Source organism: Falco biarmicus, chromosome 16 (genome assembly GCF_023638135.1).
Source record: "Falco biarmicus isolate bFalBia1 chromosome 16, bFalBia1.pri, whole genome shotgun sequence".
Lineage (NCBI taxonomy): Eukaryota > Metazoa > Chordata > Aves > Falconiformes > Falconidae > Falco > Falco biarmicus.
The window spans coordinates 9,845,466-9,987,993 of record NC_079303.1 but is presented as its reverse complement, the minus strand read 5'-3'; the positions used below and the strand labels follow the sequence as shown (position 1 = coordinate 9,987,993).

General features: G+C 52.6%; 2 protein-coding genes and 1 pseudogene across 2 annotated transcripts in view; all 3 read right to left on the bottom strand.

Annotated features, from left to right (window-relative positions):
• LOC130159868 (vigilin-like) overlaps positions 1-9,459 on the bottom strand; it is a 13,845-nt gene extending 4,386 nt beyond the window's left edge. The window contains exons 1-4 of the mRNA XM_056361898.1: positions 9,454-9,459; positions 9,135-9,334; positions 8,172-8,208; positions 1-97 (exon numbers count right to left, since the gene is read on the bottom strand). The exon at positions 1-97 is cut by the window's left edge and continues 110 nt beyond it. Of these exons, the coding sequence (XP_056217873.1) occupies positions 1-97; positions 8,172-8,208; positions 9,135-9,334; positions 9,454-9,459 (340 nt within the window). The remainder of the gene's footprint in view (positions 98-8,171; positions 8,209-9,134; positions 9,335-9,453) is intronic.
• Positions 9,460-23,556: 14,097 nt separating this feature from the next.
• On the bottom strand, positions 23,557-69,320 carry LOC130159867 (hydrocephalus-inducing protein homolog; annotated as a pseudogene).
• Positions 69,321-71,706: 2,386 nt separating this feature from the next.
• LOC130159640 (hydrocephalus-inducing protein homolog) lies at positions 71,707-134,028 on the bottom strand. The gene is made up of 19 exons (XM_056361455.1): positions 133,891-134,028; positions 122,895-123,026; positions 121,614-121,739; positions 119,862-119,981; positions 116,354-116,488; positions 109,483-109,682; positions 103,912-104,036; positions 101,122-101,323; positions 97,732-97,915; positions 92,997-93,096; positions 91,349-91,467; positions 89,075-89,298; positions 88,749-88,816; positions 86,544-86,779; positions 85,663-85,763; positions 84,268-84,415; positions 83,648-83,803; positions 80,194-80,346; positions 71,707-71,949 (listed from the first exon to the last, which is right to left on the bottom strand). Exons 2-19 carry the CDS (start codon positions 123,012-123,014, stop codon positions 71,707-71,709), a joined length of 2,760 nt encoding a protein of 919 aa, XP_056217430.1. The 5' UTR covers positions 123,015-123,026; positions 133,891-134,028.
• Between the last annotated feature and the right edge of the window lie 8,500 nt (positions 134,029-142,528).

The following is a 142,528-nucleotide window of genomic DNA, read 5'->3' as shown; positions in this document are numbered from 1 at the left end:
TGGTTGCAGTTTTGAGCTTCAGGTCCTGCAGCTTCTCACCCTTCTTTCCAATGACAAAACGGTGGTGCTCCTTGGGGATGGCAACTGTCGCTGAAGCCTGCAGCAGAAGAACCAAGCATCTGTGAAAAGCCTTGCCTGCACTGGCAGATCCACAGGAACAGAGCCAGGGAAAGCCAGGTAGACGCTGCTCAGCGGTACTGCTCCTCAGAGCAAACACAACGCCTTCCCAGCACATTCTGTCTGAGGGCTGACACTGTACCGGTTGATCTACAGTGCCTCCATGCCATGGTAGCGGCCTGGGTGAATGACCTGAATCCCCGCAGCAGCACAGTCCTAAGTGCACTTGTATCAGCTTAACATGCTTCTATATGCAAAGGGAAGAGTATGTTTTGGGAAAGGCAGTATCAGCGGAAATACTGTAACCAATAGCCCATCTTGATTTTCTTTGACAAGGTGTGAACCGCACAGGGGGGCTTATCTGGGATGGCTCTGCACTCTGATAACAGCTGTAAAATCCAGGGTTACAGATCTCTCTTCCAATAGGCCGTACCCTCTTCAGAAGCAGCTTAATGTGCATTGGGAAAAAAAGACTAGCTACCTGACCGAGAGCAACTGCCCTTATCCTACCAAAGAAAAAGTTACCATTGTTACTGGAGAGCGGCGGGGAGGCGACTGGGCGACCGCCCCCCGCAGCCCTGTCCCCTCGGGGGTGGCCCCGGCCCTCCCACCAACCCGCGGGGCAGCCGCCACAGACGGGGGAGCGCGACGTGACTCAGGGCTTTGGTTCGCGCCCTGGGTGCTGCCGGAGCACTCCCCGTTGCCGGCGCAGTGCGGGGCGGCCACTGCGTGGGGGAGCGGCTGGGGAGGCCGGCAGGCTGGGCGGGTGCAGGAGGCCGGTGGGCCGAGCCCCTCCGCGCAGCCCCCGCACCCCCGCTCGCTGCGGAGGGTTGCCCTGGCGGCACGTGGGCCACACCACGCCAATGGGAAAGGCCGAGACCACAGAGTGCAGTCGGGTGCTCGCTGGACATCCCGCTTGCGGAGCCCGTCTCTCTGCTGCCGCTGTCTTGTTGGAGGCAGCGCAACCCGCCCGGCCGCAGAGACGGGCCCGCACCCTCCTCCCGCTATAGCTGAGGCTATACCCCCAACCCCCACCGCCCGCCCCGCGCGGCCAGTGCCACCGCGTGCCCCGGGACCGGCCTTACCTCTAGTAGGCCCGCAGCTAAGCCTATGCTGGGCACGAGGCCCAGGGGCCTGCCGCCATCGTGGCCAAGGAGAGAGATGTGTGTGACCTCCCAACATACGGGTGGTCCCTCCCCTGTGTGCCCTTTGTCAGCCGGTTGCTAGGGGAAGAGCCCGACTCGTTCCCATAGCAACCGACCAAAGGGCACATGGGGGCGGGGCCACACCTGTGTTGGCAGGTCACGCACTTCTCTCCTCTTCACCAAGATGGTGCCCCGGGACCGGCTTCACCTCTCGTAGGCCTGCAGCGAAGCCTGTGCTGGGCACGAGGCCGAGGGGCCCGCCTCTTCCCGCCAGCTGTGCGCGTGGGAGCGGCGGTCGGGGTCGCTGGCTGCGCGAGGCGCGGGGCAAAGGTGAGGAGACGCGGCGGGAGGGGGGCGGCCAGCGGCGCTGCCCTCCCTCGGCGGGGCTCGGGGGTCTGCCTGCGTGGCCCCCGTCTGGAGGGGCGGTGCAGGACAGCCCCTTCCCCGGCTCTCCGGGAACTCTCCGGGAAGCCCCTCTGGGGTGCTGAGCAGGTGCTGGTGAGGAGGAAGCAGCCGAGGGGAGCTGCGGGGTGGGGCACACACACACCCCCCACCACCACCCCCATACCCACAAACACCCCCGCCCACCCCGGTCCATCCCTAAAATCCTTCATCAGTTCCCACCCGTCCGTCCCTAAACCCCTTCCCCCGCCCCCTCCCCTACTCCCGTCCCTCTGTCCCTGGCATGGCCCAACTGCCCAGCACCGCCAGACCACTCTGGCCCAAACACCATAAGGCAATGGTTCCCACCTGACAATAGCAAGTCGAGGAACCTTTTTTTTCCTAAATAAAGACATTTTTGCTTCATATGCTGCCCACTACGCCAAATTATGTCTTGCTGACTGACTGGATACCCAGCAAAGATGAACTCCACATCAAATCGATCAAACATATCAGTCATTGAAACATATCCAAGGTAGTTTCTTGTATTATAATACAGGAAAATAGCATGCAATATGATAAAAGGAAACAGCAGTAGCTATTGTGAGCGATATGACAAAAGAGCAATAGGAGCGAAGCACCAAATTGTCACTGCAAAGCCTTAACGTGACTAAGGAAAGGAGACATCACCAATTCCAACCCCAACATCACACAGAACCACCCTTTATCTGGGAGTGCCCTTGCAGCCGGCACCAGCAGTCTCTCGGGACCTGGGAACTTCCCCTGGAGAAGGTGCCAGAAAGGAATCCTCTTGCTGCTTCTCAATCTGCCCTGGCAGACATATGACGCACATCATAAAAGTTCTGCTCCCTGCTTTCTGTGGTGAAAAATTGACCAAAACCTTTTGCGCTCATGCAGAGCCAAAAAAATACATTTTAGGAAAGCGCAGCATGGCTCCCCTGGAGAAGGTGCCAGGAAGGAATTCTCTTGCTGCTTCTCAACCTGCCCTGGCACCCATGTGAGGAACAGCACAAAAGTTCTGCTCCCTGATTTCTGTGGTGAGCAAAATTGACACGGCACATTTGCAATAATACACAGACCCAAGAAGTCACCTTGGAAAAGTAAAAGCGCAACACTGCTCCCCTGGAGAAGGTGCAAGGAAGGAGTTCTCTTGCTGTTTCTCACCCTCCCCTTGCAGCCATGTAAGGAACAGCACAAAAGTGCTGCTCCCTGCTTTCTGCTCTGAGAAAAAGAAAATTGACCTCTCATACCTGGAATCATTCACATTCCAAAAGAAGCCACCTTGGGAACATGCAGCCCTGCTCCCCTGGAGAAGGTGCCAGGAAGGAATTCTCCTGCTGCTTTTCACCCTGCCCTGGTAGCCCTGTCAGGCACAGAGCATAAATTCTGCTCCCTGATTTCTGTGGTGAGCAAAATTGGCCTCTTTTCATTGGCAATCATGCACAGCCCAAAGAAACTCACCTTGACAAAGTGCAGCAGTGCTCCCTGGAGAAGGTGCCAGGAAGGAATTCTCTTGCTGTTTCTCTCCCTGCCCTTGCAACCATGTGGGGAGAAGCACAAAAGTTCTTCTCCCTGCTTTCTGTGGTGAGAAAATTGACTCGAACCTTTTGCACTCATGCAGAACCAGAGCTCACCCGGTGAAAGTGCAGCACTGCTCCCCTGGAGAAGGTGACAGGGAGGAATTCTCTTGCTGCTTCTCACCATGCCCTGGCAGCCATGTGAGGCACAGCACAAAAATTCTGCTCCCTGCTTTCTGTGGTGAATGAAATTGACCGGTTTAGTTGTACTCGTGCAGAGACAAGACTTTTCTTACTCGAAAGCAAAACCAGAAAGCCACACAGGCTTGGGAATCCTCTTGTTCTTCTGCGTGGCTGGTGACTTCCCATGGCTTTTCCGCAAGGCAGGAGAAACAACCATGAATTTGGAAGCCCGCGTAAATTCAAGTACACTTAGTCCTCTGACAGTCACTACTTATGGGCCAGCAGTCCTCTCACCCCTCCACAGATCTGCCTCTTAGTCCTCTAGCAGTCATCCTCCATGGAGGGACCACAAGTCCTCCATACCTACCTACCAACTCACCAGAAATGAGTCAGACCACATCAGAAGTAACACTGCCTGACCTGCAGGAGATATAGAAACCATCGTTACTGGTTGACAAGACAGAAAAAACACCACCATCCACCAGACAGCAGAAAAACAACCAGAAGAAACATTGTATACAAACCAAAGGCCCCCATCCAAACCCTGCAAAGGCCAAAAAGATGAAAAAAGGCACTCTCCACATAAAAAAACCAAACCAAAACCACACAAAGAACACATAATAAGATCACACTACCATAACCCCAGGAACTCAGAGCCAACAAACCCAGATTCTGTCCATAACAATAACACGCTTTAACGCTTCACTCGCTTAACCTCTGGCATACCACAACCTTGTCGCCCCCAAACCCCAGCACGCTGTAGCCCTAAGGCAACACAAAATGGAACACAAAGTCCCTGAAGATCTCCGCCAGGGCCTTCAAATGGTCCCTGACCTCAGGCATCGCAACCTTGAAGTGGGAGCCAGGTGGAGGCACCAGAACATCACCGGCACCCATCTTCACACCCTGAAACAGTGCCTGGGATAAACGCTCCTGGGCAGAAAGACTGAGGCACTCGGAGGCTTTGAACCGGCTGGCCACAGTCACAGGGCTTGAGCTCATCATTTCTGTGTCAGAGCCACCAGGCAGGTGGCCCCATCCTCCCAGAGAGACCGCTCAGGGCACCTGTACCCAGCTCCAGGGGGCTGGACACACAGCCTCGGATCCATGGGGGGAGGGGTGCTTTAATCCTGGGAGCAGGATTTGTAACAGTGCCCCTGAGGAGGAAAGCCTCCTCAGGCCTGGAAGCCTGAGAGACATCCCTGTGCTGCTCCACACGTCACCAAAAGCAGGGGCTGAGGAAGGCTGCTTTGGGGCCCGTCGAGGGAACCAGCTCCCCTGGGCTGCTCTGCGGCCACCGGCTGCCGTTGCTGTCGCGCGGGTCTCAGTGCTGCTCTGCAGTCGGCCGTCACCTCCCCGCGGGACACTCCCCAGCGCAGCACACGTCTGCACTGGCTCTCCCTGGGCACAAAGATCACAAGCGAGGGATGGGCTTGGCTTTGCCCCCAGTCCCAGGCTGCCACCAGAGAGACCTGCCACCCCCGCCCCAGCTGTGCGATGTGGGCACCACGTGCAGCTGCAGCTGTGGGTCAGGGCAGCTGTGGGCAGGGGGCAAGCCCCGTGGCGGTGCCCCCGGCGCTGGCAGCAGGCAGAGCTGGGGGAGCGAGGGGCAGCCCAGGGCAGCCGGCAGCCGGCGGCGGGGCCCGGCAGGGTGCAGCACCCTCAGCAATGCCCGGCTCCTTGCGCCTCGGCCCCAGGGCTGCAGCGCAGGGCTGGCCCCAGCCGGGGCTGGGCTGGGAACAGCCAGGCAGGGCCCCTGGCACCCCGGCACGCACCTGCTCCCTGCGTGGGGCGGCCTGGTCCTTTGCAATCGACCCCGTGGCACCCAGAGAAGGGCCCTGCCCTGGGCCTGAGCCATCTCTGCAGGCAGGAGGCCTTCCTCGGCATCCGTCCCTCAAATCCCTCCCTCCGGCCCCCACGATCCGTCCCTAAAACACTTCCCCTCGCCCCCAGTCCCTGCGAGCGGGGAATCCGCCTCCCCAGCTTTGAGCCCGGGCGGCGCAAGCCCCCCCAGGGCTCACCCTGCCATCCATGTGGTTCCTGGAAGAAACACCATCCCACCATGCCCGCAGGCAAACCGCTATCCCTATGGACACAATGGGGGCAGCCGGCACGGGGCGGGGGGGGGGGTGTCACTCTCGGGGCTATTCTAGTGAGCAACACTCAGAGAGGCCAAAAACTGGAGTGCAGGGGTGATGCCGGCATTACAGCCGGCTGCAAGCGAAAGGCACTCAATGGGCATGGGCGCTGCTGGGAGGGAAAGCGCCACGTCAGGACGGTCGGGAATCTCGGCTGGCTGGGAGGGAGCTCCATCGAGCGCTCAGAGTCGAGGCTTGAGATCCTTGCAGCCACGGAGGTTGTTGCACGGAGAGCTGCGCTAAGCAAGGCTGGTTTATCACTTTGGCTGCAACACGAGCGTGCTGCACCCATGCATGTGTGCTTCCCCTGAGCCGACAGAGAACTTTCTCTCCTGGGCTCTGTTCCCTCTGGGACAGCGGCTGTGAGCGAGGCAGGGCTGTCAGATATGCACAGCAGGGGTCGAGGGGCTCAGAACGGATAAACCCCCCGGCCTGCGCCCGGCCCTGCCCCTCTCTTACAGCCTCCATGGCAGTTCCCCTGCAGCTGAGTAGAACCATCAACGCTCTGTCTTCAGTGCAGTTTCTTGTACATAGAAAAAGGGGACAGCACAAAGCGTGAAGCAAAGCCAAGAAGGTGGCACCTGATTTTAAAAAGAATACATTCAGTACATCACAAAAAAATGCGGTGGAACTCACTCTTCCAATTGGGTTAGGCAGGAGGAAAATGGATTTGGAAAGCTCACTTCAAGCTATAAGGTGGCTACTGAACACAGACTCTCCCGTGCATGTCCTGCACATTGGTTCCGCGCCTTGGACATGCCTGCGGTTTCCCTGAAGCACCCTCTCTGGGTTACTCTTCCAAAGGGGTTCCTGGGACATCTGCATAGGGAAGCTGCCTGAAGCAATCACCGTTTGTTATCCTGTCAGGTTTCAGCCAGGGCAGATAGCCTGTGCATGCAGGGACTACAGACTTTTTCTGTAACTACAGACTTTTTCTGTTAACACACTGATCTTGCAGAGAAGTCATGCACTGTGCAATTAAAAACAGAGAACAGTGCGAAACTAGTTTTGGCCTTCAAGGCATTTCTGACCTAATTACATTGAACTTTATTTGCTCAGAAGGCCTTTAAAATTGCTCCAGTTGAAGGCAGTTTCCTGATCAGCTCTGGGTTCAGACTAACTCCTATACACCTACAGCCGTCCAACTCTGAAAAGTCACACAAGGACCCCCTACATCACCCCAGCTTTGAAGTGTCACTTCCAGTGCCTCCCTCTGGGCTAGAAGCATTTCCTTCCTGCCCCAAACGGAATTTCAAAGCTTCAGAGACACCCTTTGGAGAGCCTGCCCCACCTCTCAGCACCACGAAGACACAGGTGCTGACGCCCAAAGGCACTTCCAAGTCCTGTCCCTGCCTTCCCCGCAGAACCCTCCACCTCCGAACTCTCCCCAGCCCCGGAGAAGGGGCAGGGATACCTCGCTGTGCTGGAAGCTGGGACAGCGCGAGGCAATTCAGCATCCTACAGCCGGATGGCCTCAACGTTCGGGGCCAGCAAAGCACCCTGCCCTGCGCACTACTGCAAAAGCAGGCTGAAGAAGGTTGCCATCCTACCAGAGCTGGAAGGGGAAGAAACTGCAGTGAATATCACAGCAGGTACGCTGCCTGCAGCTGTTAGGTGCTACCGCTCAACGCCGTCCCAGGTAAGGAGTGCCGACACTTTCCTCAGCCTCACAGACCCCCTGCGAGCCCAGGGACCTGGCCTCACTGATTTAGGGCTCCCATAGACGGGAATTTGCTCTCCGAGGAAATGCAGTCATTGCAATCAACCTTTCCTCCCCAAAACATCAGCTGGAATGTGGATAACTGGCTAGCTGAAAAGGGTCACATAGACATAGTCCAGCTGGCTGGACAAAAATGCACATGGCTCTCAGCTTATCTGAAGTAAAGCAAAAATACACTGTCCTTGGCTGTTCTTGTTACACAATAACAGGAAGATTGCGGTGGGAAAAGAATGTTGCAGGTGGGAACAGAAAACTACAGAAGAGAAACAAGGGGCGGGCTTGGTATTTAGGCAACTAACCAATAATGAGCTTAACTTTTGTAATATGTATAAGCTAATTATAGCAAGGTATAAAAGGTGACTGTGAGAAACAATAAACGAAGTCTGCTGATCACTCATATTGAGTGACTGTGTCTTCCCTCCGTCGCGACAAATGGCGCCCGAACATTCAATTGCTGAAGTTCAGCATAAAAATCGTATCAAGCAGGATTCAACACACGCTGGATCACTCAACAGAAGAGTTGGCAAGGACATTGCCAAGAGATGCCAGACACGACTGGGTATCTGTTTTGGTGGTGAACGCCTAGATCTGGAAATCCCAGAGGGAAGCTGTACAGGGATTTACAAGGTCCTGCCTACGTATTTCCACAGTGAAAAGCAGCAGCCTGCTTGAATAGCATCCTGGAAGCTTCCATAGCCTTGCCAGGCTTTGGTAGGAGCCTCTTGGACCTTCACGCTTCCCAGGAGAAAGAGCAAAGAGCCTTCTCTTGACCCCTGTTTTCCTGGGGAAGAAACTGAAGCAACTCAGGTGCACTAAGGCAGATGGCAGGTCTTTGCTGCGTTCTGGACCTCAGCTCCTGCACCAAGACCTCTGGGACCAAGCAACTCGGAGCTAACTACCAGCCAGCTGAACTGGTTTCCTTGCAGGTGCAGTGTCCAAAATGCATTACCTTCTCCAGTTCAGCAAACTGGAAAAACAGTGACTGTCTTCTCAGACCAACAGGAACAGTACAGGCTGTCCACGACACAGCACACATCGGGCGCTTGACCAGGAGACTGCCCAAATACCACGTGCTTGTGGCCTCCCAGGGAATGGGTATATTTGGCCAACAGGGCCACATAACCATTTCAGAAGGTGCTGAGGATTAAGGAGGTTGCTGGTAGCTACTACAGCATGCTAGAGCACTTTCCAGGAGATCTGAGAGAGACAAAGCTCTAGAAAAGGCTCCCAACCCACGCACCAGGTATTTGCTACATCTTTTGCCGGTGCACCCATTGGCATTCTGGTTTGGGGCTAAAGTGTAGTTTTGAAGCCGCTGCCAGCTCATCTCCACTTACAAGCTCATTCTGCTGAAGAATATTGGATCCCAGGGACCAGATCAAACCTACTGGAGAACCAGGTCCTGGACCACACCCTGTTTTTCTCAGGGTCTCGATACCAATTGCTTTGATCTACAATCTCTGATTGCACTTGCTACTCTAGACAAAGCTGCTGATAAATTCTTAAATGTCTCTTCCACCAGCTCAGAGCTTGCCCATTTCTTAACACTGCCCTTGGTCTGCAGGAACTGAGCTCCTAGAGCTGTCGTCTGCCCCGCAGGATCTTCCACAGCCCGAGGGCAGTCCAGCTGCCTTCTTACAATTGCTCCTTCAGTCTAACAGAATCAGTCTTGCACGACTGTGCTCTGAAGACACCGTTGCACTATAAAACTCCACTCCGCAGCTTGCAGGGTTTTAGCAGAGGTTGCGCCATGCTTCAAACACTATAATCAACAGCAAAACCCACGTGCCCTGCCCATCTCCAGCCACGGCAGCAGCACGGCAGCTCAGGTGCTCCGGTTCCTTTTTGTCGCTGTTTCCCAACTATATTATCACGCCACAGTGTTTTGCACAAAAAAAGATGAGCTCCCTACCTCTGCGTGCTGATGCAGTAGCGGGCCTCCCGGTTACCAACATTGCGAACCAGCAGCGTTTTCTGGGTGCTGTACTTGACTGGACAGGCTGAGAAGTTCACCTGGTCGGGGAAGTCCAGGATAGCTCGGGCACCTATAGCTCGGATTGGCACAACAAACTTCTCCCTTTCTGTGATGCAGATGAGCTCGTGGAAATAATCCTGCAGGGAAAGAAACAATCTCAGCACAATGCTTTTAGTACTTTCCCCATGGCAGAAGGAAAATTGCTGTTTTCTAGGACTGTAGCAGTATCATTCAGTAACGCAACAGTACTTTTTACCTTCATGACCTTTCATTCCAGTAGCATGACTTGCACACAGTTGTTAACTTGCAAAGAAGAAACAAGCCCACTGATTCACCCGCTTTCGCAGCAAGCTGGCAGCACCACAATTATCTGATGCTTTGATTCCGAGGCACCAAAACAGAGTCGCTTCACGCAAGGGATCACAGCACTAATGGAACCTGCTTCAATCGCCACTGCAGACTGTTGGAAGCACCACTGAGAACCCAGCTGTGCCACAGCACTAACTCCAATGCCAGCAACGCGGCGACCTCGTTGAAGCTTGGCAGGGGATGCTCAGGTACACTTTCAAAAGGACTTCAGCACATGCATGGTCAACGGTCAGTCTTCGGTGAAATACTTCACAAGCTGGACACGGTAATTGCGGCAGCGTCAGGGCAGTGCAGGGTACGGGTGTATTTCCTGCCCCTTCTCACAGCGTTATAGGGCCAAGGCTGGGGACACGCACCCTTCAAAAGCCACCTGACCCATCTCCCCACACCAGAGCCGGCTCAGCTCCAGACCCAGACTGTTTTTGCAAGAGGTTTCACAGGTACTTAAAAGCACTAACAGTTCCACCCCTGCCCTCAGCAGCCTACGCCAGCTCTGCGCTAGAGTTAAAGGGTGTTAGCTGTGTCTGAACTCAGTTTCCCTTTACATCTCACCCAGCCCCAGGGGACACAGAGACAGCTCTGGCTGATGCCTTAATCGAACCCCTCTGTAAGGTCTGTTCTAGAGGAGTAAGTGACGGGGTGCCTGGTTAGCACACCCACCCCAGGCAGGCGGCATCGGGAGCTGCACACGGGGGACACTCAGACACCCCACCAGAGCAAAGCCGGCTGTGCATTCCCAGCCACTGGCTCGTTCAGAACAGAGCCAGGCAATCCCCCCCGCGCCCCGGCTGCCTGGCGTTTAGCAGCAGGAAGGCAAATCAAATTACCAAAAGCATTTTACTGTAGGGATGAGCAGAGCAGTCTCCAGATGTATGGCATGGCGTCGCTGCGCTGGAACTATCACCTTGCCCCCACTGAAATCAGTGGTAAAGCTGCTGCCATAGGGCCAGGAGCCATTACCCCCAGCAGCGCTCTTGTTGATGAGCTGATCAAAGCTCTGCTTCTCATCACTCACTGGCTGCCCTGGTTTTTTCCTCAGTGCTTTTAATTAATTTGATATTTTCATCATTGTTGAAGCAGCAGGTGCTTTGATTTAGGAATTGCATACAGCAGCAAACTCCCTTCAGCAGAACTGATCCAGACTCCTCCACGGCTGGGATTTCCGCTCCCATCCCCATCCCCTCCTGGAAGGGCCCTAAGGCAGCCAGCCGTGGCACAGACACGTACCTATTGCTCTAACGCAAGCGCTGACAGCCAGCGCCTCACCCACCACCCAGCACCTTGCCTACCACCTGCTCAGCTGGGGTTTAAGGTTGTCAACACAGATGCTGCCCCATCCAAGACAAAAAGAATAATCTCTTTTTCTAGACATCTCAAATATTCACCCTAGAAACTGCAGAAGGGCTTTTGCTTTTCCTATTTGGAAGGTAAAATACTAGGAAGGGAACTGCAGCAAGCAACCTGCATGATTTAATACCGCATTTCAGGAAAGCGTTTCATCTTCAGCAAGTCGTTCTGAATTAGCAAGTTTGTACCCAATCTTGCAGCCTAAGCCCTCTAAAATAAAAGCTATGGGCAGCCCATATGAATTTAAAGCACCTGTTATCTGGGTACTTCACGTCCTGCACTGTTTAGATCCTCAGAAACTCATTAGCAAATGAAGAATGTTATTTGCTTTTGTTGTTGTTCTTTTGGCCACACTACTGTAACAAAGGCATTGCAAAGCCAATTGAAAGCTACCTGCCTTATTAAGTCTTGGCATGCCATATTTACTTAGCTCCCTCTTCCAGGTGCCAGGTAGGCAGGGGAGGATGCAAGTTCAGATCAGCAGGAGGATAAAGAAAAAAGGAACTTCAACAACTGGAGCTACTTGAAGGAAGTAAAAGGAAGTAATTGTCAAGTCGTTGTCATTGCTAAGGAGCAAACGGATCAGCAGCAATGCAATTAAGAGCCCAAGAAATAAATCCCCCCCTCCCCCAAAAGCAAGCACAGGCAGCCTTCCCAGCTCCATTGCTGGTGAGGGGCACTGGGACCACCTGCACAGCAATGCACAAGGGATTTCTCCATGGACCTGAGGGCAAGGCTAAAGCAGCAAGGATTTGGTTTCACAGAGACAACCACGACCTTGGGAGAGAAAGATGCCTCTCGCCATTCATGCAGATGCACATCATGTCCCAAGCCCCCTCTCCAGGGACACCGTGGAACATGGCATCCCGTGCAAGGCTTGACTCAGCACTTCAGAGCAGGCTGACCCTTCAGCCACGCTCTACCACCCCACCAACGTGGGACCTTGCACCAGGCTGAATGCAGCGTCAGCCCAAACAGGGCGAAACCCAAGGCAGGAGGGGTGCTAGGCAGAAGCTGGCTGTTTGTGTCGCTGTGGACCCATGGTCCCTTAAGCTTTTGAAAGCTGAATTGCCCTCCCTTGGGGGCAACAGGTTGCAAAGTCTCTACTGCAGCACTGCCTCGTGTTACCAGGGCACTAACTCTGCTACGCACTTGCTTGTAGCCTAGGGGCACAGTTGAGACCAGTGCAAAATGTTGTTCTGCTTCGCAACTGCAAACGCTTAGCAGGCTGTTTAAGACCACGTTTCTAAATAAACGTGCCTGGATGACAGAGGGGTTGCATCCCATCTATGCTCTAAAGTTTGCTGTGTTTAGACACAGCTTCAGGCTATAGGTTTTCATGCAAATATGACTTCATCCTTCATACAACTCCCCTCTCAATTTCAAGGACGATACAGACAGTTGTACGATGGTTCCCCTTCTCTCACACCCCTTTGACAAGCAGTAAATTACAAGCTCTGGCCTTCCAGGTATCGCCACTGGCATCTGAACTGGCACCCGCTGGAACTGAAGCAGCTGCTCGTCTCTGATGCTGTTTCAGGCTCTCTGCAAACTCAGGGGCTAACGGTAATACTGCCACAGTGATATCAACCTTAGCTGCCCGCAACACCACACTCGGATGTCAGATTTCCTGCATAACCCATCCTAAATCCTGCACTGAATTCCTTGCAGCAGACGACTTGCACAGAAAAGATCCTTGTAGCATGAGGTCACACGGCAAGCCAAGCAGGGAAAGCTCCCACTGAAACCCTGATACCAGAAAGTCTGGAAAATAAGGGCCGTGACAACAGAGGAGAGACCGGAGGATGAAGATCCGTTCGCAGCAGAGGGGGTGCCCCTGCGCCTGCCCCCCTCAGCCGCCGGTTCGCAGGAGTCTTTGAAATGAGTCACTTGGCTTCACGTTCATGTGGCGCCGGGCCATTTGCCTTGGTCTTCTGCCCCTTTCCTCCCCACACGAGCCATCTTAAAAGTATACTTGGAATAGCTTCTGGGCGCTACAAAGCATCTAACAGGGCTGCGCTGAATTGTAAAGGACTTCATTTCAGTAATGCAGTAACTCGCTGTCCTGTCGTATTTCATAGTAATCAATGTGCATTAATTCAGTCTCCACCGAGCACCAGTAATGAATTTCACAAACCTCACAGACTGAACTTGCATTGCCTGAAAACAGTGCACTGCTACAGTGAAAAGAGCAAGACGACAACACGGAATAAGCTGTGCTATGTTTTTATGTGCTTCTTACTTCCTTCTTCCTTTACAATAAACTATTAATAAGCCTGTAGGACGCACAAATGGAAGTATTTCTGTCTGTTGTTTATCTGCCAGTCAGTGCCACAATGGTTTCCAATTCAGCAGAGGCCATCAGACCGTAATGCAAGAACACGTGGGAACAGGGGCTGGCACAAGAACACCCACGCTGTACAACTGGAGCCATAAAACAGAAACGTGCAAATCAGAAGCAGCAAGAGTAACAAATTGGAAATGTTGCCCAGCAGAAAAATTAGCAGTTCATTTATAACACAAGTGCCAATAAACCAACAGGCACACCAGCTGTTTATTTACTGACAGTCCAATCACGTGGCACATTCCCAAATGACTGTGAGACAGCAGGAAACTGCTCATTTTCCAAGAAAGGGCTACGTGGCATTTCAGCCACTAACAACTCACATGGCCCTATTACTTAGGGCTGAGGCACAATTTTACTCCTTTGACTCAGGAGTGACTTCGCTGAAGTCAGACTTACCCCAGGGAAGAACAGATTCAAAGCAAGAGAACTATACAAACCAACTCCCCATCAGGAAGACCCGCATCCCAGTTCACTGGGTTACCCACAGTCCCTGTGGATCGTGCAGCATCAGGGATGTAGAGGTTGTTCAAAGGCAGCACTCCTGAGCCTTCCACAATTAACACACAGATACTCTGCAGGCAAGCAACTGCAAGCCCAGCGCAGGAGGCTTTACAGAACCATCTCCCAAAGCCTGCCTCTTGGCTAAGGGCTTTGCAAGGTGCTCTGCACCTCCTGACCATGCTACTGATGCATTTCTAGCTCAGCTACAGCACTCTGGCACTCCGCTGACTCACGCTCCATCAAGTATGAGCCAAAACATTCCGTTTGTACAACATTCTGGTTCTGCTGTACAATCCCCTTGTGCTCCTCACCAAGCAGCCCACATCCCTCCCCCAATGCCCTGCAAGGAGCACAAAACCCAGGTCAGCAGAAACTGCCGTGGTGTCGCTGAAGCTGTGCGGAGGACCTCGCTGGCACAGCTCCCTAATGCCACACACTCACCAGTTCAAGGGCAAGACAAGGGACAAAGTACTGGACATGAGTGCTCCTGGGGGTTCTCTCACCCTACTTCTATTTGGGGTGATGTTCATGTGTTGCTCTGCTGCTTCTCTATAGTTGAAGAGCAGCAATTTGCCCTTCATGGGAACCGATTTACTTCCACCCCAAAAATGAATGCTCATGAATACTAATAAATCACATTTTAAAGGAAGCAGCGTCCCCTGCAAAGCCTACCTCGGTGAGGTTAAGCTCTTATGTCACTTGGGCAGTATGGAGAACTGCCCTAGGCCAAGGTCATTTTAACCTTCCATACGAATGATGTAAAACCATTTCTCAGTCCCTCCCCAAAGCAACAGATCATTTCACAAGCTCAGGGAGCCAGGGGCCACAGGGCATTTCCTCTTTAGTTTGCTACAGCCACGCTGTTTGAGGATAGGACAGGGCATTAAACTAAATCTAAGCAGCAAACAGAAGATGAGAGAACAGCTGTGCCCAAAGAGAGAGCCTGCACCTCTGGCCTGGTGCGGAAACGCCAGCTGGCTCAGAGCGACCCCCTCACCTTGCATCACCCACAAATTCACACAAAGAACTGTGCCAAGAGGCAGCAGAGTGCTGGTGCAAAGAATCAGCCTGTCTGTCTGTGTTCCCCTGTAGGACAAGGCCTCAAGGACAAGAGTCCAAGTACTGATAGCCTGATGAATAGACACTTGTTAGAACTTGCAGGGCACAAGCCCTGGGAACCAAGGAACAAGCTAACTGCAGACCCCTGAGCCGTCACAGTTGAGGAGGCAACCAGACGGACAGAGAAACAAGTAGCCAGAGAAGGGAACGGATGGCGCCGATATGTAACTTTGTTAATCAAGAAAGCCGCGTAGAAAGAAACCCCCTAATTTGGGAATAGAAATTGTTGCTATGTCAAGGTAAACTAATAAGTTCCTATTGTTCTAACGGTGTGCCTTAAATATCAACCAATCCGTGTTTTTTACACTAAGATTTAACCAATCAGTGTGTAATATGTAGAAGGTAGAAACGTATAATTGTAAGAAAATCACTAATAAACCAACAACTTGCTTGCATCAAGCTGCGTCCCGTCTCTTCATTCGCTGCAAATTGGTGACCCCGACGTGATCCAGTGAAGGATCTGACGTGGAGGGACTCTCGAATTGCCTAACTGAGCGACATGCAGCGAATCCCACAGAACTCTGAATGATCCGCTGAAAGGAAGCGGGAGCCGGCCAGAAATCCCTCCGGAGTTGAGAGGTGAGCTGTGGGAAATCCGTAATGGGGAATCAGGCTTCGTCCCCAGAAGGAGACGTTTATGAGCTTATGAAAGGTCTCCCTAACAAACATGAGAAAAGTATTTCTGGGCATGACCTTAAAGCAATGCTTAAGTGGGTGCAAGTAAATATGCCTGCAGTGACTGCAACTACAATTTTCACGCGGGAACTTTGGGACGACACAGGGGTGAAATTGTGGGATTCTGCGACAAAAGGCAATACTGAGTCCCACCGTCTGCTCTCTTCGTGGAGAGTTATTTTTGAGACTATGAAAGCACAAAAAGAAAAGGCAGAGGAAGGAGAGGAGGAGTCGCAAGCTCATATAGCCCTGTCCTTATCAGCCTCTAAATCACAGTGCTCTAAACCCCTGGGTGTCAATGCAGTGGGGTATCCGCCAGAAGAAGACCCCTTTGACCCGGGACCGGTAGACCCTGAACAAGAGCCTGATTTATACCCTCCTGATCTGTGTGATGTGTGGGCAAAAATAAAGAAACAAGCCTTAAAGGAGGGGGATTTAGAAATGGCTAAAACTATAGTTGCTCCGGTCTTGTATTCTCAGGGTCGGGCAGGGGGAGCACGATGGGAGGCTCTTTCCTTTTCGGTTGTTAAAGAACTGCGCCGCACTGTTACGGAACGTGGTATTTCTTCTCCCTATTTTATAAGCCTGTTATCTTCTGTGTTTGATACTTATGTCATGACTCCTCATGATTTGAAACCTTTAGTACGATTGCTGCTAACCCCGACTCAGTACACGTTGTGGGAGTCGCACTGGAGAGGGGGACTGCAAGCACTCCTGCTCACGTACGTTAACCGTAATGATGCTGCATTAGCTGCACTGACAATAGAGCATCGTACGGGCACCGGGGCACGTGCTGATCCGGTAGCGCGGGCTCAACACTGCCCCCGTGCGGCTCTCGAGGCAATTAGAGAAGAGGCGAAAAAGGCTTTTTTCCAGGTTCCTGATGTACAAAAGCCACAAAAAGCTTTTACTAACATCACTCAGGAGTCTCGAGAACCTTATATGCAGTTTATTGATAGACTAAAACAGGCTTTGGAACGTCAAGTAGATAATGCGGAAGCTCGGGATGTATTGTTACACAAAACTAGCTGTTGAAAATGCTAATGCCGATTGTAAAAGGCTACTGAAGTCTCTTCCCAACCCAAACCCCACTCTGGTGGAAATGGTGGAAGCATGTAACCGAATCGGTACCGTTGATCATAAGTTTGAAGCTATGGCTGCTGCTTTTGCAACGATGCATGGTGTGGGGAATTGCTATGGTTGTGGTAAGCCTGGTCATCTAAAAAGAAATTGTCTTGCTCGGGCTGCGGGGAATAAACAACAACCTCCTGGTCCTGGAGTTTGTCCGAAATGTCGGAAAGGGCGTCATTATGCTAATCGATGTCGATCTAAGTATGACTTCCAGGGACAACCGATACAGGGAAACCGACCACGGAGCGCGGGGCAGCGATGCGCGCAGACACAAGTGCCACAGCTGACATTTCAACAAGCTCGGAGAGAAGCACCGACACCTCAAGTCCCTGTCCAGCAACCTCAGGCAGCGCCGGATTGGACCTGGCAACCTCACACACAGTAACACTGCTCGATTCCTCGGTTCATTTATTATCAGCAAATGTCAAAGGACCATTACCCCCCGATACACAAGCTCTGTTAATTGGTAGATCTTACACAACATTGTCTGGTCTATTTGTTTTACCAGGTGTTATTGACTCTGACAGTGTGGACGAAATCAAAATTATGGCACGGACTCCATTTCCACCCTGTACGATAGCTCAGGGTAGTAGAATAGCGCAATTGATTCTGATTCCAGCAACGGTAAACTCTCTTATCACTGATCACCCTCCGCAGAGGAGGGGAGGTTTTGGATCCACAGGGTTACCTCACATTTTGTGGGTACAATCCATTTCTCCACAGCGACCTATGTATCAGTGTACCCTTATTTACAATGACCAACAAATAGCACTAAATGGGATCATTGACACTGGAGCTGATGTCACCGTAATTTCTCAAGCCAAATGGCCTCCGCAATGGCCGCTGACTAATGTCTCTCAGGCACTGGCTGGGATAGGGGGGACCGGTAATAGTCGTCAGAGTTTGGAACTAATTTGAATTCAAGGACCAGAGGGACATGTGGCTTCTGTTAAACCTTTTGTGCTGCCTGTCCCTATGGTTTTGTGGGGACGTGATGTATTGTCACAATGGGGAATGTCTATCCGCACACATTTTTAGATGGGGTCACTGAAGTGCACGACACCCTAAAAATAACCTGGAAATCTGATGTTCCTATTTGGGTGGATCAATGGCCCCTTCCTTTGGAAAAACTTCGCGCACTTCAAAACTTAGTCTCAGAACAACTGTCCCAAGGACACATTGTACCTTCTACTAGCCCATGGAATTGACCTGTTTTTGTTATTAAAAAACAAACTGGCAAGTGGCGCTTGCTCCATGATCTCAGAAAAATTAATGATGCTATGGAAGATATGGGAGCCCTCCAACCCGGGCTCCCGTCCCCAGCTATGATCCCTCGACATTGGCATCTGACTGTCATAGATCTTAAAGATTGCTTTTTCAGTATCCCGTTACATCCAGATGATGCCCCGAAATTTGCCTTTTCATTTCCAAGCATCACCATGCAAGCTCCGTTGCAGAGATATCAGTGGGTTGTACTGCCACAAGGTATGAAAAATAGCCCTACAATGTGTCAATGGTACGTTGCAAAAATACTCAGTCCTGTCCAAAATGCTATGCCTACTGTGTTATTGTATCATTATATGGATGACCTTTTAGTGGCAGCACAACATCACGAAGTCATGGAGAAAGCTGTAGCCCTTGTCACAGATGCCGTGAATTCGGCAGGTCTCTGTATAGCAACAGAAAAGGTCCAGAAGTTTCCCCCTTGGAAATATCTGGGCTGGCGAATAAGAGCACAAACTATTGTTCCTCAACCATTGCAGATCAATACCAATGTAAGAAACCTGCATGATGCACAAAAATTACTGGGAACAATAAATTGGGTTCGACCACTATTGGGAATTTCTAATACAGACTTGGGTCCTCTGTTTGACCTACTAAAAGGGGACACTAATCCTTGTTCTCCACGTAATCTTAACTCTGAAGCAGATACATCTTTACAAAAGGTTGCCTCAGCTATCGCTTCTCGACAGGCCCACCGATGGGCCCCTGAACTACCTTTTTACTTGATTATTTTAAACCCTGCTCGACAGCCTCATGCCCTGATATTTCAATGGGATCTTCAGAACTCAGACCCCTTGTTAATTATTGAATGGGTCTTTTTACCTAACCAGCCTACAAAAACTATTTTGACACAACATGAAATGCTTGCCTCCCTGATTGTTAAAGCTAGATCACGCCTGTTAACCTTATCAGGGAAGGATTTTGTCTGTATTTGTCTACCAATAACAACAGTATACTTAAAATGGCTTTATCAGCAATCAGACACCTTTGTTATGGCACTTGCCGACTATACAGGACAAATAACTTCTCACCCACCTTCACACAAACTGTTTAACATTGACTTTCGTCTGATGTTAAAACCCAGAAGAAGCGAGCAACCCCTACAGGCACTTACTGTGTTTACAGATGGATCAGGCAAATCACATAAATCTGTTCTCCTATGGTGGGATGATCAACGGAGACGATGGGACTCGGACATAGAGACAGTCTCCGGTTCACCTCAAACAGTAGAACTGAATGCAGTTGTTCGCGTTTTCCGAAAATGGAACGTACCACTCAACCTTGTTACTGATTCAGCTTATGTTGCAGGTATTGTTAGACGAGCTGGAGCTTCTGTGCTGCGGAGTGTTTCACATTCACAACTCTTTACCCTGTTACAGGAACTTGTTTTCCTTCTGGACGCTCGATCTGCGCCTTGTTATGCATATTAGGTCTCACACCTCACTACCTGGTTTTCTTGCAGAAGGCAATCGACGAGCTGATCTATTGACGTTACCAGTTCAAGTACTGCCAGACCGTATTGCACAAGCTAAGCGAAGTCACTCTTTTTTCCATCAAAATGCTGGAGCTCTTAAACGACAGTTTGACCTTACTTCTCAACAAGCGTCAAATATTATTGCTGTCTGTCCTGATTGTCAAAAACATTCTTTCCCATCAGTTGCTACAGGAGTTAACCCTAGAGGATTACAAAGCCTACCATTATGGCAAACAGATGTCACGCATGATTCTGAATTTGGTAGCCTTAAATATATCCACTCTTCCATTGATACATTTTCAGGTGCCTTGTTTGCCTCGTGTCACACAGGAGAAAAGGCACGAGCTGTTCGTAGACATTTAATGCGTGCTTTTGCTACTTTGGGTATTCCCTCAGAGATCAAGACAGATAATGGTCCAGCTTATGTTTCAACAACTATAAAAACCTTTTTTGCCCTATGGGGTATAACTCATATTACTGGCATTCCTCATTCCCCCACCGGTCAATCTCTCATTGAAGGGTCTCATCAGTCTCTAAAACGTCTATTACAACAACAAAAAGGGGGAATGGGAATGGCTATTCCAGAGGAACGGTTACAGAAAGCGTTGTATGTTTTTAATTTTTTAAATTGTTCTTTAATAGATAACAACCCACCGATAGTTCGACATTTCACTGCAAATACCTCTTTCGAGGCACGGGTTAAAGCCCCAGTGTTGGTCCGAGATCCAGAAACAGGTAAAATTATGGGACCACATCCTCTTGTTACATGGGGAAAAGGTTATGCTTGTGTCTCCACAGAAAAAGGACCCAGATGGATCCCAGCAAAGAATGTACGACCTTTCCGTGAACCTTTACCGCAGACAACTGATACCGACACCGACCCTACAGAATGAAATAAAAACTGCGTGAGGATTTCTGTTTTGCATTAATGTCAGGTAACCAAATTCAGGATATAGCATCTAGGTTTCGCTTTTTACAGCGCTTGGAACGGACAATATCACCCTGGATTAAACCACTTAACAAAGGTAATACGTTTGGACCAGACCAGATCCCCAACGCGCTGACGGCACCACTAGCAGATATTATCTTCCCTTACATCGACTTTCAACGACACTGTCATGAACCAGATTGGACAGCGTCTCGATTTCTACAGTTATGTTGCTATGAACACGGACCATCTTGTCGACCGTGGATCAAGCTCCATTGTGAACTCTGTGATCACGATCGCTGGCGAGTTGTAAGACTAAGGGACAGATGGGGTCATTGGATGTGTTCTGAGTGTAATAATCAAATATTAAGGTTTAATCAGATACAGTGGGCTGAATGTTTTATGGGAAAACCTCTTTTGGAATTAGAGGGAGTTACAGGGTTAGGTTCTGAGATTTTGCCAAACTTAGTTTTTGCAAATTTTTTATCATTGATTGAAAGCCTAGAAGTACGGGCTATTGCACGGTTGTTGTTTCAATATATTGCATTAGCAAGCAGAATTTATATTATTAACAAGAACATTATTGTAGGATTAGAGTGTGGACAATCAATTGCAGTGCCTCGGTCATGGACAGTACGACCAGAAGAATGGCTGGTTGTAAAACGACAATGGAAAAAGAGAAACAAGCATTGTCAGTAATATGGATAATGATGTTCATACCTGGACCTTGGCCTATTGACGGTAGCTCTTATCCCCCTTTTCTACCAAAGGTAAATGTTTGGGTCACGTTGGCGAACTTGACTGGACAGGATACTCTGTGTCTTGCTATGGCCTCTCCGGATCAGCCTTTTTCCACCTGTCTTGTGGGCTTACCATTAGATGAATGGCCTATACTAGGGACCTTCAAAGTCTTTTTCCACCCAAAAACGTATCAAAAAATGTGACAGACAATTGGGATGTATGGATACCCCATCTCCCACTGGCCACTTTGGAACCACAAGAAATTGAACTCCTTGGTTCTGTAAAAATGGATTTTTGCATAAAATTTAACTACATGGGAAAGAATCAATCTAGGGAATGGGACGTTTCCCCTATTCATCCTGTTTTTAGAAATGCAAGTATCTGGTGTAATTACACTGCTAACAACTTGTCTAAATCTAGCAATACTCCGCTCTTACTACCTACTGGAGTATTTTTTACTTGTGGTGATCGAGCATGGCCTGTCATTCCTTCTCATATAAAAGGAGGTCCGTGTAGCTTAGGGTGACTTTCCGTCCTGACTCCTAACACATCTATGATTTTACAACATCGCTACTCTCGAAGGACAAAGCGTGGCGTTCATGCATTTGCCTCCGATTGTGATGATAACATGCAATTTTGGTCCTTTGGCCAACGCTTTATTGCATCTCTTCTGTTGCCTGGAGCTGCTGCAGGAAAGGCTCTAGCGACATTAGATAAGCTTGGCTGTTGGCTTGCCAAACAAACTAATGCCACAAGCAGTGCCCTGTCTGGTCTTTTATTAGATGTTGATAGTGTTCGCCACGCGACATTACAAAATAGAGCTGCAACAGATTTTTTGCTTCTGGCACAAGGTCACGGTTGTGAAGAGTTTGAAGGGATGTGTTGCATGAACCTTTCAGATCATTCGGAATCAATTCATGCTAGCATCCAAAGATTGAAGGATGGAGTTTCTCATCTTCAACAAAGTGATACTGGGGATTGGTTAGATATTAGTGGTTGGGGCATTTCAGAATGGTTAAGTTTAGTGAAGATGATTATATATGCTTTTGTTGCTTTTTTGTTTGTTTTATTACTTACACCTTGTCTTTTACAATGCTTACAAAAATTAATAACTCATTCGATTTCAGGGTTCTTTTTGTGCAACAGGAAGGGGGAGATGTAGGACAAGGCCTCAAGGACAAGAGTCCAAGTACTGATAGCCTGATGAGTAGAGACTTGTTAGAACTTGTAGGGCACAAGCCCTGGGAACCAAGGAACAAGCTAACTGCAGACCCCTGAGCCGTCACAGTTGAGGAGGCAACCAGACGGACAGAGAAACAAGTAGCCAGAGAAGGGAACGGATGGCGCCGATATGTAACTTTGTTAATCAAGAAAGCCGCGTAGAAAGAAACCCCCTAATTTGGGAATAGAAATTGTTGCTATGTCAAGGTAAACTAATAAGTTCCTATTGTTCTAACGGTGTGCCTTAAATATCAACCAATCCGTGTTTTTTACACTAAGATTTAACCAATCAGTGTGTAATATGTAGAAGGTAGAAACATATGTTATTGTAAGAAAATCACTAATAAATGGACAACTTGCTTGCATCAAGCTGCGTCCCGTCTCTTCATTTGCTGCAGCACCTTACCATCCAGACTGGGTGGAAGCAGCTCCCCAGTGTGGCTCAGTGCCCTTTCGTCCTCCACAGCCGCCATCCGGTTGTATTCCAGGGCCACATTGCCCGTGTTGGACAGTATGGAACTGAAAAGCAAGAAGGAGGAGTGAAAAGACAATGACCAATAAATACAAAGCAAGTAGAAAAGTAACACTGTATGGTGAGCTTCTGGTACCCCTTCCTTGATGCTCAGGAGTATCTTTGTCCCCAGGCAACTCTGCCACGTCTAGACCACTGCCCTGGGCTGCCCCGAGACAAAGTGTTTCAAAGTTTGGAGGTTAAAGAGGAAAGGGCAGGCATGGTGCCCAGGAGACTTAATCCAAGGGTCTTATTCAGTTTGACATTATTTTGACTGCAAACTTGTCCTCGAGCAGATGAGGACAGGCAACACGCAATGGAAGCAAACCCATGGTTGTTGTCAGCAGAAAGGCATGGCAGAATCGAACCTTTCCTGGCACGTCTTGGCAGGATGGTGGCCACCATCTCCTGCTTGGCTTTACGTGCAGATACGCAGGCCCCAGCACCCTGCCAGGACTTGGACAGGATGAAACAATACATGACTTGTTTAAAGAGAAGAACAGCAGGTGAGACTGAACACAAAGCCCTAGAAGGGACTCGAGTCCACATGTGAGGCATCTCCAGGCGCCCAGGATGTGTGGAAGCTGAAACCTCAGAACCAGCAGGCAGCAGCACACACCCCCCTGCCCCCACCCCCCGCCAGGCCTAATCACCCAGTTAGAAATTAGAAGAGGTTTATTAAGTGGCCAAGCAATAAACACGTCAGTGGGGTTTTTTTGCCTTTATTGGCACTTTATTGCCTTTATTTTCGCCAGACCACGAGTAGAAGGAGAAGCAGAGGCCACCAGAGAGCACGGCACGGCTCCGGCGAAGCAGGCACCAGGTCAGCCCTGGGCAAAGGCAGCTCCCACGCACGGGTCCCTGCCTGGCCTCTGGCTCTCACGTGAATGTCCTCATCTGGAAGAGCAAGGTCTCCTTGAACTTCCTTGAATCGTGTCCGTATCCAGCTTGAGCTCAGCGTAGTCGACAACAGCACTGAGGCAAAGCTCCACCTCACGGCTGCTCTCCTCCAGGACAGTGTGAGCTGGTTCTGGGTCTGTCTCGATCACCTCCAAACAGGAAAGGGAAGAATCACTGAGCAGAGCCTAGAAAGCCCGGCTGAGCAAGAGGAGGCTTTTGGCCTCCAAGATCAGCCACGTACAGGGGCTAGAAAGGACCATTCCCATTTATTTCCCCGGGAAGGTGATAAAATTTAACCCTTCCATTACAGTGTTTGTTTCTACCGACTGAACACCATAATCACCACCACGACTGAGAGTACACCCATGGGGACAATGACCGGGTCATAGGTACCTCTCCCTGTGTTTCAACCCTGTAGAGTGTCAGACCTTTTTCATGGCCCGCTACAGATCCAGCAGGCCTCTAAATTAGGATTAAGTTCCCCTGTGGGAGGTCTGTGGATGGAGAACCCCAAGACTGAACAAAACCAGAAAGCACCTTTTCCCTCTTGTCTTAGCGGGAGGTGCTTTCCAGACACCATGTGTGGGGCAACAGCCACGCTGGTGAGGGCTGGGGACGGGCATTTTGGAATGGGGACGAACTCACTAGGAAAGCCTCCGAGTGCTGCTGCTGACGGGGAAGAAGTGTGGTTTACAGGTCTTAAAAAGGCTCAGAAACTAGGGAGGAACCGTCACTCCAGGTACGTGTGTGTGGCAGTTTCTGGAGCGATGCTTCTCCAGACTGCTGCACGACTGCCACGCAGCGCCCGGGCTGCTCCACAATGAGACATCCCACACAACATGGGCACCACCACCAAAATCTCTGCTATCGGTGTAGGCAGAGCTGACAGCTCACCCACCATGTGCCGGTGGGCTGGCCAGCGCACACACAAGAGCACTAGTGTGGCTCTCCACTCCAAAACAAGAGTCAGAGTGCAGCGTCTTAAACTCCCTGTTGGTGACAAGGCACTGAATTTGATGAAGAAATTTTAACACCACAAAACGTGATAAAATCGTAAAATGTGCCCTCCCGTTCAAACAGGTTGCAACACTTCAGCTTTTGGCAGAGACCGGTAGTTTGCATGTGGCTAAACGTGTCTTGTCAAAAGACCTCCCCATTTTGTGTTGGTGTCACAGGTCACTGCATCTGCCTCTCCCCCAAAACGCACTGCGGGTGAACCTCACGGATGGATTAAACGTCAGGAGGATGCAGGAGCTGCTCAGCCAGCAGAGATGGTGGCCTGCCAGGGGTTTTTTTGTAGCAGCTCCGTTAGCTTTTCCTGTTTGCGTTTCTTACCTTCTTCTTCACAGGCCACGTGGCTCCTGGGCCCCTCATGGTGGTATCCACCCACTTGATGGTGCGCAGGCAGTCATCCCAGTCTTTAATCTGCTCCGGCGGCAGCGCGAAGGTGATCCTAGCCACCTTGCACTTCACAGGGTGCATTTTGAAGGTGACCGCGACATCCGATTTCAAGGTCACTGTGATGGCCTTAGCACAGCCAGCATGGAGGTGTCCCACCTAGGGAGAACCAGAGAGCCAAGACCTAACTGGAATCACTAGCAAGGGCAGGACTGACAGCAAAGAGATCGATGTGGTGAGCAGCTGTGCCAGGAATCTGCCTCTTACCGTGTATTCATCTGAGGTTTGACAGAGGAAAATACAAAAGATGCCACCTCCCGTAACACTGAGCCTTTTCTGTGGGGTTGACAGCCCCGCGCCAGCTAAGCCAGGGATTGCAGCTCCTTTGTGGCACTGAAACAGGCTCTCACCGGTACATGGTGACTCCCTGCCAGCTCCTGGGAACCCGCCGGGCAGGGCTGGAGCAATGGGAAAAGGCAGAGCCATCCAAACTCACCTTGGGGGAGAAGTGAAATGGGGTGTCTGCCAGCCACTCAAACCGCATCGCCTCCGTCCTGCTGCGGTTGGTGATGGTGAAGGTCACGCTGTAGGGTTTCCCAATGTGACAGTCCCCAAACGGGATGTGATTCACTCTGGCAGCTGCTAGGAATGAGAGCAGGAGGTCTCAGTGTGCCTGAGGTCCATCCACCCCCCTCACATCCACAGAGACAGGCGTGGCCAACTCTTCCTTGCTCCAAGCCTTCCTCCCTGGGGAGACGCAGTTCCCCATCCTCCCGCTTCCATGGAAGCGCCCTGCCACATGCCTAAACCCGTGGCTGTGGCTGTGCAGAGCCACGCAGCACAGCATGCACTGCCCCTCTGCACAGAGCCAGCACGCTCCCAGACCGCCAGGTCAGGGGGTGACAGCACAGGCTGCGTATATCGAGGGCACAAATCATTAGGCACAGGCTTCATCTCCATAGCATACCATGGGCTGGCAGCCCTCCTTTTGGAGATACCCAGCTGAACGTGGGTATCTCTGACCCTTCCCTGCTAGCCTGCAAGCTTCTCCCTTGACAGAAGATCTTCTCTTCTGCTCTCAAGCTGCCTCTTAAGCCTCTGCAGGCTACAAAAGGCAGCAGGATCTGGCTGCTGAAGCTGGACCGCAGGTGCGCGGCACAGGGTGAGCAGAAACGTCTGTTTTCCTGTTCCTTGATCCACCTGGGCAGCCTTTCCTCTCTTACCCTCAATTACGTCTTCCTCTAGATTGCCCTCAGCATTCTCCTCCTCCTCACTGTCTGCCACCAGTCCGTGGATGTTATCTAGCGTGAAGTCATCCTCGTAGCCTTCGCCCACCAGCTGAATGTCGGTCTCCTCATACGGGTTGTTCACCACTGACAGGTGGATCCTGCCTTCCACACGTTGGGCCAGGGTGGGTTTGAAAAGCACGTCAAACTCTGCTAATTCCCCACGGAGCAGGACCAGGAGAGCGGTGTGAGGCTTTCTCTCTGCACAGCAATGGAATCAGCGACAAGTGATACAGCTGTACCGCTGAAATATTTCCGTGGGGCGTAAGGGGCTGAAACCCAGCTGCCTCCAAGCACAGGTTCTCCCACCAATGGTGCCAGACCCTCCTCCTATGTTCACAAGGCTACGACAGCACCACGCGTATCACTGCTGAAGTGTCTTAAACACAGGTTAACACCCAGCGCTCACTCAAACTGCAGTCAGTCAGCTCCTGCCACACGTAAAGCTGAGCCAAAGAATGGGTTTGGCTTCTGTTGGCTGGCTGTGGGCTCAGGGGCTGCCTCCATTCAGGCTGCTACTCTCACACGCAGCAAAGACCTCAGATAGTCCGCTGAAGTGGTGATAGCCCCCCGCAACTCAACCCACCATGTCCAGAGGAACAGAAAAAACTTCCAACCACTTTCTAGGAGGAAGCCCTGCGCAGAGTCCACATGAGAAGCTGGGGGTACAGAGAGCCCCAGCAAAGAAACAACATCTAACATTTGGCGGCTGCTTGGCCAAGCCAAGAGCAGGGCACACATTTCTCCCCTGTGTGGATGACCGCGCTTCACGCTTACTGGATTTACGTCCTGCAGGAGAGTCCTCCTTCACGCCCCCAGCTTGGTAGACGCACTGTGTGGTGGGCCTGGCTTTCAAGAAGAAAACTCCCGCTTCATCCAACAGGTCTATCGTCAACTGAGAAAAAGGAACACAGAGCACAACCACACTGGTGTGGGTACAGGGTGACACGTGGGTTGGCACCGTACTGGTGCTGGTCCAGCACGGGGCATCCAGCATGCTTCTCCGCTTCAAACACAGCTCGTAGCTAAACTTACAAAGTTCAAGTAAAACTAGACAGAAAAAAGAAGTGTTCAGAGGCGCTGGGATACAAAAGTAATGAACAGAATTTTTCATTAAAGTGTAGTAAAATGGGATCAAATACAATCTAATGCAACTAGGACATCACACGTGCCCACCCGAGAATCAAAGCGTGAGAAGAGAGATGGGGGGAAAACACCCCACCAACTTTCTTGCGTTGTATTTAACTGAAAAGGATAGGCTAGTCAGAAAAATCGCATTTCCAAGAGGAACTCTCTTCCTGGAAATTACAAGTCATTCATTTGCTTAAAAAGAATTTGAGAGCTGTTTCCAGGTCTGCCATGCTTCCTGGGACCTTTTCTCCACGAGACAAGCACTTGTTCCCAGACCAGAGCATTTCCTGAGCAGGTCCTCACCTGGACAGGTAGGGTGCCACCATTACGAAGGACCAGAGGGAGTTTTTGTGAATCACCCAGCAACAGCTTCTTAAAGACCAGCAGAGGGTTCCCTCTCTTACTGTGAAGTACCGGGCGCAGGACTGTCACCCGAGGCAGAGTCCCATCTCCACTGACACGGAAGGTCAGGCTTTGCGCTTTAATTGCTGCAGGGCTGCAGGAAAGGCAGAGGAGAAATCATGACGGCTGGCACTAACCAATTTCCCACCTGGCAAGCAACAAAGCAGGGGCCACCCACTGCATTTCCCCTGGCTGGTGCTCCTGTACCCCACGACACAGGTCTCCTCCACCCCCCTCCTCCCAGTCCGATCAGGGCCATTCACAAGAGCTCTGAAGAGCCAGAGCCTTCCAGAGTAGCAGTTAAAGAACATGTCACTGAATCGAATCGTGCAGCACAGCAGGTAAATAATGAGGCGACAGGTGAGACATGGCAAATTCACTGGCTGCGATGATATGAGACACATGCAAAAAGCACGAGCGCAGCATGGAAATAGTATAAAAGCAAGAAGGGAAAAATAAATAGCACCATCAGTAATGATTATTTCCAAGGACGCTAAAAAAGGAATTGCGTACTAGAGCAGAAAGCTGACTTGTCCTGACTCAGCCACTAAACGGCTGGGGAAGAGCCGGTCAGGGCCCTGGTACACACGTCCCAGGACAGGGGAACTGGGCTCCTCTTTTAAAAGGGCTCCAGTCGCTCCTTTGACAGAGACTAGCTTAACATACCCCAGGTAATCACATACAATCATCTCATTTTAACAGAAACAAGGAGGAAATAACGCACGCTGGCTGGCTGGCACAGAAACGGCTTCATCTAAACCTTTGTCCTTGGAAAGCCCCAGCTCAACTGTTGCACATCTCCATTTCTTTCGGATTCACTAACTCCCAGTTGGCTGCCAAATGCTGCACTGTCTTCACAGTCACTCGAGGCTAAGCTATACCCCCTTCTCCTTCTACTCTGTCTAGTAGTTACCGCCTCCTCCATTCTCTAATGCTAAGCACTCTGCCTAAGGCTACTGAGAGCATCAGGGTTAACAAGAGGTCGGGGTCCTCCCAGAGGAGGGGCAGCCATCAGGCAGGTCCCCCCGCCCAGATTTCACAGGGGGAGTTACCTCGCCAGGACATCGAGGGAAGCCTCAAAAGTGCACTGGTAGCTCTGCATCATCTGTGGAGTGAAGGTCACCGTAGCAAAGGCGTGGGAGCAGCTGGGCACGCACATCCGAACGGGATCCACCTTGAAAATGTCCCTGATGGGGCTGTGAAACTTGGGGGAACCCACAGAGCCCTGTTAGGAGGAAACATCCTTCGGTGTTTCTTACGCAGTCTTATTCTTATATGCGTCACCGGGAACAGCCCCAGACAGCGTGTCTCCCTTCCTGCTTGCCCTGGGCAGGCTCCTTCCATCGCAGGGGGTGACTCCAAAGCGGTGCTGACCTTGCACAGGGAGCCCAGGAGCGCAAAAGCTGGCTTTGAGCACTGGGCAGCCACCCCAGCACACAAGGGAGGGGGGGCACTGCACGGAAACCCCGCGACTAACCTCAAACTGGCCTTTAAAGAGAAGGAAAAGGCCAGGGAGCCTGAGGGAATGGTCTGCTTTGAGCCCAGGCACGTCAGGCCAGTAAAGGCCCCCTCCGAGCGGGCTTCCAAGAGATGTGCAGAAGGGTTTGGGTCTCCCACGAAAGACCCAGAGCGGCGAGCCAAAGCCTTGCTCGAGACGTGCCAAATTCAGAACTGCCACCCTGGCGCTGCTGCTCCCCCCTGCAGCCTGACCTGCACGGAGCTGGACTAGTGCGGGCAAGAGGAAGCAGCGAGTCTGGAGAACAAGGCAGCGCAGCCTGTAAAGAGCAACGGTCACCCTGGCCTCTTGTTCTTACCTCACCGGCGATGGGTTTGATGGAAAGGACCACATTGCAGGGGACTTTGTTGACGTTGTGGATCTTGAAGCGAGCTGTGGCCCGGTGCCCAACCCGAACATCGGTGAAGATAAACTTGTTCTCATCTCTGACATACACACCCTTGTCTCGCACCGTCTGCGGGGTCTGGCAGAGGTTGACGTTGCTGCAGATTCGGTGCTCCTCAAAGATGGACTCGATGTCATCAACCACAAATGCTGCGAGCAGAGCAGAGGGAGGGCTGAATGCTGAATTCCTGATGAATTTCTCGGGACCCTGCTGGCCTCTCGGAAGGCTTGATAAACCCTTTTTGCCCAGGTCACTGCAAAACCCAGCCTTGGGCAGGGAGTCGGCTGCGAGGATGGAGCTCAGTCCCAGTCAAGGAGTACTGCTTTCCTTTTATCCTTCCATGCATCCCTCCCAGCCTCTCCCCGCTGGCTGACTTGAAAAGAACTGGAACCTCTGAGGATTTTAGGGTTTAGCTTCAAGGTCAGGGCGCCTCTCTAACCAAGCAGTAAGTTCAGGTGCTGACCAGCAGCAGGTCTGGCTGCGGGAACCTGTGGACGGGGCGTACCTGGGAGGCAGGACTCAGCCAGCAGGGTATAGGGGATGCCGAGGGGATTGTCCTGGGGGTCTCTGTCACTGATATCGATGCGCAGGTGCTCCTCGCACGTCCCCAGTGATTCCGCAGAGCAATCCACCGTGATCATCTGCTGGCCCCCAGGAGGGATGGAACCAAAGCCAGGGTACACCGTGAACATGCCTAGAGTGATGCGAGCCTGCAGAAAGAGTCCCAGGAGAAGGCTGATGTCCAGCAGCCCAGCCTTGAGCATCCCCAGCAAGGAGTACGCCACTCCTCAACCTCCAGCCAGGCCGAGCCCCCAGTCCCAGGGCAGGGAGGGATGACTCCACGGCCCAGAGGCAGCCCCAGGACGAGAGGGACAAGCCAGGAGGAGAGGAGCAAGCAAGCCAGGAGGAGAGGGACAAGCCAGGAGGAGAGGGACAAGCCAGGAGGAGCTGCAGGCCTGTCCTGGCTGGCACACAGGAAGGAGTTTGGGTGTAAAAGGTGAAGGTGCTAGCTGGGATCCTCCAGCCTCAGGGGTAAAACAGGAGAGCAGAAATAACTGTGAGAAGTGACGGGAGGGAAGAGAGGGGACTGGGAAGACGAAAACACAAGGTCAGCTGGTATCTATGGAGTGGGACTTCAAACAGGAACGTGCCCACATCTGTGGTATTCACAGACCTATTTTGGCTAGCAGCCACCAAACACGGGACCTGCTCCTCTCTCTTGACCCCACAACTCCAAGTCTGAGCCAGAGCACGGGACTGTCAGTGCAACTGAGCAGCTCCTGCCTCTGCTTGTGGCTGGGAGATGACGGACCTCCATCGTGCAGACCATGTCCCATCCCACGGTGATGAGTCCCCATCAGCGTCCTCCCACAGCACCCGCAGCAGTGTGTCTTGGGGAGCGGGAGCCACCCACCTGCATGAAGGGGCTGGCAACCTTCTGCAGCGAGCGCTTGCTTTTCTTGGCTGAGGAAGTCCTTTGGTGTAAGTTCTCACTCTTGCCAGAGTGGGCAGATTTCATTTGACATCCACTAAGAGGAGAAAGCAGAAACGTCCATCATGCTGAGCCCCCACCTCGTCTTCCTCTGAAGCCAAAGCTGACCTTCCCCTCCCCACCGAGGAAAGCCTCCCTGCCCCTCGCAGCCCCCGGCGGCACCTCCTGCAGCTTACGGACAGCTCAGCTGTATCACCAGCTTTGCCCGACACACGGGGACACTGAGGCATTTTTCCACTCCCTGTTCACAAGCAGGTGACGTGAACTGGACAATAACCCAGGTGTCTGGGCTGCCTGTCACACACCAGCCATGCTGTCGTGCCTCCTCAGGCAGGGCAGGTGGTGCAGGTCTTCTCTCACCTTTTCTCTTGCAATCGGGATGCGTCCTGGTCTGCTCGGTAGATGAGGAATTTAAAGTCAAGGCTGCCTTTGTTCTCCAGCGTGAAGGTGCAGGTTTTCCTGCTGCCCTTCACCATGGCACCGAAGTTGATGAGCGAGGCGGGGTGAATGCTGTACTTGCTGAACACAGCTTTCGCCGACACCCTCACTGGGATGACGGCGACGGTCTCGCCTCCTCCGCAGATGCTGGGCTCCATCACCTGCAGCCAGAGGAGGGCTTGGTAAAACCAGCAAAGAGGCCAGCCTCTGACTCTGTTCCCTGATCCCACCCCAGGTCCCCACCAGCTCATCCTCCCTGTTTCAACGCCTCCTCCGGAGCCAGACTTTCAGCTCCGCTTAGGAAGCATCACAAATGTTTTCTGAGACATTGCTGTCACCTACGAGAATTACCCAGCTAAAGCCCTCCTTCCAGAAGGCACCTGTCCTGCTCACGCTCCCAAGACGTGCTGTGCCACCACTGCCTGGCTGGGGCAGCTCACCTGGTAGTGCAGGATGGGTTTGTCCTCGATATTCACTTCCGTCTTGGGGTGGAAGAACACCTGGACCTGCACAGGGCGCCCGGAGGCAGCCAGCAGGCCCTTCTGCGGCTGGATAGTGAAGTGGCTTGCCAGGTCTGGTATGGTGGTGCCTGCAGCTTTCAGCTGGAAACTGGGGAGAAAGGGAAGGAACAAAGACCTCTGCAGTTAAAAGTACAAGTGCCACCAGCACAGCCAGGACTTGACATAAGACCATAAAAAAATTAAAAGGGAATGAGTCCAGCTCTGCTTGGGGAATCTCAGATCTTGACAGAGTGCAGACCATCATGAGTGTTGCAAACTAACCTCGACACCCAATTTTCTCATCCCCTCCTTTAAAGAGTCATAAAGAGAAAGGAGCTGCCCCTCAGAGGAAGGCAATGGATCTCAGCAGTGAGTGGCTTCAATTTCAGGGCCTCTCCTTCTGGTTCCTGCTCAGCTGTGAAGGACTGCTGGTGTGGGGCTGCATTCTCCCTTAAAGTCTTTGAGATTAGGGAGCCCGGGCTTTTTATTTAACCAGACCACGAGGCAGCCAGCACGGGAAGCGGTTCTAGCCATGGGCAGGAGGAGAAGGCAGGCCTGGGCAGATGGTGGCACCACGCGTTCACAGACCAGGCAGCTGGACCCACCTGTACGCAATCTCGTACTTCCCCTTGTTCCTCAGAGTCAGCACTTGCTTTGCATCATCCAGGACTTTCAGGACTCCAAAATCCACGGTGCCACCTGCACCTGCAGAAAACCCGCAGAGCCAGGCAAGAAACGGGGAGTATTAGTGAGCTGCTACAGACCACACCAAGTGACAAGACAGATATTTCAACACTTCCAGGCCAATTTCAATTGGCCTCTCAATACTGAAATGGGGCTTATAAGAAAGGTGGGGACAGGTGTTTCCGGGGGGGCTGTAGTGACAGGACAGGGGGCAATGGCTTTGAACTGGAGGGGAGAATTACATTAGCTGTTGGGAAGAAATTCTTCACTGTGAGGGTGGCGAGGCACTGGCAGAGGCTGCCCGAGCAGCTGTGGCTGCCCCATTCAAGGCCAGGTTGGACGGGGCTTGGGGCAACCTGGACTAGTGGAAGGTGTTCCTGCCCATGGCAGGGGGGTTGGGACAAGACAATCTTTGAGGTCCTTTCCAACCCAAACTGTTCTATGACACCTGGAGTTCTCAGGCAGCCCAAAACCCTTCTCAGCAAGTCTCCATTCTTGGAAATTTTCTTTAGCTACTTTGCTGCCCTTGCTCTTCTTACTCGGAGGGTATCTGCAGGGTTTAGCAGGTGAGGAGCTGCGTTTCTGTCTTCTTGCTTCCAAGCACTGATCCGACAACTTTGTGTGCCCTGCTGAGCCCTCAGGAGCTGCCAATTGCTCGCTCACATCGCTGTTGTTTCTAAGCCCCCAGACCAACCTGCACACTGCAAAGCTCAGGGGCGAGAGACTCGAGGCTGGCTGTGCCCTGACAGCCCTTCACTCCACTCAACTTGCAGGATACGCGCTTTATGTGACTGGGCCACGCTTGCATGCTACCCCATCCCAAGCGCTTTGGTTGCTCACCTGCCAAGGCAAGGCAACACACCCAGACTGCTTTGTTTTGGGGCATCCACTGACCTTTAGGAATGCTGATGATTGGAGCAACATCATAGCCCTCTGCAGAAATGAGGATATTTTCAGTCTGGACAATCCCCAGGATGTTTTCTGCATCTGAAACCTGAGGCAGCGAGAAACGAACACTGCTTAGACTGTTCTCTTAAATTCTTTTGGTAGACAACGTACGAGTCCTTGTCTCTGCTGGCTGCTTCCACCATGGCCTCCCCTGCTTGACAAGCACTTGTGGATTCCCAAACTCTCCCAACCTGCTCATCTCACGGGCTGACCCAGCGAGATGCTGCTGCAGTAAGAAGCCCTACCAGCCCAGCTCGGCACTCCTTCAGCAGGGAGTGCTGCCGCGGAAGCACCCGGGGAGACACAGCGATGGAAAAACAACCTCAAGAATTGTGAGGTGTCCCAGAGCAGGTGGCATTGACCGTCAACCCTCTCCTCTTCAATCACCCAGCATCCTCACTGAAGTGCAGCCCCCAAACCACGGGGAACAAAACCCCAGGGTGACAGCTTGTTGCTCTCCGTTAAGAGCCCCGGACAGGCTCCAGCATGGGCGCAGGGAGCACGCCGAGGTCTGGACAACCAAACAGCAGCATTCAACCACGCACAGCGGCAAGGTGGCTGTAACGTGCGCTCAGGACACAGCGCCTGGTTGTCTGGGCTGACGCAGATGCTCAGGGATGCACCATGTGCTCTGGTGAACCCAGGCTGAGGCAGCAGAAGTTGGGGTCACAGCAGCCTTGTGTCCCTCAGGTGCAGCTCTTCCTGGCCCAGCAGCACACATGCCCCCTGAAGCTCAGCTATAAGAGCAAGTTCCTTGCTGCTAAGGGCCTGCCCCCCCGGCGATGCGGGTAGAAAGGAACCTCAGGAAGGCTCATCCTTTGTCCCCCTCTTTGCAGGGAACCCTTCAAGCACAGCCTCCACCCCGAAGATCTCGTTGCCCTGCCAGGGAGGGCACAGTCCCCCCCTCACCTCCAGTCGGATCTTCTTCTCAATGTTGAGAGCCTTTGTGGGCTTGAAATACAGATGCACGTCAAACTCCGTGCGCGGAGCCACGATGCCCTCGCGTTGTGACACGGAGAAGTCCTCGCCCAGGTTTTCCAGCCCACAGAGCTGCCAGGCCACAGGCAGCAGGGTGCTGTTTTGCAGGACCAGGGTCTTGCTGTCCTCCCTGCAGAGGCAGAAAGACACCCTGCACCAGCTGCTCGATGGTCAGGATAGGCCTTGCAACTGAATGCATCTTGGAGCAGCCCTATGCATTAGTTTATATATCTATCTTTATCTATACACATCCAGTATTTATAGTATCCATAACATTAGTTAAATGTTTTCTCTGTGTCACAAGTCTCAGAGGTGAGGTCCTGGGGAAGGGCTGGGTGCTAACGGTGTATCCAACAGAAGGGACATAAGGAGGAGCAACTGCACTGCTCTCCGAACCAGCAGACGAGATACAAATGAATCAAGATGCCCATTGCACCACGTTGCTGGGGGCTACAGAGCTTGCGGCTGTCCTGGGAGAACCAAGCCAGCAAGGAACGGTGAGCAAGAGACCGGGAACTGCTGGCAGAAAGAGGGACGCCAGCCCAACATCCAGCCTGAAGGGCCATGCAGCCAGCCAGAGAGGCTGAAGGGGAGCTCACCGACAGCACCCGTCCCCAGCAGAGGGGCCGTGGGATGACTGACCTGTGCAGAAGCAGCCTGTTGAAATGCACGTGCTTGGGGCTGACCCTCAGCTCCACCTTCACCCCCTGGCAGCACAGGGGGAAGACCACCGGCTCTGGGTTCTCCTTAACGCGGCAGACGAGCTTGTCTTCCACCAGACCAGCTGAAGTGGGGTACGCCCAAATGCTCAGCTTCTAGCCCCGTCCCCGAAACAAGAAATACAGAAGAGCACTCAGTGAGCAGGAGGAATGGCTCCTGGGCACTTACACCAGTGCCTGCCCTACCTGCTGTCCCCTACCTGCTTCTCGTTCGGTTTCAGCCTCAGGCTGGGAGGTTCTACAAGGAACGTGTCCGCCTTGAGATCGCGCTCAAAGGAGAAACGCGCCTCTACTTCCAAGGGGGTGACGTTGAGGATGGTTATCGTCTCACAGTTGCTGGGACAGTCCAGTGCCTTGTACCTGTCCACAAAAGGGGAAAAGGCTGCAGAGGAGACCGTCGCCTTCATCCCACACCAAGGAAAGCGCCATGTCCTGGCAGCGGGAGGCTGCACTGCAAGACCATGTACCAACAAGCAGGCCAAGAAAAAGGATCATTTTCAGGGGCACACTGGATGCTATGTGTGTCCATCCTTGCGTTACTTTGATGTCCACCCCTGTACTTGGTGCCTCCAGCCCAGACGCGTGATGATGCACAGGCCACTTAAAGAGCATTTTACAAATTAGAAATTCAAAGATGCCTGGAAAAACAGAGGTACTGCAGGCACGTGGGTTCTCCCCCTTTCTTTGTTGGGTTTCCTTCCCTGCAGGGTACAAAGAAATGCTCTTGGAAAGAGCTTTTAAAAATAGTTTAGCTTTTGTCTTCCAAAACAGTCACGAGATTGCCTTGTATTTCACAGGTTAGCTCAAAGTCTGAGGGAAGGAAATAGAGAGGATTCATTCCCAAGAGGAATGCTGAATTTAAAAAACGTCCCTTCCCTCGGGTATGGAGCAGATTTGGGAGTTAAAGGGTTAAAAAGCACAAACAGAAACCCAAGGCCATGCAGCAGCCTGGCTAAAGATCCTCTTTTGGGTTTTGAACTGTTTTGATTTCATTTGCTTGGGTTGTCAAAATACCACTGGCTCTCCAGAGCTCCCATGAAGAGGAGAACTTAATTTCTAATATTTAAAAAAAAAGCTATGTTAAAAATAGAAATGCGCCAGCAGCTACAATGGCAACTTTTTCCGGCAGACTTTGTCCAGCATTGAGGACGGGGAAACAATTTCCATTTTCATTCCTCTGCAGATCCCCCACGCCCCCATATCGGCAGGTCGAATCATAAGGCCTTACTAATATTACAAACGGATGAATGTTTTATAAAACCATCAGCAAAATAATTGCTTGTTCAGTCCACCTGTAGAGCTCAAAGCACTTTTAAAAAACACCATAAAGTTCATTTCTTAGGTGGCGAAGCTGAGATGTGGCGGGGAGACACAAGCTGCTCCAAGTGACCTTCAGGCTGGAAGCAGCACATGGCTCTGGCCACCAAGGCACCCACCGGGGAGGAAGATCAGCTCCGTCTCTCCCCTGCTCCTCCAGGACTCACTTGCCCATCATCTGCTCAAGTTCACACATCTGTGGCCCTTCAGCCCCCTGCATCTCCCAGGCAGGTCTCCACCTGGGCCTGCCCTGAATTGTGCCTCTGGGACGGCTCGTCCCCAGACGTGTCCGTGGCAGCACGAGGCCCTGGAGGTGCCATCCCAACGTCCCATGCTGCGCAGGCAGCGCATCAGGATGCTCGCTCAGGGCGGGGAGCACGTACCAGTCTCTTGACTTCCCACACAGCAGCGGTCCAAAGTGGAAGACACCCGTCTCCGTGACATACTGCTTGAAGACAATGTCGTCGTCTGCCTTGCTCTTCCTTCGGTGGGGAAACACCAGCCTGGGCAGAGAAAACAGGGAATGAAGAGCTGTGAGATGCTCCAAGTAGAAAACCTGGTCAGAAAGCCGTAACCCTTACTGGTGGCTGTGGTACCAGTACTCCCAGCTCCAGGCATGGGACAAGATGCTGGGCGGCTCAGGCAGCACGCTCTGCCCGAGCCAGAAGGTCACCGGGGTACAAGGGGCAGCCCTGGCTCTGAGCCCAGGGGGGAGCAGCGTGGGAGGCTCCCAGGGGCAAGCCTTACCGTGGGTCTTGGCTGATGGTGGGGTACAGGCAGGTGCCCCTGCAGGGCAGCTGGTACAGTCGCTTTGTCCCCAGGATCTCGAAACGCAGCGTCTGCTCAAACTGGCCCAGCACCGTGGAGCTGAAGTGGACCTTCAGTTCCACCTCGCCGCGGGCAGGCACTATCCACCGGCAGCTGCTCAGCCTGGCAGTTAAAGAGAGGGCTTCAGACATGGCTAATGAGCAAACAAGACGAGGAGGAGGGCTGTGGACTCGCCATCCCACGGAGGCACCAACAGAGGGGCCCTGAGGAGCTGGGGATGACAGACCTCACTTGACAGGGTGGCCATGAAGCAGAGCGATCTCCTCAGCCCTCAGCTCACCTGACATGTCTCGGCGGGGATGGGACCATGTCCTCGCCGCTTTGGTGCGCCCCAGGAGAAGATACGGGTGCTTCCCTGTCCAGCCCCTGGAGACATCTCCTGCCCTGACCGGAGCTCTGCTTCTCCCTCGCAGCCTCCCAGCTGCCCGCAGCTTTCTCCTCACTCGACTGGCTCCTCACAGGGGCGACCTGCTCCTCTGGGGTCTGAGCCACAAGGGGAGGGAGAAAACAGAGAGGTGAGACCTGCCCCGAGACATCCCCCTCCTGGAAAGCAAGCTGTGGGTTTGTTAACAATTAGGGGAAGCACTAAATAAACAACCACATCTGCCCAGGGACTTGGTCTTCCTCATCAGGTCTAGTTTTGCCTACAACACTCTCCTTGCCCAGGACCTCAAGGCAAGGCGAGGGTTTGAGGTGTTTTTTTAAACCGTTATTCTCATCTTACAGACATCACAGTGATCCTTCCCCACCCACCCCCCTGCCCTGGCACCTTCACTTCGGGCACAACGGGGGCATCCACGAGACTTACGGCAGCATTCTTGTCTTCTTCTGCAGTGGCGCCTTCTGGCACAACAAAGACAAAGTGCTTGAGGGCTTCTGCTGCAGGGGCCATCCGCTCTGCCGGGTAGTGGATCACGGAGTAGAAAGCAGTAGGGGGGATGGGAAGCCCGGAGGGACCCAGTCCAAGGCTATCCAGGACCTAAAGCGTAAGAGAAAACCCTGTTTGTACTCCTGTCACCTTCATCCTCACACTCACTCCTTAAAGGCACGGAGCTTTCGGCAATGTGGTGGGGGTTTATTTATATCGGGCACCGTGCTTCTTCATGCCCAGTGGAGTGGGCAGGCTCCAGAGCAGTGCCAGGACCTACAAGTGGGACCTAGAGAGAAACCTCTCCCTGCAGTGACTCAGCTGAAGGAAACCTGAGCTGCCCTGCCCTGGGACCATTTGCAATGATTTCCAGGCTGGGAAATTCTCTCAACAGACGGGATGCTTGTACAGAGAGCACTCCTGCTTCCCACCCACCTGAGGGATGGTGAGAACCTCCCGCAGCCATGGGGCTGCTGCGGAGCCATTGTGGAACATCATCGGTGGCCCGGACAAGGCTCTGTGCCATTGTCACCTGGTGGGACACAATGCACCGGGGCCCAGGAGCACGGCAGGCTCAGCCTCCGAGCCTCACAGGGCTTTACCTGCTCTGCCGCTGGCAGCTCGCTGCTCTCCAGGATCTTCCTAGTCACATCTTCTGAGTCCAGCACCTGGATGTCCAAGCAGGGCACCCCGACACCCTGGCCTCTGGCTGACCCTTTTGCACCTTCCCCTTCCAGCTGAGGTATTCTGGCATCCTCAAGAGCCTTCATTTCTGCCAGATGCTCTTTCTCCAGCCTCCCCTGATGCTCCTTCTCTCTGTCCCTCCGGCTCCTGGGGCTGGATGTGTGCTGGGGCTGCTCTTCTGCTGGGTGCCGTGCGTCCTCGTGGTTCAGGGGGAACAGCAGGATACCCTGAACCCTGTCCCAGGATGACAAAATATGCGCAACATCCTTCTGTGACGTCTCGTAGATATTAAACCTCAGGGCTAAGTTCTCGCTGTCACTCTGGGCCTCATTTTTGGTTTCCCCCTCTTCCAGGTCTGTGGGGTGTGCAGCCGCTGCCAGGTGGGCATCCATCAGGGTGACCTTGCTCTGCTTTTGCTCATCTTCCTTTGTGCAACGTGCAACAGAGCCCGGGTGCTTCCTTACAGATCGTGTCTTGACCACCCCCTTGGCGACCTCCGACCTCCGGCTGTTGGATGTGTTGGTGTTGCTGGTGGGACTGTTCATGCCCTGGGCAGGAAGAGCAAAAAAAGCAGTGAGCATTTCAAAGCACTGACTCAGGTGCTGTAGGGCAGCAATGATCTTTACAATAGCACCCCAAACCTCGCTCGAGACCTGTGCTAGGCACCCTACAAATCCCAGTTCAGAACATAGCTGGTACCCAGTTTAGCTCAACAAACCAAACTCTTCAGTGTCAGACTGATGAGGAGTCCTGCAAACCAGCTGAGGAACAGAACAGGTTCCCAACCCAAGCAGAGAACTTAAGACACCTCCTTACTCCCGTGCAGTCCTCTGGGTTCATTTCTGGTGCGCTGAGCATCCCTGTGGCTGGCTGATCCTTTGCAAAGTCTGCCTGCTAATGAATACCTAAGGCCTGGGGGCATCTCCTGCCAGACATGTAGGAAAAGACCCCACATCCCAGACAGATCATGGCTCACAGGTGTAAGTCACAGGCAGAGTGGGAAGAAACGCTGGACTAAAACTACCTAGGGCTTCAGTAGTCAGTATGTGGAGTTACATGAAGCCAGGACTCAAAGGCGGCATGATCTTAGTAGAGCAGCTCTAGCAGCAAACCCATGGGAAGACACCCCGGTGCAGCAGCAGCACGATCAGACCCCGGTGGTTGTTTCCCAGCACAGCCCCACATGTTGCTCCTGCCAGGTGCTCGTCCCCAGCACTGCGTGGGGCTCCCTGGGGCACGGCGCAGCTCCGTAGGAAGGTCCCCAGGGCTTTCAGTCATTTCTGTAAACAACCACGCACCTGCTTGCCACCAGGCCGGCTTTTCCTCCTCAAAGCATTCTCTTGGTCTTTTCCAGCCTTTCTCTTCCCCTGCTCAGAATTCTTCAGCTCTTCCTCCTTCAAGCGTTCCAGCTCCTGCCGACGCTTTTCCTCCAGCTCTCGAGCTAGCTGCTCCATCTCCCTTCAGCAAGCCAAACAGAAAACATGCCCGAGAGTCACCACCAGAAGCCTGGGCTTGCCGCCATCCCAGCTGGTCCTGCACTTCGTTCCCTGACCCTGAGGCCAGGCAGAACCGTTAGGCCATCTCTGTGGACCTCCCTCAGCCTGGGGAGGCTGGGAATATCCCATGTGAGGAGAGGTGGGAGGGGACCTCCAGGGCCAGCCAAACCTCAGCCTTGCTTCGTAAGGTCAGCCTGGGCTGAACGAAGTGCGGAAACACACGCTCGCTTTAAACAGGTCCCCCTCCCAGTTTCAGACTTAGCCTGTGCATCCTCCTCAACCCCTGCGGCCTCCCCTCCTGGGCTGCTTTGCTGGATCAGAGCTTCTCCCAGGCTGACCTGCTGCTGCAGCTGAGGGTGAGCCCAAGAGCCACCGGCTTCTATGGCCAGTGTCGCTCAGGAAGGAAAAACCTAGGAGATCAGCAAGGACTTCCCCTACGGCAGGACTGGCATCTAAACCAAGCCAGCACAGCTGCGCCTCACACCAAGCCACACCACAACCCCTCTGGTGTGGGGAAGAAGGGGGGTGAAGATGAGAACCAACGTAATTAACTTAGAGACACTTCTAAGAGCAGCGGTCAGGCAAGCCCAGAGCCCAGGTCCCGGCAGCCACCGTCTAAACCCGCGGGCTCTCCGCTCAGCTGGAGAGAAGATGTTCTCTCCCGGGAGGAAGGGCCTTCCTCTGCTGGGAACCTGGGGGGTGGAACTGCCCGCTTGGAACAGACACTTTCGGGCCTTCGCCCCGTGACCCCTCTGAGCTCAACCGAGGTCTCCGGAGCAGGAAAACCCTGCAGGGGCACCCTCCTGGGGAGTTACAGGCGCACAGACCTCTGCCTCCTCTCGCGCTGGACTTGGCGTATCTTGTTATGAAGCTGAATTTTCTGCTCCGCACTGAGGGCATCATACTCATCCTCGTCCATCTCCCAGAGACGTTCTCTCTCCCTGCGGGCAGCTTCTTCCTGCTCCCGTCCTTCAGCCAAGGCCAGAGGAGAAACCATTAGCAGAGCTTGCTGTTGGGGGTGAGCTGCCAGGATTCACAGCTGTGTCCCGAGCCAGCCGATCATCCTGCCAGGAGATGCTGGGGAGCTCACAGCCCTGCTCCAAAATTCAGATCAGCCCCTGAACTGTCAACAGTTCACGGCGAGTTCCCGCGCCTTGCCTGGCTCCTGCGCACCAGCGTGGCAGGCAGCTGCTGCTGCTGCTTCGGTACTGAGCCACAACAGCTGGCACTTGTGCCCAGGCTTTCACGGTAGAGACCAAGGGAAGTCTTCCCAGCCTCAGCTCTGCTCTGCTGCATTTTAAGCGACTGTGAGCTGAGCGCTGGCTACACCCAGGCAGAAGGTGGAAGGATTAATAAGACCACTTCTTACAAGCTCTGCTGGTAACCCAGATACACACAGATAAGGCTGAGTGCTTGACAGGGAAGATTTGAGAGGTGCGGAGATGAAAAGTCTCACCTTCCTGCTCTTTTGCAGCTGTCTCCCTGGCTTTAAAGGACACATAATCCTGGAACAGGTTCACGACGTAGATGTGAGGCCGATTTCCAACAGCTTTGAGCAGGCAGAGGAGAGCAGATGCCATGTTGTGCGCAAAGAGGGTTTCCAGGCCATCAAACACCACGCCCTGGTAGCAGTCACTCAGCTGCGAATAAAGTTGAAAAGGAACAGCTTTTCTAGTCAGCTGTGGCACACACGGGGCTCTCAGCCAGTCAGTAAATGTCCACTGTCAGCAGATGTCAAAGGACACCAGCCATCGTTGTGTCCAGCGCATCAGCCCAGACGAGCTCTGATCTTTCCCCACGTTCTGCCACCTTGGGGCATCTGCAGCTTCCCCCAAGGATCCCTGCGTGCAGCTCGGGGCTCCTCTGAGAGCAGATACAGACCTCCTCTCCAAACTGCCTCGCTGCCTGTCTCTCTGGAGCAGGAACGCAGCATCTGCCCCCACCCCACCCACGTACCTGGAGCCTTTCGGAGAGGATGGCCACCAGCAAGTCCTCGGGCAGCACGCAGCTCAGACAGCCCAGCCCTCCCTCTGTGCTGCCACCGATGCTCAGCCGTCGCTGCGCAGGGACGCAGGGAAGGGGAGGGTGGAGATGAGAAATGGAGGAGCCCTGCAATGTTGAACGCCACAAGAAAAGTAAACCACTTGGGTAACCCCTGAACAGTTCCAACTGCTGGGCTTGCAGCCAGGGTTTTCCACTAGCGGGAGGCTCGAACCAACCCTGCAGGCCAGCAGCTCCAGGGGACAACCCTGGAGGACACATCCCGTGGCTTGCAAGCCCCCAGCGCAGCATCCCGCAGCTTTGCCCACTGCCTGCGGCCACATTAGCCAGGACTGCACTTTGCCAACAAACTGTTGAGGCCCAGTCGAGATTTCTGCCAGAGCACAGGGGTTTGTTCCCACCCCAAGCATGCCCAGCTGGCGCTCTGCACCACACACCCACACACCAGCCCCCACTCTAAGCAGCCCCTTCGCTTCTCAGAGGCAACAGAAAGGACCCAGGCATTAACCAGCGCAGATCACGCTTCACCTGGCAGCTTGTCGAATCCCTTCGATGCTGTTCCCGGGATTGGGATGCACGGCCATCCGCCTTGCTCTTGCTTGCTGCAGTGCTCACCGGCCTTTGGGAACTCGGGGACTGCAGGCTGCCGTCCTCCCCAGAGCTGGACTGGCGCAGCACTGAGCTGTGCCCGGCCTTGGCGTGGCACTGCACGCTGAGAGAGACATCTGCATTGTGACCTGCAGAGGGGACAGATGGCTCAGCGGGGCTGGCGATGGGTGCTGCGGGGAGCAAGCGGGCACCTTCCACCCCTGGCAGGGACACAGCACTTGTCCCCCAGCCTGCTGGGCACTAGCAGCGCTGCTCTCCAGAAGCAGCTCCTGCCCTGCTTCCCTTACTAGCACGATAAAGCTGAGAGAGGACGGAAAAGCCAGAGAGTTTGTCGTGCACAGCCCCGTGTCCCTCCTTAATAAACATGCACACAGGTGACACTTTGCACAGCAGCTCCCCTATGGATCAAGCCAAAGATTCGTCCCCCAGCACCATCATTTTCCTACCTTGCACCCATCCTGCCTTCTCCCGTGGAGACTGTAACGGGCAGCCCTGCCCCAGCGGCATCACCCATCTCCACGGAAGCTAAACCCTCTGCCTGGGATAACCCCACCCGGCACCCAGAGCCTTTTCCCTTCCACCAGCTCCCAACCACCCAGGTTCAAAGCTGAGCAATGTAAAACGTCCCCCGCCAAGGCCAGCGTCTGGCCTCACCCTGCAGAGCTCAGGGCAACAACTGCCCAAGAAAGTTTCCCCAAAGTCTCCAGTCTCACATGGAGCACAGCACAGCACGCGCCAGCTCCGCAACCTGGCAGTGTCAGTATAGGGGGAAAAAAAATACATTTCCAGAGAAAAAGAGCTCATCTGCAGTGAGTCTCATCCAAAATTCCTCCAGGAGGTTATTCTTCCCTTCCTCTCATGTCTGTGAAGCTACACTCACAGTCAGTCACCTAGAGCTTAATGAGCCACTTCAGAGGGTTATTCCTTGTTCAAGTGGGCAGCAGTTCTGCCTGATGGCCACAGGGAGCAAGCTGGATTCAGCTCTGAGAAAATGTTTTTATAAAGCTCTGAGAAAGGTACGGGTGTGCTTCACCACTCCCAGAAAAAGGGACGTGTGTCAAGAAGCCCAGAGGCAGTAAAAATGCCTTTGTCTGACCCCTCAAAACAGAGCTGCTTAATCACCCGAGCTGTGTTATGAAATGGCTCTGCATTTCTACACGCTTGCACCCGTGCTCCCCAAGAGACCCAAGGGCTGCCAAACTCCTCTGGAGCAAGCAGAAGCAGGTGGCCGTGGTGGGTTTCCAAAGCGCCGCTCTGCGCCCAGTGTTCCTCCTTACCCTCATCCTCTGTCTCCTTGTGGCTCTGCTCAGCGGCAGCCCTGACGCACAGCTCCCGGGCACGGAGCCCTGCCGCGCTGCTCCCGTCAGAGATGGCTTCTGTCACCACGGCGTCGATGGACAAGCAGGCAGCGCCGTAATATTTGGACAGGGCGACCGCTGCCGCTGTCTTTCCTTGAGAGAGAGAGGAAGGCGGCTTGGTGACATTTGCAGGTGAAGCATTCTCAGTGACAGGCTCTGGAAAGCCCCCCCAGAGGCTTTGCAGGTTTCAAGGACAGTCAGAAAGCACATGTCCCTTTAGGGGACACCACGAGGGAGGCAGCTTCAGCACGGTCAGAAGCGCTGAACTCCAGAGGCAGGTGGATCGCCTCCACCTCCGGTTCAGCCCAGGACTCTGTCCCTTCTGGTGTGACCTCAGCCCTGGGCCAGGACATTGTTTCGAGCCCTGTCCCACCACCACCGTTCGCTACCCTGTGCTGGTGGGTGCCAGCTGGGCACAGTCTGGGGGTCAGCACGGGCTAGGGGCTGCTCCCATGAGGAAACACGGGCACTAGGCAATGTGGTCCCATGCAGCAAGAGGGACGTGGCCACCCCGTCTGGGGGGACAAGAGCCTAGCTATACGGACACAAGATGAGCCACACCACTGGCACCAGCTAGGCAAAGGCCTGGGACTGTTTCACGGACCAGCAGAGCTGTGGCTTGCCTCGCTTCGCTTCAACTGGCCGACCAAGCACCACGGCCCACCAGGATAAGTCTCTCCTGCTTCCCGCTCTCCTTGCAGCCAACAGCTCACGTACCTGTCCGAGGTGCCCCATGGACGATGATGACGATCCCTCTGCGGTTTCCGCCTGTGCGCCCTTCTGCAGGGATATCGATGCCCAGGTGGCGGGCGATGGCCCTATGGACAGGGCTGTCGGCCAGCTCTCCCGCAGCCTCCTTGCTGCTGCTGGTGCTCTGCTGGTGCTCTGCTGTGTAGAACCAGGTAGAAAAGTCAGCCTCCTGCCTCCCTGTGACCCTGATCGCCCTCCCCATCCCCTCAGATCCTGCGAGAGGAGACTGCTGAAACCAATGTCACAGCCCAGATCTCATCGTGCCTGTCCTCGAGGCTCGCGCAGATCCAGCTGCTGGTGAAGGGGCCTGTTCAGAGCACAGTAAGTGGGGTGGCAGGAGGAGGAAAGAGCATCTGGCAACACCCAAGAGGCCCAGGCCACATCTTCCATGAACCCTCCCCACGGTCCTCATGGGAGTTTGGTCCCGGGTCCTGGTGCCTAAGGGGGGTGACAGGTGCAACTGGGCATTGGGAACAGTCCCGAGGGAGATGGCACCAGGCTGCAGTGAAGCAATGGAGGTGGCACTGAAGTCCACCACTGGGGCTCTTTTGCTACAATGGACAAAATAGGTGAAGAGCTTCGGGTTACCAGCCGTCCCGCGTCTTTCCTTAACACCTTCCTCCTCCTCTTCCCCACATTCGGATTCTGAATTCACCCTGTTGGACTGGCTTTCATCGAAAAGGGAGGGGGGAACGACCGAGCTACGGGGTGAGGTGCTGCAAACAACCCCAGCGGAGTGCTTTCTGCCCCCATCTGACAGGTGCCAGGCACCTTCAGAGCTGGCCGAGGAGGAAGGACGTGGGGAAGGAATGGCAACCTGCTCTTGGCCATTCCCACTTTGCAGGGCCACAAGCAAAAGCAAAAATCTCCTAAGGAGGGAGACTCCCAAGGCACCGAGGAGCCTGTCCAGGGGTATTCTGAGCTTGTGCTTGTGTTGCCGCGAAGGAACAAATCTAAACCAGCTCGTTAGATTAGACTTGGTCCTACAGGCTGAAGAACTCATCTGAGCCTGCTCTTTGCGGCTGAGGGACACAAGGGGACACCCTGATGATTTCCCCAGTGTGTGGCAGTAAGATATGAGCTTGCTTTAGCTGCACTCAGGGCTGCGAGAGGATGCGTCTCACAAGCCACAGGTTTTCACCTGGCAATTCCTCCACCAAGCTGGGGAACAGGCGGCCGCTAAAAGCACGGGCTTTCCGTGGAGAATGAGGTCATGGAGAACTCAGGGTACGCAGCCTGGACTCCCTGCTGTGTCCACACTCAGGACAGACCATGCCAAACCCTCACCCTTGTCCTGGTCCGCTGGGTCCCCGGTCTTGGGCTTTGCTTGATCATCCTGCAGCCTCTTCTGGTCCTGAGAGTACTCCAGCACCTCTGGGGGCAGCTTCTCACCCGGGCCACGCAGAGGCAGCAACAAGGTGTTGCGGCTGTCGTAGTCCTTCAGCATGCGCAGGACCTGTGCGCGGAGGGAACAGAAACCACGTACAGGAGGGGTTTCTTGACCACACGAACACACTGCCCAGCCAACCAGTCTTCTCCCTCATGCCTTCCTCCCAACACGGACTACCCAAGCACCCCCCTCCGCCTGCCAGCAGAGCTGGCTGCCCCTCAAGTGCCGCCAGGCTGTGCCCTGGGGACTGCCTCCATCTCCCTGGCGCAAGCCCGGGAATGCCACCACAGCGCTGTGAAGCTACGGCAGCACGCACACGGGGACCAGACCTTCCCGCTCACCTGCTCCTCCTCAAGGTACTGCTGGTCAAACTCCAGCGAGTAAAACTCGATGGGAAACTCACACGGGTTCTTCACCACCACTGTCCCCTCCGCCCCACGGCTGTATGGCAGCACCGGTCCCAGCTCAAGCACTGGGGGGCTGAACTCCAGCTGCGGCTCCAGACCTTGTCCCGAGACCTGCAGCTGGAGGTGCTGGCTGCTCTGGCAAATGTTAATCTTCAGCCTCCTTCTGTAGGACTTCTGAAAAGAGAGAAGCACAGAAAGGTCCTGCACTAAGTCCCAGGTGACAAGGGCCTGGAATTCAACCCTTGCCCCAAGGTCAGCGGTGTCATCAGTACCTCTAAGGTGAATGGAAAACAGGTATTTAATTATAGCAGAGGCTGCAGCACCTGCATGCTGGCTCCGGGTAACTGGGATGGATCCTGGGTGAGGTGTAACTGGCTGTTTGGTGTCAGATCTGAAACAGTCTGTCACACGTTTTCACCCAGTCACGAGGGAGCGCAGTGCTCCTGAGAAAGGTCCTCGGGGTTACGCTGCCCAGACACAGCTGTGGCACTGCTGCATCAGGCAAACACCAGCCACGCAAGAGGCAGATGAGCTCCCGCTGGCTAGAAATAAGGGTCATCTTCTCTGCTCAGCGTTTGGCTCTGGCCAAAGCCCAACACAAGCTGGTTGCATCCCTACTAGCAATTCTACCGTCCCTGGGACTGTTCCCAGGCATGGAAGCACTTGTGTCCATGCTGTCACACACTGCCAGCTTCCAAGTCACTGTGGCCACATGCAAACTGCCTTTGGGAATGCTCCATCGCTTAAGCTGACTCCCAGACCGCGTGGGAACACGCAGGCAGGTTGGGCCAGAGCCACAGGGACTGCTGGCAGCGTACCGCTACAGGTGACAGTCCCGCCGTGCCCAGGAAGGTGTCTGGCGGCTGTTTTGTCTGCCGGTACCGGCAGCAGGATTAGCCCAGGTTGGCCCTTCCAGGGTTGTCCCCTGCGAGCATGCCAGCTGCTCTGCGCCGGGGCGTTGCAGCCTGCAGATATGCCCACACCAGGTGGAAGATGAGGGGAAACAGGTGGATCTCCTCCACGTGCCGAGAGGGAGCCACACCGCCGAGCCTGGATGCTCCCTGTGCAACTCCCCGTGGGGATTCCAAAGCGCTTCTCAGAAGTGCGCGCTACAGGGGAAACTGGGGCACAGTGGGTACGGGGCTGGCAGAAAGCTCCATGCGGAGGCCAGACCTCATCCCCTGCGCTGGGCTCTCATTTCCACACTGCCCTGCCAGACCTCCGCGGGGTGACACCTGCCAATCTCACCTCTTCCACGGGTGAAAACCTGACTCGCATGTTGCATCGCTGTCCGGGAGCGAGGGTTCCGGCCGAGGGCAGTGCCTCAAAGACACGGGGCTTGGCTTCCAACTCCTGCAGCAGCTTCCGACGCATGCTCGCTGACAAGCATTTGTCCACCTGGGCACAGAAACCAGGCGTGTGAGGTGGCCTTTGTGGGGACAGACTCTTGGTTCCTGCCGTGCTCTGAGATACTGTTACGGTGCGGAGAGCACCCACGTCCAAACCAGACGTGGCCACCATAACCTGGTGGCACCATAAATGGGAGCAAAGATGTGTAGGCAGGGCAGGCAGATGGGGAGGCACTGTCCTCAGAGGAGGAGGAATGGGTGAAGATGGCAGAGAAGTGAAGCATCAGCTAACGAACAGGTCCAGGCGAAGCAGCCTTGCTCCGTACCCTCAGAAGCTTCCTCAGCCCAGCTGTAGCCCAAGCGCCCAGGCAGCCACGGGGGCAGAAAGGGCAAGAGAGGCAAAGAAAACCCAACCAAGAAGTTACGTGTCACACGTTGTCTGTGCTTTACCTTAACAGGCTCGTGCACAGTGACGAACCATTGACAGGGGACCTGGAGCTGATTGTGGAGCTGGACAGTTTCTTCCCGGCACTGCCCACACTGGACAGCGGAGAACTCCAGCCTGTCCCTGGAGAGGCAGAGGGACGGCACAGTCACGTCGGCACGGAGGCGGACATGGAACGTGGGGCCACCTGCTACCTAGTGAAGGACAGAACATCCAGCTGAGAGACCAGGTGACATCTGCGGCTGTGTCCAGCCTGCTGCCTGCCCCAAAAGGTGGTACCTTGATGGGCAGGAGCACGTCCACCTCTCCCAGTGGCAGGTTGGCGCTTTGTGGGTCAAAGCGCACTCTGAATGTCTTAGTCCTGCAGCAGGGCAGGCACTTCACATGGTCCAGATCCACGCTGAAACCTTGAACAGATGAAAATAAAGCAGCTGAGATACATCTCATGCCGCTTGTGTGTCACAAGCACGTTAAGGCCACGCGGGTGTCCTGGCTGGCAGCTCTGCGAAAGACCCCCTTGTATCCCCGGAGAAGCCTGCTGCTCTTTCTCCCTTGTCACCGCCCAAGGAGAAAGCGTTTTTGCAGCCAGAATCCAAGGTCCACATGGTAAAAATGAAACCCATCAGCTGAGCTTCAGCAATTCCTTCCTTGGGCATCTCAGGGAAGGAGGCACAGACCTCCCCAAAGGAGAATTTCCAACGAAGGTTCCCCCATGCTGCGGTGTTCCCTGGACAACAACTTAGAGAAGACACCTGACCACCCCTCAGACACAGCAAGTCACCGTTTGATGGGACACAGCCTTGCCTCAGGGCCTGTCGTGGAAGCCTGTTTTGATACACCAGAGGATCTCACAGGCTCTTTTCTCAATAAAGGCTCAACTGAAGGGCTATGACATCATGAAGTCTAAACAAAGCACTTCCAAACCACAAAGGGTCCCGTCCGTTTGCAACATGAGCCCACAGAGAGCACAAAACCTCGGCTGTCACTCATGGTAGCCAAGAGCAGAAGATGATGAGAGGTGACCAAGGTGATCAGCCCACCTAGTCCCTGAAATGAGGTGTCAGGGCAGTCCCAGGCAGACCAGGTCTCTGGGCACTGCTGGCCAGGAGAATTCAGGCTCTAAAGCACCGAGCAGGGGGCAGTCAGGAAGAAAAAAGCTGTACAAACAGGCACTCAACCCCCCCACACACCCAGTGACTTAAGCTCATCTGTCAAGCCCACGGGAAGTCCCTCCAGCACTGGTTACCTGTGCCACACAAGACACGTCTATCGGCGAGGAAGGACACAGGCAACCGCCCGGGGTTGGTGATCTTCACAAGGTGTGTGCGGACGGTACCAGGAATGACACAGCCAAAGTCCAGGATGTACTCAGGCAGCTGAACTCTGAAAGGAATAGAGACATTCCTTAAACCACAGCCCGGCTACATTTCCAGGTGGACAGAAGACACAAATAAAGTGGGTATTTGCTGCTGTAAAAACCCAGCTCAAGCCTGTGAAAGCCAAGGCCTGACCACCTGGTAGTAACACTTTGGTAAGTCACGGAGGGTGCAGGTCCTAGGTTTTATCAGCTACCAACGGGACCTCAACATAAAATTGTGTTTAACTGGTCGCAGCTCCTCGGCTACAAAGAGCCACTGTGGCTAAGTCCACCAGACCTCCACTGGCCTCAGTGGAACTGCTAACCTGGTGTACAGCCCAAGCCTGAAATCGCTTCAGGACCTTGCAATGAGATTTGCCTGCACAGGCAATCTTCCCTGCTCTGCAGCCAGGTCTGTCCCCAGAGCAGCCCCAGGAAAGGCAGGAATCGACACCTACAGCGTTCAAGGGCAGCTCCTTTTCCAGAGCAATCCCACTCGGGAAAGCGCATAAGTGGTCTGTTTTGCAGAGCATTTTCTTCCTGAACCGGAGCCTACCGTGCCCCTGCCTCATCAGGAAGGAGCAGAGGGAAGGACCAAGGCACCCAGGCAAGCCCTACGGTCCCACCAGCATCTACACCCCCTGCTTTAGGGTTTCTCAGCCCGTGCGATTCCCTGCTGGCTTTGCTTAGCGTGGCCTGTCAGTTGGAACAAAGATGCCAGCTTTGAGCTGCCTCTTTCAGAGCTGGTCAGCAGGGACGGTGTCTGTGCTGTCTGGAGGGGCTTGGATGGTCTGCACTGCACCCCCTCAGCACTAAGAGCAGAACCCAGCATCTGTGGGGAGCTGAGCACCCCAGGGTGGCACTATGAAGTGAGGACACTCGGCTGCTCACAGGGAGCACGTCAGAGCTACCAGGGTCAGACCCTTTCTGCAGTGCCCAGCTACTGCCAGCTCTGCAGACACCAGGAGCTCTCGGGAGCAGGGGTGCACTGCTGGGTGTCACCCTTGGGGCACCTGGAGTCTCTACTAACTTGAGAAGCCTCCGACGAGCACGCTGGTCAAAGGCCACTTCCTCTGGGGGACCGGAGCTGAGAGCTTTCTGCTGCTCCAGGGCATGTTCCTCTATCAGCAACTGCTCCATCTGCAGCTGCAGCTGCGTGTCCCACTGAGGAAAGGAAAGAGAGCGGCTGGTTAGCAAAGGTCCTGCCCAAGGCACAGGCTTGTCTCTGAGAGAGGATCCCACCCTGATCTTGTTGAGAGGGGCGATGGAGTCCCTCTGCCTCGCTGCTCAGCGTCTGTGACACCTCCTGCTCCCTTAGGCAAGACCTGATCTCAAGGGAAACGAACTCCAGCACCTTCGCCTGCCCAGTCACTGTCACAAAAGCTGATCTGGCCAGACAGACAGCCAGACAAGCCAGGAACCTTCCAGAGCTCCGAGTATTTGCCTGCCCCCAACCAGTGCCAGAGCAGCTTGGACAGCAGCTCTCTTGGAAAGGGAACCACGAGAAAGCTGACGCCTCTTGGAGATGACCGCTGACAGCACAGCCCCAGGGCGCAGTCAGGCTGCTGCTGGTAAGCTGGGTCGTGAGCAACAAACCCCTCAGCCACGACCCGCAGCTCCTTCAAAGTGCCAGGAACTCAGTCACTTGAGCACGGCCTTCAGGAGCTCTCCCTGAGGCAGTCGGGGAGCTGGTGCATCTGCTGGAGGGACAACAGCCAGAGCTGGGCAGCCCCTGGGGCAACGCTGAGCTGACACATGGTCGTGGCCAGGTGCGGGCAGGGAGGTCCCAAGTGCCAGCAGGGCCCCAGGAAGCCTGCTGCGGGGTGCCCAGGGCTCGAGTGACACAGGGGCAGGGTGGCACATGCCAAATGGGGCTTCTCACCGCGGTGTCCGCATCGTCCCTGGGTGGCTCCGCGGCCGCAGCCTCCCCCAAAGCAACTGCTTCAGCTCGCTGGCTGTCCTTTGCCATCTTTTCTTTGGCCTCTTTGAGGACCTTCTCATATTTTGCATTTCCTGGAGGAAGAAGAGATCCACAAATAGAAGCGTGGACGCCGTGCCAATCCCACTTAAGCTGGGAAGCCCCACTCCCCTGATGCTGGCCTCTCCCAGAAACAAACTCCTTGAGCAATCTATGGGAAGTGGATGCTGCTGCTCCTCTCTGAATCCTGACGTTCACTACCACCCACCTTCCCCTCTACAGAGGAGCATCCCATCCCCTGCAACGCCATGGCAAATCCAACCCTGCCAACATCCCTGCCAGCCCGCGTTACACCTTCCCCAAGCTTTTCTGCCCAGCCGCCACCTTCCCAGGCCTCCGACAGATATGCTGGCAAGCTCTGCAGGGTGGTTCCTGGGGCAAAGCCCACATGGACTCACCTACTAGAGACTCAGGAAGCAACCCGAGGGTTGAGTGTTGCTCTGACAGCCCTGAAACCTCCAGGCTCAGTGGGGGTGGGGGTGAGCTGCCCTGTGGGCATATGACATGGGGAAAAAGCCAGGGGACCTTCCTGCGGAGCAGAGAGGCAGTGCTCACCGCTGATGTTCCTGGGCAGGTCCAAGCAGATCCTGGGAAGGGTCCCTTCTCCTCTCAGGGTGATGCTTGCTGGTTCCAGGTGACCCACTTGAATCTGCAAAGCCCTGCAGAAGACTCCAGGCACTCCTGGCAGGTAACAGACTTTGAGCACTTGCTCCTTGCCAGGTCCAATGTAACCCTGCAGGGCACGGGAGACAAGAGAGGGAATGCACCAAAGAGCGTTTGGTGGGGGGACGGCTCAGGCGACAGACACACTGAGAAGAGAAAACAGCTTCTCCTATGGAAGAAAACGTCAGACAACATGGCCTTCTGGCTTTCTCGTATCCTAAAAGCTCGAGTCTCCTACACCAGGGTGCAGTACGTCCTTCAGAGGGCTCGCAAGGCTGCATTCCCACAGCACAGACCGCCCTTTGCTCAGCAGGAGCGCAGCTCTGCTGCTCACAGCGCTTACCCTCTGCTAGCAAGAGCCAGACTGAATAAAGAAAAGCTCTTTTACCAGCTGCTGTGGAAGACGAGCTAAAGCCCATGCCCTCAGCAGGGCCAGCAGCTCCTCACACTGCACGTCAGTGGTTCCCAGGCTGCTGCTGAAGGGCCTGACTCATTCATCATCCCAACCAAACATCTCCTGCCTGCGTGGTTACACCAGGGGTGCGTGAGCCCATCCAGACTCACAGCGACCTGCAAACATACATCTCTGGAAATGCAGGAGCAGACTAGGACAAATTCTAGGGAAGAAGGTGTTGCTGGGAAGGACATCTCCTCTCTGGGCTTCCAGAAAGGCTCTCCAAGCCTCAGGCTGGGCTCACGCCAGCCACATCGAGAGCAAATGGAAGCAGACAGCAGCATGGCTCTGGGTGACCGGGCACAGACGCAGACGCCTTTGGCTCGCCCTCTGCACGCTGGGCTGGACCCTCGGCTCCCCTTCACGCTGCAGGGGAAGCCGCTGAGTGGGACAGCTCCTGCCACTTGGTCCCCTGAGCCCGTACTCCAGCGCACAGCGCAGCTGCAGCAAAGGTGAGCCCTGCCAAGCTGCCAGCACCCACGCTGCTGCTGCAGCAGCTGGCTGCACGGGTCCAAGCAGAGCTGCGTCTTCGGCAGCCCGCGGGAAGAGGGCATCAGTGTGTCATCCCTTGTAGGAGACGGGCACGAAAACAATGTGAAAGCCATTTGGCTTCCTCTTCCCCTTGCAAAAAGAGACAAAGGTAAGAACGCTGCTTCAGCTCAAAGACATCCACGCGGGACTAAGAAGCTGGGGCGCCGGGATGCTGCAAACTCCTCTCCTGGCTGTTCCAGCCCCGATCCTCCCTGACCCCCTCGCTGCCCCACAAAACTGCTGCAAAGCAGCAAAGCTGGAGGAGGGACCAATACAGGGGCTGCTAAAATTTCTGGCAAAGCAGCTTCATGCCCAGGCAAGACAGTATTTCAGTCCTGCTTAGTGCTGGCAGCGGGCAGGTGGGGTTTCTTACAGGCAGGGACAGGGAGTACGCCCTGCTTGACCACACAACCTGGGGAAGGTGACCCTCACAAGAGCCTGCACCATCTGGCTCCAGTGTCGGCACAACCACAGAGCTCAGCACTCGGGGTCCAAAGAGCTACCGAAGCCCTCGTGCCTCCCGCCGGCGGCTGCTGCAGGATGCCAGAGCCACCCACCAGCAAAGGCCATGAAGGGGCTCTAGTAGGACCGCGCTTGCTCGACCTTCTCTGCCACCCAGCAGCACTGCTTACAGCCCTGGCTCTCCGTGCTGGTTTTGTGGCTCTGTCTTCCTTTTCTTTTTTTCCACCCACCCCACCACCTTTTTTCCCTATAACCCTCTCCTGGGCAGCCTGGCCAGGGTGAATCACTCGTGCTACTCACCGTGCTGGGCACGGCCAGGGGCACGCCGAGCGGAGGGCTGTCCGCAGCGGCTGCGCTGGAGCCGAGCACCACGTAGGTGAATCCCATCTTCCCTCTGTTCTGCAGGGTGACCTCCGCTTCCCTGACTTTGTTAAACAGCTGGAGAGAAGACAGAGGAGCGGGAAGTTACAGACGCAGGTCTGCTGCTGGGAGTCTCCTTCCCTTTTCCCTGGCTTGAAAGCACATGAACACAGCGCAGAAGCAGGGAGCGCAGAGGAGGTACAGGCACTGCGGTGTCCTGGGTTAACCTGGGCAACCCCCAGCCACAGGGTACCTCTTAGCCCTACGCAGGAACACTATCGACGGCAGCACGTAGAGGTGCAGTAATAAATAAACCAGGGGATACAAGCCCTCTGCTCTTTAAGGTGTCACCTAACAGCCAGCTGAAACAAAAGAGGAGGCATCGAGGCATTTCAGAACAAGAGGCACCTGCATACAAGTATTTGCAGGCAAAACAGAAGCAAAAGTAGAGACAGACAGGGCAACAGCCAAACAGGGCCAACAGCTGGAAGGGTCTGTAGGGATTTTAACTGAAAAGGAGTGCCAACTGTTCTGGGACATTCTCGCCAGCTGCAGTGACTGGAAGCCCAAGTTAACTTCCTCCCTGGTTTATTTTGTTGATTAATCAAGAGCATTAAAAGAAAGCATCTCCTTGGACCTCAGGCTTCAGGAACGGATGGGCGGATGAGGGTCCTGGGGACATGTCCCTTTGGAGATCACCACGGGGTCCCTGCCTGTCCCGGGAGGCAGCGCTCGTTACCTTGAAGAGGAGGAAATCCCAAATATGGGGGGGTAGAGATGGCCATTAAAAAACAACTCTGATGCAGAATGTATCACCCAAAGGCAGTACTTCCAAGCGACAGAGCCAACAGAGTAGCTGGGAAGGGAAGAGCGCCCTAGACCTCGGTGGGCAGCAACGCGCCGGCGACAGTTCCAAGACAAGGACCTCTGCCAAGAGAAGCGTGCGGTACCTGCAGCCCGCAGTCGATCTCCGTCACGTCAAGGAAGTAGTTGATGAGCGAAGCCTCCCCACTCAGCGCAATCTCGTAGGTCGGGCCTCCCTCCACACTGCACAGCGCCGTGACACGGGCAGCAATGTTTGTGCGGCCAACGAAGGTGAATGTGACACCCTGGCTCTTGCCCGGCGGCAGCACGCCGTACAGTGGCAGGACATCAAAAACCTGGAGGCAGGGGAGGAGAGACAGAGATGTCGAGCGTGGAAATTGATGCAGAAGAGCAGCCGTGGCTTGGAGCAAAGTACAGATGTGGCTGGAGGGGCCTCTTCATCACAGGCGAGATCACCCTACTCTCATTCTGCATCCATTCCACTTACCGGTGGGAGAGACCCTGGGAAAAATCTTCTCCCATACTAATTAATGTATTAATACACTAAATTAATTTGGGATGTCTCCTGGCAGCAAGACATTCTCTCAGCTGAAGAACTTGCCTTTAAAAACACTTTTTACTGCCTTCAGAAAAACACGAGACTTGGAGATGAGAGCCCTTGGAGCTGGGGGTGGACTTCAGCCCAGCTCGTCTGATTCCTGACACTTTTCACTCTCTCTCCGACCCACACACTGCTCTCGCAAAAGCTACTGCAAAAGCTACTGCAAAAATTTCCTACCGAGCACCTGATGAGCAACAAGATGAATACACCCTCCACAGGCGCTGCACAGGCAGGACCCTCGGTCAGCCCTACATGGCCGGTTGCTTCAGCAGCGCTGCGCAACGTGCTGGGAGGGATGCGAGGCCACTCCGTGAGCAGCACCGAGGGCCACCAGTGGCAGCAGGGGCTACGTAACTGTTTGCCACGCTGGGAACGGGGAAGTGAGACAGATGCCCACTTACCTCCTCCGCTCCCGAGGGGAGGGGCTCCACCTCCACAAACCGCATCCTTTCCTGGGTCCTCACCGGCCTCCGACTTTCCAGCTCCACAGCAGCGGACGGCAGCAGCTGGAAAACAAGCACCATGGGCTACAGGAGGCAGCTGGCTGGGCTGAGGGGGATCACTGTGCTGCAGGCTCCACCGCCTCATCGAGCCAAGAGCAGCTAAGATGGGACACAGGCACACACCAAGTACGGGGACGCCTGTGCCATTAGCCGAGTGTGGGTCCAAGACCCGTGCGGATGAGACACGAGGTGCAGGTGGAGCCCGTGTCACACCGGCAGGTGGGCTCGGACCCACCGGCTTGCACGAGGAAGCGGGGTGCTCCCAGCACCCTGTCCTGGCAGGGACCTCGAGGGCACGTTGCACCCTCATGACACCCCAGCTTTGCTCACTCCTGCCCAAGAAACGCACCAAACACCCCACCCCTGGACAGCTCAGGCTCTCCATGACAACAATAGGAATGCAGCTGCAAGCGAGAAGTGTCAAAAAGGGGAAATAAGGACTTCAGAAGTCCTTGGCACAGCTGTCCCATTTCAGGTGGTGCTTAGCTTTCCCCTTGTGCACTCGTCAGTGCCGGAGGGCTGAGGATCGCCATTTCTCTTGAATAACACCATCCTGAAAAAGGCAGCTGAGATGTTTTCCTGCCTTGCAGCAGCTGAGGGCTGGTGTTTAACCTCAGAGGTGCCATCCTTTAAATGGAACCTCGTCCCTGGGCTTCTGACCCCTATTTATAAGCAAGGGCTTTGTGATTGCTCTTGAAGTTTAAGAATACCTGCTGCTTCGGTAACATGAAGGAGGGCTTTGCGCTGGGGCTCTGACATGGGCAGGGTATGTACAGCACATCCTCAGGCCTAACCAGAGGCTACATCTCTCCAAGGAGATAAAGCACTGGGGAGGGCTGAGCCTTCTCACATCTCAGTGCTCTTTCTGTTGTCTCCACATCTTCCAGCCTGCAAAGCTTTGCCAAGGGCATATGCCCAAAGACGCTAACCCACATCTTTCCCAGGCTTATGGTCTCCCACCTCCCCAGGAAGGCTACATGGACATTGCCTTGATACAGTGACACAAGCAGAAGACAACACTGCAACCCAGATGTATCCTTTGAAGCAATTTTGGATCCTACCTAGCCATATCCCCTTGAATTTCCCTGCTTTATCTGTGCATACATGGCAACAAAGCAGGGCACAAAAATGATTTCATGCTTCTATCTGAAAACATTCAGCCGCGCTATTCTTTATGCCTACCAGGTATCCTTTTTCCTGATTCAGAAAACACGTGCAGAGCTACAACATTAAAACCACTGATATTTAGATGTCAGCAGGTGCGACCCCCCTCCTTGAACTTGACACCAACTCCGGCACTTTCAGAACCTCCTGTGCTCTCCTATATCCTTTTTTATTGCCCCAGGAGCAGCCTCTGTCCCACGCGAAGCAAAAGGTGCCATCAGCTCCCACTAGCACCGAGGCCAAGCCCCAAAGCACCGAGGCTCACCAGGAAGGTCAGCAGACCAAAGGCTGTTTCCCATACTAAGAGGAAAAGACAGCGACTTTGTCAAGTCTCCATTTATAAAAAGGCAGCTCTGTGGCCATCGCTGCAATACCGGGGCTCGGGCGAAGGCAGAGACGTGACAACGGGTGGCTCTAGCTGGGGCTGAGAAGGTGGTACATGGAGACCAGTACTGGGCAGGGCTTGACAGAGGAAGGGAACTGGAAGCCTCCACATCACGGTGCAGGTAAAACCCCTCCTTTCACAGTGCAAAAAAAACCCAGCCAAAAAACCCCAACCCCACCACAGGTCAGGAGGACCTGAATGGGCTTCTCCAAACAACACTACCCTACTTGTCCCTCCCCATAAGCCCCGTGTCCAGCTGCTGGCCCTGCTGCCCAGCCCACTCTCAGGGCACATGGCAGCAGGGCAGCAAAAAAGGGACGCTACGCTGGCACCAGCACGGCTTTTTGGTGGCAAGCTGGGGGAGGCAACGCAAAACAGTGAGCGTACAAGAAAATCTACCTTTGCTTCCAGGGAGTCCTCTGCATCTGCTGGCTCTTGGGCAGGATCCCCCACTGCTCCCAGGGCTTCAGCTGGCTCCTCTACGCATCCATCACTGACACTGCTCTCTGCAGATGCTGAGTGCTCCGAGCAGGCTCCCTCCTCCTTCGGTGGCTGGGGTTTGATGAACAGTTTAGGTGCTGGAGGGCTGAACCTGGAAGAAACCGTAACTTCCATCATGAAGCTGCAGTAGGAGGGAGGAAGACCTGGACAAGCAGCTCCTTGGCAGGACGTGGCCCCTGGGTGGGCACTGGTGCCGCCAGCCCAGGAATGGATCCGACCTGGCAGCTCCAGAACCAGGATGCAGCAGGTCAATGCTGGGGGCTGCCCAGGGACAACGCTGGTCCAGCAGTGGCAACTGCTTGCCATGAGGAACTGCAGATATCAGAGGTGAACACCTTGCAGGGAGACAAAAGGACAAACTGCACAAAAAGGTGGGACTGAGACACAAAGGGGCAGATCTGGATGGCGATGCGCCAGCACAGACCCAGCGCCGCAAGGAGGTTTTCAGCTCTTCTAGGTATTTACCCTGAATTCTCCCCTGGGCGGTTACGCACAGCTGCGGGTCAGGACCAGCAGCGGCGATGGCAGGAGCAGGGACGGAGCCCGCCGCCTGCTGTGCCCGAACCCCGACAGAGCCGGCACGAGCCCAGCACGGGACACCTTCGCACACGCAAGGAACACGGGAAGACACGTCAAGCGGCTCCAGGCAGAGACTCGCAATTAAACAGCCCATTGATCCCCGATGAGCACCAAAGCAGCCGCGATTAGTACTTTGGGGAAGGAAACGCTGGTCATTTTTAATCAATCTATTCCAATCGCGACACCGAGATTCAGCTCCCTGCCGTGCCACAGGTACTCCTTGGCTGCAAAACAGCAGCTCGAACCGCACCTCGTGCCACAAAGGCTGCAGCTCTGCTGAAACGAGCTTATAACCGGTGTGGCACGTCCTGATGCCATCATTACCTCCCCAGCAGTTTCTAAACACAAACTGTTGGAGGACAAATTTGGCAAATGGTTCAGCAAAGCAGTTCAACCGCTCGTTTTGCAAACAGAGCCGAGTTTATCCTTTGAGCAACAGCAGCCAGTAAAAAGCATATGAGTTAACGTTTTCAGAATTCCCAAGTGACTCTGACTATGGTCCCTGTATGAAATTGCAGCAGGTGCTCACAGTAGCTCTGCTTGGATTTCCAACGCCACGTGGAGGGACGCGCTCAGGCCATGCCTACCTGCCGCTGTGCCTAGTCGTAAGCGTTCCCCCCGCCGTCAAACACGGCACATTTTTTACAGCTGGGAATTCAGTGCCTTGAACCACGGGCTCCAAACAAAGATTTGTCTTTCGTATCTAAGGCTGGTTTTCATTTCTGGATTACAGGCTCTGCTCTTCATAACCCGGAAGAGATCCCGCCTGACTTGCCCTCCCTACAGCGACATGCAAGAACACGGCTTGGCCCAGGTGAGCCCCTGACAGCCCTCCCTCCGCCTGCTGCTGGGACGCCACGGGGACCCCGAGCAACAGCTCGGCACCGTCCGTGGGGAAGAACAAACCAGGGCTGGAGGGGATGAAGGTGCTCGCTCAGCCCTGCAGCGCATCGCCCACCTACGGTCCCACCCACGCAACCTCTGCTCCTCTCAGCCCAGGCACCCGGGTGCATGTTGGGGCGCCCTGATGGGCGACCAAACTGCCCGACACCTCCAGTGGCCGCTGACTTGGGCAGCTCTGTAAGGATGAGATAAATCCAGCTCAGCTGGGACAGTGGTGCTTTTGGGCAGCCTGCAGCTGCACGCTACCTTTCCCTGGCGGCAGGGGAGATGCCCGCAGTGTCAGGCCACCAAGAGGAGCACCTCAACACCCTCCAGCCACGCACCAGCCCACGCACCCGTTGGGTGCCTGGGTCCGGCCGTCATCGCGGCAGCTGTCCCAGAACCGCTCGCTACGATGCACATGGTGAGGAAATGAAACTGCAGCTCTTAGAGTGGCTCGTGATAAATACTGCGGCTGAGTAACAGCTCCCGAGGAGAGGGAAACCCCCGAGATGGAAAATCCATAATCATTTATTAAGGTACCTCTAGTTCTACAGAACAGTTTGAGGCAACTTCACCAGACCGTGGTGCCTAGACAACAACAGTATTTTTCCCTCTAAAGTAGAAGCCCTCTGGGACCCAGCGCTGGGAGATGATGCGATTAGCAAGTCCTGCTGCGGCGAAGCGTGAAGCAGCACAGCCAGGGACTCTTTCCAGTGGGGGAAAGTCAAAACGAACAACAATGAGCATCACATGAAAAGGAAGGGAGTGAGGAACCCGAGGTGTCAACAGAAAGCTGATCTCTATGACACGACATCTTCCTGGCACTGAAGGAAAGGGGGTTGGTCCTGGGAAAGAAGGGCAAGATGATGAGATGTTTGGCATCAGCCCAGGCTTGAGGTAACCCTTTCTCAGAATCAGGACCTTCTGGGCAGCCTCCAGCACTTTCAGAGCAAGGCTGTGAACGCAGGGATGAAGGCAAGGAGCAGAGAGCGGCTCCTCCACCTGCAGAAGGGACCAGCCCCAAAGCAGAGGGGCCAAAGGGCTGCGGAAGTGCCTCCACCAGCACGCTGGAGCAGAGATGAGGAGCCTCCTGACATAAGCAGGTCAGCCTGGGGCTGGAGGGGCTGACAGCAAGGTGTTAACCCCCCTGTGTCCATCTCACCCAACCTGACCACCCGTCAGATGAGACAAAATGGATCCAGGTATTAACAGGGGGGATTCAATGGCAGCACAGGCACACTGACAGCAGGGAGAGAAGAGTCCTTCCTGCTAGGGCCAGGACAGCCTTGTGCCACCCACCATCCGAACCGCTGAGACATTAGGAAAAAAATCATCTCAGCCTGTCTCTTGGTTTCTGAGCCTCCTAAGGACACAGCTTCACACCACTTCCCACACCCACCTCCCAAAATAGAGGAGCTAGAAATCACAACGCTTCTGCAAACTGCGCGTGAAGATTCAGGCAGGATGACGTGACCTTGCCAGCTCAGGCTGTGTGAGAGCCACCACCAGCAGGACAGACACCCCAGAACGGTGATCTGAAGACCCGAGGTCCCTGCAGGTCCTGCCAGCACCAAGGACACGTGCCAGGAGCCACCACCCCTTTGCATTAAATGCAGGAGTTTTAACAGCGCTGAGGCTGCTGCCCTGGTGCGTGGCACCCACACGCCCAGCATCCTTGCCCAGGCCCCCAGGGACCACACGCTGGTGCATCCCTTCGGCACAGCCAAAGCACCGGGGGAAAACAAGCCCCCCAACAAAGCCCGAGCTCTGTCACAGGGCAAAGCACCAGAGACCACGCGCCCCTGAGGCATCTAAACAGGCTTACGGACCCCGACGATGCACTTTGATTTGTCCTGCAGGCCAACAGACGCAGATTAAAAAGGGACTTTGGAACAAGCAAGACAGCTCAAGGGTGTTTGCAACTGAAAACAAAACAATGTGATACAGAAGTAAACTCAAAACCTGCCCAGTGCACCCTGTGGGAACACGCGGCTTGAGCTGGGCCACATGGCCAGCAGCTGGGGAAGGTGGTGGTGATGGTCTGCCCTCGCCAAGAGCAAAAACTAGAAACTGCATTTTGTCCCAATGCCCTGATGACTATTTCTTTGCTAGGATAAATTCCTCTGCTGAGCTAAGATTTGTGCATTTACTGAGCCACCCGTTGACATATAGACCAGGCAGCGCGGAGACAGAGAAGCAACATCATTACAGTGAGATCCGACAGCTCCAACTGTCACTGTGCGCGCCCTGGAAATGACTAACCGCACAGCAATGGCTGGACTGTGTTGCTGACATGATTGCTCAAAGTAGCAGCAGTGACTAAAGAGTAAGGAGGAAAAAATGGGTTGAACAATTAGAAGAAACAAAAAAACCAAACCCACTTTAAGCACAAATAGTCTTGTCCAGGCAGAGAAACAACATTTTTCTCTCCTGGCCAAAATAAATGTGTGTGTCTGATTGATGCTGGGAGTCTCTGGCGATCAGCTCCAGCAAGGTTAGAAGTGTGGACGCTTCAATTCTATCGATCTCGCCTTCACGAGACCTGATGTTTGATTCCCTCGATGTCAGACCAAGTTAGTTTGATCTGATAATTTAGAATAGCAACAGTGCTTAATGTAGACCAGAAATAATATCTGACATGCTGCCCTTCTGCTGGGCTCTTAATGAGCCATCTGAGGTGTTAATAGCCTGGAGACCATCTTCATTTCCAGCCCTGACATGGAGAGTCACATGGTGTCTGCTGAGGGACCCAGAGCGAGCACATTACTGCTGAATTAACATGCAGAGCAGAAAAGGGAGCTGTCCTAACGTCCACAGCACTAACGAGCCAGCAAAGGGGCTATGCCAAACCCTCTGGAGCAGGGGCTGCTATCCTGCCAGATGCTCAGCTATCCTGCCAGATGCTCAGGACCCTCAGCTGCTACCAACTCAGAGCTGGGTAACTCAGCGTCTGCCGGAAGAACCTGCAGGCTCAGGTCCAGCAAAGCTAGTTTAAGTGGAGATGGGGGAATTAAAAGCTGAAAACTGATTCAGCAGTCACATTTCCAAAACCCTAAAAAAAAAACAAAAAAAAAAAAACCACCCAAACAGGCAACTGGCCAATAAGTGGCCCCAGAGGAAATTAATTCCACACAGGCTTTGCTCCAATGTGTGTGTTTCTCTGTTACCATAAAATATATGCATTGTTCTACCATCAACATTAGATTTTTCCCTTAGCTTGTAATTAAACCCTAATCTAATTTACCAGGAGATGACAGGGGCTTCCGAGCAAAGCTTACAGCCCTGTTACTCTTTCCCTGTCCACCTCCTTGCACCTGCTTTTGCAGACTTTCCCCTGCATTTTAGGGTCTGTTCTTGAAGGTGCCGCGCATGAAGGGCCACACCAGACTGGCCGTTCCCTGGTAAGACCCCGCTGTGAACGGGCTACCCCAGTGTCCACAGCTTCTCCCCCAAGCCCTCCTCACCGCCATAGCTAATGCCAGTGCCCGGTCTCCTCTAAGCCAAATTCCAACTCCCTAAACAAAACTGATCTCTGTTATTTGCAATAGCAGCACTTCAACGCGCAGTGGTTAACTTTGCTTGGTTTCCCAGGGCATTATGGAAAAACCAGTTGCTACTGCCATTAAAACCGCCCAGACTAGACTTCTGTACTACGCAGAGAGGCCACAGCGGGAGGAACTGCTAGAAATGTGTTTATAGACGTGCTGCAGCACCACTGCAAGAGTGCTCTTGGGCTTGGAAACCACTGACCAGGGCTGGATGCCCTGCCTCCCAGGGATGCTCAGACAAGCGCTCCCACTGACACCTGCAGCTGGACCTACAGCCCCAGCAGAACCTGCCGTTTTGGTGAAAAATGCTGAATCAACTGCACATCGCATTCACAAAACAGCTAACAGACAAAAACTCCCTTCTCCAGGGTGGTGTTTGCCTCAGGCCACCAGGGTCTGCGAGCACAGCTCTCCACAGCAGCTTTCCTTCCCGGGGAACCAGTACGGGGGCTACAGCAAAGCAGCAGCAAGGGACCGGGGCAGCAGCAGGTCCTTCTGGTGGCAGCGCCTATGTAGGCTCTTAGGATGAAATGACAACGTACAGGGTCGGCAGGGATGGAAAACCGGTGATGTTACCGTCCACGTGCCTAAGCGTGGCTTTGTAGCTCCAGAGGCACAGCAGGACTCCAGGGTATGGGCTAAGCAAAAAGCGTTAGTAGTGTCATACAGCCCCAGCTTGGCTGGAGAACATGCTCTCCCCTGCAGCGTCCAACCGGCAGAGATCACCTTTTCCCTGAGCATCTAGCCTGACCACGGCTGGCAGGTGTTATTCCCACCAGGGAGAGTTGAAAGCTGCTTGCCAGATCCCAGGCAAACAGCCTGGGTCTTTGCCAGGTACAGACAGGACACTAGGAAGAGGAGCTTCAAGGAGAGGGCAACGGTGCACATACCTCAGCTGGCTCGCGTGGCCGCCCGTCAGGAATGACCAGTGGTACTGGACGAGAAGCGGGCTGCAGTTGGTCATCTCAATGTAACGCTCCACCTCAGTGTCATTCAAGATGCACCCAAAGTCCACGGCCATGGTCTGGAACTGGAGATTTGGGAAGAAGACTTCTCCCCGAACAGTGACCTGCTCCTCGTGAGGATGCTCGAGCAGCTGTATCTTCAGAGCCTTCTCTGCCACCCAGCTATTCAGATGCTCCTCGTGAGCAGGGTTAAATCCGATGAAGAAATGACGTTCCTCCCCTACCTCCAGCTTCGTTGGCTGCAAGGAGATTAAAAAGATCAAACACCAGCGTAATGAAGTCCAAGGCTGGATAGCATGGAACACGTCAATGTCTTAAAGCATGACCTCAGCGTGGGCTTCTCAGCCCACCCTGCACGTTCTTTACAGCGAGTGCCTGACTGCAAGCACCACGCTCTCGTCAGACTATTGCAGGCTCACGTTTCTGCGCTTTGCATCGATACCAGGGGGAAATAAATATTGTCCTACTGAATTCTGGACCCACAGAGGCTCTGTGCTAAACACACAGCCGAACCAGCACTCCGGCAAGCCAGGGCTGCTGCCCTGACTCCAGAGAAACTCCTTTATCCTCACAGCACAAGTGCACCGGCACGGCAGCCTCAGCCTCGCAGGGGCCAGTCACCGGCGCGGCACAGGAACGGTGCCCGCACCTCCACCAGCGCGTGTCCAGCAGAGCCCATGTCCAGCGCCTTCCACCACCGACAGGGCAGGTGCCAGGCGACAGTGGGAGGAGCATCCTCAGCCTTCCCGAAGGCAGAGCTGCCCTCACAGAGAGCAAGCTGCTCTTGAGGTTGGCTGAGGACGGCTGCTGCAAGTCCCAGGAGATACCTCTACTCCATGGCTTGCCCAGCCCTAGGTGCCTGCTCCCTTCTCCTCATGGCTTTGAGCCACGAAGTATCTTCCCAACTCGGGTATTTTTGTTTCTTCCAGCAGCTCGCTTCAGATCTGATTGAGTTGGGGCCAGGCTACTGCTGACTCTACAGGAGACCCTGCCAGAGGACCTCCCAACAGGAACGCACCGCCACATCCCTCCTCCTCAAAGCCCACCACGGGAAGGTCCTGCTCACCTGGACATCTGCAGGGAGGGGCTGCCGGGCCGCATCACAGACTCGGAAGGGTTGGTCTAAGGCCAGGACGACGCCCAGCGGCAGGGAGGACATGTTTTTTAAAGAAAGAGGCTTATGCTGTAGGCTGAGGACGTCACTGGGTAGCTACAGAAAGAGGAGACAAGAAAAAAACAACCTGAAGTGGCCACGCACCTCCCTTCCCTTCCGACGCATTTCAGAGTTTTCAACCCCAAAATTGCACACATCTCTTATTCACTGTCTGTATTAGTTTCTACCCTTCTACAAGGTTTTTCTTTCAGAACGTCAGGTGCTTTTCACGTTTAGAAACCACAGCATCCCCCAGGGGGCCGGGAAACAGTCTCACATACAGACGAGGGAACAGCACCTCGAGAGGAGGCAGCTGCTTGACCAAGGTCAAAAGCAGAAAGTGAACCCAGAGCGCTTGTCTCCAGTTTACCCTCTCTTGGGCAGAATGGCACAAGACGATTTTCACCCCCAGTCATTTCGTACAGCCTTAGTGGCTCCAGGAGCCTCATAAAAGCAGGGATGGCTAGTCAGAAGAGAAAAGCAAGCAGGATTTGGCCTGGAGGAGAGAGCCTGCAGTAGCCTAAGGTTAGCTTGGAACATTTACACGCACAAACAGCCAGCTAGAAACCTCAACGGTCTGGTTGCAACGTGTGTCCTGCTGTCCCTGCTCCAGTGACAAAGTGTCTGTAGCCTCACAGTCAAGCTCAGCCTAAGCTATTTCTTCCTGCTTATGCATCGCTCTGGCCTTCCTGCAGGGTTCACATCAACTAGGCAGCGGTTGGGAAACTAGTTCTGGATGTATCGATATCCAACAGCTGCAGTGTCATAGCACTCGATAAACCAGAGCACGGGGCATCAAGCAGAACACAGGCAGACATCAGGAACAGCTGAAAAGCTTCTCATTAAGTGAACCGCCCGCTCACAGGATTTTGTGCTTCTCTGGAAGCCTGGGAACCAGAGGAGAGGCCTGAAAATACAGAAACTAAATAATGGACAATCTTCTCTGTTTCAGACACCGCATTGGAGAGGGAAAGATGATGGAGGAGTCAGGACCCAGAGACTAAAGGGCTCCTGTTTTGCATCGGTGTTGTCATCACTGCAGCTGAGGGATGACTGCAGGTCCTTTGAAGGAGGTGAGGCTGAGGGAAACGCAAAGAGCATCCATGCCAAGAGCAGGGAAGGCAGAGAGAGACAAAAGATGACAGTTTTCCTTCACCAGCCTGAGGAATTGGCAGGAAGCTCCATTTTTCTCAGCTTCCCTGCAGGATCGGTGTTCAGACATCCCCATGCCTTGGAGGAGCCTCAAAAACCTCCCTTCATCCTGACTACACAAATGCGTGTCTCTCTACAAGTGGCTACGATCCCCCCTCAGCGCAGCAGCTGCAATCTCAGCTTTACTTTGCTGAAGTCAGAAAACCATCTCGTCACTAAGAATACCCTCACTTACTTCACAAAGCACCTCAGGAAGGGTGAGGAGGGGTTTAGCATCGCTCAGCTGCAGCGATCGGCTCTTCCCCCAGCAGCCCCAGCGCACAAGGCAGCTGTGCAACGGCCACGCTGCGCTCGCGGGTCCCACTGCCTCACCTGTGCCCTTGGCGCAGCAGCTCGATCCTGCCTCCACCTCGAGAAGGGCAGAGCTGTGACTGTCCCCGACCCCAGGGCAGCAAAATCACCATCTCTGTGGTAGAACCATCTCGTGGTAACGGCCAAAGCTTGCTCTGGCTCGAATCGATAGCCGAAGCCCCGTGGACTTGGGGAAGCGGTTTAACCATCCCCGTCCCCCCGTGTTTAACGGGCACGCACACCCCGCAGGCTTTCGGCCATCAGCCACGCTCTTCAATGCCAGGATGCAATCCTGAGACTTACCTTCTCCACCCGGAATGCGATTTCTCTGGTAGACACTTGCAGAACGGGATCAACGAACTCACACGTGACGTCCATCTGCATTATCTGTGCCTTCCCCGCCTTGCTCCCCACCACGGCGTGACACAGCAGCCGCTCCTTCACCACCTGCATGCAAGAGTCACGCGTCACCCAAGCAGGTGCTGGCAGGGCATCCACAAAACACGCTGCAGTTGCTAGCCACCCAACCACGGACCCTATTCCTGCCGCAACTTACAGCCACTGCTCTCCTCAATAGCCCCCTCCTCTTGTTATGCTGCATCCTATTTATGAGGGCACTCAGCTAGGCGAGCGATCAAGCCTTCTGCAAGCTGCCACTGAGGCAACCCTTGCAAGCACCTTTCAGATCATTAGGAACAGCAGGAGCTTCATGAAGATTCATTCCACATTTGCTTAAACACCTGGGCCCAGCGGTCCCAGAGCCAAGGAATGTACACCAGGGTTAGCTGGCAGCTCCTCTGCAGAGTTGGATTTCCCCTGGCCTGGAAAGAAGGGCCCGGGGGGGGAGAACACCCTGTGACCCTGCTGAGCTGCCACCCAAGGGTGCTGCCAGACCCGGCTGCCCTTGGGACACCAAGGCTGGCTGAGAGTCTGGGGTGAGCTGGTATGGAAATACCGACAACAAGTCAAGCTGTCAATTATAACGGTCCCTGGGAACACTTTCCCACGTGGATGAACATCACTCTGACCATCAGGGCTGGCACGCACTGTTTTTTCTCCTCCAGGACTCAGCGCTAGACAAGCCTCTGCCCATGTTTGTCTACAGAGGAAAAATGATGCTGCTCTCAGACTCTCCCTCTCTTCACAGGTTTGGTGCTTGGGTTTTTTTAACTCACTCTTTTCACCAGATCTATGACCTCACATGTTTTCATTTATTTACAGCCTCTGCTCCTAGCCTAAGCGTAACTTATTTTCTCCGCCCTTCCTTTCTGCCTCAGCACACGACACCCTGTAACCTGCCCTCTGCTTCTGAAGCAGCAACATTCCCTTCAGCCCGCATTTTGGTAACAGCGAGCTGGGTTTATGATGGCTATGGAAACACTGATGGTGGCCAGCAAGGAAAGCAGCCGGTGCTGCCATGGCAACTTGTGGCATTAAAACAGTTTCTGGAAAGCGCTTGCTCCTCTTCCCAAGGCAAATGTCAAGGGGTCGGAAGAAGCCCCAGCGGAGGTGACCTGGTGGGGAGGGCGCAGCCCTCGTGGGGCACCTCACCTGGGGAGTGCTGGAGGAGCCTTCCAGCACCATCTCCACAGTCTTGCCCGGCATCAGCTCTGTCCTCAGCGGTTGAAGCTTAAACACAGGGCAGGCAGGTTTGGGGCTCTGGGAGGAATCTGTGCCCTTGGTGTTACTGATGGCACGGAGACGGTCACGATGGCTGAACGTGGGGAAGCCTTCTGTTGACCAATACAGCTGGTGGGTGCGTCGTCCTCTGTTTGTCATCTTGAAACGGTAACAGCAGCGATCAAAGCTAGAAAACAAGCAGAGATGGAAAACGTTATGGGAGCTGCTATTTCCCAGCGGTCACCCAGCTTCAGCACCCCGATGGCGTTATCTGACCACACGCCCAGCAACAAAACCACCTCTGAAAAGGCTGACCTAGCTCAAAGCTTCAGCCAAAGCCAGACCTCGGCTGGCCCGAAGTTCAGCATCCAGCAGCTGGTCAGTTTGTGTACAGCAAGGAAAAGCTTCGCAAAGATCCATCACCTCAGGTACTCGCGAGCAGAGCATCACCCTTTGGTGCTCAGCACTCAGAGGGTTTTCCCAAGGTGCGTCCTGCAGGTCTCCCTGCACCAGGCACGAAGCTGGTCTGCCCTGGCTGCAGGTGGGTGGACGAACAGCTCTGCTGCCATTTCACCTGCCCCTGGGGAGCTGCTGCCTCAGGTGGCTTCCTCTGAAGATGCTACTGGGGAGCTGGCAGGGTGCAGAGACTCATCTGGAGATCTGGGCACCAGTTATCCCACCGTCGGGGCCCATCTTACCCCCCTCACTCCCCCATCTCTTAGGGAGCATCCAACTCTCCCTGCCCCCAACGCATCAGCTGAACAGGGCAGATGGTTTTGTGTCTTCGGAAGGTAAACGCACTGTGAGAACGCAGGATCAGCATAAGCTTCGCCCAAGACAAACACAGCAACAAGACCCGGTCTACCAGCTGAGGGAATGGAGTGACAACAAGAGATTGACCACTACAGCTAGATATAAACCAAAACGAATATTCCATGGAAATTGGTTCCATTATGTAAAGAAACACTAACTGCAGGCCAGCGTGGAATAATTATTCTACCCTCTATAAATCTGAGCACCACCAGGAACAGAATTGTTCCTACAACAGTTATTGGGTTTTTGAAAGGTACAGAACACGTGGCTTGCAAAACGCACGTCTGCCACAAGCAGCTAAACACCAACACAGAAGTGACAGATTAGAACAAACGAGTCTTTGAAACACACTTTACAAATGATGTGTACAAGGCTTAGTATGAACCGGTTTTCTGTTGTGGACAGCGGCAGATGAAGGCTAGGGGAAGCTCTGGGTAGATGCCTGATTTGTGGCTCTGGGAAAGCCCACCTCATCTGGGATGTCACCTGGGTCCCCCCAGCTCACCTGGTGGCAGCTCTGCACCCGCTGCCAACGGCGGCTCCCAACTAGCTTGCGGGCAAAGACACGAAGGGGGGCAGAGGACGACGACAGCAATCCCACCCACACTCTCCCCTCCGCAGTGCAGCCCATCTGTGGCTGCACAGAGCACAGGGCACGCTGGCCAAGTGCCAATCTCCCTGTAATGTCCCTGCTTACCTGGGGGGCTTGTGGGTGCACATTTAACACACCCCAACACCCCACCCCACCCCACTAATCTAGCCTAAATGCTTAAGGCAGCATCAACCTCCTCTTTCTAGCCCAAAATTTAGGTATCAGAGCACTGTGGAGCCTCTTTGCAGCCAGCAAAAGGAACAGGCACTTGGAGAAGAGTATTATTCTCGTCTCAAGAGGACTCCGACAGCAACAGCGCTTTGAAAAGGCTTATTTTCTCTCCCATTTATAAGAATGTAGCCAGTTTCAGACACACGCACTAGGATCCGCGAATGCCCCCTCCCGAGCTAAGCTCTTTCAGGTAGCACACGCAATTTATCCCACCCAACCTCAGCCAACCTCTCCTCCTCTCCCGCTCAGAGCTGCTCCTGCAGGCACCCTCGCTCGCTTCTGCCTCGGGCTGCCGCCGCCGCAGTGCTGGCAGACCGCAAGGAAAGCGGGCGGGGGAAACGAGGGAAGAGCAAGCGCCTCTAAAGAGCGGCCCAGCCGGGGAACCGGGGAAGACGAGCAAACTGATGGATGATACAGGGCAAAGAAACTCGGCAGCTCCTGCAGGACTCCCAGGCACAAGGGAAATAAACCAGCACCATTAATTCAGTCGAGGAGTTGCTAACAAGCTACCACCAAGGTTTTCCACTCTTGCGAGAGAATAGACCATAGCGACTGGAAAGGTAAGCAACGTTATTGCAAACAGAAATATGTTTATACTTGTAATGTAGCATTTTCCAGCAGGAGGCTTCTGGGACCTGCTGTTTTCCTCCAGCTCATTCTTTGATAAAGTATGGAAATAAACATATTCCAACTAAAGACAAGTCAGGGACAACCTAGCAACTGGTTTCCATTTTGGTAGCTTCTGAGGGTATCTAACGACTTTGAAATGGCCATAGAACATTCCTAAAGGAGTTCCTGTGGCTTCGGTGAAGCAGAGCCAGGACCTCGAGCACTGAAGAACAACTAGCCTGAAGGACTACAGCAAAACTCCTTGCCGAGCCCACGTGGGAAGTGGGAGCCGAGAGATCCCTACCTGAAGCGGAGGCCCAAGTTGAGCTCCGGAGCAATGGGTTTGTCGGTGACAATCGTTGTGCCCGTGCCGACAGCCTGGACGGGGATGACGTAGGTGTGGCTGTTCTCTATGGACACCTTCACCTCATCCTCAAATCTCTCGGTGTCGTCCAAGTTTGCTATGATGGCCACAGACACCTCGCTCTCGGGGGGGATCACTCCTTTACTGGGTTCAATCCTCCAGCGCGAGCGTTTGCCAGCCTGTAAGATGAGCCAAACAGTAACTTAGGATGGAAACCATGGACCCTGGTCTCCTGCGGGATGCAGAAAAGGATTAAAGACATGAGGGTAAAAACCATGAAGGCTTCGTTTCCCCAACTCTGAGCTACAGTGCCTGGAAACAGCACCCGTGCAGGAGCTCATACAACCTCTGTTTTACCCTCCCTTAACAGACTCACTTTGTTAACCCAGCTTTGTCTGACCCAAGGGATGCTCACCCTCAGGAGAATGCTACTGTCCCTCCAGCCTCCCTCTTGGAGGGCACACCCAGGGAAGCCACTTGATATCTCCTGGCTTCCCGACAACGGTGGCCAGCTCTGCCATAAAGGCTCCAGGCCAGAGGAAGCCAGGACTGCTCCAGTCCCCCCGCCGCAGCCACACGGCTGGGGGATACTGCTGAGACCCCAAAGAATAACTTTGCAAAAGCGGTTGATGAAACCCCAAAGTCTTCTTTCCCAAGAGTCAGGCTTCTCAACAGCCCCTCAAGGGCTGCAGCCCTCTGTTCCCATGAATCATCACCTGCAGTGAGGTGCCCCAAGGCCCTCTGCTTTGGCAAAGTCAGCTCTAAGTGTTTATAGCAGGGCAGCGAAACAAGAAGCAGAAAGAAAACCACAAGACATGTGCCCTGTGGGCATGGCCTGGGCTTCCCAAGCACTCTTTTCCTCTGGGTCCTCACGGGCCTCCCTCTACGGATGGGGCAACAGAGGCGCTGGACCCCTCCAGCCCACCTAAAGCCACATTCACAAGGAGCAAGCTCGCAGAAGAGAAATGCACGCAGTGCTCCCGGGCCAGCAGGAAATGCACTGGGATGCAGACACGTGGCTTTCAAGTGTCCGTCACAGCATCAGTGCTACATGCATCACAGTTCAGCGCTGTGTTTGGGATGACAGGCACCACTCATCCAAAACTCTACAGTATTGTCGAGGAGAGGGTTACTTTCCTTTTCTTTTTTTTTTTTTTTTCCTTTAAATAGAAAACAACGGTGTGCTCAGAGGCCTGACATGATAAAAGCAAGTGCTCGATCCAGGTGAAGTTAGCTCGAGTTTCTGTCCGGCGGGCTGGCAGCTCTGAGCTCTAACAGGACACCAGCCAGCCCAAGGGAGAAGAGCAGCAGAAAACCAAGCAGCACTTTGAAGTCACAGAAACATTTAAAATAACACCCCAAAATGACCTCTGCTGACAAGGTGAAGGCTAGCTGGAGGCCAGGGAAGCGGTAACTTGCTGAGCATTCAGGGTCCCAGCAGCAAGCGTAGGTGCTCCCGCTACGCTAACTCCTTAGGCTGGCTGTGCCCTCCACGTAGAGCAGGTCAGGGCTGCATGCCTGCATCCCATAACGGAGCGTGCCAAAGGCATCAAAACGATTCCAGGCACCAGCAACATTTATACACTCAGCTCCATTTAATTTGTCCTCTAGGGCTTCAAAAAAAGAGTCTTGAAAAAAATTTTTAAAAAAGCAAGACGAGACTGGGATGGAGGCAGGTGGCTGCCACGGGGTAAACACTGGGACCTCACTGACCACGGAGGATTCCCACCAACCCTCCCCTGTGGTCCCTGCAGCTGCTCGCCGGCCTCGGAGGCATCGGCTGCGCTGCCGCCAGCCAAGGGCTACCCAGCCAGCTCATTCACACCGAGCCAGTGGGCGTTAGGTTTTCACTGACGTTAATGTACAACTTCTCCTCCGATTCACGCTGACACCGAGCAGCTTGCTTGAAAAGGAGACCCGATAGCTCTGCTCCAGAGGTGAATCTGCAAGTCTGCTATCTGACAAAGCTCATTTATCACAGCTTGGCAACAAGCCGCGCAGTAAGTTGTACCCAAGGAACTATTACTGAGGAACAATGACAGGCTGTCTCGATGGAGCCAGACTCGCAGTGTCCCAGGGTGACCCAGCGCAGACCCACCGTGCCCTGCCAGGCCAACAGCCCACTCCGGAGGAGCACGATTTGCATCGCATCCTCATCCTTTCCGTTAGCATCTGGTGTGGGTCCCAGGGGCAGCACAGTGCACCGCTGAACAGGAGACCTGCCAGGACCAAAAGGCTCTGCCGGACCAGCTCCGCTCAGGTTTTTAGGTCAGCTTCTGCCTACACCGGTCCAGGTTGTGTCCCAGAGACAAGAAATCCCTTGGGAACACGCTAAAAGCATCCATCCCCCTGCTCTGAAGGCAAAAATCTAACTTCTGACAAGATCCCTGCTCCTTGCTTAGGCGTGAATGCTCCAGGACACGATGCAATAGCTGCACGTGCTGGGCAGACAAAGACAGCAGCTATTTCTGTCCCTGCAGGAGCCTGCACCACTGGACGCCAGAGTCAGAGTGCCAGGCAAGGGCTGGCATCAACCGCTTCGAGAAGCTCAGCGCTGAGATCGTTAGCTTCTCCTGGGACAGATTTCATTGGGAATAAGAGCTGCCAACGTTTGCTTCTAGCGGGCATCAGCGCGCATCAGAGATGGACGGCTGGATGGCTGCCCCAAGGGATGGCCGAGGACCCACCACGCTGCCCTCTGCAAGTTACTTTGAGCCCGTTAATTGAAGCCATCTGGTCATTCCAGCCTTGCACGAGTGGAAGAAGCAGCAGAACTCAACACGAAAAATGCAGCTGTACTTTACCAAGCCATAGCTCTGGCGAGAGAGCGCTCACACCTCGTCAGCCGGATCCACCGCCCCCAGTGGGGGTCACGCACGAAGGGGAAATAACCCCCCACCACATCAGCTGCACACGGAGCCTTGTCCCAGGGGCTTTAGCTGTCCTAAGGGGCGGGAGCCTGTGCTCTTCATAGCAGAGTGACTCCTCACCCGCACAAACTGCCAGTGGCAGAAAGAGCCCAGAAGCACCCTAAGGCCCACAGGGTGGGGATCAGAGCACAAGGCTGGCCGGATGCTCCCACCAGCCACCAGCCTCCTCCTGGCACCTCGGCACCAGCATCTCCTCGGCAAAAGCAGGGGGACCGCTTTGGTTGAGCCTCTGCCCCAGAGCACCAGCAAGGAGAAGTTTTGTGAAATCGAGGCAGAGCTTCTAAAGCCAGTGGAAAAAAAAAAAAGAAAAGAAAAAAGAATTAAAGTGTGGCACTCACTGCCACCGACAACGGAGCCCAATTTGTCACACTTGCTTCAGCTAACAGCAGCTGCTGAGTGAGCCAGCAAAGCTTGTCTCCATTTGTGTCCCCTGGCCATTGCTCAGCCCTCCAGGTCCCATCTGCCCTCCCCGCTGGGCTGGGGAGACCAGTGCCACCACTCTGCACATTGGGGCTCTCCAGCCAGGACATGGACACGGCTTGGCCAGCTGCTGCCAAGCACAGGATTGAACAACCAAAATCCTCCGGCTTTTCCCTTGGGAAGAGAGCTCAGCTGAGTCACTCTGGCCTGTAGCAGCGTAACTGCCTTGAAGACTTCTACCCTTCTTGAACCCTGTTGGCCAGCGGGTGCAGCACAATGCGACAAGTTCCCTTCTCCTAGATGAGCAGAGTAACAATTTCTTCCATTACTGAAACACAGCAATTTTGAAAGACCATGAACCCATAGAAGATAGCGGATGCCATAAAATCCAAACTCTTCCCTGAGGCCAGGTTTCAGGCACCTTTTCCAAGGTCTCCTCCAAACCTTTGCTCCCCCTTTTAAGGCCCACGTGCCCCAGACCTAAGCCTGAGTGACACTGGGAGGGAAACAGCCTTCTACCTTCCTCAGCTTTTGGTACAACCCCTCACCAGCATGAGACTGGACGCTCCTGGCCACGAGCCCTGTTCACAACTGATGCTGTGTGTTTCCAGGCCCTGTCAGCTACAACAAAGGGCTCCGGCAAAACCAAACTGGGTGGAAATGCACAAACTGGTACCGCTGTGTATAAGCAAAACACAGCCTTTAAAGCCAAACCAAGGGTTTCACTCTAAAGGTGAGCTTTTGGAGCACCATGAGGCTCTGGTGGGACAGCTCAGGAAAGAGTTAAGCCTATCCATCTTCAAAACTTCTGCTCACCTTGGAAGAGGCCACATATGCAGGGCTAGTGCTGCCCGTACCCTGGAAAGTTAATTTAACCCTAATTTCTAAACAGCACTGCAGATATCATGAGAAGGGCGCAGCACTGTCTGCCTCTGTCTCACTATGAGCAAACACTGACAGGCTGGCCAATTATTCAGCTGCTTTGGGGGCAGGGGGAGTGATTTACAGTAGATTTGAAAACCATCCTCTTGCTGATTGAAGTCTGCTCCGACTTCAGCGAGAGTAGCTGGGGAGAACTGCAGACAATGCTGATGTGCTCTTCAAAGCCTTCACTGCCCGCAACCTGCACGGTTTGCTCAGAGAGCAACAGAATCGCCCGTCAGCCAGACCCAGAAACAGAGTCACTAAAGCAGCATCAGCACTGTTTGGAAGTTTATCTCCGTGTTTTGCGGTCTTTCCATATGGCCATTTCATTAATAAAAGCAATGTCATCAAAAGCTTGAGGGAATAAGCAATGAAATTAGTAAATGAAACAAATCCTGCACTACAGGGGAGCAGAGAGTATGGGAACTGCGTGTTCTGCCCTTGCTTACACCGCACCTGACCAAGAGCCTTTATACGCTGCCTGAAAAATCCATGGAGTTATCCACAGCGAATCCCAGTGACAAGATAACCAGGTACAGCTTCTTTTTTTTTTTTTTTTTTAAAAAAAAAACCAACCAACCAACGAAATCTTGGTCTATGCTGCAAGGTCAGCTCCAGTTGAATGTGGCAGCAGCTCATCCCCGGGAACGCAGACGGGGATCTGCACTGAGCCACCAGGCACCCTCCTGAAGACAACCCAGCTGGCTGTACAAGCACTGCTGGAAACCAGGCAGCAGCAAGCTTCACCTGGAGCACAGGGCTCTGGATCCGGGAGCTCAGGGCTCAGGCTGAAGGAGACAGGACCCCGCATTACGACTGTCATGAGAAGAGGAAACCCCAAGGAAGCTTTTCTGTCTCCTCCTCGTTACAAGGCACTGGGAAACCATTTGCCACCCTGCGGTAGCACATAACAGACCCAGCACGGGGGTTATGCAGGCAGAAGAAAGCTGCCACTGATTAAGAAAAATTACACCCTAGGCCTGTCTTTTCTTTCCTGATCACAGAGACGTGATACGCAGCTGCCTTCTGTGATGCCAAGAGATGTCAACCTTAGCAGTCACACAAAAGATCCCTGAGAAGACAGCATGACAAAGAACAAGTAGGAAATGATCTAAGAACGATGCTTTTTCCTTTCTGCAGGGAGAGCAAACACTTCCATCAATCCATAACAAGCCTTTGGCACTTGTCAATATGGCAAAAATCAGGCACTTAGGGAGGCAGGAAAAGAAGATGACAGCGGAGCAAGGAGGAGAAACAGCCACTTTTATCAGCAGGTTACATCAGCCCCCAGCTAAGCTGCAACAGCTCCTTCATGTTGACCCATTGCTCCAGTCTTTTTTTACCCAAGACAGACACAAATCCCCCCCTCGCTGGATCCAGAGGATTCCCTAGCAGGCTGGGCTGCCTGGTAGCTGGGAAAGCAATCTGACAGGGAAAAGCACACCCGACAGACACAGGATTCACTGGGTGAGCACAGGATGACACACTGGTCCCAAGGGTCGCAGATCTGCAGACACCCTGGCAAGCAGGGATAAGCCAACCGAGGACGCAGGTATGCAGTCCCTACAACCCTCTTCCCACCCAAAAAGCCCCATCTCAACACACAGATTTGGCGGGGGTTTATTTATTTTCTTCTGGTGGCAGAGATGCTCCCTGCTGCTCCCTGCAACTGAGAACAGAACAGACACAACTCACCCAGCAGAGAGGAGAGGGGTACAGGGAAGCTGGTGCCTGAGGGGAACTGCAAGTAATTCCTGAAGTCACTGTCCCAAAGTGAAGTTCACCACAAATCATCCTGGCTTGCTCAGGTAATGATCTTGTCTCCCCCAAAGCGAGCAGCAAGCTTGCCTTAACAGGAAGAGCAATTATCACTCGACGGTTAAGAGTACCATCGGGGTGGCAGCACGGCCATCTGCATTACAGCATCTTCCTTTTCTGTTTCAAACAAGACACCAGCCTTTCGTTTGCCCTGTTGCTGCCCCTCAAATTAACCTCATTCAGTTCGTCAAGCTGCCGGTCAGTGCGCATAACATTCCCGATGCAACGCTCCTGTGAAAATTTCAGTCAATAACTCGCTCTTTCAAGTGGAGACCATGATCTCTGAGCCTCACAGCCACCGTTTGCAGATTGGCCAACAAATGGGAGACAGGGAAATCACGGCTCACCCCCCTGCAGCAACCTCCAAGCAGGAATCAAAGCAGTGGCTTTGGCGCTTTACAGGACACAAGGCTTGGGTTCAGGGACACAGGGGAATGAAGGATGCCCGTGTCACCCATCAGCTGGGCTAAGGCACAGCCCAGCCTGCTCCGCTCTCAGGTGGACACGTGCGCGTCACCCTGACGCCCGACTGCATCCCAGGCTTTATCTCCACAATTATTCAGTCCCCTCTGCTTCCCGTCAAGGAGCTGCCAGGCAGCGTAAGGCAGCCAAGGGCAAAACTTCAACTGGGGCAGCAAAAGAGCAGCAGAGCAGGCAGCTGCTGAGGGCCAGGGCGCAGCTCGGGCACATCTCGCCCACGCCCGCGCTGCTCCCATCAGGCAGCCTCAGCAGCACCGTGCCCGGAGTCTGTCTGAAGAGCCCTTGGTGAAGCGGCTGATGGAGCAGGTTCCCAGGACCTGCCTCCTGGCACGTCTCCATGAGAGCAGCAGCTGCCCTGAAAAGCAGAGATGCTCACCATGGGGGAACTCGGCCCCGCGGAGTCAGCAGGGGGGATCATCACACACACAGAGTCACAGAGCGGCTGGGGCTGGCGAGACCTCTGGAGATCATCTGGTCCAAGCCACTGCTCAAGCAGAGCCCGTCTTTATTGCAGGCAAAGAAACCGTCCCTGAGCCGCCTCGTGTTACTGCTCTAGTGACTGATCAGCCCCAGGACTGGCAGAGATGGCGGTGAAGCACGACAGGCTTTATTGCCCAGTCCCATGGGTTAGGGCCCTGAGGCAACGGAGGGGCAGATGTACCCTGCAAGCCCCCCGGCTACACCGCGAGCTGCCCGGGGAGGAGGGAGGCATTGCACCGGGGCAGCAGGACCCGAACAGCTCTGCGGGTCACTGCCTGCGACAGGCATGCAAACCCATCATTTCAACACCAGTACCAGCCATCCCTGGTGGCTTGCTCTCGCCACAGATGGAAAGTGGGTTTTCATGGTGGATTCAGAGAAAGCTGCCCTGGGAATCCCTCCCCCACTTGGAGGTTACCTTTGTCCCCCAAACAGCTGGAAAAGCAGCAAGGAGGAAATTCGTCCCCCTCCTCCTTGGCCCAGGAGGCTGAGCCTGGCCTCTCGCACGCTGCCTGATGCTTTACCCGCAGACCCAACCAAGCCCACAGAGCCAGGCCTGGGTGAACCAGCTCCACAAATCCAGCCCACCTAGCGTGGAGCAGAACAAACCTCCCCCCAACCCTGTTTTTAAGCCCCTCACAGATCCCACCTCCAGTGAGCGGCACATCCCACCCAGCCTCCGCACAGAGCCCTCCCTGGCTGCACCAGCCCTGCCCCCCCCGCCAGGGCAGCAACCCAACCGCCTCCTGCCACCTGCCACGCAGCTTGTCAGCTGCGGCCTCCATCAGTTCAACGGCCTTTCCCTGCGGCTGGCCCCCGGAGATGCTCTGCAACGCGACGGAGCCCACAGACCCTGTAGCTACACAACCCTTACCGTTACATGTTTGTGCAACACCACAGCTGGTTGGGCCCCCAGCAGGTGTGAAACTCACCTCACCACAAGCAGGCTGAGGACAAACTTCACACCCCAGACTGTCACAAACAGCAGTCTGACACAAAGCAAACGCAGACCTAATGGGGAAAGTGTCGGGAAATCCATGCCCTTCCAGGAGCAAAGGGCCACAGGGGCCTCTTGATCTCAGAGTTCCAAAGACACGACTCTCCGTTAAATACCCTCCAGAAAACAAAGGGAAAACTTGTAAAGATGATCCAGACTCCTTTCTGCACAAGCGTCTATGCAAGCTGTCTACTTTACTGAGGGGTGCCCCAGCTAAAACTGCCCCCAGAGCCAGGCTTCTCTCGCTGCGTTGGGACGGAATGCCTTGCTTTCTCTCCGAGACAGCAATATGGAAACGGTGCATGTAAAAATCAAGCCACAGGCTGCTACAGACCAGTCAATTTTCATTGGGAAACAGCCCCACAGATACTTACCATCTCTACACAGAAGGATGCAGGGATGACAGCCTGATTGGAGAGGTGGAGACTTTTGGACGCATCTTGTAGAACTTGAATACTGCCGAAATTTATCTCCCTCGGATGCACATAGACAACCGGTCCTTCTCCAACGCTCACTAAAGACACATTCTGCTCCAGGAAGCAGGTAGGAAAGAAAAAAGAAAAGCAGGGGAAGTTAAAAAATATGAGACAGCTCTAAGGTTCCTCCTCGACGGGGCGATAAGTACGGCTGTTGGAAGTTTTCAGTGTTGCAAGGCTGAAACAGAAGGCCTGGGGCAAGTGCAGGCTCGGGAGCGATCCCATCTGAAAGCCACAAGCTCCCGTTCTCAGGGGACAGAGAAACCCTGGGTCCCACGCTCTCCTTTCCAGACCTCCTCCACAGTTAGCTCTCCTTTCTCTGCCTTGTGCCTGCTCCCGCTCCTTCTGCTGCTCAGCCGAGCCCCAAACCTCCCTGACCACTGCTGCTGCACAGTGACACTTGGACGGTTACTTCTTTGACATTCCCAAAAATGCACCTCTGAAAACCAGCACAAGCCAGAAGCGAAGCAGGCTCTTCAGAGCAGAGATCGTGCAAGTTACTGCACACATCTGATGTGTGCCTAGGTGCATTGCTGGTATGACATGAATAACAGGCATTAATTATTCATTACATCATTCAAGCGGTGTTTTTCCTCTTGACAGTCAGACCCAAAAAGCTTTCTCCTTGCAGAACTGGCACAGACTACTGGAGGAGGAACATGGATCCCTTTGCTAAACCACCTTCCCACATCATTAAAAACAAGGAGAATTTGTCCAGTCTTGCTGTGGATTTTACTGGTTCCAAACACCTCAACACTTCAACAGGATCTGAATGCATAAAACTCCCAATGCTGACCAGATGCTGTATGATTCACTGGAGGGCACAGAGTACGATTTAACCGAAAAAGAAACCAGCCTCCACCGTGTACAACCTTAAATGATGTCTGGCTCAAGGAAGTGGCATTGACAGCTGTCAGAATCACCAGCCCAACTCAGCCAGAAGCAGCAGCATCCAGAAATGCTCATCCCTTGACAGGCCACTGATGCATGCAACTAAGCACCAAAAAAAATCACCTACCAAGGCTGGGGCCTCAAAAATAAGGAACTGAAGCCACACATGATGATGCATGTCTGGGCGATGCTGCCCAAAGCTCCCAGGAAGGAGGAGCTGCAGGGAAGAGCTGCGCCTCGCCAGCCAGCTCAGCTTCCTGGTGACAGCAGGACAGCAGCAGCAAAGGCAGGGCAGAGCTCTTTGGGAATGAGCAGAACAACATCTGGAGGATGCCCAGGCAAGCTGGCTTCTGTCAACCTGTGTACTAACACGACGCATCCTCACCACCAAGGAGAGGGCTTCAAAAACCCCAACCCCTTCGTCTACAGGGTTCTTAAAAGGGACAAGAAAAATGCCATGCAACAGCGTTACAGGCAACATGGCACAGGGAAAGGCAGCAAGAAGAGATGGCAGCTCTGCCATCAGCAATATTGCCACAGCTACAGAAACAGCCACCAGCCACCGCCCCACCCCACCCCACCCCCCAGCACCTCTGGCTTTGTCAACAGGTAGGTCATGTCACATTTGATCACTTAGGAACGAAGAGCATCTGACCCTGGCGGACAGCTGTGCTCGAGTGCCCGCTTATTCTGACAGCGGTCAGCTGCCAAACCCCCTGCCTGCGGCACACGAGGCTGCCTTGCCACCAGTAACGCCAGGGCTGGGATTTACCAGCTCCTTCATGCAGATGACACACACCAGACTGAAGCTGGCACGCGGTCACCTGCAAACAAAATACCCGACAACAGAGCTGTGGAGGGACTCTGCACAACCTGGATGAAAGATCTGTACCACGTTCCGCCTGAAATGGCGGTAAAGACCAGGCATCGACACTGGGCACCCCAGCCGAAGGCAAGAACGAGCTTTGAAGTTCTATTGGAACACGCTGCAGCGATTCCCAAGGTCAGACTTGCAGCCGTACGGGTAGGATCTGCCACCAGCGCAGGACATGTAACAAGACAGCCAGCTCTTCTGCCAGCCCAGAAAGCTTTGGGTGCGTCAGCTACCAGGGAACTACTGGAACTGCACTGCAACCAGAAGACAGACCTATAGAAAACGCAATGCATCTAGTCCTTTCTTTAGGGACAGCTACGATTCTCCAGCTGAAATGCTCGCCCTTTGGGCAAAACATCGACACGTTCACGGCCAAATAGAAAAGATTAAGGTAAGGTCAACTTTCAATTTATAAATTGTTAGCCCAAGGGTAAAAGCTTTTCAAGGGACCTGCAGCTCAAAAACCAGGTGACATTTAAACAACTGGCTATTCCAGTGGGGTGAAACCCTCCTCTTCCAGGGAAGCATGCCTTCTATCTGCGAGCAACTGTTTTGTCAAACGTGAGACTTCCCTGCAAAGCCTGCATTGCCTGGCCTTGCTGTTGACTGGTTTACATGCACATCCCCAGCAGCCGGGGTTGAGATGATCAGTGGCATCCAGGGGATTTGGCATCATCGTTTCAATTCATTTTATAAAAAGTTTATAGCCCTGCATTTGCTTTCAAAATGTCAGCCTTCCTTTCCGTTACAGAAAGCTTCAGGTTCTCAGGAATCCTCTGATATCCCCTTCTGTGCTCAGAGAGAGGACAAGACATTTTAAAACAGCTGCTTCAAAAGTTAATCTCCTTTTAAATTAAAAAGGTTCTAAAATTAAATTATTAACTAAATTTGTTCTCTGTTTCAGCCAGTGGAAGCCAGGACACCACATACAACATTCTCTTGCCTACACTTTGTTGTTGCTGCTGTACATGCCTGAATGCCAATGTCTTGTAGGAGGCTTTAGTCCAGGAATGCTTCGCCTCACCCCTTTCCAAGCTTGGTAGGGAAAAAAAAAAACCAAACCAGTCTGTGCTCCAGATGCAAGCAGCGTGGAGTCTCATGCATCTTTGGATGGGGCTTTTGGCAAAGAGATATGATGGATATTTCTCAGGCGGGATGGACCTGACTTTCATGAAAGCTTAAATCCAGCTTTACAGAAATCATCATTTCAGCACGGCCTCCTACACCGCCCTTGCTTTAGCGGCATGCAGCAATGTCCCTGTGTGCTCCTGAACAAAAGTTCTAATGAAGCAGCAGTTGCTGCTCATCTAATGATGCAGGAGAGCGAGAGACCCAGGAATTGTTCTGGGTTTCAGGCTGGGCTTGTTATCCCGCTTCACACGCCCATAATTAAACACCATCTCAGACGCCTACGAGGACACCACCCTTCTCTAGGCATTAGCTGTTACTTATGCCACGAACCCCTTCTTTCCTTGTCCACACCAGCCACATATTATGACCTTCTCCTTTTCCCTGGCAGAACCCCAGCACACTTTATGCCCCACCAAGATGAGTCACACAAAGGCACGCATCTCGCCTAGCACTCACCAGCGGGGATCTTTCATTCCCAAACACTGAGACACTAGCAATAGTGTCCTGCCTTCCCATCGCCTGGGCTTCCAGCGTAAACGGGATCTCCACCGAGCTGTGAGGCTGGATAATCCCACACGGCACAGGGCTGGAGTACCACACAGCAGCATCCTCCTTGTGCTCCTATAAGGGACAGAATCAAAGAAGACAATTGTCAGAATTTGACAGAACCTCAGAATCTGAGGAAACTTCAAGCTCCTTAACATCTACTACAATGGAAATTCACCCGCATTTTTAAAAATCCCTAGGAGAAAGCAGAGAAGCGCAACGCAAGGTGCAAGATTTATATGGGGCTAAGTAGCATCCTCACAGGGTCCAAAAGCTGCTGCACCCACAAACACCCACTCCGGTGCTGGCGGCCTCCTTGCAGCTGCTTTTCACAACCCTCAAAGTTCTCCTGCATGAAAGCACCCCAAAGACTAGAACCAAAACTGCTTCCTAAAGAGTTCAAACCGCTCCTGAAGTTCATATTCAGGTAGCTTCCCGTTCTCTGCAAAACTTTAGGTTTGAACACTAAACAGCAAGGTCTTCTCCAAACCCCCTTTTTTCCTAACGACGTTGGAGGGCAGGAGGCGAACGCAATGCCAAACCTGAGGAAGGACTCCATAGCAGCCTGGAAGATCACTGTCATTCACAAGGGTCAGTGTCCGCTCGTAAGGGAATTTCAGAAAGCACCGTCCGAATCTCAGAACAGGGCTGAGCACGTGCAGCGGAGGAACCACACATCTGGGTGAAGAGATGACCAAAAGGAATTAGAGACACAGAGAATGTAGAAGTTGTTCACTCCCCAAACAGCATGAAATAGACACAAGGCATTTGTCTCTGCCAGATAGACGTTTCCTACCTCTACGGCAATCGATCACCTCTAACTTCTTTTTTATCAACAGACTCTTGTAAAGGAGGGGCAGCCCCAGACTCCCGTGGCAGAGGCTGCCCAGTGCCCTGCCCCAGTGCTCTCTCATCAAGCTTTGCCCCTCCTTTGCCCCAGGAGGCCGGCAAGGACCCTCCCACAGTCCCAGCAAGGCACGAGCTCTGCGGGAGCCTTCCCGCTGAGGACCAGCGCTCCCCAAAGCTCAAGAAAAACAAGACTCCAGCATCTCCGTAAAAGCAACTCCCTCCTCTCCCGTACCGCTCTCGCCCTGCCTGAAACCTCAGCCGCTTGCCCCCGCGATGGAGGGCACCGGCACCGCCTGCCTCTCGCAGTGGGTGACCAGCCTCTCCCAGCTCCTGCAGCTGCCTGGGTCCTCCACACACCAGCCCACACACTGACTTCTCCCATTCCCACTCGTTTTACAAAATTGCAGCCCAGGCACCGCCTGGCTGACTGCCTGGGAGAGGGAACAGCACCAGCGAACTGCGTCCCTCTCGTCATTAAACTGGCACCCGCTGCGGCGCAACGCCATTGAGCGTGGCTGCAGCAAGAGCAGCTTTTGGCTTAAGTCTGGGAACGTTCATGCTCAAGAGAACCAGAGAGAGCTGAGCTCACCTGCCACACCAAGGACGAGTTTCCCCTTTAGTTTCCCCCCACCAGTCCTGCCGTAAGCCCCTTTCCCATTTGCACACGCCTTCATTAACTGAGCCAGACCCCAGCTTTCAGCAGGCTGCTCGCTGCCTTCCAAACAAATGTTGCATTTTGGGCCAACCCAACACAAGCCCACCGCTTGCAGGGAGAAGCAGGGGCAGCCCTTTGCAGATTCGTTACTCCTCAAGTCCCAGACGACAGGCCAACAAGGAATATAAGCACTGTTGCCTTCAAAACAGAGCAAGAAAGGCATGGCCCTGAGCACGGAGCACAGGTGCTTCTCAACAGGGCCGCTGGCAAAGCACGGCTGTGCTCACAGCGAGCTGGGCAGAACCAGCTCATGAAGCACCATTTCTCCTTTGGGGCGGCAGCCAGCACACCACACGCCAGGCAGCGTGCTGGGCCTGGCTACGCGGGGAAAGGTGGCCAGCTGCAAGGAAAGCGCCGGTACCTGGCTGTGAGAGGCAGCGCCAACACCTCCTGGCCAACACCATCCACGTCCAGCACCAGCGCCAGCTCGTATTGCCTCACCGTGTTGGAACACAGGGTGACCTGGTAGAGGAGAAGAGCGGCGTCAAATACTTCAGCACTCCCAGAAGCCATCAGCCACGCACGTGTGGTGTCCTGCCCTTCTCCTTCCACGCTAAGGAAAGGGAGTGTTTTGCCTTGCTTCTGCTGCTGCTCCACGTGTGGACCACTGCCTTTCCCAGTAACAAAACTCTGCTGACAAACCCCACCTGTGAAATACACCTTGCACACCAGGGCACGTGTAAGCTAAATCAAAGCACAACTCATGGTCTACTCACCACTGTATTAAGGGACCAATTTTTCATCTCAACTACAATAGCGGGAACCCAGGGGAGATCTGTTGACTTTCCCAGAACGAGTTCAGCTTTACACTGGGAAGCTGAGGGCAAAACGTGGCCCAGCAAAAGCTGTGCAGTTTGTTCATGGCTGCTGGAGCTTTCTCAGCCCCCGCTGCAGTGAATGCAACTCATCCTGCTCAACAGGAGAGGAAAAATAAGACCGGGAAGAAAAGCAAACTGCTTTAGGCAATGGCATCTCTCTTTTCAACAGCCACCTTCCGTCCTCACCCTTCCTCGGCCCCCTTCAAATCAAACAAATCGCTCTAAGCAGCTCAGAAACACACGCACGGCTTCTGTGCTTGACCACACGATACGTGATCCTTGGCTTACGACTCTGGAAACAAAACGCTGCTCCATCCCAGAGTCCCCCAGCTAACAAAAGCCCATCTCTTACTCGGTTATGCCCAAAGCCAGCAGCGCTGCAGCTCCACCTGTTGAAGCACGTATGGCCGGGCTCATCCCATACCTGGATATCCAGGGCTCCTTGGGAGCAGATGGTGCCTTTGCAAGGCATTATGGTAAATTCCATTGGCTCGACGTGATGTTGGGCTCCCTTCCTCCAGGACAGGCAAGCGTTGTCTGAAATCTGAGTAAAACTGGTGATGCTGCGCTGTCCTGAGCCATCGCCAGGAATGCGAAGGTTGAAAGTCACAGGCACCAAGGAGGTGTTAGTGAGGTGACACGACAGGGTGTGAGGAAAGCCTGGAAAGGTGAGACAAATACCAGTTAAGTCCCCAGTTACGCTGCGATTCCTGCTGCGACTCTCCTGTTAGGATAAAACCCTGCTTGGAGTTGAGCTCTTGTCAATGTGCACGGCAGGTAACTGAGAAGCTCAGGGAGGAGCGAGTTGTGACTGAAGTTGCCTTTTCTCTCGACGGCCGAGCTTGCTTCCTTGGCAATGGGCAGCGGTGTTGGTGCTGAAGAGCAGAAGTCTCCCTCTAACTGTGAGGAGCCCTCTCACCTGCCCCCAAACCAGCCCCAACTCTTTCTCACTGACGAGCGTGCATCCAGACAGACCATTTATCCTGAAAATTCAGCCTGTAAAATTCCCCATTAACTCCATGAACATTCCCCTGGTTTTCAATATATGAAAGTAGCAGATTTTCCTTGCTGTAGCTTCTCTTCAATAACAAGGAAGGACGAAACTGGGCACTACAACATGATGCACAGCACTCTGATGCAGCTTCCCTAGGCAGGATCCCTAAGGCAGCTCCTGTTTCGGGGCAACCAGACTGAGCACAGGACGACTGAGCACAGGACAACTCAGCCCACCCCACTGCAGGAAACCTGACGCTTCCTTAGAAACGAGCAGGAACGTGTCTCGCCTTACCTAACAAATGGGGACATCACATCCTCGCTGCCTTTGATTACTGCCCGCAACGCCTGACATCACTTTAGCTCTGACACTTGCTTTCCCTAATGGAAAACCAGTGATACAACCACACTGGGTGGCAGGGGATGTGCTGCAGAGGCAGGACACCAGCCCGCAGCTTGCTCTGGAGCGGACACCAGCTCTGCCAGAAGGAGACACCTCCCATGCCCTGCTTACCAAGCGCTATTTGCATACAGACAGGGAGGAAAACCACCTGCAGGCACAGCAGATGTTTCTCCGTGCCCATCAGCAGTGAGCATTGCCCACCGCCAGCAATTACTCCGGCCGGGGGGTGGGGGGGGCACAGAAAGGACACACACAGACTGCACAGCCCCAAATGGGACCGAAGTCACCAGAGGCAGACAACAGTCAGCAGCACAGTTACAAGAAGCAAAAATACAATAGCTGCCTTCAGCTGAAAAGGCCTTGTTAACGAAATCAGATTAAGTAGGATGAATCTCCTATTACACAACCGTTTTCCTGCCTGGTGCATTTCTTGTGGGTTTATTTATTCAAAAGGAAACACAGCAGTGGCAGAGCGGTGATGCAGGGAGAGGGGGAAGCGGCTCGGGGAAGGTAATGAGTTTACTTTAAAAAGCCCACAAACATCATGAAAACACAGAGGCATCCAGGGTGCAGAATGGTAATGGCCCTTCAATCAATCCGCAATTGATTTCACATTTAAACTTTAGATCATCTCAGTAAAAAGCCTTTTGTGAGACTCGAGATGGAGAATCAGAATCTGCATTTCAATGGAGACACTGGGGCTCAGCCACCCGCTCCGTCAGCGCTTCAGCTGGGGAAGGAGAAGGAGCCCACATCTCTGGGGACATCAGTGCCCAACACAGAGCTACTGCCTGGGCTTAGATAACCAGGAGCCCTCACGGCACAAATCAACATCTCACACTAAAGGTCAAGTGGGTAAGTGGTGTCCTCGCCTTGCAGCAGGAGCGTTCGCCCTGAGCAGCCACAGGCTAGCGTGTGGCTCCAACGCCCTTCTCCTGCAGCCCCAACCCCTGGGCCCTTCTGGGACAAAGGCTTTCACCATCATTCTGTCGCCAAGGTATGGGAGGCTGGGGCTGAGCAGGCTCTGAGGGCACCAGAAAAATACTGGCTTGCTATTCCTTTGGCCCTATTTGCTCTCACGACAGTAAAACACCACCTGAGCAAGCGGCAGCCCTGCTTTTAACACCCTGAAGGCTGCTGTGGAGGAACACAAGCGACAGACGCTCTTCAAGTGCTTCATTTCAGTAAGGCACAGACCTCCCGACCTGCGGTCCAAGCCCAGGGCACACTCACCAAAGGAGACATCACCGAAGTGGAGGGAAGGTACATTGAAATGGAGAGTTGGTCCAATGACACAGCCCCTGTAAGGACAAAGGCAGAGGAGGAACTGGCTTGGTTAAAAAGAACTGCAAAGCATTCAGCTTTTGTTACCACCGGGACAGGGAAAAGCTGGTCTCAGCACCACAGTGGGTTTCAAACCAACCCGTCACCCTCGTGCTCGACTAAGACATTAGACGACACCCTTTTTTCTCTGCTCCATCACCAAATGAGGTAGGTGGGAGATGATTACCCAGAGATGGCTACAGATGTGCCCACCAGGCTCCTAGAACCCTCCTCACCTGACAGTCAAGGTCACAGGCTCAGGGGACCCACCCACACTGAACCGGAATTCTTCTGTGAATGGCCCCAGGATGGTGGAACTGAAGGAGATCCGGAGGACTTGGAGGCCATCTGGTGAAATGATGCCCTCCTGGGGGTGGAAGGAGAAGCAGGAGCCCAGAGCCGTCCCTGGAGGGACCAAGCTGAAGGGGGCATCGATGACTCCTTTGTTAAACAGGATCGCCTGCAGCAGCAAGAAATCAAAATGGAAATACATGAGGAATCTTCCTTCCTTACAGAAGGCTGATTTCTTCTCTAATTAGACATCTATAAAAGGCAGAAGATGCCACGTGTTGCTGCTTGGCTGAAGCTAAAGAACACACAACGGGACAGGTTCTGCCTTTGGGCTTTTGCATGCAGAACAGCGATAACTTCACAGAAACTGAGTCACCCTGGGCTTATTCCACTGACACAGAGCAGTCCGCTTGGACTTGCATCACCAAGGCGATGCAGACCTGCCCCAAAGAGCAGCAAAGGGCGGTCACAGCATTACTAGCGCATCGCCACCTAACTGCTTCTGCTCCAGACGAGCCCAGTCCCGCCAAGGGCAAACACATTCAGCTCCCATTGCCGCCAACAAGCTCATCTGATGTGGAAAATACCTCGGGACAGCCCTATAACCAGCTTCAGCAGCACTCCCCGACTCTGCTAGGGTACGTCAGTGAGGCTCATTTTATTCTTTTCTTTCATCCGAGAGTCTCTCTGTCTTTGCTCAACCAGACACGTCAAGAAAGGGCGAGAGTGAGGTGCATAGCAGCTCCTCCTAGTCTAAAGAATTTCTCTTTCACAAATATTCACAGCCATCATCTGCCAATTTACCATTATTTACTGTTCCAACAAGCGACGCAATCCTGCGGCGCTTGGTGAGATTCAGCTCTCTTCACGTTCAGCAAGGAGCGCCCACACCTGCCTGTGAGTACCAGCACGCTGTTGGTCACCAGACCTACCCAAAAGCAAAGCTCTACAGTTTCCGATGGCTGCAGGTGACATCCTGCCATTTCTGCGCTCCCAACTACCTGCTCTGGAGGTTTTTTCCCTAATTTCTGTCCCCGCAAAACCTGTCAGAAAAACTGAGACAGAAGCAGACATACAGCCCTTATTTTCCAGTTTTGCAGCTGCTGTTGAAAACATTCACCTATTCCAACTCTGCACTGGTAACTGGAAAACTACTCATGTGTTTTACACCTTAGTTACAAATTGCACTTAGGGATCCTGCGCTGAGGTTCACCTCCAGTCTGGCTGCTCAATACAGCACCTACAGTATCATCTACTCATTCACATTTTCTCAAGTAATGAAAAAAAATAATTTATATAAATAGACTCCATAAAGTATCAGCATTAAAAATGCGTAGAGCGCACAAGATTTTGGTAAGAAAACCCCTTAACATGTCCTTCCCTGCCACAGTCAAGCTTTTGAAAGCGTCTGGCACGACGTATTGCCTCATTTTCTACCTCTTTCAGTTGCTGTATTTTTTTTGGGGGGGTAGATTTTTGGGGTTTTGGGGGTTTGTTTTTTGGGGGGGTTTTGGTTTTTTTGGGTTGTTTTTTTTCTTTGTGTGGGTTTTGGTGGTTTGTTTTTTTTGACAGAAAACTTGCCATCATGGGTGGGGGGAGGGAAACATGTAGAAAGCTCCTCTGCTTCATTTCCAGAACTGCTCTGCTCTGTTCACAGAGCCAGAGGTGCACCAGGTCTGAAGGGTGGCAGGAGGCTGGTCAGCAGGGAAAGCGCTCCCGGTGCCTGCGCGGGCAGCTCTGCGCGGGGAGGCTGGCCGGCTTCCCTCCGGCGCCAGGAGCCAGGAGGATGCGCTTCACTGAAAGGTGTTTGCAACGGACTCGAGTTGGAACACAACACGTTTGTTCCAGCTGCTTTTTAACCGCCAGGGTACCAGGGTGCAGTGATTCTAGGGCTGAAACAAAAGCCTCTGGATCCTGACCTTTTTGACCCGGTGGTGCTTTCATGTGTCAAGGGCTGGTTTTTCTGCATGAAGCCTCCCAGCTGGTCTCAAAGGGAGGTTGCCAAAAAGCAGGGATCGGGGCTTTGGGAACAACAGACACACCCTTCAGACCCCATCAAAACTATCCAGATTCTGCAAAACCTCCCACATTTCACTCACGTCAAATATTCCGTGCTCACAACTGCCGGCATTGCCAGAAATCCCGCAGGCCCACAAAGCTCACCGCTGCCCCAGGAGCCATCAGGATCCACCCCAACCCCAGAAAACCCCACTGCTCACCTCATAGCTCTGGGCTGATCCAACAAAAACCTTCCCGATGTCCAGCTGGTCAAAGCTGAAGCGCAGCTGGGGCCCTATGCTGCTCCCTTTGATGCGCAGGGGCAGCCTGGTCTCACGGCCTGGGGAGAGATTGCCATGTCAGTACAGAATTCCTTCGGTTCGCCTGGATTTTCCAGGCAGCCTCGGAGCCAGTCCCTGACTCCGGGCTGGGTGGCACCAGCACTAGGTGCTCCGCGAGAAGATACAGGACCCCTCTCTTCCCTCAGGAGATATACTTCGGGGCTGGCTTCTCATTTCTAACTGAGCCCTCGGGCTGCTTTATAACTTAGCAATCACTTTGCACCCTGAAGAAGATATGCTGCGCATAAAAGACGATTTCGGAATTCCTTCCCATGCACTTAGACAAGCTTTGAAATCCGTTCAGTGAAGGCACAAAGCTCACAAAACAGAACCAAAGATAAAAACCTGCTGTCTGTATCGCTGCCATCAGAGATGACCGCACAGGAGCTGAGAAGGAAGAGCCCAAGCAAGGCCCAGCAGCCGGCTGACAGCCGCACCCCAGCAGCCTGCTGAACCCTGCGCAGTTACCGTATCAATAAAAAGCTGTTTCATGGCCTTTGCATCCGTCAGCTTGGAGCAGTAAGGACGGGATCAAAGCAGCTGGGTTAGTGATCTCAGCACCCTCCAGAACGGGAGCCTGGCTGCTGGGGACCACTGGCCTCGCACCTCCTTCCTCTTAGATGGGGAAAATCATTTCCCTGGATGGAAATCTGACAGGGACCTCCCGCTCTTGAAAACCACCTCAAGCAGCACCACACAGACGGAGAGGAAGGACAAGGTAACCTGAACCACGGAGCTTGCTGCAAGCATTCCCTGCCCCGTGCCAGCACAGCAAAGCCGTCACACCTCTGTAAGGGCAAAGGCAGCGTAACGCGGTGGGTCAGTGATAACCGCTCCCAGCAAAAGCCGTGACAGCACTTCTGTCAGCCAGGAGGAGCATAAAGCTTGTCTAGCAGACTGCTCGCACTGTGCTTCCTGGGCAGGGAGCTCACCCTGCTGAGGGCAGCGAGCCCTGTACAACACTACGCAGATGCAGCACGGACTTCGAGCCACGAGGTGACTGGTCCCACGCAGGGAGAGCGGCACACGCCTGGTACTTTCACAGACACCCTGCGCTCAGCGGGGCTCAGCCACCTACGGTCTGGCAGCGCCTGGAGAGCGGGAGGTGACCCAGGGGCAGGGGGCACGTTTCACTCAGCTCCTACCGCCTCAGGAGCCTGACAGTGCATCCATGGATCCAAGGCTCATCTTGCAGGTCTACAGGGGCTCAGTGCTCGTCCACCAAAGCTCTTCTGCGGTCTAGCTCTCTGGCCTTTACAAACACCTTGCAGCAGAGCAAATGCCTGGTAGGAAGGCTTATCCCCTCGCTGCTTTGGCTGCTCTAGAGCCATCAGTGGTCAGAGCCAGGCATCCTAAGCCCTGGCTCTGCACAGACCAGCTGGAAGCCACAGGGACAGCAGGAAGGTGCCGGCGCTGCCCTGCTGACCACCGGCCCTTCCTAGCAAGTCCACGGGGACCAAGGGGGCTGGAAGAGTATTTGTGCCCTGCCTTTGCGGTGGGTGGCAGGAGGAGGAGAAAGGAGCCGTACCTGAGATGTCGCAGTAGGCTGTTTGTTGATAGACTCGGGCTTCTCGGGGTTTGAAGATCACCTTAATTTCAATTGAAGAATTTGGCCAGACATCTCCCTCCTAAAACAGAAGCAGACAACAAACCATTTATCCTCAAACACTACATTTCTTGTTTTCAACCACAGCCCTGTAAGCCTTTATTTAGAGCACCAATGAAGAGCAAGAAGCAAACAGCACTTATCCAGGTTTGTAAGACTTTGGAAGCAGCTGCAAAAAATGTCAGTCCCTTACCTTTACTAGCACCTGGTAAAGGCTTTTTTTTTTTTTTCTTAATTAGGGTTCTAATAAAGGAACCCAACTGGCTGGCTTCAGCAAATCAAGCATTTCTTCAGAAGTACCAGCTGATCTAAGCACAAGGCACCTTTTCCTCCAACCCTTCCCTTGCATCCCTGTCTCCCTATGGCCATGGGAATGTTTTACCCAGATCAGAAGAGAGTCAGCAAGTCAAAGGGATTTTTCCATTCTTCGTTACAAACGTGCTGCCTCTTATACCCTCAACCTGTACGTGCATGTAACTCTTTAATGGATTCTGGTGAGTCAGGGCACTCGGCACCAAGCAGAACAAGCCCTCCTGGGGAGCAGTGAAGACCAGGCTCCTCCTGCCCTGTGCCGCCAGCACTGAGCCAGCTCGCAGGCTCTTCCAGCTGATGGATGACCTGAGAAGGGAGCTGAGAGTCCCATGCAGCCCGGTTCTCTCTGCAAGGTGCGTACATCCCTGTTTCCCTGAACACAGGCTCAAACAAGAAGAGATGGCATTTGCTTACAGCTCCACACCTACTGCAACCAGCAAGCTCTTTTCCTTGCCAGGCTCTTGCTCCGGGATTTAACTCCGGCCCATGGTACCAGTGTGTGCGCAACCGCTGCTTCCTCAGCGTCTTCATTCTCTCCCCCTCTCTCAGAGTCCTGGCACTGATGCTCAGTCCCAGGGAGCCTCGTCATGTGTTTTCAGAGACATCCCTGGCTTCTAAAGGCTCTTGCTTCTTGCAACCGGTTTCAACAAAGGCACCACTAATATTCCCCTCAGTCCCCAGCACTACAAATGCTTCTTCATCCATTTGTTGGCATAAATATATGCATCTCTGACAACTGTAATAATATTTTAAAGCAATGAAAAAAATTGGGAAGACCACAAAAAGAACAGTTATTTTTCTATGCACAAAGCTTGATTCTGCTTGCTGCTGGGTATTCTCCGTGCTTTGTCCAGAGGAATCTTGAACTGACTGGAGCCTCCAGCACTGCCACAGCATAAATATTAAACAACTATAATACTTCCCATCAACTTAGCACATAGAGCTCAGAGGCCAGCCCCCACAAAAATTAAAGAGCTATGACATGCTGAGTTACTGGGCTGCAGCTACAATGATTCCCTAATGCACAGCCTGCTCAGAGGGAAGAACAGGTAGAGAGAACCGTTTCCAACTCCAACAAACCAAGCGTAAGAACACAGAAGAAACAATAAAGTCACCTGGATTTTTCTCAAAACCTAGAGAAAACACTTTGCCAGATCAAACGGACTTTGTGTTTCTACCCAGCAAGCAACTGGAGGAAGATGAAGCATTACTAGATGATAACACACTCGCTTGAGGAAGCAAACTGGGGACACCAGCCTGCAACCCACAGTCAGCGTACGAGATAGCAGATCCCTCGGGTCCTGCTGGGATGCTGCACAGACTCAAAAGTGTCCAGAGAGTAATCTTGAATTTACAGGAATAAAAGCCTTTGGGGTGCTGCTCCGAACAACATAAGCCCTGCTACGACACCTGGAGCTTGCCTAAGCCGAGCCACTGAGAAGAAACACTCAGATGACGGATTTCCCTGGCTTGGCTAATTAGAGTCTAATAACTCACCAGCGCTCCTCACCCAGCTGCTCGCTGTATGTTTAACAGACTGAATTCAGTGGTCTCACCCTGGGCAGGCAGTCCCTGGGGGGGCGGGGGGGGGGGGGCGTGCATTAGGCAGCTGCTTGCATTTGCTTCCAGCCTGACAGCTGCGGCTGAACACACACCCCGGCTCACCGGCGTTCTGCGCTCCTCCTTAAAGGGCGCTGCGTGGGCTGAGCTGCCCAGTGGTGCCCTTAGATCCTCCAGCTGCTGGGGCCCTCTGCCCAGAGAGCTGCTGACAGCCCTCGCTCAGCTCCTGCGCGACAAACTGTGCCTTGCCAGGCTTACCAGCACCACCCGCCACACAAACCATCGCTGCTGCTGTGCTGAGGAAGGACGTTAATGAAATGCTGAGAGTAGTGACGATGCTTGAGGTCTTCATCTTAGAGGGGCACCAAGCGGGGAAGGAGAGCGCATCCTGAGCCTTCAAACCAAATCTCTCCTTCCACTGAGGCCAGAAAACAAGCTTCTGGCAGCCTAAGGCAGCAGTATCAGTCTTTCAGGTCAACTATCTAACAAAGTACTCTTTTGCTGCTCGTCTCTGCTGGATCACAAGCCAGTGGTACTCACTGGTCTATTTTATGTGCCGCCATCAGATATATTGGCCCTGTGGACGCTTCGGGGCAGTTTGGTTATTACTCAGAGGCTGACAGAGGCAATACATCTCCCGTTAATGGAAGCAAGTGTAACACAATTCATAAGCAAAAACGAAGCTAAGCGGGAAAGGAAGAAAATTAAAAAGAACCGTTGGCCTGGTGAATATGTATCTGCTAACAACAGCGCGCTTTTCCAGCTGAGTGAGTTTAGCTGACTTTGGGATTCAATGAACTCCAAGGCCAGCACATCTGTGACAGAAATACAGCCGACATCTCCGATAAATCAAATCGGAGACACGCTCAGAAAGCCAGACTTACACAACAGCTTGTCTCCCACAGGCTTGGATGGCTGCTCGGAATGTTCATGGTCACATGCTAATTCCAAAATCACTGCCTCCTTTTTTGTTATTATTTTCATCCACAAGTTAACCCCATACAGGCTGAAATAACCCGCTGCAGCTTCCACAGAGAGCAACACCTGGCAGCTACCGGCCCGCTTACACAGCAAAGCTGCTGCACAAACCCTGCAAAGCCACCCTGCCCAGAGAGCCTTTCCAAGGCTATCGTCCCTCCAGCGGCCTCCTAACCTCTGGGAACCTCCAGCCGCTTCTTCCAAGGGTTTGATTCTTTCTATAGGGTGCTCCCAGGGTGATAGGTGGGAAGAGCAGCAGCCGCTTTTGGCCAGAAGGTCCGAGGCAGCAAGGTCCAGGCTCTGGTGGGGCCCCTCCAGCAGATTTACACGGCGCTGCCAGAAGGGGCCTGCCCAAGCTAAAAGTTACAGGGCTGTCACCGGGGAGAAAGTTGTGGAAGTCGGCGGCAGTGCATTCTTAGATTTTACACTTGATAAAGAGGAAAAAATACTAACATTTGATGTGAAGACACCCATATGCCGGGGGGGAAGACAGACACGAGCAAAACTCTGAATGTGAAACTCATTGTTCCATAGATCATGGAATTAATGGGAATCACAAGATTGATAATGCTGGACAGGACAGAAGGGGAGAGACTCCTGCAGCAGCCCACTTACGCTCAGTCCTAGAGCAAACTATAACATCAACACAGCCATTTAGGAAAGGTTTCCACTCAAGGCGTGAGGCCAGGCTACACTCTGGGTCCGTACAGCGCTACAGGGAGCACCAGGACTCAGTGGGCAGCCAGGCTGCTGGACCTCACCCTAATGCACTTCAGGAGCCCAAGAGCAGGTTAAGCTCGTTATGGAGGTATAGTCGGCTGTACCGCAGCAGGAGCCCTGGGACACGCTCCAAAACCAGCTGACACACTGCAGGATGCTCTTCATGTTCAGCTGATCAGCTCCCACTCCCTGCTACAGCCCTGCTGCTCCGACACAGGCTCTTGGTCACATCACGCTGCTCTCAGCTGCGGCGGTGTGAAACTGCAGCTGTGCTGACATGGGGGGCTCTCAGCCTTGTACGGGCTATAGGAGCAACCAAGAAGAGAACATGATCCCCTTCCTTAAAAATAAATAATAAAACAATAGTTTCACCTATTTTACAAGAAAGAAGAGGCTAAGATTATTCTAGGGTTTGCTCCAAGATGAGAAGGGATTTTACACTGCTCAGACAGCAGGCACTCGTCATCTCAGACCACACAAATACTCAGAATCAGGGCTCTAGTTAATTGAAGGACATGAGGTTTTGTTTGCATAAATACAAAAGCAAAAACTTTTCTCTAAGCGTGCAATAGAACTCAAAGAAGTCTGTTTAAACCCGCCAGCCTTGCGTGCAGGTCACAGACGATGCTGGGAGGGAGATTCAGGCACGGTCTAAGTCCAGATTATATGAAGGGATTGGTCTTGCCGCAATTAATCTTGGGCTGAACTTGCCCTCCTTTCCATAGAGGACCTTTTCATTCTTCAGTATGTGAACTAATACTCATGGTTAATCCCCATACGCTACGTGTAAGGAGTGCCCTTATATATAATCATCGATACCTCGGAACACTGTCAGGACACTTAGGAAGTGCCCTTAATTTACAGCCCTTGCAGCAGAGCTCAGCTTTAGGCAGGCTCTCAGCGCCTGCCCGGAGCTCGCAGTTTAGAAATGCTTTTTGCAACAATCTCTCCCAGCCTCACTACAAACCTCATGTCTTCCCTCTCGGCACATCAAGACACTGATGTGGGGATCTGCCAAGCAACCTCATTCAGGGAAGAGGAGGAGGAGGAGGAGGAGGAGGAAGGGAGGTTCCCAGCTATCACTTACCACTGGCTCAATGGCAAAAATATCATCAGAGAAAAGCATAGAGTCTTCCTGCACCTTTGCCCTCTGGTTCTGGAAGGCACGGGAGAGAAGGGCAAGGCGTTCTTGGAGCGTGGGGTCCACCGCGCGCTGCTCGAGAAAAGAATTCCTCTCATTCTCCTCCTGCTTCTGCAGCCTGCGACAGCGCCTGCAGCCATGGGGAGACACAAACCAAGCAGATCATTTAATAAACAACATATTTGCAGAGACTGTCATGTAAGTGCAGGAGCAGCAACGCACTGGGGGAGGAAGAGCAGCAGCAGCTCAGCAAGGGGCTGACCCCAAGCCACGGGGTCCCAAGCAGATCAGGTTATCACTCCTGCACTGGCACGGCAGGTACTTTTACGCCACACTCACAAGCTAAGAAGAGGGGTTTGAAAGCTAGCAGCCCTCAGGGGAGCCTCCTGGCTCAAGGCTACAGCCACGACTAATGGACAACCCCACCAACACCCTCAGATGGCTTTGTTGCCCGTAGAGGTGCTCGGGGGAGACGGATGGAGATGAAGGAGCACCCACTGCAGTGCTTCGCTGGGAAGCGGAGAAGCAGCCGGGCTTCAGCTGCAGGTTACCAGCATCACTTGTTTATCTTCCCTTTTGCACCGGCAGGGATAAGCAAACTGGCTGCTCCGTTGCCTACACTGCCATCCAGCAGAGGATCCCAGAGCACTTGCAAAGCAAGCTAATGCATTCGGGCATTGCATCACTTCAGTGAAATTAATGGGTTTAGGTGCATGAAGACAGAGGCCCTGAGAGCTTTGCCTGGCATTAAAACAGAGCAAGGTCTTAAAAAGATTAGTCAGGATGTGTTTGGTACTGTGCTCTGGGTGATGCTCTCTTTGTGTTGAGGTAAGAGAGAGATGGCAGGGCCTATTCCCTCCCACTGACCACGTTAAAGTAGAGGAATGTGCTCTGAATGATTAGAAAAGGTAAAGGCGTGTACTCTGAATAATTAGGAAAGGTTCCACTGAGGATGTTAAAGGAAAACCATGAGTCAGAAGATCATTGAACAAAGAAAGTTGAAAGGTTTACTCCACCTAGATCCCACCTATTATGAATAGAATGATTAGATGTCAAAATCAAATGAATATGTATGTAAAGATGTTGTAACCTCTCACAAAAACTGTATAAATTACCCGACTTTTCACCGAAAACTTCGGAGCTAGTTTGTCCGGTGCAAATCGGTAGCTCCCCAGTGTTGCACGAAATAAATACCTTTGCTGCTTAAAGACAAAATTAGTCTCTGAGCTGTTACTCTGTGCCGTTTTGGCATCAGCATTAGCCAATAAAGAAGTCAGCACCAGCACCTCTGAATCCAAACCCTTACATCCAGCCTTGAACCACTTCACCTTTTTCCTCTTTTGGGCCTTCTCCACAGAGCTTTGACACAGGTCACCTCTCCCTTACTTGGTAGTTGTAGCAGCGATCATTGCAGCATTGAAAGCTCACAACCGAGAGGTGAGAAGGGAGCACTGCTGCAGAGCACTTGCTTCCCAGCTGGCACGTTGCTGTGCCCCCTTCACGCTCCAGTCCCCTGGCCACCAAGAACCAGCAGGTGACTACTCGAGGGGGATGAGGGGAAGGCTCCGGACACAGAAAATCGAGGCAACACGCTATAAACAGGACAGCAGTCACCACCCAGCTGAATTCCAATACAATCAGCAAGGAAACACAGTCACGGACGTTCCTAGCGGCACATAGACAGAGCCTCGGGCAGATGCTGTCACCGGTGCCAAAAATACTTTCTTTGGCTCGCTCCCAGTGGAGTGTCGTGGGAAATGTTTCTCCATGGCTGACCTACAGCGCTGTGCATGAGGAGGGCTTCCAGCCACCGACATGAGCAACCCTCAACTCAGCCTTCAGCAACGGACAAGAATCCCACCGCTACATCCCAGAAAGTCCTGCAGGAGGGAGACAGAGCAAACCCCTGGGTAGACCTTGTGAGAGCCAGGTCTTTCTGGGTGACAGCCAAGCACAGGCTGCTGCACTGCCTCCTCCCATTGTCAAAGTCCTCTCTGCTCTCAAAAGATCTCAAAAGCTGCTCCGACAGCAGCACAGTGGCCTCGGAGCCATGACCACCCCTAAGACTGCAAGTAAGGAAGAACAAAGCGCCCTGGTCACAGTAAAGAACACAGGCTGGCACGAGATCAAGCGTCACTGCAAAAAAATTGGGGAAACACGTTAACTGTGGCGAAAGCTGGTCGCTTCTGAGGGGAGAGAGGATCGCTCAGGGTCCCATCTGTGACGGGCAGCTGGGGAGAGATGCGAAAAGAATGGTGCAGGGAAGTACCAAGAGAAGGTCATGAGATTTTTTCCTTTAGCACACTGCGCTTGCACCAAAGTCACACACTGTGTAATTAAAAACAGAGAACACTGGAAAACTAGTTTTGGCCTTCAAGGCTTTTCTGACCTAATTACATTGAACTTTATTTGCTCAGAAGCCCTTAAAAAGTGCTCCAGTTGAAGGCAGTTTCCTGATCAGCTCTGGGTTCAGACTAACTCCTATACACCTACAGCCGTCCAAGTCTGAAAAGTCACACAAGGACCCCCTACATCACCCCAGCTTTGAAGTGTCACTTCCAGTGCCTCCCCCTGGGCTAGAAGCATTTCCTTGCTGCCCCAAACGGAATTTCAAAGCTTCAGAGACACCCTTTGGAGAGCCTGCCCCATCTCTCAGCACCACGAAGACACAGGTGCTGACGCCCAAAGGCACTTCCAAGTCCTGTCCCTGCCTTCCCCGCAGAACCCTCCACCTCCGAACTCTCCCCAGCCCCGGAGAAGGGGCAGGGATACCTCGCTGTGCTGGAAGCCGGGACAGCGCGAGGCAATTCAGCATCCTACAGCCGGATGGCCTCAACGTTCGGGGCCAGCAAAGCACCCTGCCCTGCGCACTACTGCAAAAGCAGGCTGAAGAAGGTTGCCATCCTACCAGAGCTGGAGGGGAAGAAACTGCAGTGAATATCACAGCAGGTACGCTGCCTGCAGCTGTTAGGTGCTACTGCTCAACGCCGTCCCAGGTAAGGAGTGCCGACACTTTCCTCAGCCTCACAGACCCCCTGCGAGCCCAGGGACCTGGCCTCACTGATTTAGGGCTCCCACAGACGGGAATTTGCTCTCCGAGGAAATGCAGTCATTGCAATCAACCTTTCCTCCCCAAAACATCAGCTGGAACATGGATGGAACCAGAATGGGAAGCACCGAGCTCCATTACCCTGAAGCCCATGGACACAGACCCGGATGCGGTGGATGCTTTATTTCTCCTACACCATCCAAAAAAGCACCAACATCCCTCTGAGGCCGTATGGTAGTTTCACTCCTGGGCAGTGTGTCTTACTGAAAGGAATCTTTCCAACGAACCTCAGCTTCTCCTGATCCTCCTCCTCTTGAGTAAGAAAAGCCTTCCACTGGAAGTGGGCTATGATTTTACTCCGGTTGTGGATGACCACACATCTGTGATTTGACAGCGTGATGTAGGTCTTCCCAACTGCCAAGGAGTTTCTGTCCAGCCTGATGTTGACATCTTCAGCGGCTCCATGAAGGCTTGTGTGCGTATCTTCACCTAGAACAAAGCAAAAGGCAGACATTGCTCATCGCCCTTGCTGATGGGAGTACAAGGAACGGAGGAAACCACAGGGAACAGAAGTGTCACAGCTTTTAGCTGTGTGAGCAGTTCCACAGATCAATATATTTATTGCACCCCAAGAGCTGCAGGTGTACAGCATGAGGATGTCCTGGGCACCACCTTAAGCACCTTATTTCTGGGTGGGCTTGTAGACATTTATCCCCAAGGCAACACTATCTACAGGGAGACGTTTTCAGTGTGCCCAGGTGGCCTTTGGGTTGCCATCCCACCTGGGTCACAGGGAATTCTGCATCCAAAGTCATTCAGGTGACTCTGAGGAGGCCCCACCTCGGTCACGGCTCGCCCAGAGTCTCCTGCAAGCACGCCACCAGGGTTGTGTCTCTCCTGATCCCTTGTTGCCAACATGACAAGATGCCTGGGGCATGCAGGCAGAAGAGGGAGGTGAAGAGAAACAGGCAAAGTGACAGCCCACGGCAGGATGGGACGCAGATGAGAACTTCACCGTGTTGGAGCAGCAGTGCCCTCACTTGCTGTGGGTCTGTGAAGATATGTCAGAATGAGACCGGTGGGGCACGGCCCACACCAACCTGCCCATCACAGCCCTGCAAGCCCATTTCTTCTGCCTGGAGCCTGCTGGTGCCTATGCCTGAGCGTGCAAGTCTACACCGAGTATTCCCAAGCTGTCCCACAACCCGAGCGAGCACACCTTTGCTTTCCGCCTCAGACCGAGCTGAAGAGGAGAGAGTCCCTGGCTGCGCACAGCAGCCGATTAACGCCTGGAGTCTTGCTGGAGCACCTGCCAGCACTTCACCCTCCAGAAGAGACCCCCACCAAAGCGTCCCTCACTGCCAGAGCTTCCAAACCTTCATTCTTCCTACCAAGCAACTCCCAGGAGTCAACTAAGCACAAACTTGAGCACCGAGCCTACTCTGCCTGTTGCAGGTGAGGGCCTCCCAGGTGAGAAGCAAACCCCAAACACGAGACATTCTCCATCGAAATGGCACTTCTGTGGAGCGTGTTTAAAGCCTCAGAGCCAGCCCCAGCTGAGAAGGGCAGCGACCCGGCCATCCCTGGAGAGCATCCCTCTGCCGAGGCAGAGCCTTCCCCTCGCTGCACGGGTTACAGCAAGGCAGCCAGGGGATGGACCTGCCTTTCCAAGGCTGCCACACAAAAGCACAAGGGGAGAGCTGGCTGCCCACTGGATGGACTCCTTAAACCCTAAGCCAGACACAATGCGGCAGTATCACAGTCGTGCCGGCAAAAAGAGCCCCCCCTCTCTTGGAGGGAGGTTGGAGAACGACTCACCCTTCAAACAGATCTCTGCAGCCATTCATTCATCTCCACACATGGAGAGTTCAGCCTTCGTGCCTGTATAACCTCGACTTCTCTGCTCTTAAGGGAGCCGAGGAGGAGTGGGAGGGATTCGTGGCCAGACACGAGTTATGTTGCGAGAAACAGCAACGTCTCCAGTGACTGGACAGCCTGCTTTCTGTAACAGACAACTCAGCGTACAAAAATAACCGAGGTTCAGAAGCGTTACAGAGGCAGGCGTGCTTTATAAGCTTGCCTTCCCCCTCCGCTGAATCCTCGGCATACGTTGGCAAGCAGAGGAAGCAGGACCCAAGAACTGGGAGACATGCACAGTGCTTCGAGCATGCACAACTCCGGTTCATGGAAACATGACCTCATGCTCTACGAGACAACTAACTACTGCAAAATAAACTCCACGAAAACTATCATGGTCTCACTGTCTAAACCCATGGCCACGTGGGTCTCGAAATAATGGGTATAGTTTTGATCTTCAAAGCCAAGCTGAAGCCTTTGAAATGTAATCATTCTTTCTGCCCTTCTCCAAAGTACAGAGCAGCTTCTATATGAAGACTGAACAGGATTCCTTAACCTAGAAATCACACAAGAGATAGGTAGGTTTGTAAGAGCACAAACGGCCTGGGAAAATCCGAAGGAGGAAAAATTTGTCACCATTTGTCGTAAAACAGGAACCCAAGGGCCTGAAATAGTATTAGTCAGAAATTACAGAAGTGTAGTACCAGCACTTTCCCAAGGAATATTCCTTCCTTTGGAACGTACTGCCATGGGAGCCTACAGACGCTCATAGCTACAAACCCACAAAGCAACTGGACAAAGGCTTGGAAGGTAAAACCATCAGAAGTGATTAAACAAAGATGAGAATAAAGCCTCTAGCACAGAAAAATGCTAACTCCAGGGCCCACGAGGCAGAAAGCACATGCACTGCCTGCTTCTACACGCTTTGCTGAGCATCCCCTACTGCTGCTCTCCTGGAGAGGAGCCGGGGACACAGACACACTTACGCTCCCGGCTGACACCAGCGTCCCCCAGGGAGAGACCAGCACGCAGCCACACAGAACAAGGGCACACTCAGCCTTTGCCCCTTACCTGCTCACTTGAAGCACCAAAACATGCAGAGGTTTTGAAAGAAAAGGGTTTAGAAAGAAAAGGGTTTAGAGGAGTCTGCAAAGCAAGTTTAACAGTCTTCTGCTTTGAAGGACGCAGAGCGTGGGCACCATGCAGTGTCCCGCACTTACCTGTGTCGTAGTGTACTGTCAGGGACCCGGAATAATCACCAGTCTTCTGTGGGTGGAAGTCCACTGTTACTTGCACGGCATCACCAATCCCAAGAGTCCCAGCAGAGGGATCGACAGAGAAAGGGCTGCAACACAGAGAGGCACATCAGGATTACTGTGGGACATTTGGGGACTATGTGGCTGTCTCGTTCACTCCAGCTCACCTGCGCAAGCAAGAAGCAAACAAACCACAGTCAGCAGAAGAAAAAGAGAACAGACAGTATCAGAAACTGAGCCACCAACTCGACTCCTGAAGAGCTCCAGCCCTCAGAACATCCTATGCTATAAAACGACCTCGTCTCCCCCATACCCTGCATCCAGTTCTCTGCAGCAAGGCTCAAGAGTCTGACTGCTAGCAATACGATCGGAGGAGGGTTTTTGAAGAGCACGGAGATGGTGAGGGTTATTTGCATGCACAGCTTGACACAGACTTCCTCAGGAATCCGTCTTTTCCTGCCACCTATACACCTCAAGAGATACAAATGTCAAGGCAGTGAGATTGCAGCCTGGAAATCAGACAGGGAGAAGAGAATTTCTTCTTGAAGACCAGAGAATAACTGGAGTTTAATTTGCAGAATTCAACTCTTTTTTTTTTTTTTTTTACCTTGAAAGCATCCTGGTTTTGCCTAAGAAAGGGCACATTTTAACAGTGTTTCAGTGAAAGCTGCTCTAAGCAAAGAAAAATCTCTACGAGTGCAAAGGCACATTAGAGTGATACAATAACAAGGGAACAAGACACAAAAGGAGTACCCATTTACAACCTGAACAATTAGATCTCTGGCTAAATGAAGCACCATCAGCAGGAGCGTATCGAGGCAAGTTTAACAGGAGCTTTTCGGTGTATTCACAAGCAATGCAATCTGGGGCTCCGGGTTGTAATCCAAGCTTGGTAACTGTTTGCTTGGCCTGCTGGAGGAATTCTGTGCAATGTGTTGGAAATAATTATGAAAACGTGTTGGTGTACTTTAGATTTAACACGAGCAATTATGATTTGTGGCCAGGTAAACAGCTCTCGGCTGACAGACACATAATTCAGTTCTTTAACGCTCAGGGAAAAGTCAGATGCAACATGCTCCTGAACAACAGCAGCTGGGCTTTGTGGCTCCTGTACAGCCCCACTTAGAAAGCAAAAGTTACTGGCTTTAGTGCTTTGCTGGTGGTCAATTTGTCACCTCAAAAACACCTTCCAGAGAGTTTCCCAGTGATTAGGGAATGCAGCACACAAAAATAATGAGAAAATCTGGAGCCATGCACGAGCTGAGCTTCATTCATGGAAGTAGTGACAGCTGATGACATTGCTGGAGTTCCTGCTCATTAAGGAGATATTGCTGCAATTAGGGGCCTGACCTGCTCCCCTGACAACAGCAAGAACATTGGCAGTGACTAATGGGGAAGCACTGGGCCTGCAATGTTCACGTGCTGGACCTGAGACACCTGGGAGGGAGGAGGAAAGCCAAGGCCCCGCCAGCCTCAGAACTGGATTGTTCTACATGGCCCTGCACCTGCACTGGGGGTTGTGCTTGGTTATACTGGGCAGGGCTCTGCTGGTGCTTGGCTAGCATCACTGCCTGCTGGGGGAAAGGCACAGAAAAATTCCCCCAACTTTTTTTTTTTTTTCCCTCCCCCCCCCCCCCCCCCCCCCCGAAACATGGCCAGAACAGAAAAGCTGCTGGTTAAGGGCCACACTTCAGCACCACCTCCCATCCCATCCCCTTGTCTGCATACCCCCTGCCCTCAGATAGCTGGGATGGGCATAACACTCCTGAGGATGACTTCAGGGGATGCCCGAGAAAGAAGGTATCTTCCCATCTTCAAATTATCAGAAGAAGAGGATCCCACCAAGGTCAGGACTCATTCTCAGGACTGAGAAACAGAGCACAAGTCAGACACCGCACCTCCTGCCTCCCACCCCACGCTGTACCCACGGGACAACTTTGTTACTGCTGTCGCGGGAGCTTGGTACCCCTCACGTAGACCTGGTTCTCCAAGACCCAGAGGGATGCAAGGTCCATGCTTAACCTGAACTCTGAATTTCAGTCCACATCACTAAGCTGTTCCCTGCAGCCTACAGATAAGAGATGCTAAGGAAACGTCCCTGACACACTAATAGCCACATGAAAGCCACTGCCAAGAGATGAAGCTGGCAGGCTAAACTCTGGCCTTCTCTCCATTAATTGTGAGCTGTTCTTTAAGATAATCCTTTTCCTGTTAGATCTACCCTGTTAGTGAATCACTACTGCTCCTGAAAAAACAGGAAACATAAGGTTTGGAGGTTTTTTAACAGCTTCTTTTCTGACATCCTTTTTAACTACGTCCATTTGTACGTTTGCTTTGTTGTACAACATCTAAACTGTCACAGGTCCAGATCTCCCAGCGGTGCCTTGCAATCCCCAGCTTGTATAAACTCCTCTAGCCACACCAGCCTGAGGGAGACCTTCCCGTCAGAACCTGCTGAGATCTTGCCCGTTACTGCCCTGCAGAAAGGGAGCAACACCAGACTAGTAAGCAATTTCATAGGGATCTGTTCTGGCATCTGTTGTCCTGTCCTTGTACATCCTGTGGTAACTCTCCAATCCCACACCTCGATGTCGTATAGGGGTACTACAGGGGGCTCCTAGCACTGCACCTTGTAGCATCATTTCCTGAGCTTTCAGAGCCTGATGGGCCATTCCTTAATGTATCTTCTCAGACGGATCCTCTCTGGCGCCATAGCACAGCGTAGCACAAGGTCTGTAACGTCAGGAAAAGGCAGTGCTGCGCTGAGATCTGTTTCCAGACGCCATTTTCAACTGAAACGTACTGGAATGACATTTATCTCCCTGAATGCCATGGAGAAGAAACTCGTTATCCAGCCTTAACAATGAGAACGACAGGAAGAGACTTTCTATATTTACACTAGTACTGCTCTGACTCTCCAGCCTACTTGTCACGCCAGCTGGGAGGCCACTTCTTTTCTGCTGGGGTTGCTGGAGCCACTGAGCTCACCTGGGACCTCGGGGCAGGTACCTGAGCAACTTCTCACAGCACAAGCAGCAGGGAACCCACTGTCACACAGTGCAGTCCCCAGCACTGGCTGGAAGAACCGCTCCTGGCACACCATGGCCTCATCGCACAGGGAGAAAGAACGTGGGGGTTCTGCTCTCGGGCTGCAAGGGGATGTGCTGACCTGGTCAAGAGGGGGGAACACTTGGATTCTGAGTGGGGGATACAAGCTTGGGGCACTACGGTCCAGATACTGGAGGGCTGGGCTGCCATTCACTGGGACACAGCAGAACTGCATGCAGCCGAGGGATGGGAAATGCAGCCACCTGTATTTGGGGTGGAAGAATCCCTGGCAGTACAGGCTGGAGGGCACAAAAGCCTTTCTACGGAAAGGGAGCTTAGAGGCTGCAGCACAGGACATACAGGGAGATGCTGGGATAAAGGGCTTTGCACAGCCTGGAGGAGGACAGAGCAAGGCTGGTATTACCCGATCTTACTTCTCATGTTGTGTGCACACCCGACTGAACTTTGACACTGGTCTTGCTTTGAGCGCCGTGTTTGGTCAGATGATCTCCAGAGGTCCCTTCCAAAGTTATTCTGAGTTTCTCTTCTCCATCAGCCCAATTCCATTTCACATATAGCCCCCAAATTTCTCATATTTCCTATACATTTGTGCATATATCCAAGCAGATGGTAGACAGACAGGCATTGGAGGAACTCAACCTCTAAGAAAGTTCCCAATGAAGAATCCATTATGACATTTTGCTGAACACTTAAAGCAAAAAAAATAAAAACAGCAGAAACACAGGAACTTCAGAGTATTTAAAAAGAAATCTGAATGAAAGTGGAGGCGACTTCATTAGAATAAAACGCTGCTTATACTCAAAGATTTAAATCATCAGTTTGAAATTTCAAACTGGCTTTCAAAAATTCGTAATGAAATGGAAGAGATGACTGATGCCTTCAGCTGACATGGGAAATCTTACCAGCTTTTGATCTCTGCACACACACAATCCAGTTATTCAGAACTGTACTTTTTTGTGTGTCGTATGAAATAAAGCTTTTGTAACACTTCCCATCTCTCTGTTGCAAATCAGGACTGAAAAATTTAATTGCTGAAGTTCAGCATAAAATCCGTATCAAGCAGGATTCAACACACGCTGGATCACTCAACAGAAGAGTTGGCAAGGACATTGCCAAGAGATGCCAGACACGACTGGGTATCTGTTTTGGTGGTGACGACTAGATCTGGAAATCCCAGAGGGAAGCTGTACAGGGATTTACAAGGTCCTGCCTACGTATTTCCACAGTGAAAAGCAGCAGCCTGCTTGAATAGCATCCTGGAAGCTTCCATAGCCTTGCCAGGCTTTGGTAGGAGCCTCTTGGACCTTCACGCTTCCCAGGAGAAAGAGCAAAGAGCCTTCTCTCGACCCCTGTTTTCCTGGGGAAGAAACTGAAGCAACTCAGGTGCACTAAGGCAGACGGCACGTCTTTGCTGTGTTCTGGACCTCAGCTCCTGCACCAAGACCTCTGGGACCAAGCAACTCGGAGCTAACTACCAGCCAGCTGAACTGGTTTCCTTGCAGGTGCAGTTCAGCAAACTGGAAAAACAGTGACTGTCTTCTCAGACCAACAGGAACAGTACAGGCTGTCCACAACGCCGCACACATCAGGCACTTGACCAGGAGACTGCCCAAATACCACGTGCTTGTGGCCTCCCAAGGAACGCGTATATTTGTCCAACAGGGCCACATAACCATTTCAGAAGGTACTGAGGATCAAGGAGGTTGGTGGTGGCTACTACAGCATGCTAGAGCACTTTCCAGGAGATCTGAGAGAGACAAAGCTCTACAAGAGGCTCCCAACCCACGCACCAGGTATTTGCTGCACCTTTGGCCTGTGCCCCCGCTGTAAGGCATTCCTCTTTGGGGCTGTAGTGCAGCTTTGAAGCCACTGCCAGCTCATCTCCACTTACAAGCTCATTCTGCTGAAGAATATTGGATCCCAGGGACCAGATCAAACCTACTGGAAAACCAGGTCCTGGACCACACCCTGTTTTTGTCAGGGTCTCGATACCAATTGCTTTGATCTACAATCTCTGATTGCACTTGCTACTCTAGACAAAGCTGCTGATAAATTCTTAAATGTCTCTTCCACCAGCTCAGAGCTTGCCCATTTCTTAACACTGCCCTTGGTCTGCAGGAACTGAGCTCCTAGAGCTGTCGTCTGCCCCGCAGGATCTTCCACAGCCCAAGGGCAGTCCAGCTGCCTTCTTACAATTGCTCTTTCAGTCTAACAGAATCAGTCTTGCACGACTGTGCTCTGAAGACACCGTTGCACTATAAAACTCCACTCTGCAGCTTGCAGGGTTTTAGCAGAGGTTGCGCCATGCTTCAAACACTATAATCAACAGCAAAACCCACGTGCCCTGCCCATCTCCAGCCACGACAGCAGCATGGCAGCTCAGGTGCTCCGGTTCCTTTTTGTTGCTGTTTTCCAACTATATTATCACGCCACAGTGTTTTGCACAAAAAAAGATGAGCTCCCTACCTCTGCGTGCTGATGCAGTAGCGGGCCTCCCGGTTACCAACATTGCGAACCAGCAGCGTTTTCTGGGTGCTGTACTTGACTGGACAGGCTGAGAAGTTCACCTGGTCGGGGAAGTCCAGGATAGCTCGGGCACCTATAGCTCGGATTGGCACAACAAACTTCTCCCTTTCTGTGATGCAGATGAGCTCGTGGAAATAATCCTGCAGGGAAAGAAACAATCTCAGCACAATGCATTTAGCACCATTCCCACGGCAGAAGAAAAACTGCTGTTTTCTAGGACTGTTGCAGTAGCGTTCAATAACGGAATAATAGTACCTTTTACCTTCATGACCTTTCATTCCAGCATGACTTGCACACAGTTGTTAACTTGCAAAGAAGAAACAAGCCCACTGATTCACCCGCTTTCGCAGCAAGCTGGCAGCACCACAATTATCTGATGCTTTGATTCCGAGGCACCAAAACAGAGTCGCTTCACGCAAGGGATCACAGCACTAATGGAACCTGCTTCAATCGCCACCGCAGACTGTTGGAAGCACTACTGAGAACCCAGCTGTGCCACAGCACTAACTTCAAAGCCAGCAACGCGGCGACCTCGTTGAAGCTTGGCAGGGGATGCTCAGGTACACTTTCAAAAGGACTTCAGCACATACGTGATCAACGGTCAGTCGCTGGGGAAATGCTTCACAAGCTGGACACGGTAATTGCTGCGATGCCAGCTGAGTGTAGGGTACAGCTGTATTTCTCACCCGCTCCCACAGCCTTACAGGGCCAAGGCTGGGGACACGCACCCTTCAAAAGCCATCTGACCCATCTCCCCACACCAGAGCCGGCTCAGCTCCAGACCCAAACTGTTTTTGCAAGAGGTTTCACAGGTACTTGAAGCACTAACAGTTCCACCCCTGCCCTCAGCAGCCTACGCCAGCTCTGCACTGCAATTCAAGAGAGTTCTTCCTCTGCCTCATCTCAGTTTCCCTTGACATCTCACCCAGCCCCAGGGGACACAGAGACAGCTTTGGCTGATGCCTTAATCGAACCCCTCTGTAAAGTCTGTTCTAGAGGAGTAAGTGACGGGGTGCCTGGTTAGCACACCCACCCCAGGCAGGCGGCATCGGGAGCTGCACACGGGGGACACTCAGACACCCCACCAGAGCAAAGCCGGCTGTGCAGTCCCAGCCACTGGCTTGTTCAGAACAGAGCCAGGCAATCCCCCCCGCGCCCCGGCTGCCTGGCGTTTAGCAGCAGGAAGGCAAATCAAATTACCAAAAGCATTTTACTGTAGGGATGAGCAGAGCAGACTCCAGATATATGGCATGGCGTCGCTGCGCTGGAACTATCACCTTGCCCCCACTGAAATCAGTGGTAAAGCTGCTGCCATAGGGCCAGGAGCCATTACCCCCAGCAGCGCTCTTGTTGATGAGCTGATCAAAGCTCTGCTTCTCATCAGTCACTCGCTGCCCTGATTTTTGCCCCGGTGCTTTTAACTCATTTGATATTCTTGTAATTGTTGAAGCAGCAAGCACTTTGATTTAGGAACCGCACACAGCAGCAAACTCCCTTCAGCAGAACTGATCCGGATTCCTCCGCGGTTGGGATTTCCTGCTCCCATCCCCATCCCCTCCTGGAAGGGCCCTAAGGCAGCCAGCCGTGGCACAGACACGTACCCAGTGCTCCAACACAACAGCTGACACCCAGCGCCTCACCCACCACCCAGCGCCTCACCCACCACTAAGGTTGACAAAACAGATGCTGCCCCATCCAAGGCACAAAGAATAAAGAAGGATCTCTTCTTCTAGACATCTCAAACAGTCACCCTACAAACTGCACAAGGGCTTTTGCTTTTCCTATTTGGAAGGTAAAATACTAGCAAGGGAACTGCAGCAAGCAACCTGCAGGATTTAACATCATATTCCAGGCAAGGGTTTCATCTTCAGCAAGTCTTTCTGAATTAGCAAGTTTGTACTCAATCTTGCAGCCCAAGCCCTCTAAAATAAAAGCTACGGGCAGCCCATATGACTTTAAAGCACCCATTACCTCCTGGGTACTTCACCTCCCAGACTGTTCAGATGCTCAGAAACTGCATTAGCAAATGGAGAGTGCCATTTGCTTTTGCTGTTGTTGTTATTTCGGCCACATTACTGTAACAAAGGCAAATCCAATTGAAAGCTACCTGCCTTAGTCTTGGCATGCCATATTTACTTATCTCTCTCTTCCAGATGCCAGGTAGACAGAGGAGGATGCAAGTTCAGATCAGCAGGGAGATAAAAAAAAAGGAACTTAAAACAACTGGAGGTATTTGAGGAAAGTAAAAGGAAGTAATTGTCAAGTCGTTGTCATTGCTAAGGAGCAAATGGATGACAGCAAGGCAATTAAGAGCCCAAGAAATAAATCCCCCCCTCCCCCAAAAGCAAGCACAGGCAACCTTCCCAGCTCCTTTGCTGGTGAGGGGCACCGGGACAACCTGCACAGCAACGCACAAGGAAAGGGAATTCTTTCTCCAGGGACCTGAGGGCAAGGCTAAAGAAGCAAGGATTTGGTTTCACAGAGACAACCACGACCTTGGGAGAGAAAGCTGCCTCTCACCATTCATGCAGATGCACATCATGTCCCAAGCCCCTTCTCCAGGGACACCGTGGAACATGGCATCCCGTGCAAGGCTTGACTCAGCACTTCAGAGCGGGCTGACCCTTCAGCCACGCTCTACCACCCCACCAAAGTGGGACCTTGCACCAGGCTGAATGCAGCGTCAGCCCAAACAGGGCGAAACCCAAGGCAGGAGGGGTGCTAGGCAGAAGCTGGCTGTTTGTGTCGCTGTGGACCCATGGTCCCTTAAGCTTTTGAAAGCTGAATTGCCCCCCTGGGTGGGGAACGGGTTGCAGTCTCCACTGCAGCACTGCCTCGTGCTACCTGGACACTAACTCTGCTACACACTTGCTTACAGCCTGGGCAACTGTTGAGACCAGTTCAAAATCTTGTTCTGCTTCGCAACTACAAACCCTTAGCAGACTGTTTAAGACCACGTTTCTAAATAAACGTGCCTGGATGACAGAGGGGTTGCATCCCATCTATGCTCTAAAGTTTGTTGTGTTTAGACACAGCTTCAGGCTACAGATTTTCATGAAAACATGACTACATCCTTCATACAACTCCCCTCTCCATTGCAAGGATGGCAGACAGTTGTACGATGGTTCCCCTTCTCTCACACCCCTTTGACAAGCAGTAAATTACAAGCTCTGGCCTTCCAGGTATCGCCACTGGCATCTGAACTGGCACCCGCTGGAACTGAAGCAGCTGCTCATCTCTGATGCTGTTTCAGGCTCTCTGCAAACTCAGGGGCTAACGGTAATACTGCCACAGTGATATCAACCTTAGCTGCCCACAACACCACACTCGGATGTCAGATTTCCTGCATAACCCATCCTAAATCCTGCACTGAATTCCTTGCAGCAGACGACTTGCACAGAAAAGATCCTTGTAGCATGAGGTCACACGGCAAGCCAAGCAGGGAAAGCTCCCGCTGAAACCCTGATATCAAAGGCTGGAAAATAAGGGCCATGACCAGAGAGGAGGGACCGGAGGATGAAGATACAGTCGCAGGAGAAGGGGGTGCCCCTGCACCTGCCCCCCTCAGCTGCCGGTTCGCAGCACTCTGAAATGAGTCGCTTAGCTCCAGGTTCATTTATCACCGGGCCATTTGCCTTGGTCTTCTGCCCCTTTCCTCCCCACACGAGCCATCTTGAAAGTATACTTGGAATAGCTTCTGGGCGCTACAAAGCATCTAACAGGGCTGCGCTGAATTGTAAAGGACTTCATTTCAGTCATGCAATAACTCGCTGTCCTGTCGTATTTCATAGTAATCAATGTGCATTAATTCAGTCTCCACCGAGCATCAGTAATGAATTTCACAAACCTCACAGACTGAACTTGCATTGCCTGAAAACAGTGCACTGCTACAGTGAAAAGAGCAAGACGACAACACGGAATAAGCTGTGCTATGTTTTTATGTGCTTCTTACTTCCTTCTTCCTCCACAATAAACTATTAATAAGCCTGTAGGATGCACAAATGGAAGTATTTCTGTCTGTTGTTTATCTGCCAGTCAGTGCCACAATGGTTTCCAATTCAGCAGAGGCCGTCAGACCGTAATGCAAGAACACGTGGGAACAGGGGCTGGCACAAGAACACCCACGCTGTACAACTGGAGCCATACAACAGAAACGTGCAAATCAGAAGCAGCAAGAGTAACAAATTGGAAATGTTGCCCAGCAGAAAAATTAGCAGTTCATTTATAACACAAGTGCCAATAAACCAAGAGGCACACCAGCTGTTTATTTATTTTCTGACAGTCCAATCACGTGGCACATTCCCAAATGACTGCCAGACAGCAGGAAACTGCTCATTTTCCAAGAAAGGGCTACGTGGCACACAGCATTTCAGCCACCAACAGCTCACATGGCCCTAGTACTTAAGGCTTGGCCACAACTGTACTCCTTTGATTCAGGAGTGACTTCACTGAAGTCAGACTTACCCCAGGGAAGAACAGATTCAAAGCAAGAGAATTATACAAACCAACTCCCCATCAGGAAGACCCGCATCCCAGTTCACTGGGTTACCCACAGTCCCTGTGGATCGTGCAGCATCAGGGATGTAGAGGTTGTTCAAAGGCAGCACTCCTGAGCCTTCCACAATTAACACACAGATACTCTGCAGGCAAGCAACTGCAAGCCCAGCACAGGTGGCTTTACGGAACCATTTCCCGAAGCCTGCCTCTTGGCTAAGGGCTTTGCAAGGTGCTCTGCACATCCTGACCATGCTACTGATGCATTTCTAGCTGAGCTACAGCACTCTGGCACTCCGCTGACTCACGCTCCATCAAGTATGAGCCAAAACACTCCGTTTGTACAACATTCTGGTTCTGCTGTACAATCCCCTTGTGCTCCTCACCAAGCAGCCCACATCCCTCCCCCAATGCCCTGCGAGGAGCACAAAACCCAGGTCAGCAGAAACTGCCGTGGTGTCGCTGAAGCTGTGCAGAGGACCTCGCTGGCACAGCTCCCTAATGCCACACACTCACCAGTTCAAGGGCAAGACAAGGGACAAAGTACTGGACATGAGTGCTCCTGGGGGTTCTCTCACCCTACTTCTATTTGGGGTGATGTTCATCTGTTGCTCTGCTGCTTCTCTCTAGCTGAAGAGCAGCAATTTGCCCTTCATGGGAACCGATTTACTTCCACCCCAAAAATGAATGCTCATGAATACTAATAAATCACATTTTAAAGGAAGCAGCGTCCCCTGCAAAGCCTACCTCGGTGAGGTTAAGCTCTTATGTCACTTGGGCAGTATGGAGAACTGCCCTAGGCCAAGGTCATTTTAACCTTCCATACGAATGATGTAAAACCATTTCTCAGTCCCTCCCCAAAGCAACAGATCATTTCACAAGCTCAGGGAGCCAGGGGCCGCAGGGCATTTCCTCTTTAGTTTGCTACAGCCACGCTGTTTGAGGATAGGACAGGGCATTAAACTAAATCTAAGCAGCAAACAGAAGATGAGAGAACAGCTGTGCCCAAAGGGATCCTGCGCCTCTGGCCTGGCGCAGAAGCATCAGCTGGCTCAGAGCTATCCCCTAACCTCGCCTCGCCCACACAGCCACACAAAGAACCCTGCCAAGAGGCAGCAGAGTGCTGCTGGAAAGAGTCAGCCTGGCTGTATGCCCCTGCAATGCTTCCTCCCTTCCATGCCGTGTGCTAAACCCTTCTGCATTAAGAAGCCTCCAGACAACACTGTCACCCCTTCACATCACGGCACCGTGCCAGGCTTGCCAGAGCCACAGCACCGATGTTCCAATCTCCAAGCAAAAGCATGGCACATGGGGCAGGGAATAGGTGCCAGCTGACACAGCAGCCACAGCCACATGCACACAGCCACAGCCACACCAGCGTGACTGCCCAAAGGCTCCGGGGTAAGTGTCTGCCTGCAGATTCTACCTGCCCCTTCAATGCCTGGGTGTGCTCCAGATGTCTCTGTCATCTGCAGCACACCGGCCCCCTGCTGATTAAAGACATCTAGAGCTCAGTGCGGCTGTGCCAGGCTGGCTCCCCGCCACGAGCACATCTTCTCCCCTAGAATCACAGCTGGAGCACAGGCAGGCAAGTATCCTCAGGGGCAGCACAGCGGCAAGGCTGGAACACAGAGGGTATGAAAAAGCATCACCTTCGCTCCAGCCCAGGGTGAGGCAGGGAACTGGTTGCCAGATGGGAAAGAGGAAAGCTCTCTGCATCTATTCACTCCTCTAGTATTTTCTATCATAATTAAGCCCCTAACACTGAGTAGAGAGGTGGGATGGCTAAACATCAACACTCCTCCCGGCCATCTTCCTACTGTCCCACGTGCACCTTCCCCTGCAAACGCCCAGGAAAACACGGGGAGGGAATGCACAGCCCGTCAGTCCCTGCTGCGGTGGCATCGCATGGTGCTGCCAGCCAGGATGTGACCAGCCGCAGGCTGCCTGACCACAGCCTAGAGCAAACCTTGCAGCACGGCACGGGCTATAACCAGTGTGCAAGGAAAGTGCCGGCTTCAGACAGAACGTTCCACTGTCTCACTGCTGTGTCCAACGTGATACACATCCCAGTGACTCCAGTTTTCAAAAGTGGTGGTCCTCACTCTGATCAGGCTCAACTTCGCGTCCTCCAAACAACAGGTCAATTTTAAATAGGCTTTTGTATTTATAATTATCAGAGCAAACCCATAACCATACAGCAACGGACAGATATTAGCAGTGCCGCAAAACCCACAGCAGACGCCCTGTTCTGAACCCAGCCCCGCAGGTTCGCCTCCCGCTGAAGGCACCTGTCTCTTGGGACCTCCAGTCTCACCTTGTTCTCATTGGGGGTGAAAACGATGTGGAAAGTCACAAGCATGCCAGGCGGTACTTTGCGGCACACGGCATGGTGGCTGATCAACTTGAAATAAGGTGACCTCTCCAAGGTGACCTTCAGCAGCTGAGGAACCTGCAGAAAAGGTAAGAAAGTATGATTTTGCAGCTTGTGGAAACAGGAGCAGAAGAGACCTGCCAACAGCCTTCCTTAACCACCTTTCCAAAGCACTTTTAGCTCTGGAGGTACGTGCACATAATACACAAGAGTCAACATTAATCCCTTCTGCCTGGGCAAAATAGCTCAAGGCCAGAGGCAGCAGGGCAATGAAGGAAGGGCCAAGCAGGGAAGACACCAGCAGCACCGAGATATAATATCTGAATCAAGCCACCCGTGTATTCAACAGGCCCAAAGAACCTGCCGGCTTCTGCCCATACACATCCAGGCAGTCATGCCCCTAGAAGGGGACTGTGTTGTCTGAAAGCCAAACAGTACGTGTTAATCCTGGGGGAAGAAATGCACTTTAACGTGCTGGGTTTGAGCAGGGCACTCAAGCTGCAGTGCTAGAGTCATGCATGCAGACCAGCAAGAGGAGGAGACCACACATACTGTGGCCTCACTGGGAATAAAAGCAAGCCTGAAGAGCAAAAGGAGGAACATGGGAAGACAAAGCGACAACCCCACAAACAGAGGATGGCTAGGAAAATTCACAGGGAGCTGTAAAGAAGCAAGGGAGAAGCACAATACGCTACAAGGAAAGGCTGATGCAGAGGATGAGAGCCAGCAACTTGGCAAAGTGATGGAAAGCCAGGCAACCCCCCAGGCTGTGGCTATCAACTATGGGCTCCAAAGGCATCTTCTGCCTCGAGATACATGACCGGCACTGACTGCCGCTGGAGTCTCAGTTTTAAAAGCCAACCTCTGCTCTCCGGAGGCTCCTGCTGCCTGTGACCGTAGCCAGGCAGCTGCCAGCGCAGGCAAGCCAGATCCCTGGGGATCCCTGCCCACCCCCAGCAGTCCCTGCAGGCACCCTGCTGCACGGTTCTGCCCTCTGGGACACCACCAGCACACAGACAGCACGCAGGCATTTCTCGACCCCTGAGCACCAAATCTCAAAGTCTAAAGCAGGTGATTTGGACTCACGGGCAGCTTCACTGACAAACAACAACCCCACAGGAGGCTTGGAAAAAATGGAGGCTTGTTCTGCACCACCCACCCGAGCCTGGTAACCCATGGCCCAGGCAGTCCTGAACTCTCCAAACGCCCTTGGAACCCAGCAATGTCCTGGGGCAGCGGGTTCCAGGAGCCAGTTTCACAGCGCACACAAGCAGTTTGGTCACCAAGTCCCTTAGGAGAGGAGCACGTGTGGCTAAGACCTTCAGCAAAAGCCACCCAGAACACCTGAGGGTGCTGAGGAACAGCCTGAAGACAGAAAAGCAATTGTACAACACAGGTGAGAGCAGTAAGTATATAGCGAAGCACTTCTGTAGTTGCACCATTACAGAGCCTCTATTTGGAATACATTTTGCTGTCAGCTGGATTTTTAGGGGGCAAACAACTTCAGGCTGCCATGCAGTATAAGATTCAGAAGAATCTGGGAAACCAGCGCGAAAACTCTGAGACAGAGCACAACACTGCTCTTCTCCAGGACATTGCCAAAAGCCAACAAAATTAGAATAGAACACCCTCTCAGGATTATCATCTCTACCTTTCTGTATTTAGAACATACCAAGGATTTTCCTTAGAGCTAATCCTACTTTTACACCCACGCTCTCCAATGGCTGAGGTCTTACCGGCTTCAAAACTAGTTCGGTTTGGAAAAATCCCACATTCACACACTGCCTCCCCCTTTACAGGGCACGTAAACCCCAAGGTGCAGCTGGACAAGTTTATTATTCCTTACTGGGAAGGGCAGAAATGTTATGCAGATGTTCTTTTCCACCTGAGGAAGCATGAACAGAGCAAATCAACTGTTTGCCTGTTGGCTGGTACTTGGCAAAGATAACCATTTTGAGGTGCTGCATGGATAATGGAGCAGCTGAAGCCAAAAGACTCAGTGGGAACGAAGCAGAGAGTAGGAAGAGAGAAACTGAGGCACATTTTAATTGGGAAGAAGATACCTACAGCAAGGGGTGCCCAAACCCCAGTGTAGACCACACCAGTGGCATTCCCTGGGTGCAGGCACCCATGCCACACCTTATCCACGTTCCCAAGTTAAATGCCAGACCAGGAATGGTGCAGTACTCTCCAGGAATAACTGAGGGACCACACACGCATCCTTCCCAGCCAAAGGGTCTTCCCTTTTCACCCACATCCCTGTCAAAACCTGTTCTCTCAGGAAATACTTGGACTTCTCCCGCTGTCCTTCCACTCGCTGCCTTGGCAGCTTTTTTTTGTTGTCCACCTGTTTGTCCCCCCCAGCAGGTAAATCTGGAAATCTGGGCGGAATTCACCGGCTCTTGCGCACACTTCCATCTTCCCATCCCACCCTCCCCTCACACATACCTCTTATTCCTCATTACAAAAGAGTATCCTTAATTACACCTCTCTTCCTGACCTTTCTCTGCTGCCAGTGCACTTACTGCTACAGATCAAGAGAAACCCTTGCGTGTAGGAAAGTGCGCAGTGAGAGAACACCGAGCTCAGCTCCTTTCCTCCCTCTGCCTTCGCCCACCAGCTTGCTCTTGGCACATGCCTCATTCCAGCAAATGTTTCCCCAACTGAAATTCAAAAGGTCTCAATTTCCCTCTTTACAGTGGAACAAAACTGCTGACATTTTCCAACTTTTCCATTTGCAGCTTTCTTGGGAAATCTCAAAATGATCAGGTTTTTCAAGCAAAGGTGGAGACCTCCGAGGGCACTTGACTCTGAACGTGCTGTGGCTCTCCAAAGGGGAAGCAGAGCGTCACATTGCCTCAGAAAAACCTGAGCAGAACCCAATTAAGCTTAGCAGGAGCCTGAAGCGGCACCTAAAGGCCTCCCACTGCTTCTGCTACATCAGTCTGTTTCCACTGCTGTTTCAAACCACCTTTCCTGAAGCGCTGTTACCACTAATTATAACTTACTCCAGCATAAAGCGGAGAAGACTCAACCCCCGAGCTCTGACAGCCCGTTCAGCTCTCTGTGCAGCTCACCCAGAGGCAGAGCTGCCCTGTGGAAACCAAGATTAACCACGGAGCCACCAGGACGCGGTGCACACTCGAGGGAAAGCACGAGGGCAGGGAAGAACTGTACAGCCCTCAACATTCCCAGCCATCCAGGGCTTTCAGGGAGAAGGATGCTGACTAGAAAAGCTCCTTTCGGTTAGGGACTACCAACACACAGCCAAAACCAGGGCGAGAAACCTCAGCATGGCAAGATTTCCACCATCTTGCAAAATAAAGGTGGCGAGACATTTTACTCCGGATGTGCTGTGCTGCAGCAGGTGACTGGCTGTGCTGTGCACCGCGCGGATGACACTGCTCTCCAGTTCCAGCACAGGGTTAAACTTCCACATCCCAGCACTTACCTTGTCCTCGTTCCTCAGAGTCAGTGGCACTTCATAGACCTCATCGGGGATGTAGCTCTGGAATACCACCTCTGACGGGAAAGGCTGGAACGAGCGCTGTCTCGGGGAAGGTGCCGAGAACTGCAGATGCAAAACAGAGTTTCAGCCGCTGGGAGAAAGATTCATCAATCAGAGAATACTACATCGGTCCCCAGTGAAGTACAGTCTCCCGGTGAGTACGCCTGCCCAGCTCACGCCAGGGGAACGGCAGCTCACCCACCTGTGCTCTGAGCAGATCAAATGTTTCTGGGCCACACTGAGCAGGCTCAAGCGAGCAGCTCTTTTGCTGGCCGTTTCTCCAGGTTTCCTGCTCCAAAAGGCAAGGCAGCGCTTACCTCCGGCAGAGCCCTGGGCTAACACGGTCACACCGCTCCAGAGCACTTACTGCGAGAGCCGTAAGCACTCGTGCAGCAAGTGAAAGCCAAGCATTTACAGGAGACTCCACGGGAAACAGTTTGGGGATTATCTTTACCCTGAGACAGTGACCAAGTCCAACCCATCCTCAAATCTCTTTTTTGATACACAGCCTAGAAACCATGAGGAAGAGAAGACAGGCCAAAAAGGAACACCGCCGTTAAGAAAGCAACAGATGAGGTGATAAGGTTCAGCTCCTTCCCCAGCACTACTGCGCAACTTGAATAGGGCTGGACTTGGCATCTCCTTTTCCCATGAGCTTTCAACGGATGCTTCATTACAGTCCATTATTGCCACGTCAGTTAATACCACTACAGAAGCGCGCCTGACGACACACAGAAACAGCAAACGCTTACGGCGCAGAGGCATTACTTGGAGAAAATCCCTCCCTGCTTTGTCTCCCCCCTTCCAGCTGAACTCTTCGCACTCACAAGACACAGGCACGTCTCCTGCTTCTGCACAGGAGTCAGGGTCGTGCTGAAGCCAGCAGCCACAGCACACGGCCAGTTCTGTGTGCGCTCGTCCGAGGCGTTCCCAACCTCACGTGCTGTCTAAGGCAATCCCCAACCAATTTGTTACAGGTCTCTTGCTGGCACTTTTCCACTCAACAGCCTACCTCAGTCATCTACCCACTTGGAACGTGCGTTCTACTAAGCAGATGTGTAAGAAGAGCAGCTTTCAACATACATGTAAGCAAACACTGATCCAGATAAAGCACACCCGCTCCCCTCTGCCCAGCGCCATTCCCCTGTGTACCTGGCAGCCTGCAAAATCTAACACCCTGTAAGGGTCCCACTCGTCGTTCCAACCCAAAGCATTCATGCAATTGCTTGAGCTACACCTTGAAGAGTTACCGTAGGCCCTCAGCCCTCAAAGACCAACGCTGCCACCATTGAGGCCATCCGATGACCCCAAGCGTTTGACAGAGACTACACCAGACCAAGGGCTGCCTATTTCAGCAGGAGGGTGGGAAATTGCAAACTTGCATCCTTGTGTCCCCCCCCAGCCTTTCTCCAGGATCATGCTTTAGCCACAGTAGCTCGTCTCCAGCAAAAGCCACCAACTTCAGCAGAGGTGATTTATATGGGCTTAGTGCAGGCCAGGACTTCAACAGCTCACTGGGGGAAAACATTTCACCTTTCCCCCAGCAGAAGGAACGCCACCACCACCAGCAGCAGTTTGAAACGACAAACTGCCACCACCAAAGTATTTAGATAAGCTGGAGGCAAGCCTGTCACAAGCATAGGCCCACTTCAAATGTCACGTCAAACAGCAAGGAAAAGGGCAAGAAAAGGCTACCTTATGACGGGAGGCTTCGCTCACGTCGAGAAGCTGGGTAATCTGGGGCCGCCGCATCTCCCGAGTGCTGGCCAGCCTCTGCTTGGTGCTAAGAGTCATCTCCTTCAGGAAGGCAGAGGGAGTCAGCTGAAATGCAAAACACCAGCAAGAGCTACAGAAATGCCTTCATTCAGAAAGGCTTTTCTTGTGCAAGAGCCACTGATGAATAATTTGTGATCACAGCCACTAGGATAGTCCTGGAAGTCCCATAATTACCCGCTGAAATATTTAACATCAGTAAATTAATGATAGAGAGCGGAATACACACGCTCCAACCAAGTGGCTCTGTCCCAGTAGCTTCTCCTTTGTGATTTGATGTGACATGTTGGGGGATTTGGCTCTTCAGGCATTTGTTTCCTCTTCAGATTTGCTGGATTGAGCCAGTGACCTTTGAAGAAGGTCGGGAGGAGTTACCAGCAACCCCCTAACTCCATCCTTGCACAACGCTTACAACCACCACACGTGTGGAGACATCACTGCTGGGTGAGTCAGAGGAAAGCAGAGAAGCAGTGTTGTGCCAAAACTGAGGTGGAGAGGAATGGCTCCAGGTTTTAGTTATCTCTTTTGAATTAGCACTTGTTTTCTCTGTTCTGGCCTCCGAGACCTCTCCACAGAAGTATGCAGAGAGATCTCCTCGACAGAGCCTCAGCGCCAGGTCGCCTTCAGTCAGGTGAGCTCTGGTCAGCAAAGGACATCTGAGGATGGGGAGGAGGAACTGCCCTGACTCTGCTGCTGTCTGCAGCGCTGGGTCTGTGCTCCACAGGGGATACGGGACAGAACAACTGTTTTGGAACCTGTTCCATCTGGGACCAGCCATACCTCTCGAAACCTTCAGGCAGAGTTTGAGCAGCCCACCACATGCCCAGCTGCCTGGAGGGCAGGTATGGTCAGAGCAGCGCTGGCAAGCATCCCGACGTGACAAAACATTGCTGCCCACACAAAGGGGACAGAACGAAGCACACGCTCATGCTTCAGCTATTCCGGTGCAATGCCCGGTACGTCCATTTAAATTGGCTCCGGTGGCACATCCAGACAGACTGTGGGCTTGCCCTGAAGCAGCACACAGTCCATCCCCTACTGCACCATGATCGCCACCTCCGACAGAAGCACGGCAGCAGAGAGACGGGGAGGTGGTGTCCAGCTTCACAGTGCGGCCAGACAACAGGAGGGGCAGGTAGAGGAAGGACGTGGGGGCAGTTTCCAGCCTTACACAGCTCCTACCTGGCCGCAGCAGGTACTTACAGCTGCAGGCTTCTCTGTCTCTCTGACTAGCTTCGGATTACGAGGCACTACCACTTGGCTCGGGAATCCACCAGCCATCCTGGAGGACCCCGTGAACCAGCAGGGCTTTCCAGTGGCCATGCCTCAGTTGACCTGCAAGGAACAACAACAGGACTTTGAAAATCCAGAATGCCCTTCATGGCAGACCCAAAGGAGACAGCTGTGTCTCCGGGTTGTGGCATCCTTCATAACTGCGGCCTCCCCACCCTGTCTCATAATTAGACCATGTTGAAGCAGAAGAGTGAAGATTGATAGAAGTAAAACCCCACAACAAACATTCCCTGAGCCAAAACAGCCTTTCACAAGCCACACGCACACATCAGAGCCTGCTGGCATTTCTCACCTTCTCCCTCCAACTTCCACCTATTTTGGAACTATTTACTGGAATTTTTATCCAAATCTCGATTAATACCCAAACTGTCCTTTATTACTCTTCAAAAGTTTTTCGGTGGGAACAAAAGAGAAATGTCACTTCACTGCTTCATTTTGCAAAAGCAGCTGACCCAATGCGACTCTGCGCCTGACCCTACTAAGTGCTCAGAGTATTAGGAACAACCTTAAAGCCGGGGATCGCTGGTGCCCCGAGCATCAAAATCAGACCGCTCTCCTACTTTGCAAACCGAATGCCCACCCTTTGTGCAAGGAGGTTGGTGATGGTTTTAACTAATGGAGCACAGAGCTCAGTACTCTGATTATCAACTATGGTTTCTCAAAGCTAATTTGGTTAACTTGCAAAAATGATCCAGCAAACAGGACTCCTTCCAGGCATGAAATTGCCACAGTGACCAAGAGCCTTTCTCCATGGAGAACGAGGGCCCCTTTTTTCACTTATTAACACCCAAACTCAAGGCTCCCTACAGGCGTTCGAAGGTGTAACAGCAGAAAGAAAAGCATGAAACCATTCAAGCTGCATGAGCAATTAGCTCAAATATAAACGCAACGTTAGTGAAAGCAGGGCCACTTAAGGCTATCCTCACGGCAGCTCTTCTCCAGCATCCTCATCCTGCAGGCCGCATGGGTCAACAGGTCCATGGGCCATTCTTTTTCTACCACCAGCCTGCTGACGACCTCTCCATCTGCATCTCAAAAAGTGCGGGTGCAAGAAAGGGAAAGAGGAGAAAACACCCCCAGAAAGCAGGTCTCAAGCATCGACAAAAATCAAAGAGAGGTATGTACAGCACTTACTAAGCACTACTTTGGACTAGAAATCATTTCCCCTCCCTTTCTGGCTAACTGGACCAAGGGACGGATGGATTTGCCCACTTCTTATTTTATGGGACTTGAAAGACCCAGCTCTACCCTAACACTTTTTGACATCCCGAAATTAAGCAAAAACTCACAGATCCCAGCTTCAGGTAAATTCATCCAGACACTGCAGACAAGCTACTCATTTCTTTAAGGAGTACAGAAAAACCTCCATGCTGACTTACAAAGCAAGAACTTAATTCCTATTTTGCTTGCCTGGGGAGGACCCCAAGCACATCAACGCAAAAGAGAACAGGCAAATCACCGTGTTGCCACAGCTCCAACAATGCCTTTGGGGTGTCCTCTGTTGTTGCACCTGGTGAGTAGCCACCTAATGAGCTTGTTCCAATTAACCGTGCACACATCTACACACACGCCAGCTGAGGACATCCAACTTACAAGGCCATCTCGGCTGCCAGGGAGCTTCACGCATTTTCAGCGCAGCATACGGCATAAACAAACGCTTCCCATGAGACTCACGTCCACAAGCAAACCAAATCAGCACATCTGCTCAGCAGGGAACCAGGAACCCTCCGCTGGAAAACCAGCATACATTATCTGGGGCTTTACAGTCCGGTCAGGGAAGATAAAAGCTGGCTCTCCAGCCAGCTAGCTTGCGGCAACTCACTCCAACACGTCTCCCACATGGTGTCCAGCCACAAATCTGAGCAGGAACTGCAGAGCTCAGATATGACACCCCGGTGCGCTCCAGGCTCCAAGACAGAAGCGCTCTAAAGAAAGGGAACCGGACGCTGGGTGATGCTTCCTGCCTCAGAAGGCAGAACTCCAAGACAGACGTCAAGGTGAGACCCATCAGGGCTCTCATGCTTGGCCTCAGATGCACCCACAGGTCTGCCACCACGTGCTCCTGCCCACCGCTCCCCCACCTCAGAAGCAATGCCAGAGCCTCCCCGGCTCGGCACAGAAGTGACTCCTGCCTGCTGCAGGCAAGCAGCACAGCTGGAGCCAGGCTTCACACTCAAAGGACTTGACAAAGCAGCCACAGGTGCTTAGCAAGGGAAACCACTAGCTGCAAAGTGCCTTCATGGAGCTGCATGGCAGAAGCCACATGGAACCTGTGCAAAGCCTGCAAGCACCGCAGCATCCAACGCTGGCATCTCAGCCTGCTCTCAAACCCAAGCACCCTGCTCCCACACTCAGCTGCGTCCCTGCCATTGAACTCCTCTGGTTTTCCAGCCCAAACCTTTCCGCCCTCCCAGGGAGATGGAGAGGGCCAAATCCATTCCTCAGCCCTGCTCGTCAGCCCAGACAAGATTGTTATCGATTTGTTAATAAGTTAAGATTGATTGATTTTATTTGATTGATTAATTGATTTTATAAAATCATTTAATAAAATTAAAATATAGAAGGATAAGAAAAAAAATCTTATAAGAAACTTATAGCTGCACAGTAAAAGTTGTTATGGGATCTTCCGTACGTCCTGTACCAAGGCTAGAAGAAGGGGCTGGAACCATTGTTAAAACTTAGGTAATAACTTTAGGGTTGAAAGGTTTCTTTGTATTTAACCAGTCTTCTGTATGCAGAGGTGTACTGAAATGTCAGAATATGAGATGAATGGGAACTGGGGAGAGTCAACTGGAACAGCTTGTGGTTACCTGCCAAGAAACTGTGAACTTCAGTAAAAGGTAATTCCGGCAGGGGGAGATCGCGACCACCGACTCATACACCACCTACCCAAATTGCACCCCAGACCCATTTCTAGACCTTTCTAAGCTCTACTGCGCAGAATCGGATATAGGAGGAGAGTATGTTAATGATTTACGGGAAATGTTATGATTATGCATGAATAATTAATGAATATGTATGAATAAGTTCTATATATGGAATCTGATTTTGGGACCTGGCGTGCGTTGATCGTGAGAGGACTCGCTCACACACCCGGCCATTAATAAAGAAGTGTCTGCTTATCTACATCACATTGGTGTCGATAAGTTCTTCATTCCGAGATTTCGGTAACAAGATCACTTCCAGATCTCCTAGCAATGCTGCCTCCAGAAAGCAAGTGAGAAAAAGCTTGATCTGCAGGCTAGCAGCTAGGATGCTTGAGAGCTAAGGAAAACCCTTGGCTGGGGGGGCTCTGCTCCCTGGGTTACAAAGTCTTTTAGCTAATGACTCATGTGCAGCACATAAGGAGCCTCTGGAGAAAAAAATCAAAAAGATCAGGACAATCTTCAAGGTGACAGAAAAGGATCTGTTTCATGATGTGGGCTCACAGCTACTACAGAGATTCCTTGAGTCAGGTTAGGCAGAAAAGAAGGGTCTGCACAGGATCATCCTGCTCCCAGGCGAGTGTTTTGGCCATGAGCTACATTAAGGATAAATAAAAGCACCTCTTCTCCTTAGAGCAGCAGTATTAACCTCTGAACACTGCCTGGCTCACGATACGGGCTAGGGCCGTACAGCCAAAGTATCTGCAGGCACAAGGCAGGGCTTCACGTCTTGAAAAGTCAGAAAGCTCAACCAACGCAGGCACAGAGTGGCCCTTCAGCACCCGTGAGCTTGGCAAAAGCTGTGCTGAGGAACACTTTGACGAGAGCACTTAGATATGGCCCTAAAGCATCCAAATCCCTTTGTGTGCATGTCCAACAGCTTCCCTCTATAAATGAAACTGAACCGCTCTCTGATGGTACTGTGCTCAAACAAGACAGGAAATTAAGAACAAACAGCAAAATCCTTAATGCCCACTAGGAGAAAAAGGGCAGTTTGACGGAAAGGCACAGCTCTGTCCATACAGATCCTGCAGCTGTCACCATGCCATGTGCCAGTGCTCCTGTTTCGAAGGACCCCACGTCACTCGTGCTGCAGCACCAGCACCAGCCTCTGAGCCGGTCTGACACCAGCCGATTGCTCTCCAGGCAGAGGCTGGGGATGGACCCGCACACTGCGCTGCAACACACTACACCCAGCTTTTCTGGTAGGAGCACAGACTGGTGGCTCAGTCTTGCTTTGGCATACACAATAAATCCTCTTCTTGCTTCCGCAAAGATAAACCATCTCTCTCTGGAGCAACTGCTTAATTTGCTTTTCTATTACACTTTGCTGGAAGAGCAAGACAAGGAGATCCGTTAAAAGTGAGAATCAGGATGCTATTGAACAATTTTGTTCAGTTAGACCGTCTTGCCCTGTTCAGGCTTCAGTAGCATCATCACATCTCTTGCTTAGAAATCACCTGCTTACCTATAATTACCATATCAACAGCATCTCAAGGAAGCCAGGAAAGGAGAAGCAGATTTTCCAAGACTACTCTTTTGCCCCTCCAGCCCGCTGCTAAGTGGTTGAGTGCTTTCTAAATCAAGCCTTGCTACACAGGAAGCCTCACCTGTCACCTTTATATTCCAGTCCACCTCTAATTTATCACTTTGATTCTGCCATCCTGCAATTTATTACAAAAGCTCTACCATAGCCGAGATAATTAATAGGAGCCTCATGTTATACCTTCCTGTTAATTTCTTTCAATAAACTTCAGCTGCCAGCTGACAGTGACAGCAACCAAGCTCACTTCCAAGGGTCTGCTTGGAGATTCCCTAGCCTCACGTACCATCATTTACAGTAACTCTGGTTCCTGCCTAAGTATTTACAGTACTATTGTCCCTTTCCAGGCTGCCTCACCCAGCATTTGATCTCGGCTACCCTAGCTTTGCAGATTTGCAACTCCCTCTTTATTTACTCTTTTCCTGGCACCTGGATCGCATTTCATAGAATCATTTAGGTTGGAAAAGACCCTTCGGATTGAGCCCAACTATAAACCTAACATTGCCAAGTCCACCACTAAACCATGTCCCTAAGCACCACGTCTATGTGCCTTTTCAATACTTCCAGGAACAGTGACTCAACCGCTTCCCTGGGCAGAATGAAAAAGCATAAGACCAGTAATCTCCATTCTGATGATCTGCAAGAATTTGTTAATCCACCCTTTAAGTGCACACCAAGATGGAACAAGGGACACTGCCAGCAGCCCTAAACACCACTCACTCCCCTTGTTTCTGCACCATCTCTTAGTTTCTGCACCATCAACTCGCAGCGCACAGCACAGGCTGCACGGTGTTCACGTATACCCACCAGCTGCCTTCACCTGCCAGGACCCTGAGAGCTCGGGCATCAGCCCAGTTGTCCAAAATGCTCCTACGAGCCTTAATCCAACCCAAAGTGTTAGAACCTCAGTCTTCAAAACTTCCTCAGTGAAAAATTACGTATATTCATGCCCAGTTGTCACACAGGAGTTTCTACCTCTGGCAGAGCATAAACATTAACTCAGTTTGAAGACACCAGAGTGGAGGCAGGGAAACAACCAAAAGCAGAAACACAACCCCCCAAGCCGGCCTGGGCTGGCTCCAGCCTTCTGCCTGCTTCTCCAGCACACACACACACGTTACTGGCTGCCAGAAGAGTAAATATTCTGCATTTTCTGGATTGCTGCTGTAATACTACAGCACTGGCTGCAACCCCAAGGTGTTACAGAGGAAGCTTTGGCTTCACCACCAAGTTACTGCTCATCCTTCAGTGAAGGGGTGAGGCTGGACAGCCTGTTAAGAATCATCTGCTCCCTCCTGGAGCACTCTAGCCTCTGCATTTTCTCTAGATGTATACACAAATTGCTTTTTCTCAGAAAGTCACCTATGGATTTAAAATGCAAGGAAAGCAGTGAGCTTTGCAGTCACTTCTACCTGGGCCATCTGTCCGATTTTTCATCGCGAGCCTTCACAGCATTTTGTAGACAGAGCAAGAACAACTCATCTCACCCCTCATTTACAGACGGGGCAACACAGGGAGAAAGCAAGATGAGGAGGGCGAGAGCAGCAGCAGCTAAGCAGGCAGCTTCCACCCCCTCCACGGTTAACCCAGTCCGGATGCAGGCACACCGACACCCCGTGGGAATGGGAAGCAAGGAAGAACCGAGTTTTCTTTCGGGGAGCAAAGCTCGCTCCCTGTCCGGCTCGGGAGGGGAGGAGAAGGGGCTCCAACTGCCGGTGCCTGACAAGGGATGTCTGCAGCCTCCAGGTGCCTCAGGAGCCCCCCCCTCCCTCCACAGGCAGCCACATCCCCCAAACCCTCCCCCCCACAAGCAGCTTCCTTGCAGGGACACAGACCCCGCCGGAAGATGGGCACAACGTCCTGCCGGGAGGCGTTTGGCAGGAGCCGTGTCACCCCGGCCCAGGCACAGCCCTGCCTCTGTGTCCCCGCTCCGAGCTGCCCCCAGCCCCGCTCCCAAGCCCTCCCACCCGCAGGTGGCCCCGGCACCGAAAGCCACCCGCCACCTCACCGGCGGGGCCGCAGGGACACCCGCGCACTCCGCGCACTCCCGGTCGGCGCTGACAGCCAGCCCCTTGTCCTGGCTGCCACTTCAACGGGGACAGTGGCTAATGCAGGGGCAGTGGCTGATGCCACCGCGGCAACGGCAGGGACAGTGGCCGATGCCACCGTGGCAACGGCAGGGACAGTGGCCGATGCCACCGTGGCAACGGCAGGGACGCGGAGAGGCACAGCAGAGGGCTGCAGGGATGCTCAGCACCCAGCCGGCTCCCACCCAGCCTCTGCCAGCCCAGGGGGACCCACAAACAGGAGCCCAGCTGTGCCCAGCTACCACACCAGCTCACGGCTTCAGCAGGGAGCTCCCACTTACCCCTGCCCCAGGGCAACTGGAACCAGCCGCGCTTCCCTGCACTTGCTGGGCACAGGCACTGCAGGTGCCTGGCTAGCACAGCCTGCTCTCCAAGCACCAACAGCAGCTCAGGGAACGCGTGCAACGCCCACAGCAAGCATGCAGCCACACTGCCTCCAACACACCCTCCCAGCTTCAGCACAGCCACAGCCCTGCCCGTCTCAGCACAAAACACGGCGGCAGCCCTTAGAGAAATTCATGGCAGGACCCACAGGGTTTCCCCCGGGGCTAAGAAAGCAAGCCAGCACTCCAGACTCATCATCAAAGAGCCACACGCCATCTGGAAACACCCACTATGACAACAGATCCTAAAAATCAAGCCACACAACCCACAGAGGTGCCAGCACTGCCCTCAGAAGGGACCAGCTGCTCTTCTGGCCTGCTCACTTTGGGATAACTTGGAGCCCAGCTCAAGCAGCTCACCTGCTGCGCTGCCACCGCGCCCCTCGCAGCCTGCCTGCGGCGGGGCTCTCGGCGCAGGCTCACACCCGGGCACAAACCAGCACAACTGACCTGTCCTCGGGGAAGCACCGCAGCCAGCAAACCCTGCTAAGCACAGCATCACACACAGCTCTCAACTCTTGACAGAGCCCACAGGTGCCCTTACGCCCTCGCTGAGGAGCTCGGGCACCAGGCACACCGGTGGTCCATTCAGACAGATGCACTTCACCTGGGCGCCTCTGCCCTGCCCTTGTGCAGGGTCTGACACAGGGCTCGAGGGAGGTCACTGCTTGCTGAGTGTTGTTTGAATCCCTCACGTTCCTTTCAAGGACACAGAGGCTCCTCCAGCTAGGAGGACAGAACTGCTTCTTTGGCTGGTGAGACCACAGGGGAAACATGGAGCTGCGTAAGATGGCAAACGAGAGCACTTCCAAATCAGACAGCTGGAGACTTATTCCCACTTCAGAGTGAGCATCGCTGGTATTTCATCAAGAAGCCAAGCAGGACACCTCAAAGCCTGAGCCTTGGGCATATGCCATGGGATCGCAGAGTGTGAAATAATCATCCAAAAAGAATTTGTGTTGTATATTAGTCTTCCCCATACTTCCTTCTCAAAAAGGCTTCTGCCCAAGTAACTGGACCTCAGAAGGCCCACAGCCATTATCGCACTGCACCTGGGAACACGAGCATTGCAATCCTGGGTAACTGCAGCCCTTCAGGCAAGGCTCAGCCTGGCACAGGAAAGGGACACGGGGCCACGTCTGATCCTCAGCACAGTCTTTTCCAACGACTGAGCAACAAAACACGAAGGCATGCAATAAAAAGGCACCCCGATGCGCAGCACATCACCCTCCGGTGCCTTGCACAGCCAGGGCTCACCCTCCTCCCTCCGGACTTTGATCTCAGAGTTACACGCTACCGGTGGGCCACTTCACTTTTAGCCTGTGCTCCCTGCACTGCCACCGAGATGAGCCAGTCATTACTTGGCAGAGGCAAACGCAGGGCAGGGAAGCAGGGAAGGCAGGACCCACCATTCTTCCCAGCCAGCGCCTTCCTTCGTCAGCCTCCGATCACAGGTCAGCTTGCTCACCCCCATTTTACCACGTGGACATTGCAATAGGGTTAGTTCACTCTGTTTTCTCGTATAGGTTAGGACCCATCGGGATCTTAGAGTTTTCTGCACAAAGTTTAGCCAGTTTATTTTTTTTTCTTAGACAGGTTCAACCTAAAGTAAAGCAGAGTTCACAGTACAAGAGAAGCCTGGGACAGGGGAGTTCAAGCATGCTGGACAGAGAGAAACATGCTCAGTTTTGGGGGGCTTTTTTTTTGTTTGTTTGTTTTTTTAATGCATACACCTTGACTTCAAAGCCTTTTTCTCCTTTGCTCCTCTTCCCACATCCCAACTCTCACATGTAATGGAGGCAAATCTATCTGCTGTTGCCAGACCCTGGGCTGGACATACCCACGCCCATCAACTGGAGGGCAACTACACCAGCGCACACACAGCAGCACAGCTTGTCGCTGTGGAAATCCCAACTTACAGCACTGAAGAGGTCATCGCTCGGCAAGAGCACGCCAAGATGGTCTGCAGGAGCTACTTCCAGCCACCCAGGCTAGAGAAGCACAGCACCCAGAGGGCCCCAGCTCAGACAGGCTCTTCAGCCTCCCTGCAGTGCCTGTCACTGGAGGGAGAGCGTGGGTCCCCCTTGCACAACCCGCTCCCAGCCCCACGGGAGGCAAACTCCCTTTGCCAGGGCCTTTAAACACCCAGACAAAAACCCTGGCAGGCAGCAGGGAAGAGATGATGCAGCCCCGTGCAAGGGGAGCTGCAGAGACCCTGGTGATCCAGCAGAAGGGGACCCACGCTCTCTGCAAAAGGCAGCTTGATTTGATTCGCTCGTGTTTTGCACGCAAAGCCCTTGGGGTGCTCCAGCATTTTGCAAAACACGCACGTTCTGCCAAAGCTGCTTCATTTCTGAGGGCAGGGAAGGTGAACAGTGCAGACTATTCTTTTTTTCTAGCTCACGGGGACTTTGAGGGATAGGAATACACTGCATTCCCAGAGAGCAGGCTGGGGAGATGGCACGGCTGGTGTGTGCTGTCAGCCAGCCTGCTGGCAGACGACAAGAGGGAGGCCACAGCCAGCTGGTCTTGCAGCTTTTTCACCAGAGCCACGGCTCCTGATGGCTACAGACACCAGACAGCCCTGCCAAGCTGCCATTTTCGAGCAGCCACGGACCTGAAGTTACAGTCGGTATGGGTGCCCACACTTGGCAAGCCTACACACATGGTTCAGGATGCCCTGCAGGATGTAGAAGACTGCAGCCACCGCTTTCTGACCCAGTTCTGGGCTTCGCCATGCTTGGAGATGGAAATGTAAGGCAGACCACCCCTGTCACAGAGCTGGACGCCCAGACACACAGGCGGAGCTGAGACAGGGAAGGGGAAGGACAACCAAGTCTCTTCCAGGCTTCTTCCCCGGGACAGGGCTTAGCCACCTCCCCTGGGGGAGACGCACACTTTCAGGAAGAGCCCAGAGGCTGAAAATCACAGCACCATCCAAGCTCACGACCATGGACTTGGGGGTACAGGGTTTATATCACTGCCCCCTCTCCGTTCTGTTCCTGGGGTCCTACACAGCCAGCTCTGCTCCCGCAGGGACCAAGCCCCTCCTCCCCTGCCAACACCCCCCCTGCCCCAGCAGCTCACCTCTGCTCTCCTTCACAGCATCCAGCTGCCACCATCCAGTTCAGCTGGGAGCCATCCCTCCCGGTTCACACTTGGCTCCCAGCTGGCTGCCTGCGCTCCTGACAGACACATGCCCAGCAGCACAGGCTGCAGCTAGTCCCAAGGAAGCAGACAGGGGATCACACTCGTGCACAGCGCAGCGCACAAGCGAGCCACCCTGCTCCATCCTAGCGGGGTCTGACCAAACCAGGCTGGTGGCCCTGCTCTCTTTTAGAGGCACAGAGAACTTGGTTCATGCAGGGAGCTGCTCCACCCAGGCTGAAAATCCTTCCCCCCAGCCCCGGGGAAACACTGTTTACACAGCTCTTCTCCTCCTGCAGAAACAAAGGAGCCTACAGCCGCGGGCAAGAGCAGGCACCTTGCATTATTAACCTCTCCTTTGCTGCAGCGTTAGAAGGACACAGAGCACCGTCAGCCAGCACCCCCCAGAAGCCCTGCTGCGGGCTCCGAGGTCAACCCTGACAGCACAGGCACTCTCCAGCTTCTGAACACCAAAACCCCTGCACAGGGTCTGAAACAGGCACATCAGAAGCACCTTTCCTGTCATCATTGCTGCACCCACGCCATCAAACCCACAGAATAACTGGACACGGCTGCTGTCTTGCAGAGGACACAGAGCTGCAGCAAAGGCAAAGAGCTGCAGTGAGGATCCAGGGAGGGGGGGGAAGTGCTGCCACAGGCAGCTTATACGAGGGGGTGCAGAAGGAGCCTTCACTACCCCCATTTTAACCCATGGAGGAAGAACTCCAGCGCTCGGTTCAAGAAAGGACTGACTGCAACACTCAATCATTTTAGATGCTACCAAAACATCCTCTAACAAATAACTGCAGTCAGATCACTTACCCACTGACACCTGATGAAGTCCCAAATAGGCAGCTCAGTCTTCTTGAGCCAGAACAGGCTTCGTATTTGTTTCCTGATGAGAAAGAAGGAAAATCAAGGTGGCTCCTTTTGTCCGTGTTTCCCCTGCCGCGTTCTGAGCAATGCAGCCCCACACTGTAGGGGAGAACAACGATTTCATTTTGGTTTTGGTAGCACAGACCTGAACGCACAACCCTGGCTTTGCTGTCCCCCTTTTTATACCCATGCTGGGAACCCATTTCGTTTTCTCACTTTGTTTAGTTTACATCTCACTTCCAAACTCTGAACTGCTTCTCTACTTCTTCTCTGAAGCAAGACAGCATTTCAAATGCCTGCATTTTTGAGACATTAACTGTGCAGTTACTTGCAGAGTAAGTTGTTCTCCTCCCATTGCTTTTTTAAAACAAAGCAAAATCTTTGGCCCTAACAAGTGTGATGCCTCCTAGCTTTTCTTTTTCCTTAATACTATGACACCCTTTAATGCAGACAGCTGTCTCTGTGTACATGCAGAAGAAAATTTACAAGCCTCAAGAAGTTAATCACAGTTCAAGGGGAATCTCTGACATGGAAGTCAACAAGGCAGTATCCAAGGCTGCGACTGCCAGAAGACAGTGCCACAGAAGGATGGATAGATTCCGGATAGAGGTTCAGACCTGACTCTGCAAGGTATCGGCACAACATCTCAACCTAGACAAGAAAGGGTACAGCTGTCAAGGACACCCATATCTATGCAGTTACAGGATCGGTCAAGTAGTTGTTCCTGGGGCTGACGCTGCCTTAACCCCAGCCCTCTTGGCCTCCTGTTTCCTCTGGCAGCTAAGAGCCATCTAAGCCCCCACGACACCGAGGACAGAACCATGCTGCAGTACCACCACGCTGTAGGAGCGGGGCTTAGTGGTCTGTCACAGATGCAGAGCAGGAGCAGTCCCTCCTCCCTCACACCCAGCTCTTCTCCTCAGCTAGCAGGGTCCTGCCAGGGCATCTCCCATCCCGCCCCATACTGCGGGGCACCACAGGCTGGGGACTACCAGCCCCTCCTCTCCTCCACCCGACATACCCGACCTCCCTCAGAGCCTAAGCACATGGCAGCTCTCTACTGCTTGGCATCACGTGCATTTAAAACCATGGCAATACCCAAGCACCCACGGCCCAGCAAGATCCTCCCACGGTCGGCTCCAGAGACCACGTTAAACGCCACAGACGGTCCTTCCTCCAACTTCTCCAGGCCAAGAAAAAACCCACACGGCCTTAACCCAGTCCACAACAGCTGGGTTGGCATTTGCAGCTTCTGGCACCACTTGGCAGTTCCATTTGCAGTAGGACTGCTCTCCTCGGCTTCACAGCAAGCTGGTCATCCACAGCCCCAGCCGATCCTAACCTCTCCTGCAAGGCACTTTCAAACACCAGCATCTGCTTCTGTGATCTGAAGCAAGCGAGAGGGAAAAATCAGACAACACAGTGGGACACAGGGAAGGGACAATCCCAGCCCATGACACATGTTTCAGCCTGAGCCCACAGGAGCACCTGGCACCATCACAGCAGCTACAAAGCACCATCGGGTGTTCAGAAGCGGTGCTGTGAAAGGAGTAGCTTCTTTTATTTGTCACTTGTGAAGCGCTGAAGGGACAAGCTCATCTCCTGGCTGCTGCCGGGCCAGCTGGCGCAGCTCCCTGCAGCACACAGGGCTGCGCTAAGAGGTGCTGGGGCACTCGGCAGGCGCCACCGCTGCTGTGCAAGGAAGTTAACCTGAAGCAGGCACCAAGGAAATAAAAGCAAAGCTGAATGTGGCCTCACCTGCTCTGGGCAGTTGCCTTCACAGGCCCAACACAACCACAAAGGCACACTTTGAACTCAAGCAAAATCCCAAAGCAATTGCCGGTTTGCTCAGGGAGGGACTGCTGGGTTACCTTTTGCTTAGACAAATATTTGACTGCATTTGTAGCGGAAAGTCTTTTGCCAAAAAGACACAGTTTTGTTAACGAGCAGCCACGCAGAGGCTGCCCTGCGCTGGAACCCGGGCCAGGGCTTTCTGATTTTTAAACAGGGCACCTAGTGCATCCCTTAAAAGAGCCTCTGGTCTCTGCCACGGAGGCGCTGTCAGACTCTACAGCTTTTAGGGGATCAAGGTCTCCGTGCTGACTCCCAGCACATCACGTTTTGGCAGTGGCAGCACAAGGGCAGGTTTTCATTTTCCATATAGAGACTGTTGAAGCTGAACTGCTGAAATGAGCTCCCCGGGTTCTTCCTTTGAACCTCTTCCCACCCTTCACACGTCCCAAGAGCTCTCATGAACCGAAGAGCCAGCAGCAAAAGCAGCCCCTGCAGATCTGCAGGAGCGGGCTGGAAACTAGGACCACGCGTGGCAATCAGTTAGCTGAGGGGAATGTGCTGGGGCTTGTCTAGACAACAATTAACATGATGAGGCATGTTTGCAGAGCACAGGGGAGTGGGAGACGGAAGGCGCCAAGGAAAGGTAACACCTTGTGGTTAATTGCTGGTAGTTAACCACCAATCAGGGATTGCCTAGTATGCAATGCTTAGCTTCAAGAACCAATTAGTTTAAAACGCGCAGCTTCTGAAAGTGTATAAAAACGCGTGCTTCTGTACAATAAATTGACATTTGCTTGCATCAAGCTGTGTCCCGTCTCTTCATTCGCCGCAGAGCAACCTCAAAACCATTTGTGGGTCTCTAAGACCAGGAAAGACCGACTGAGTCAGCTACTAGTAAGCAACAAGTTACAGGGTTTTTTCCGCACCACCTCACACTGCATTGTGCCCTGGGAAGCAAAGACACCATTCCGAAAAGCAAACCCCCACCTGCCTCCTGCTCAACTCGTGCCTGAGACAGGCTTCAGGGGGTGACCTTGGGCAAGGCCAACTGCACAGAGCTGTTCCGAGTGATGGTGGCATTACTCCCCTCTCTTCCGAGAGGGAATGCATCCGTCGGAGCCCGACGATGCTGCCACGGCCTCAAGCTGCAGCCAGGCCTGTGCTGGGCCTTCACTGCTCTCAGCCCTGACCCTCACCCATGGACGTGACGGCCCAGTAGAACTGCAGACCTGCCCATCCCTATGGACCGGCCTGGTGATCTGCACTCTTGGCGCACTCTGCTTACTGTCCCCAGAACTGTCCCCAGAACTCTTCTGCTCTTCTTGGTGAGGGCCTGTGGGGCTGATCCCTGGCCTGTGTGGTCACAGACCCTGCCAGCCTTGCTGTGGCTCTTGCTTTGCCCTTCCTCTGCAGGACAGCCTACCCCTGATGTGCCCTCGCAGATACTGCTGTGTACGTAACACTTCCATCTTTACCCCTAAGAGCTACATCAGTATTACAGTCGCCTACTACTGTGACCATAGAAGGAACATCAAAACCCAGCCAAATAATTTCAGAAATACAGCCAAGAAAAAAGTAGTCAAAATCAACAACATGAAAAGAAGTATAAAGAAAGAACAAAGGTTACAAAAGAAAAACCACCACAATAACCTAAACAAAATAAAGCTCACCTTTGCTCTTAATCTGCCGATTTCATTGACCATTTCAGAATACCTGTTCTTCACTTCTCCCTGCAAATTAGGCTGGGACAGTCCCCCTCTCTCCTCATACACCCTTAGTTCCTTCGTAGCTCTGCTCAGCAGCCTCTTCAACCTGCACTGCAAACTAGTCATGAAAACAATGAAGCAAAGGAACAAAACTGGACTTTTTCACATACTCTCATGTAAACAGCACAGACACCGCTTGCTTTATCTTTAATGTACTTGACACACCAGGAATCACCAGGAAAAAACAGTATTCCTGTGCCACATACACTTGGAGAGTCCAGATTTCACCTGAAAAGAGGAATGAAAGACTCCCTTCTTCCCAGGAGAACTGCAGGGCAACCTGCATCTGCAGTTGTTTTGGCAGCTATTGAAAACTAGGGGCTGGTGTACAGAAGTACCTTGCAAGAACTAACACGAGGCTGGCATCTGCTCACAGTTAGGTACACCTATTTTTACACTAAAGTTTAATAAAACATGACTTCTACGCAGGGATACCTCTTCACCACGCTAAAAAGCCGTACCTCTTACAGTCTTTCTGCAGCGGAGGTTTATTTTCTTTTCTTGGTCCAGACATAGTTCAGCTGGGCGTTTCAACTCTACCAGCTTCTTCACTTCCTTTCTTTCACTCTCACACTTTCAAAAGAGAAAAGAAAGATGTATCACACACACAGAGCACGGGAAAAATACCTACGTACAGTCTGTGCATCTAGCGCTCTCCACAGAGAAGCTGCTGGACGTCTCTATCTGTTAGCCACGTCCCACAGAATGCCATGGGACGGAATTCCTGAGGATATTCCATCCCTTCAGGTTTCACATCAAACAGACCAATATGTAACTACAGAAACAGATGCCCTCGCTGAAGCAAAGGCCATCCTCTTCTAGACATAACAGGTGGAAAAGATGCTGGAGAACACTTTTGGCAGTGCCTCTGCTCATAGTAGGGATTACGTAGGTATGCACTTCATGGGAGAACACGGATTCATCCAAAGCTTTCATGGGATCTTCCAGCAACCAGCAGGCAGGGGCTTGTGGAGGAATCTGATCTTTTGGAGTTCTTCAACATTTTATTCCCCTCAGCCATTACCTCCACCTCTTCTGTGTGGGCATTTACTTAGCCACATGCTGGTTTTCCTCCTCTTGGTGTTTTCTCAGCCACACCAGAGGAGAGCCGGCAGCTGTTTTGACTTTGTACTTCCATTTTCCCTCTACAGAAAAGGAGAAAAGGGGAAGGCTGTCCCTTGGCAACTGGCAGGCGCTGCTTGTTTCCCAAGCACTCGTTCATTTACCCAGCATTCCTTCAGTATGTTTTCCTGCAAGGCTTTTAAGCTCCCGCTACGCTGAAAACATACAGCAGCTCCTCCACACACGCACTGGAAACATCACGCATTTTAAACCTGCCCAGAAACCAAGGGGTCAGAAGATGACCACACAAAATCCAAGGAAGAACTGGGAACTGTGGCCTTGCTCGATGTGCTCAACTGATAGCAAACCACACTGGGAACTCTTCCCAACAGAGCCACTCCAGAACTTACACAAAGACACCCATCTAGCTTTTATTTGCTTCCTCCATGACCCCCAAACGATAAGGTACTCGCAGCCTGAATGGCAGGGATAACAGAAAATGATATGTAAGAACCTGACCAGAAGGTGCATGTGGTTCTCCTGGGTATTGGCTCGGTGCCTGGAGAATTTTCTGGGCTCACCTGTTGCAACAGTTCAGCCTTCTCCTCGTCCAGCTGAGCAACGCGCTCTTCAAGGTGGGATCTTGACTTCAAGTGCTCCTCCCACGTGCTGTGCAAGTCCTTGGATGTCAGAGCCAGCATGTTCTGCTTCTGCGTCTGTGAAAGCAACAGTGGCAGAAGAAAAAGTAAGGTGGCCGGAAAAGACAAGAGCGCAGGAGAATGCAGTAACTTACACAGAAACAGGCCTAAGCTCTCTTCTCCCCGTCCAAGACCTATGGCCAAGGTTGATGTGGAGTGTAAAACACACCTTAGGAACCATAAGCAAGAACAGCAGCTGGAGCTGGTGGGAAGAAGGAATACTCTAGAAGCGAGAGGATGAGGTTACAACTTTGGGGGATAAGATGACATGCACACACACACAGAATCACCCTACAGCTTTCCTGCAAAGCTCCTCTGGTTCCCTCTATACTTCAGTTTTCGTAAGAACACTGCAAAAGGTGGTGCAAAAGGACAACATTCGCTCCTACTTTCAACAGCTACACTCAGATTTATTCATATAGTTACAGACATTAAGTACCTTAGTTTTCAACTTTTTTTCCAACTCCTTTTGCAAGCGCAGCTTGTCTCTCTCCAGGTCACTGTGGTAGCGTGTAGTAACTTCAAGTGAAGCTTCTGGCATAGATTGCTTTTTAAGTGCATCAGCAAGCTCCTGCTGCAGTTGTCCAAACATGCCCTAACGAAACAGTTAAATGAGCATGAAGAAAGTTCTAAGAACATGAAATACACCTTTAACTTATTTTGTTATACAGTTAGACCTGTCTAGATTGAACCCAAAAGTATGAAATTTTGCCTGCCACCAGCAGGCATCTGCACAGATGATGACCTCTCATCATCTTTCTCAGCTGAGCACCTTTGACTATCAGCAGCTGTTCATGAGGATTTCTGTTTCCTAACACATAAAAAAGGCTCAGGTATTGTTCTTCCTTGAACAATACACAGGAACACACTGCAATCGGGTATTTTTTCCTAACAAAACCCAAAGAAATCTGTTGTGATCCAAGAGCCACAGTTTGACTGCAAATATTACTCCGGTGACTGAAGGCAGGACTTTGTGTTAGATTGTTCTTTGTTCTGTTTCTTCACTATACAAATACAATTAAATGAATACAAATATCTGAAAGCTCCTTTGAGATACACTTTAAGGGTATGTTGAATCACATCCTCTTGTAGTCTTCTTACTCAGCTCGTTTTAGAAATACTGATAGATTAGGTTTACAAAAATCTGGATAGCTCATATATATATATAGCTATATACATATACACACACACACTCTCTCACATGATCTTCAAAAGGAACCCATTATTTTGGTAGTAAGAATACAAAGCAAGTCACAGTTCACAATGATTGACAGTACTGCTGGAGTGTGGCTACACATCATAAAAGAGAAAGCTTAAGGTCACCGTCTGACATGAACTTTGAGGAACAGGCAGGCCCCTCAGAACCCTCAAAACACATACAGAAATCAACAGCTGGACATTACTAATACTCTTCAATCTTGATAGCAGCTTACAGAGAACCTATTTTTTCCCCTCTATAGAAGCTTCATATAAATCTATCCCCAACCACTTCACTTCTCTGTATCTTCATTTCTCAGCCCTCGTGTATTGGATGGTTCCTCCTTTTATACCACTCTCATTCATGTCATCAGTGCAATACTTACATCAAAACCATCCAATACTTAAGACTATTCTATAGGGCATAACATGGACTAAGGAAAATAGATGGAAAAAAGTTCTAGAGAAGAATCACCTTTCTTGATCAAAGCTTAGACTTGGATACCTTTTTTCTGTTCTCTGCTTAGATCTGAGGACTAATATCCCCGCTGCCAAAACTTTCCGCAATTCCGAGGGAAACATAACAAACCAGAACAAATCAGTATTCTTTGGTCCCATGCATGTAACTTGCACCGGATACATTGTAGGAACAAACTGATTTCAAGAACGGACAAACTTTAAATTGTTCTTTCTACGCATATACTTTACCTGTCTTTCTACTACGTCAGTCTCATATTTAAAGACTTGTTCCCTTAAATCAGTACACTTGGCATTTAAATCCTTGTTTCACTCTTCTATTAGATAAACTTGCTTTTCTGTATCAGCTCTAAGTTTGTTGAAAATGTCATTAAAACGGTCCTGCCCATAATCCACTATTTTTTCTTTCATGATCCTCTTGTTCTGCATCTCTTCCCATTGCTGATGGAGTAAAAAGGTTTTCACTCTGGAGCTGGGCCAATCGCTCCTGCAAGGACTCCTGTTTTATTACAGGTTCGCTTACTGGATCTTTCTCAAGTTGTCGAGCATGATCACATTCCTGTGCCCGACACTGGCCTTGACTTAATTCTTTTTTGTCATTTCTAAAAGCAAAGCTTTTTCTCTGAGCATTTGCTTCAACTGGTGAAGCTCATTTTCTAGCCTGTTAGCTTTGCTTTTAGCTTTACACAGCTGCAGAGACAAGCTCTTGTTGGTTTCTTGCACGTCAGAGAGGTCACGATGGAGCTCGACTTGCAAGCAAAGGCATTCATCACGTTCTCTGGGAAATCTTCGTTCAGCATTGCTTTTTGATGACAAATGAAGTTCAAGTTCTTGAACTGCAGCGTTCAGGGAGGAACGAAATGATTCAATTTCTGTCTCTAGTCTGTCTTTGCTTTTGTTTGTCTGCTCAAGTTTGGAAGTCAGCACTGCAGATTCTGTCTTTACTAAGTCCAGCTCCGCGTTGAACTGAAAAAACATTTGTCTTAATGCTTCCTTGTTCAGTTTAAGTTCCTTTTTGAGAGCTTCATTTTTTTCTTTCAAGGTCTCATTTTCCTTTAAATATTTTCCTTGTTCCTCCTGGTGCCTAAGTCTTACTTGAGTGAGTTCTAGCCTTAGCATAGCAATCTCATCTTGTAGTAACTGATTCTTGTACAACAGATCCTGTTCTCTATCAGTGCTGGATTCCTGAATGACAGGGAAAATGAATAAAGAGCCAATTGGGAAATGAATCTACAAAAAACCTGCAGCAATAAACTGCATTTTAACATTTCTAGTACTGAAGCATGACTTCAAAGATGAAGTTTCAGGCAATAAGCTACTCTGTGAACCCATGCACATGTACAATGTACGTACACAACGGAAGTGCAACATATCCTTAAAACCTAAATGAACATCCCAAATACACAGTTTCGTTTTTTTCCCCCCCTTAAACCAGCAACCAAAGCTTTTAAAATGACAGCGCTTTCTTGTATGTGCATGCCTTTATAATACTGCCTTTAAGGTTGAATTAGTTGTGCTACAGATCTGGTAAAAACAAGGCTAGAAAGGGTAATTTCCTTCTCAAATGTCTTCTGAACACTTATCCTTTTG

Coding starts and splice junctions, on each gene's coding strand:
- LOC130159640 (XM_056361455.1), bottom strand. CDS start 123,014: ATGGCCACTGGAAAGCCCTGCTGGTTCACGGGGTCCTCCAGGATGGCT. Junction 93,097..97,731: donor TTTTTGCCATTGAGCCAGTG/GTAAGTGATAGC, acceptor CTTCTGTTTTAG/GAGGGAGATGTCTGGCCAAA. Junction 84,416..85,662: donor GCGCTGCCTCTCACAGCCAG/GTACCGGCGCTT, acceptor CTCTTCACCCAG/ATGTGTGGTTCCTCCGCTGC.